Consider the following 142,338-nt stretch of genomic DNA (forward strand, 5'->3'; position numbering starts at 1 on the left):
ATTAGCCACAGTGTGTGTGTGTGTGTGTGTGTGTGTGTGTATCCAACATGGCTTCTCTAAAAATAACTCTCCGGTATCTCCCAGATCTGGAGACTTCTGGTTTTTAATTTCCTCAGTAGGTCTAGAGCTTCATCTCTGGTCACCTCAATTTGGCTCAGTTCTTCAAACTCCCTTCCTGAAAACAGGGGCTGTGGCATGGGGATCTGCCCCACTCTTTCCAAACAGCAGCAAAAAAGTCATTCAGTTTCTCTGCCATCTCCCCATCTTTCTTTAGCAATCCCTTGATTCCTTGGTCATCTAAAGGCTCATTTGCTTCTCTGGCTGGTTTCCTGCTCTGGATAGATTTTTAAAAATGTTTATTATTTGCTTTGATGCTTTTAGCAATCTGCTTCTCAAAATCTCTTTTTGCATGCCAGTTATTGACTTCGATTCCTTTTGCCAGAGCCTGTGGCCCTTCCTGCTCCATTCATTGGGGCAGAACTTCCACTTTTTAAAATAAGCCTCTTTTTATAGCTTCCTTGACCTGGGCTGTTAACTACACAGGCCTTCTTTTTAGAGAAGAGCCAGTTTGTTGTAGTGGTAAACTGTGCCGACTCTTACCTGGGAGAGCCAGGTTTGATTCTCTACTCTTCCACTTGCAGCTGCTGGAGTGGCCTTGGGTCAGCCATTGCTCTAGCAGAAGCTGTTCTGGACACAGCAGTTTCTGTCAGAGCTCTCTCAGCTCCATCTACCTCACAGGGTTTCTGTTATGGGGAGGGAAAGGAGATTGGAAGCCGCTCTGAGATTCCTTTGGGTAGTGAAGGGTGGGGTATAAATCCTCTTCTTCTTTTAGACTCGACAGTGCCTTTCATTGCCTGTGGGATGCATTCTGTTTGGGCTTCAATGAGTGCAGTTTCAAACAGTTTCCAAGCATCCTCTCGGGGTTTGACTCTCTTGTGCATCCCCTTCAGCTTCCTTTTTACTATTCCCCTCATTTTATATACCTCCCTGTCCCATGATGAGCTCAGAGTGGCTCACAAAATTTCTTATACCCCAAACTGACTGTATCCCATAGATACAGTCCCCCATTCCACTGTGTTTCTAAGACTGGTACCCTAATCTTTCCCTGCAGGACAGCAGGAATACATTTCCCAGTGTCACCATGACTGCTGACTCCTCCCCAAGACTGTCTATTGAAGTATCTACGCAACACGTGATGCCCACAACCTCCACACCAGGCAGGCCAGTCACCATGCGGTCAAAACGCCTGTCACAGGCACCACTCTCTATGCCAAGCGATCAAATCACCCCCTGCCAGAAGCCCAGCTGCCCCCAGGGGGTATCCTTGACCCGAGGGAATAGCCAAGGAAGGGTCTTCTAAGGGTCCCCTCCCCAAACCACCCCCCTCTCTCCGTCTCCGCTTCTGAGCCCCTAGATTGGGGTGGAGGGCAGGATAGAAGTCCAGTGTAGTAGCAGCAGCAGTAATCAGTTCTCCAGTTCAGCAGCCATGCCTCAAGGGAATGGAGTTTCAGAGTTCCTCGTTGACATCAGACTTAAGCCAGGTTCTATGAACCTGAATGGCCAGAGGGCTGTTTTGTGGATTTTAGTTGGTCACAAAGGCCTGACAATTTATCCTTGTTTTTGAATTTGTGCTGAATATTTTCATGGCATGGAGTTAGGGTTGCCAAGTCCAATTCAAGAAATACCTGGGGACTTCGGGGGCAGAGCTAGGAGACTTTGGGGGTGGGGCCAGGAGACATTGAGGGTGGAGTCATGAGCAAGGTTGGAACAAGTACAATTTAACTCCAAAGGGAGTTCTGGCCATCACTTTGAAAGGGACTGTACACCTTCTCAATGCCTTCCCTCCATTAGAAATAATGTTTTGAGGAAAGGCATCAGATGCTATGCTGCAAATTTAGTGCCTCCACCTCAAAGAACACCCCCCCCCCCCAAAAGCCTCAGATACCCACGGATCAATTCCCCATTATTCCCTGTGGGAATCGTTCTCCATAGAGAATAATAGAGTGCCCAGTAGAAATTTCCCTTCCCCCCTGCTTTCTAAAGTGGGGGGAGGGCCACCAAACCTGGAAATCCCCAGCCCCCCCCCTCTCTCTCCACACACACACTTACTGGGTCTGGTTCCTCCACAACTTTACTTGCTCTGAAAATGAAAGCAAGACAAACGGAGGGTCTGTGCTCTGACAAAACTGCTCATGACTCTTCCCCATGAAGCTCTTCCTGTTTCCTGCTTCCTGCTCAACTTTAAAGGTACCCATTTTCAAAATGGGCCTGTTTGCAGGTTTCTAAACCTGCCGGAGCTCTAGAGCTACATGGTGGCTGTGGGGGCAGCCTGTAAAACCGGGGGATCCCCCGCTGGGACCTGGGGATTGGGAAGCCTATGCGGAGTGGTCCTTTCCACTCAGCCAAAAGCAGGCTGGGGATTTTGGCCTTCAGAGTGTCCGTCTGTCCAAGTGGTGGTGGGGGGGAGCAGGAAGGCCCCCTCCTTACCTGTCGAGGGCTGCTGGCCAGCCAAGCTTGAGTGGCCTGCCCTAGAGGCCCACTTCTGTCTTTGCTTGCAGCACTCATGTGACCTGGCCAGTGAGATTTCTAAAAGGGCTTCCTGCCAGACAAGAAAAGGGCTTTGCTCATGCTCAGAAGCACTTAGCAGGGGTGCTCAGAATTCTCTTTTGTGAAGCAAGCCTGCCCCCTCTGGCCGTGTCAGCAGCAGACGAGGCCTCCACCTGCAGCCTTTGCCTTCAGGGCAATCTGCCAGGGCTGGCTCCCCTGTTCTGGGGTGACAGTGAGCTGTCTGTCTCACAAGACGGTTATGATCGATCCGTTCGCCTTCCGGGCAGACAGAGAGGACAGTGGCCCCCCTCCCCTTCGCCCTGCTTTGGAAAGGCAGGCGCTGTTGACCGAGACCAGGCCGTGAGCATTCGAAATAGAAGGAAGTTTAGTAAACAGAAAGAACACAATGGCCGGTTCAACCATCAAAGTGAGCAAGGATGGAAAGTAACAGTCCAAACACGGCGCGCTCCAACTGCTAAGCTCTCTGCTTCGCCTAAATGATGCTTACTTAGCGTAGGACAGGCAGCAGCCGGGGCCAGTCTGCTACAGCCTTAGGATTAAGGGGAACAGCCTTAGGGTGGCTACCTGGGGACTTTGGGGGCGGGGCCAGGAGCAAAGGGAGTTCTGGCCATCACTTTTAAAGGGACCACGCTCCTTTTAAATGTATTCCTTCCATTTGGAATAGTGATGGACAGGAGCGCCTTCTTGGGGGCTCATAGAATTGGACCCCCCTGTACAATCGTTCTGAAACTTGGGGGATTTTTTGAGAAGAGGTGCCAGATTCTATGCTGCAAATTTGGTACATCTACCTCAAAAAAAACAGCCCCCCAGAGACCCACTGATTAATCTTCCCTTATACCCTATGGCAGCGCCCACCAACCTTTTTGGCACCAGAGACTGGTGGGGGTGGGGGTTTTGCTGCCCCAGGCTACCCCCAAGCCCACACTCCAGCCTCTTTAAATGAGGAGTACGTGAAGATCTCTGCCTCACTCTGAGGCCCGGTTCTGGTCCACGGCCTGGGGGTGGGGACCTCTGCCTTATGGGACTCAGTCTCCATCGGGAATGGTGGACTGCCCAGCAGACATTCCCCTCAACCCCCCCCCCCCCACTGCTTTCTGATGACCCTGAAGTGGGGGGAGGGCCTCCAAACCAGGGGATGCCCTTCCCCCCGTTTCTCTTTCTTTGGGGACTTTCAGAATCCTAGAGTTGGAAGGGACCTCCAGGCTCATCTAATCCAGCCCCTGCACAATGCAAGAAATTCACAAGTACCTCCCCCACCCCCCACATTCATTTTATTTATTTATTTATTTAGAATTTATATCCCGCCCTTCCCACAAGTGGCTCAGTGGCCCCTGCTCCAAGCCCAGAAGACGGCAAAAACCTCCTGGATCTCTGGCCAAACTGGCCTGGAGAAAGATTGCTGTCTGCCCCCTAAGTGGTTATCAGCATTTCTCTGGGTGTCCAAGGAAGAGCCATGAGAACCAAGCACTGATGCAGCCCTTCCCACGACCTGCCTAAGTTCACAGCTTCAGCATTACTGCCAGGTGGCCGTCCAGCCTCTGTTTAAAAAGGAAAGAAGGAAGAAGAGCCCACCACCTCCCAAGGAGGAAGCCTGTCCCACTGAGGAACTGCTCTAACTCTTCTCCCTAATGGTTAATCAAAAACTCTTGATTTAATTTGGTTCTTGTCCTGTCTTGTCTTCTGGGGCCATAGGAAACAACTCTGCACCATCCTCTCTATGACAGCCCTTCAAGTACTTGAAGATGGTGATCCTATCACCTCTCCATGGTCTCCAGGCTAAACATACCCAGCTCCTTCAACCTTTCCTTGAAGGATGTTCCAGCTTGTCTATACCTTCTCACTTATCTAACTCACTGTGGTGCCCAAAACTGAACACAATACTCTAGGTGAGATCTAACCAGAGAAGAGGAAAGCAATTGAGTAAGCTGCTGAGGAGGACTCAGCATGGGTTCTGTAAGGGAAGATCTTATCTCACTAACCTGTTAGAGTTCTTTGAGGGATGAACAAACATGTGGATAAGGGGGACCCAACAGATATTCTTGACTTTCAGAAAGTTTTTGATAAAGTTCCTCATCAAAGGCTCCTAAGTAAGCTCAAGAGTCATGGGGTAAAAGAACAAGTCCTCTCATGGATCAAAAACTGCTAATTAATAGAAAACAGAGAGTGAGTATAAATGGGCAATTTTTGCAGTGGAGGATGGTGAGCAGTGGGGTGCCACAGGGCTCAGTGCTGGGTCCCATGCTCTTTAACTTGTTCGTTAATGATTTGGAGTTGGGAGTAAGCAGTGAAGCGGCCAAGTTTGCAGATGACACTAAATTGTTCAGGGTGGTGAGAACCAGAGAGGATTGTGGGGCACTCCGAAGGGATCTGTCGAGGCTGGGTGAATGGCAAATGAGGTTCAACGTGGCCAAGTGCAAGGTAATGCACATTCAGGCCAAAAATCCTAACTATAAATACACGTTGATGGGGTGTGAACTGGTGGAGACTGACCAAGAGAGTAGATAACTCACTGAAAATGTCGGGACAGTGGGCGACTGCAATAAAAAAGGCCAGTGCTGTACTGGGGATTATTAGGAAGGGAATGGAAAACAAATCAGCCAGTATCCTAATATCCCTGTATAAATTGATGGTGCAGCACTATATTTCTGTTGATACAGCCCAAAATGTCATTGGCCTTTTTAACTACGCCCACATCATCCATGTGGACTCATGCTCAGTGTATGACCCACTGAGACTGTCAAGGGGTCCGGAGCTGCTCCTCGTGGTGACTGTTCTCTCTTTCCGATGCCCTCTGCAGTCTGCGGGAGCATGGACATCCGCGTGGACATCTCTCAGCTGCAGAAGCTGGAGAACTGCACCGTCATCGAGGGCAACCTTCAGATCCTCCTGATGTTCACCACCAGCAGCGAGCACTTCCGGCGCCTGCGTTTCCCCCGCCTTGTCATGATCACGGAGTATCTGCTGCTCTTCCGGGTCTATGGGCTAGAGAGCTTGCGGGATCTCTTCCCCAACCTCGCTGTCATCCGCGGGACCAGCCTCTTCTTCAACTATGCCCTGGTGATCTTTGAAATGCCGCACCTGCGCGACATCGGCCTCCACAGCCTGACCAACATCCTGAATGGTTCCGTGCGCATCGAGCGCAACCAGGAGCTCTGCCACATCTCCACCATCGACTGGGGGCTGCTGCAGCCCCACTCCCTCGAGCAAAACATCATCCTGCACAACAAGCCAGCAGAGGAGTGTGCAGATGTGTGCCCGGGGATCCTGGATGTGGAGAAGCCCTGCGTCCAGACCCAGACGAGCAGCAATGGCCGGATGGAGTACCGCTGCTGGACCTCCAGCAACTGCCAGAAAGGTCAGTTCTTTTTTTTTTTTTTTTTTTTTTTTCAATTTTTCAGTTTATTTAACCCATCATTACATACAGTTCTATAAGAAAAAAAAAATGGTTGAGTACAGACAAATCATCTATAACATTTTTAAACTTAACAATCTAACATTTCTGACTTCTTGTCACTTCCTTTTGAATTCCGGATGAGGTAGAACTGTGGTAAATAAACTAGGATCGACTGTTATCCACCGTTACAGACAGTTAAGCATTTTGAGTACAATAACTTATGAATTACTAGAAATAATATTATCAACTTCTTATTTCTTTTTAATTATTTTCTAACCATAAATAAACCTTTTCCCATCTTCCCTTTGCTTTTTCCTTCGTGTTGCCTTTAATCATGTTGGCTAGTATGTCCATTTCCACCACATTTAAAATTTTTTGCAAAATTTCTTCTCTCTCTGGTATAAGTTTAGATTTCCAGTACTGGGCAAATAAAATTCTAGCCACCGTTACTATATATATAGTGATAAATTCATCCTCCCTTGGTATCAGATCTCTAACTAATGATAACAGCATGAACTCTGGCTTGAGAGGGAAGTTTACCTTGAGTATATCCACTAGAATTTTGTGAATTTCCTTCCAGTATTTTTTGGACACACTACAGGACCACCATAAATGAAAGTACGTTCCTACTGTTACTTCGCATTTCCAACAAATAGGTGAAATTGCTTTGTTGATTTTATTAAGTAAGGTCGGAGTGATGTGCCATCTATAGAAAAGCTTTATAAAATTTTCTCGCAAATTTGTTGGTTTTATTATCTTGAAATTGTTCTTCCATAAAATCTCCCATTGTTCTAACGTGATACTAAATTGTAAGTTCTCAGCCCATTTTATCATTACATGCTTAACAGTCTCCTCCTCCAATTTTATATGAAGGAGGTAATTATACATTTTCTTAATTAATCTTCCAGTTCTAGCTGTTATTATTGTATCAAAGTCAAAATTTGATTTTGTAAATCCCTTGATTTTATCCGTATTGAACTTGGCTAACACTTGGGTCATTGTCCACCAATCCAATAAAAACCCTCTAGCTTCTATATCCTCCTTCTTTCTGATTCTGTCACTTTCGTCTAAAATATCCGTATATCTTATTATTTTCTCTGGAGACCACAATTGTGGGCGCATTGTAGCCTCCACCGGAGATATCCACCGCGGTGTTTTATCATAGATTTTTCTTTTTATTTTCAGCCATATTTTCAGTAAGGTTTTACGAACTAGGTGTCTTTGAAAATAACTTTGGGGTTTTTGAGTATACCACATATTGGCGTGCCAACCCGCTTGTAGATCAACGCCTTCAATTGTTAACAGCCGAGTGTCTTCTAGCAAAACCCAGTCCTTCAACCATAATATTGCACAGGCCGTATGGTAAATTTCAAAGTCCGGAAGACCGAGGCCTCCATTTTCTTTCCTATCTATTAAGTTTTTCCAGCTAATTCTTGGTTTTTTCCCCTGCCATACAAAATTTTTGGATAAGTGATTTAGCCTTGCAAAGAAAACATCCTTTACGGCAAAATTTGCCGTTTGAAACAAAAATAAAACCTTGGGAAGGATTATCATTTTCATCAACGCCACACGTCCCATAAATGATATTTTCAGATTTTCCCATTTTTTAAACAAAGTAGCTATCTCTTTCAGAAGAGGTTCAAAATTATCTTCGTAAATTGTACTGCATTTTTCTGATATTATCAAACCCAAATATCTTATTTTTCTAACCCTTTGAAATCCTGATCTCCTTTCCAGCTCTAAAATTTCTTGATCCGACATATTTTTAGATACAAATTTTGACTTATTAATATTAATCTTTAAGCCGGCTACCCGACCATATTCTGCTAAATGATTTAAAACCTGCTCCATCGATTCCAAAGGATTTTGTAAAACAAAAACCATATCATCTGCATAACTTAACACTTTATAGTTTTCCTTTCTGATATTTATGCCTTCAACTCTCTTATCTTGCCTTATAGTTTGCAGTAGTATTTCCAACGTGAAAATAAATAATAATGGAGACAGAGGACATCCTTGTCTCGTTCCTTTTCTTAGACATATTTCCTCCGTTAAATCTCCGTTAATTATTATCCTTGCGTATTGTTTATCATATATCCTCCGAACATTATTTACAAATATATCTCCAAAATTGGATTTCTCTAATAATTCCAACATAAAACTCCAATCTGCATTATCAAATGCTTTCTCCGCATCGAGAAATAACAAAACCAATTGTTTATCATTTTTAAGCTCGGCATACTCCAAAAAGTTAAATAACATTCTCGTGTTTGTCCGGAGATATCTTCCGGGTAAGAACCCTGTTTGATCGGGATGTATAATCTCCCTCATAATCATTTTGAATCTATTTGAAAGAATTGTGGCAAATATTTTGTAGTCTATATTTAATAGTGATATAGGACGATAATTCACTATATCATCAGTTTCTCTGCCGGGTTTTGGGATAAGCACCACATTACTGTGCTGCCATGATTCTGGAATTATGGCCTTGTTCCACACCTCCTCTAGTAAACCTTTGAAGGGATCTATCAAAGTTTCCTTGAAAGTTATGTAATATTCCGGGGGTATGCCATCGGGTCCCGCTGCCTTATTACCTTTAATTTTATTCCAAGCCTCTACGATTTCGACCATTGCTATCGGGGCTGATAATAAATCTCTCTGTTCACCAGTTAGTTTTATCTTATTTTTATTCAAAATATACTCCCTTTGTTCTTCCTCATTTCTCTCCTCATTGCTATATAAATTTTTGTAAAACTCTTGCACTATATCTTTCATTTCCTGCAAATTCGAGGTATTCTGTCCATTCTTGTCCTTTAATGTTTTAATCAATTTCTTTTCTCTCTCCTTCCTAACCCTATAGGCTAACCACTTACCCGGTTTGTTTGCATTGTCAAAAAAGTATGCTTTAGAGTACGCTATCTTCGCCTCCATTTGTTCTAAGTAAAGTAGTTGTACCTTATGTTGTAAATTTCTGATCTCCGATCTAAGCTCCTTCAAAGAGGGGTTTACCTTTAACAGTGTTTCTTTACTTTTAATTAGATCTGTCCATTTTTGTACGCTATACTTCTCCTCACGCCGTTTTTTTGCATTATAGCTAATAACCAGCCCCCTAAAGTAGGCTTTGCTTGCTTCCCAAGTTGTTATCGGCGAAATGTCCTTCTGTGTGTTTATTTTAAAAAAAAACTTCATTTCCTCCCCTATATATCGAATAAAGTTCTTCTCCTTCAACAAATTTATACTCATTCTCCAACCTGTATTCCTTCTTCCTGAGTTTAGTACTAGCAAGACAGGGGAATGATCTGCTATTGTAGAGGGGAGGATATCCGTTTCTCGTACCAGTTTCATTAACCCTGTTGAGATCCAAATTGAGTCAATCCTTGACCAAGACGCATGTCTACTTGAGAAGAACGTATAATCTCTTTTCTTGGGATTAAGAGTGCGCCAAACATCTACTAACGCGAATTCATCCGCTAATCTTAGAAAGTATTCAGGTAAGATATTACTCCTGTTTTTCTTAGATTTCTTTCTATCACTTCCAAAACTTCGATCTAAATCAGGGTTTTCCACAGCGTTAAAGTCTCCTATAATGCAAACATTCTCGTACTGAGCATTACCTACTTTTAGATATAGTTCTTTAAAAAACGATCTTTGATTCTCATTTGGTGCGTACAGATTAACCAGAAGAAACTTTTTTGTGTCCTTTATTATTTCAATACCTTGTATTCTAGCCTCTTTGCCCTCAAAAATTAACTCCGCATGCACACCTTCTTTGACGTAAGTCACCAACCCTCTCTTTCTCTTAACCTCCTCCGAGGTAATTACAGCTTTACCAAGTTTTTTATTATGTAAAAGGAAGTCATCTTTTTTCCTCATGTGGGTCTCTTGAACACACACAATGTCTGCCTTAAGTTTAGTTAATTGCAAAAAAACTCTTCTCCTTTTTCTGGGCGAGTTTAGACCATTCACATTAACCGAGATAATCTTTAAACTGAGTGACATATTATTTTCTTACTTAGTCTCTTGGGTTCTTTTTCTTTTTCTGTAACCTTGTCTCCCTTTTTGAGTCTTCGGCTTGAGGGACCTCTCCCTCTTCCCTTTCTTCTAAATCCCGTAACTGATGTTCTTTAGATGGGTCTATTAGTACTAACTGCGTCTCAAACTGGTCCCCCCTTGATTTCCCTTTTTGCCAATTATTACTATGCGTTTTGAGAAACTCCTCCATTCTAGCAGATGAGTCTATCCTAAATCTGTTATTTAAATAGGTAAATATCATACCCTCAGGCACCAACCACCTATAAGAGATTCCTTTTCTCTGTAAAGCCAGAGCCAAATGCCTATAGCCTTTTCTCTTTGATCTAATCAGCCATGGAATATCTTTCATCACCTTTATCTTAATTCCTTTTATCGTTAACTGCTGATCTCTGGCTTCCCGCCAAACCCTTTCTTTTACCATCCTGCGAACAAATCTCACATGGACCTCTCTGTTAAGACCATTCCTTCTGGCGTGAGTGGTGCTGACTCTATAAACCCAATCTATTTCTTTTTCGATTTCAGTCTGTTCTATTGACAAAAGTTCTGCAAACGCCTCAGTCATTAAGAATACCAAATTTTCATTCTTTTCCTCTGGTATATTTAGGAACCTTAAAACATATTCAGCTTGCCCCATTTCCATTTGCATGTTCTTTGTCTCTAACTTATCCTGATTTCCTTCAAGTTCTTCTATTCTACCTTCCAATAGTTTAAGTTTACCATCAATAGATTTGGTTACTTTTACTACTTCAGTTATATCATTTCTTGTTTCTCCAAATTTCTCATCAAGACTGTCCATTTTAGCTACAACTCCCTCCATCTGTTTTGTTAAAGTTTCCTTCATTTGATTTAAGGCCTCTAAAAAATTAACTTGTATGTCTTTTAGTGCATCCTGTGATAGAGCTGCTCCAACCGCCTTGGGTTGACCTGGCGAAAATTTCACCTTCCCTGCCTGAGACATTATCTTTGTACTGTTCACTAAATAGCTTTCCTTATTTTCTTATATCTTATTTCTTATACCAGACCATATATTCAGAAGCTCTGCAAAAATTTACCACAGTAGTTAAGCTTTAGTTAATGTACCCCATTGTGGGATTTATCTCTTAGACTGTTAACTGCTCTAGATATACAATGGGCACTATCCCCCCCCCCCTCAGTAGAAAGCCTCAGACGCCAAGTTGATTCTCTAAACTTTCCTGCCCACCCCCTCTTTCCCTTTATCCGCTCTGCTCAAGCTCAGTGTGTCGGCTCTGAAGCAGTTAGCCAGGAGAGTCAAACCACACAAAAATAAACACCCAGCTCGAATGGGGCTTCAAGCCTCCAAGTCTTCAGCTCTTTCAAGACCCATCAATCAATAGCTGTCTTCCTTCAAACACCGTCGGGTTTGCCTAATGTCTCTTGCAAAGCTCTGTCTTTATGCAGTCAAATTCTACTCAGCAGCCTACAGTTTAACGCCGATTATAAGTCTGCTGTTTTCTCCCCCTGGCGTGAGATGCGACGGGCGTAGGAAATCGTCTCTCCAACCAGCTCTTTTAACTCTTTACACTCCGTGGTGTCGTCTCCTCGGGGGTTCCCACATTAGACAGTCATTAGACAGTCATTCTCCCAAACAATTCCCAGCACAAAACAAAAGTGCTATTGTCCGGTCCTAGGAACTCCTCGCAAGTTTCAGGGCTTTCAAGCTTCAGCCGCCCCTTCTCTCTGGCCCACACCGGTCAGCGTGGGCGCCTTCCCCTCCGCCCTCTTTCACCTGAGCTTCCAGGTCGCCTCGTCCGGGCTTATCTCGCCTCCCCGACTCTCCTCTTCTGGTCTTTGCGCCGACAGACACAGCCTCCCACAGGCCAGAACGAACAAAGTGCCGCAGAAAGACAAACAAGAAAATCCCCTCTGAGAAAATGTCCAACTGCGATACTCTACACCATCAAGCTCTCCTCCATCGCCGTCCACAGTTCACCTCCTTAATCCGGTGGGTGGGGCTAATTCGCTTCACGCGTTTCCAACCTCGGTGTTTTGAAGACAGGTAGAACACTTGGAGGCTCCCAATTCAGGCCCCCACTATTCACCGCACTCTTCTTACGCACTCCCTCCTCCGACTGGAAGTCGTGCAGACCCTAAGGCCCCCCTAAAGGTTGGAATTTCGGCTCGTCCTGAGGAGCTCTCTCAGAACGCTGCCGCACCGCCCCCCCAGAAAGGTCAGTTCTGACCCTCACAAACTGCAGAGGAAGGGAGGAGCTTCAAGTTGGGCTCAGAGGGCAGTGTGGTGCAGAGGGAATTCCTGGCTAATCCTCACACTCTCTCTCTCACACACATAGTGGCTCCAGCGACCTTTCTCATGGGGGCAGGTCCCACCCACTGGCTCAGGACAATCTCACCCCTCCCTCCCTGCCACCCCAGGGTCCTCTCTGTCTGCCACACTGAATTGCATGTCCAGCAGGTGGCCCAGCTGAGCTCAGGTTACCAACTTCCAGGTGGGGCCTGCAGATCTTCCTGAATTACAGCCGATCTCCCGATCAGTTCCCTAAGGAGAAAACAGCTGCTCAGGAGGTGGCTTCCACTTCCCCTCCCCGCCCCACGCTTCACCCCCCAAAATCTCCAGGAAGTTGCCAACCTGGAATTAGCAACCATATGCAAAGGGACACTCCCATTCTTTGCTCTCTTATTGACTGGCTCATCTAACAGTTGAAACAATCACAGTCCATCTGCATAATGTCCACTTATGGGGAAGGGGGATGGAAGAGAAACGGGGGACCTGGCAGCTTATGGAGGAAAATCCACTTCACCTCACTCTGTCTGGGTTTGATCAGATGATTTCAAAGGAAGGAGGATGCTCATTTTTCTGGTGAAGGATATACAGGGGGAAATAACAAAAACGAAAGACAAACAACATTTATTGCAGCATAAGCTAAGGCCCATCACACATGCACCTCTTCCTACAGATTATCAAAGCAGGAAGCCTTTAATCGTGTCTTTGGATTCTGTGCCCACCTTCATACTATTCTTTCCCCTCCAGTGTGTTAAAACACACACACACTTTTCTAAATCGAGGTGGAACATCACTTTTGACATGTGGGGGGTGGTATCCATTTTTTTTTAAAAAAAATATGCAATTGCCTTATTGCAGCTGTCCAATAGCATCCAGTAAGTGCCTTCCATTTAAATCCACAGGGTTCAGGTTTTGTGCATGCATTTTAGCATTAGTTCCTTGAATGAAAGGGAACAGAAAGGAAGAAAGACAAAGAGAGAAATGGTGTTGAAACTGACAAGACTTGTTTTTAAAAGTGACAAGCAGCTGTGATGCCCCCATTTTGCATATTGCTGAGCACAAGGGGATTCTCTGCTGTGTTATCTGCTGAGTTATCTGCTGAGCACAAAGGGATTCTCTGCTGTGTTATTTGCTGAGTTATCTGCTGAGCACAAAGGGATTCTCTGCTGTGTTATCTGATGAGGGGATTCTCTGTTGTGTTATCTGCTGAGCACGAAGGGATTCTCTGCTGTGTTATCTGCTGAGGGGATTCTCTGTTGTGTTATCTGCTGAGCACGAAGGGATTCTCTGCTGTGTTATCTGCTGAGTTATCTGCTGAGCACGAAGGGATTCTCTGCTGTGTTATCTGCTGAGTACAAAGGGATTCTCTGCTGTGTTATTTGCTGAGTTATCTGCTGAGCACAAAGGGATTCTCTGCTGTGTTATATGCTGAGGGGATTCTCTGTTGTGCTATCTGCTAAATTGTCTGCTGAGATGATGGGATTCTCTGTTGCGTTATCTGCTGAGTAATCTGCTGAGCACAAAGGGATTCTCTGCTGTGTTATCTGATGAGCATGAGGGAATTCTCTGCTGTGTTATCTGCTGAGTTATCTGCTGAGATGAAGGGATTCTCTGTTGTGTTATCTGCTGAGCACGAAGGGATTCTCTGCTGCGTTATTTGCTGAGTTATCGGCTGAGCACAAAGAGATTCTCTGCTGTGTTATCTGCTTAGTTATCAGCTGAGATGAAGGGATTCTCTATTGTGTTATCTGATGAGCATGAGGGAATTCTCTGATGTGTTATCTGCTGAGTTATCTGCTGAGATGAGGAGATTCTCTGATGTGTTATCTGTGTTATCTGCTGAGCACAAGGAGATTCTCTGCTGTGTTATCTGCTGAGATGAGGGGATTCTCTGCTGTGTTATCTGCTGTGTTATCTGCTGAGATGAGGGGATTCTCTGTTGTGTTATCTGTGTTATCTGCTGAGATGAGGGGATTCTTTGTTGTGTTATCTGTGTTATCTGCTGAGCATGAGGGGATTCTCTGATGTGTGAAAAATGGGAAAGAGTCACACAATCTCATCATATGGGGAACGATGTTGAGTGTACAGAATGCATGGTAGAACCTATTGACACTGGCATTGCAAGCTGTGATCCTTGGCAACATTTGTGTGTGTGTGTGCGTGTCCAAAGATGGCTGCAATTTCACCATGCTTTGCACAGAGCTACAAGTTGTATGGAGGAGAAGTCCTGTAGCAGAAGCTCTGGAAAGGTTTTTTTTTACTCTTGTGACATTAAATTTTCACTGATGACCCTAGCACAGTTGTATAGAAATGCTAATTTCCTGCCCTTCCTTGCAAATTTACACGGTTTTCTCTTTGTGTTTCTCTAATTTGATCCTGCACATGGGTAACAATCCTGGCAGATTTAAATGGCTGCCCTGTGCCAATTTGCACTCTGTCCTTCAAACGGATCAATTCCAAGCAATTGTTAAGTTTGGTGGTTTGCAGAAGGTCCATGTTGCCTACCCACCATTTTAATTGTTTCAAAGCAGCTTATTTATGTTGTAATCTGCACTGAGCCCCACAATTGTGGGGGAGAGAAGAATATAAATAAATAAATAAATAAATAAATAAATAAATAAATAAATAAATAAATATTGTTAGGCTCCTGGCAATTACCAAAATGCCCCCCCCCCAACTTTGTTCATTAAAACATGAAAGGGAAAAAATAGTTTAAAACCTTTAGGCTTCCAAACCCAGTCTCTCTCTCTCTCTCTTTCATTCATTCATTTCATTTTATTATATTTGTATCCCACACTCTCCTGACGGGCTCAGGGTGACTTTACATCTCATGTCATTTTCATTCTGTGCTGAGGATCCCCCCCCTTTTATCTTGTTTGCATGCAGCACTTAAATCTTTTTTTTTTTGTTCTTGGGATGCTGCTCTTTGCCTCCTCTCTGATCCCCCTTTCAAGTCAAGTCAATACTAGGAAGAGAACTAATCCTCATGCAGCTCCTTTTAAACTCCCCCCCCCAATCATTTTATTTTTTTTTATCCCGCAATCTGAGTCTAGTGATAATCTCATATCGCTAGACTCATGCTGCTTGTATTTTTTAAAAAAAATTATTTATTTATTTATTTATTTTGTGACTTCTATCCCGCCCTTCCCAACAAGTGGCTCAGGGCGGGTTACAACATAGGAATCTAACATAAATAGGAATTAAGTACAAAACATTTAAATTCAAACATTAAACCATTTAAAACATTTAAACATTTAAACATTTAAACATTTAAACATTTAAAACATTTAGAGGCAGCGAACATCCAATATAACTGCGCGCAGTTTCTTGTACCAGCTAGTCATAGGCCAGCCGGAAGAGGGTTGTTTTACAGGCCCTGCGGAACTGGGCAAGGTCCCGCAGGGCCCTCACCTCTTCCGGCAGCTGGTTCCACCAGGAGGGGGCCATAATAGAAAAGGCCCGGTCCCTTGTCGATTTTAAGCGGACTTCCTTTGGCCCGGGGATGACTAGGAGATTTTGTGTTCCCGATCTCAGTACTCTCTGGGGAACATGAGGGGAGAGACGGTCCTTCAGGTAGGCAGGTCCTAGACCATATAGGGCTTTAAAGGTAATAACCAGCACCTTGTACCAGACTCGGTAAACTATCGGCAGCCAGTGCAGGTCCCGGAGCCCTGGCCGGATGTGCTCCCTTCTTGGGAGCCCTAACAGCAGCCGGGCCGCGGCATTCTGCACTAGCTGCAGCTTTCGGGTTTGGCACAAGGGCAGTCCCATGTAGAGAGCATTACAGTAGTCCAACCTCGAGGTGACCGTGGCATGGATCACTGTTGCTAGATCGTCACGTTCCAGGAAGGGGGCCAGCTGCCTTGCCCACCTAAGGTGAAAAAATGCGGACTTGGCAGTGGCTGCTATCTGAGCCTCCATCGTTAAGGAGGGCTCCAATAGTACCCCCAGGCTTTTGACCTTGTCTGCCGCTATCAGCGGTGCACCCTCAAAGGCTGGTAGGGGGATTTCCCTCCCCGGGCCCCGACGACCCAAGCAAAGGACCTCTGTCTTCGCTGGATTTAGCCTCAGCCCGCTCAGTCTGAGCCACCTAGCCACTTCCTGTAATGCCCGGTCTAGGTTTTCTGGGGCGGAGACTGGTCGGCCGTCCATAAGTAGATAGAGCTGGGTGTCATCAGCATACTGGTGACAACCCAGCCCATACCTTCGAGCAATCTGGGCAAGGGGTCGCATATAGATGTTGAATAACATCGGGGAGAGAACCGCCCCCTGAGGCACTCCGCAGTCAAGCGTTCGCCTCTGGGATAGTTCGCCCCCAATCGCGACCCTTTGTCCCCAACCTTCGAGGAAAGAGGAAAGCCACTGTAAAGCCAGCCCCTGAATCCCCGCGACGGCGAGGCGGCAGGTCAGTAACCGATGGTCGACCGTGTCGAACGCAGCCGACAGGTCCAACAACATCAGCACCACTGAGCCGCCCCGATCCAATTGCCGTTGGAGGTCATCCACCAGGGCGACCAACACCGTCTCCGTCCCGTGACCCGGGCGGAAGCCGGACTGGAGTGGGTCAAATGAGGGAGAAATGGAGCTTGTGCACTGATGGAGGATGGTGGAAGGTGCGGAGTAGGCAGAAGTGGGTGGGGAAGTGGCTTTCAAGGGACAGCAAAAGGACCAGGGGGAAGCTGAAGGAATCTGAACACTTTGGAAGGGAAACAAGGGGGAAACTGGCACAGAAGCATTCTCAGGAAACCTGAGGAAACAGCGACCAGAAAGCAAACTGAACGCTGAAGGGAGGAAAATCAATGCAGAATGGCAAAGAAAACCTGAAGTGAGGGAAAACACCTGTATATAGTAGGCCTAAGTCAGAGCTCAGCTCAACTATGCACAGAGCAGATAACCAGAGTAGATGCCCATTTATATTCTAAGTTACAGGCAGGGCTACCAAGAGCCCCCGAGGGACCCTGGACAAGGGTTCCACACAGGCCTCCTCTGGGACACTGATCCAAACCATGGATTCAATGCTGGGATTGTTATTTGTACAGATATAGATCTATACATCTACCCACAAACGATACAACCAATGAAGTGGGCTGTAGTTCACAAAAACTAATAACCATCAGTGCTCTTAGCCACAGGGTATTGTTGGAACTCTCTGTCTGGGGCAGTGATGCTCTGTCTACTTGGTGCTTGGGGGGGGCAACAGTGAGAGGGCTTCTGGTGTCCTGGCCCCACTGGCCCCACTCTTATGTTCTTATGTGACACAGAGTGTTGGACTGGATGGGCCATTGGCCTGATCCAACATGGCTTCTCTTATGTTCTTATGTGACACAGAGTGTTGGACTGGATGGGCCATTGGCCTGATCCAACATGGCTTCTCTTATGTTCTTATGTGACACAGAGTGTTGGACTGGAGGGGCCACTGGCCTGATCCAACAGGGCTTCTCTTATGTTCTTATGTGACACAGAGTGTTGGACTGGATGGGCCACTGACCTGATCCAACAGGGCTTCTCTTATGTTCTTATGTGACACAGAGTGTTGGACTGGAGGGGCCAATGGCCTGATGCAACATGGCTTCTCTTTTGTTCTTATGTGACACAGAGTGTTGGACTGGAGGGGCCACTGGCCTGATCCAACAGGGCTTCTCTTCTGTTCTTATGTGACACAGAGTGTTGGACTGGATGGGCCATTGGCCTGATCCAACATGGCTTCTTTTATGTTCTTATGTGACACAGAGTGTTGGACTGGATGGGCCACTGACCTGATCCAACAGGGCTTCTCTTATGTTCTTATGTGACACAGAGTGTTGGACTGGATGGGTCAATGGCCAGATGCAACATGGCTTCTCTTTTGTTCTTATGTGACACAGAGTGTTGGACTGGAGGGGCCACTGGCCTGATCCAACATGGCTTCTCTTTTGTTCTTATGTGACACAGAGTGTTGGACTGGATGGGCCACTGGCCTGATCCAACAGGGCTTCTCTTCTGTTCTTATGTGACACAGAGTGTTGGACTGGATGGGCCACTGGCCTGATCCAACAGGGCTTCTCTTCTGTTCTTATGTGACACAGAGTGTTGGCCTGGAGGGGCCACTGGCCTGATCCAACAGGGCTTCTCTTATGTTCTTATGTGACACAGAGTGTTGGACTGGATGGGCCACTGACCTGATCCAACAAGGCTTCTCTTATGTTCTTATGTGACGCAGAGTGTTGGACTGGAGGGGCCACTGGCCTGATCCAACATGGCTTCTCTTCTGTTCTTATGTGACACAGAGTGTTGGACTGGAGGGGCCACTGGCCTGATCCAACAGGGATTCTCTTCTGTTCTTATGTGACACAGAGTGTTGGACTGGATGGGCCATTGGCCTGATCCAACAGGGCTTCTTTTATGTTCTTATGTGACACAGAGTGTTGGACTGGATGGGCCAATGACCTGATCCAAAATGGCTTCTCTTATGTTCTTATGTGACACAGAGTGTTGGACTGGATGGGCCATTGGCCTGATCCAACATGGCTTCTCTTATGTTCTTATGTGACACAGAGTGTTGGACTGGATGGGCCACTGGCCTGATCCAACAGGGCTTCTCTTCTGTTCTTATGTGACACAGAGTGTTGGACTGGCGGGGCCACTGGCCTGATCCAACAGGGCTTCTCTTCTGTTCTTATGTGACACAGAGTGTTGGACTGGAGGGGCCACTGGCCTGATCCAACAGGGCTTCTCTTCTGTTCTTATGTGACACAGAGTGTTGGACTGGATGGGCCATTGGACTGACCCAACATGGCTTCTCTTATGTTCTTATGTGACACAGAGTGTTGGACTGGATGGGCCACTGACCTGGTCCAACATGGCTTCTCTTATGTTCTTATGTGACACTGAGTGTTGGACTGGATGGGCCATTGGCCTGATCCAACATGGCTTCTCTTATGTTCTTATGTGACACAGAGTGTTGGACTGGATACAACATGGCTTCTCTTATGTTCTTATGTGACACTGAGTGTTGGACTGGAGAGACCATTGGCCTGATCCAACATGGCTTCTCTTATGTTCTTATGTGACACAGAGTGTTGGACTGGAGGGGCCACTGGCCTGATCCAACAGGGATTCTCTTCTGTTCTTATGTGACACAGAGTGTTGGACTGGATGGGCCATTGGCCTGATCCAACAGGCCTTCTTTTATGTTCTTATGTGACACAGAGTGTTGGACTGGATGGGCCAATGACCTGATCCAACATGGCTTCTCTTATGTTCTTATGTGACACAGAGTGTTGGACTGGATGGGCCATTGGCCTGATCCAACATGGTTTCTCTTATGTTCTTATGTGACACAGAGTGTTGGACTGGATGGGCCACTGGCCTGATCCAACAGGGCTTCTCTTCTGTTCTTATGTGACACAGAGTGTTGGACTGGCGGGGCCACTGGCCTGATCCAACAGGGCTTCTCTTCTGTTCTTATGTGACACAGAGTGTTGGACTGGAGGGGCCACTGGCCTGATCCAACAGGGCTTCTCTTATGTTCTTATGTGACACAGAGTGTTGGACTGGATGGGCCACTGACCTGGTCCAACATGGCTTCTCTTATGTTCTTATGTGACACTGAGTGTTGGACTGGATGGGCCATTGGCCTGATCCAACATGGCTTCTCTTATGTTCTTATGTGACACAGAGTGTTGGACTGGATACAACATGGCTTCTCTTATGTTCTTATGTGACACTGAGTGTTGGACTGGAGAGACCATTGGCCTGATCCAACATGGCTTCTCTTATGTTCTTATGTGACACAGAGTGCTGGACTGGAGGGGCCACTGGCCTGATCCAACAGGGCTTCTCTTATGTTCTTATGTGACACAGAGTGTTGGACTGGATGGGCCACTGGCCTGATCCAACATGGCTTCTCTTATGTTCTTATGTGACACAGAGTGTTGGACTGGAGGGGCCACTGGCCTGATCCAACAGGGCTTCTCTTATGTTCTTATGTGACACAGAGTGTTGGACTGGATGGGCCACTGACCTGATCCAACAGGGCTTCTCTTATGTTCTTATGTGACACAGAGTGTTGGACTGGAGAGGCCAATGGCCTGATGCAACATGGCTTCTCTTTTGTTCTTATGTGACACAGAGTGTTCGACTGGAGGGGCCACTGGCCTGATCCAACAGGGCTTCTCTTCTGTTCTTATGTGACACAGAGTGTTGGACTGGATGGGCCATTGGCCTGATCCAACATGGCTTCTTTTATGTTCTTATGTGACACAGAGTGTTGGACTGGATGGGCCACTGACCTGATCCAACAGGGCTTCTCTTATGTTCTTATGTGACACAGAGTGTTGGACTGGATGGGCCAATGGCCTGATGCAACATGGCTTCTCTTTTGTTCTTATGTGACACAGAGTGTTGGACTGGAGGGGCCACTGGCCTGATCCAACATGGCTTCTCTTTTGTTCTTATGTGACACAGAGTGTTGGACTGGATGGGCCACTGGCCTGATCCAACAGGGCTTCTCTTCTGTTCTTATGTGACACAGAGTGTTGGACTGGATGGGCCACTGGCCTGATCCAACAGGGCTTCTCTTATGTTCTTATGTGACACAGAGTGTTGGCCTGGAGGGGCCACTGGCCTGATCCAACAGGGCTTCTCTTATGTTCTTATGTGACACAGAGTGTTGGACTGGATGGGCCACTGACCTGATCCAACAGGGCTTCTCTTATGTTCTTATGTGACGCAGAGTGTTGGACTGGAGGGGCCACTGGCCTGATCCAACATGGCTTCTCTTCTGTTCTTATGTGACACAGAGTGTTGGACTGGAGGGGCCACTGGCCTGATCCAACAGGGATTCTCTTCTGTTCTTATGTGACACAGAGTGTTGGACTGGATGGGCCATTGGCCTGATCCAACAGGGCTTCTTTTATGTTCTTATGTGACACAGAGTGTTGGACTGGATGGGCCAATGACCTGATCCAACATGGCTTCTCTTATGTTCTTATGTGACACAGAGTGTTGGACTGGATGGGCCATTGGCCTGATCCAACATGGCTTCTCTTATGTTCTTATGTGACACAGAGTGCTGGACTGGAGGGGCCACTGGCCTGATCCAACAGGGCTTCTCTTATGTTCTTATGTGACACAGAGTGTTGGACTGGATGGGCCACTGGCCTGATCCAACATGGCTTCTCTTATGTTCTTATGTGACACAGAGTGTTGGACTGGAGGGGCCACTGGCCTGATCCAACAGGGCTTCTCTTATGTTCTTATGTGACACAGAGTGTTGGACTGGATGGGCCACTGACCTGATCCAACAGGGCTTCTCTTATGTTCTTATGTGACACAGAGTGTTGGACTGGAGAGGCCAATGGCCTGATGCAACATGGCTTCTCTTTTGTTCTTATGTGACACAGAGTGTTCGACTGGAGGGGCCACTGGCCTGATCCAACAGGGCTTCTCTTCTGTTCTTATGTGACACAGAGTGTTGGACTGGATGGGCCATTGGCCTGATCCAACATGGCTTCTTTTATGTTCTTATGTGACACAGAGTGTTGGACTGGATGGGCCACTGACCTGATCCAACAGGGCTTCTCTTATGTTCTTATGTGACACAGAGTGTTGGACTGGATGGGCCAATGGCCTGATGCAACATGGCTTCTCTTTTGTTCTTATGTGACACAGAGTGTTGGACTGGAGGGGCCACTGGCCTGATCCAACATGGCTTCTCTTTTGTTCTTATGTGACACAGAGTGTTGGACTGGATGGGCCACTGGCCTGATCCAACAGGGCTTCTCTTCTGTTCTTATGTGACACAGAGTGTTGGACTGGATGGGCCACTGGCCTGATCCAACAGGGCTTCTCTTATGTTCTTATGTGACACAGAGTGTTGGCCTGGAGGGGCCACTGGCCTGATCCAACAGGGCTTCTCTTATGTTCTTATGTGACACAGAGTGTTGGACTGGATGGGCCACTGACCTGATCCAACAGGGCTTCTCTTATGTTCTTATGTGACGCAGAGTGTTGGACTGGAGGGGCCACTGGCCTGATCCAACATGGCTTCTCTTCTGTTCTTATGTGACACAGAGTGTTGGACTGGAGGGGCCACTGGCCTGATCCAACAGGGATTCTCTTCTGTTCTTATGTGACACAGAGTGTTGGACTGGATGGGCCATTGGCCTGATCCAACAGGGCTTCTTTTATGTTCTTATGTGACACAGAGTGTTGGACTGGATGGGCCAATGACCTGATCCAACATGGCTTCTCTTATGTTCTTATGTGACACAGAGTGTTGGACTGGATGGGCCATTGGCCTGATCCAACATGGCTTCTCTTATGTTCTTATGTGACACAGAGTGTTGGACTGGATGGGCCACTGGCCTGATCCAACAGGGCTTCTCTTCTGTTCTTATGTGACACAGAGTGTTGGACTGGCGGGGCCACTGGCCTGATCCAACAGGGCTTCTCTTCTGTTCTTATGTGACACAGAGTGTTGGACTGGAGGGGCCACTGGCCTGATCCAACAGGGCTTCTCTTATGTTCTTATGTGACACAGAGTGTTGGACTGGAGAGACCATTGGCCTGATCCAACATGGCTTCTCTTATGTTCTTATGTGACACAGAGTGTTGGACTGGAGGGGCCACTGGCCTGATCCAACAGGGATTCTCTTCTGTTCTTATGTGACACAGAGTGTTGGACTGGATGGGCCATTGGCCTGATCCAACAGGCCTTCTTTTATGTTCTTATGTGACACAGAGTGTTGGACTGGATGGGCCAATGACCTGATCCAACATGGCTTTTCTTATGTTCTTATGTGACACAGAGTGTTGGACTGGATGGGCCACTGGCCTGATCCAACAGGGCTTCTCTTCTGTTCTTATGTGACACAGAGTGTTGGACTGGCGGGGCCACTGGCCTGATCCAACAGGGCTTCTCTTCTGTTCTTATGTGACACAGAGTGTTGGACTGGAGGGGCCACTGGCCTGATCCAACAGGGCTTCTCTTATGTTCTTATGTGACACTGAGTGTTGGACTGGAGAGACCATTGGCCTGATCCAACATGGCTTCTCTTATGTTCTTATGTGACACAGAGTGTTGGACTGGAGGGGCCACTGGCCTGATCCAACAGGGATTCTCTTCTGTTCTTATGTGACACAGAGTGTTGGACTGGATGGGCCATTGGCCTGATCCAACAGGCCTTCTTTTATGTTCTTATGTGACACAGAGTGTTGGACTGGATGGGCCAATGACCTGATCCAACATGGCTTCTCTTATGTTCTTATGTGACACAGAGTGTTGGACTGGATGGGCCATTGGCCTGATCCAACATGGTTTCTCTTATGTTCTTATGTGACACAGAGTGTTGGAATGGATGGGCCACTGGCCTGATCCAACAGGGCTTCTCTTCTGTTCTTATGTGACACAGAGTGTTGGACTGGCGGGGCCACTGGCCTGATCCAACAGGGCTTCTCTTCTGTTCTTATGTGACACAGAGTGTTGGACTGGAGGGGCCACTGGCCTGATCCAACAGGGCTTCTCTTATGTTCTTATGTGACACAGAGTGTTGGACTGGATGGGCCACTGACCTGGTCCAACATGGCTTCTCTTATGTTCTTATGTGACACTGAGTGTTGGACTGGATGGGCCATTGGCCTGATCCAACATGGCTTCTCTTATGTTCTTATGTGACACAGAGTGTTGGACTGGATACAACATGGCTTCTCTTATGTTCTTATGTGACACTGAGTGTTGGACTGGAGAGACCATTGGCCTGATCCAACATGGCTTCTCTTATGTTCTTATGTGACACAGAGTGCTGGACTGGAGGGGCCACTGGCCTGATCCAACAGGGCTTCTCTTCTGTTCTTATGTGACACAGAGTGTTGGACTGGCGGGGCCACTGGCCTGATCCAACAGGGCTTCTCTTCTGTTCTTATGTGACACAGAGTGTTGGACTGGAGGGGCCACTGGCCTGATCCAACAGGGCTTCTCTTCTGTTCTTATGTGACACAGAGTGTTGGACTGGATGGGCCATTGGCCTGACCCAACATGGCTTCTCTTATGTTCTTATGTGACACAGAGTGTTGGACTGGATGGGCCACTGACCTGGTCCAGCATGGCTTCTCTTATGTTCTTATGTGACACTGAGTGTTGGACTGGATGGGCCATTGGCCTGATCCAACATGGCTTCTCTTATGTTCTTATGTGACACAGAGTGTTGGACTGGATACAACATGGCTTCTCTTATGTTCTTATGTGACACTGAGTGTTGGACTGGAGAGACCATTGGCCTGATCCAACATGGCTTCTCTTATGTTCTTATGTGACACAGAGTGTTGGACTGGATGGGCCAATGACCTGATCCAACATGGCTTCTCTTTTGTTCTTATGTGACACAGAGTGTTGGACTGGATGGGCCACTGGCCTGATCCAACAGGGCTTCTCTTCTGTTCTTATGTGACACAGAGTGTTGGACTGGATGGGCCACTGGCCTGATCCAACAGGGCTTCTCTTATGTTCTTATGTGACACAGAGTGTTGGCCTGGAGGGGCCACTGGCCTGATCCAACAGGGCTTCTCTTATGTTCTTATGTGACACAGAGTGTTGGACTGGATGGGCCACTGACCTGATCCAACAGGGCTTCTCTTATGTTCTTATGTGACGCAGAGTGTTGGACTGGAGGGGCCACTGGCCTGATCCAACATGGCTTCTCTTCTGTTCTTATGTGACACAGAGTGTTGGACTGGAGGGGCCACTGGCCTGATCCAACAGGGATTCTCTTCTGTTCTTATGTGACACAGAGTGTTGGACTGGATGGGCCATTGGCCTGATCCAACAGGGCTTCTTTTATGTTCTTATGTGACACAGAGTGTTGGACTGGATGGGCCAATGACCTGATCCAACATGGCTTCTCTTATGTTCTTATGTGACACAGAGTGTTGGACTGGATGGGCCATTGGCCTGATCCAACATGGCTTCTCTTATGTTCTTATGTGACACAGAGTGTTGGACTGGATGGGCCACTGGCCTGATCCAACAGGGCTTCTCTTCTGTTCTTATGTGACACAGAGTGTTGGACTGGCGGGGCCACTGGCCTGATCCAACAGGGCTTCTCTTCTGTTCTTATGTGACACAGAGTGTTGGACTGGAGGGGCCACTGGCCTGATCCAACAGGGCTTCTCTTCTGTTCTTATGTGACACAGAGTGTTGGACTGGAGAGACCATTGGCCTGATCCAACATGGCTTCTCTTATGTTCTTATGTGACACAGAGTGTTTGACTGGAGGGGCCACTGGCCTGATCCAACAGGGATTCTCTTCTGTTCTTATGTGACACAGAGTGTTGGACTGGATGGGCCATTGGCCTGATCCAACAGGCCTTCTTTTATGTTCTTATGTGACACAGAGTGTTGGACTGGATGGGCCAATGACCTGATCCAACATGGCTTTTCTTATGTTCTTATGTGACACAGAGTGTTGGACTGGATGGGCCACTGGCCTGATCCAACAGGGCTTCTCTTCTGTTCTTATGTGACACAGAGTGTTGGACTGGCGGGGCCACTGGCCTGATCCAACAGGGCTTCTCTTCTGTTCTTATGTGACACAGAGTGTTGGACTGGAGGGGCCACTGGCCTGATCCAACAGGGCTTCTCTTATGTTCTTATGTGACACTGAGTGTTGGACTGGAGAGACCATTGGCCTGATCCAACATGGCTTCTCTTTTGTTCTTATGTGACACAGAGTGTTGGACTGGAGGGGCCACTGGCCTGATCCAACAGGGATTCTCTTCTGTTCTTATGTGACACAGAGTGTTGGACTGGATGGGCCATTGGCCTGATCCAACAGGCCTTCTTTTATGTTCTTATGTGACACAGAGTGTTGGACTGGATGGGCCAATGACCTGATCCAACATGGCTTCTCTTATGTTCTTATGTGACACAGAGTGTTGGACTGGATGGGCCATTGGCCTGATCCAACATGGTTTCTCTTATGTTCTTATGTGACACAGAGTGTTGGACTGGATGGGCCACTGGCCTGATCCAACAGGGCTTCTCTTCTGTTCTTATGTGACACAGAGTGTTGGACTGGCGGGGCCACTGGCCTGATCCAACAGGGCTTCTCTTCTGTTCTTATGTGACACAGAGTGTTGGACTGGAGGGGCCACTGGCCTGATCCAACAGGGCTTCTCTTATGTTCTTATGTGACACAGAGTGTTGGACTGGATGGGCCACTGACCTGGTCCAACATGGCTTCTCTTATGTTCTTATGTGACACTGAGTGTTGGACTGGATGGGCCATTGGCCTGATCCAACATGGCTTCTCTTATGTTCTTATGTGACACAGAGTGTTGGACTGGATACAACATGGCTTCTCTTATGTTCTTATGTGACACTGAGTGTTGGACTGGAGAGACCATTGGCCTGATCCAACATGGCTTCTCTTATGTTCTTATGTGACACAGAGTGCTGGACTGGAGGGGCCACTGGCCTGATCCAACAGGGCTTCTCTTATGTTCTTATGTGACACAGAGTGTTGGACTGGATGGGCCACTGGCCTGATCCAACATGGCTTCTCTTATGTTCTTATGTGACACAGAGTGTTGGACTGGAGGGGCCACTGGCCTGATCCAACAGGGCTTCTCTTATGTTCTTATGTGACACAGAGTGTTGGACTGGATGGGCCACTGACCTGATCCAACAGGGCTTCTCTTATGTTCTTATGTGACACAGAGTGTTGGACTGGAGAGGCCAATGGCCTGATGCAACATGGCTTCTCTTTTGTTCTTATGTGACACAGAGTGTTGGACTGGAGGGGCCACTGGCCTGATCCAACAGGGCTTCTCTTCTGTTCTTATGTGACACAGAGTGTTGGACTGGATGGGCCACTGGCCTGATCCAACAGGGCTTCTCTTATGTTCTTATGTGACACAGAGTGTTGGCCTGGAGGGGCCACTGGCCTGATCCAACAGGGCTTCTCTTATGTTCTTATGTGACACAGAGTGTTGGACTGGATGGGCCACTGACCTGATCCAACAGGGCTTCTCTTATGTTCTTATGTGACGCAGAGTGTTGGACTGGAGGGGCCACTGGCCTGATCCAACATGGCTTCTCTTCTGTTCTTATGTGACACAGAGTGTTGGACTGGAGGGGCCACTGGCCTGATCCAACAGGGATTCTCTTCTGTTCTTATGTGACACAGAGTGTTGGACTGGATGGGCCATTGGCCTGATCCAACAGGGCTTCTTTTATGTTCTTATGTGACACAGAGTGTTGGACTGGATGGGCCAATGACCTGATCCAACATGGCTTCTCTTATGTTCTTATGTGACACAGAGTGTTGGACTGGATGGGCCATTGGCCTGATCCAACATGGCTTCTCTTATGTTCTTATGTGACACAGAGTGTTGGACTGGATGGGCCACTGGCCTGATCCAACAGGGCTTCTCTTCTGTTCTTATGTGACACAGAGTGTTGGACTGGCGGGGCCACTGGCCTGATCCAACAGGGCTTCTCTTCTGTTCTTATGTGACACAGAGTGTTGGACTGGAGGGGCCACTGGCCTGATCCAACAGGGCTTCTCTTCTGTTCTTATGTGACACAGAGTGTTGGACTGGAGAGACCATTGGCCTGATCCAACATGGCTTCTCTTATGTTCTTATGTGACACAGAGTGTTTGACTGGAGGGGCCACTGGCCTGATCCAACAGGGATTCTCTTCTGTTCTTATGTGACACAGAGTGTTGGACTGGATGGGCCATTGGCCTGATCCAACAGGCCTTCTTTTATGTTCTTATGTGACACAGAGTGTTGGACTGGATGGGCCAATGACCTGATCCAACATGGCTTTTCTTATGTTCTTATGTGACACAGAGTGTTGGACTGGATGGGCCACTGGCCTGATCCAACAGGGCTTCTCTTCTGTTCTTATGTGACACAGAGTGTTGGACTGGCGGGGCCACTGGCCTGATCCAACAGGGCTTCTCTTCTGTTCTTATGTGACACAGAGTGTTGGACTGGAGGGGCCACTGGCCTGATCCAACAGGGCTTCTCTTATGTTCTTATGTGACACTGAGTGTTGGACTGGAGAGACCATTGGCCTGATCCAACATGGCTTCTCTTTTGTTCTTATGTGACACAGAGTGTTGGACTGGAGGGGCCACTGGCCTGATCCTACAGGGATTCTCTTCTGTTCTTATGTGACACAGAGTGTTGGACTGGATGGGCCATTGGCCTGATCCAACAGGCCTTCTTTTATGTTCTTATGTGACACAGAGTGTTGGACTGGATGGGCCAATGACCTGATCCAACATGGCTTCTCTTATGTTCTTATGTGACACAGAGTGTTGGACTGGATGGGCCATTGGCCTGATCCAACATGGTTTCTCTTATGTTCTTATGTGACACAGAGTGTTGGACTGGATGGGCCACTGGCCTGATCCAACAGGGCTTCTCTTCTGTTCTTATGTGACACAGAGTGTTGGACTGGCGGGGCCACTGGCCTGATCCAACAGGGCTTCTCTTCTGTTCTTATGTGACACAGAGTGTTGGACTGGAGGGGCCACTGGCCTGATCCAACAGGGCTTCTCTTATGTTCTTATGTGACACAGAGTGTTGGACTGGATGGGCCACTGACCTGGTCCAACATGGCTTCTCTTATGTTCTTATGTGACACTGAGTGTTGGACTGGATGGGCCATTGGCCTGATCCAACATGGCTTCTCTTATGTTCTTATGTGACACAGAGTGTTGGACTGGATACAACATGGCTTCTCTTATGTTCTTATGTGACACTGAGTGTTGGACTGGAGAGACCATTGGCCTGATCCAACATGGCTTCTCTTATGTTCTTATGTGACACAGAGTGCTGGACTGGAGGGGCCACTGGCCTGATCCAACAGGGCTTCTCTTATGTTCTTATGTGACACAGAGTGTTGGACTGGATGGGCCACTGGCCTGATCCAACATGGCTTCTCTTATGTTCTTATGTGACACAGAGTGTTGGACTGGAGGGGCCACTGGCCTGATCCAACAGGGCTTCTCTTATGTTCTTATGTGACACAGAGTGTTGGACTGGATGGGCCACTGACCTGATCCAACAGGGCTTCTCTTATGTTCTTATGTGACACAGAGTGTTGGACTGGAGAGGCCAATGGCCTGATGCAACATGGCTTCTCTTTTGTTCTTATGTGACACAGAGTGTTGGACTGGAGGGGCCACTGGCCTGATCCAACAGGGCTTCTCTTCTGTTCTTATGTGACACAGAGTGTTGGACTGGATGGGCCATTGGCCTGATCCAACATGGCTTCTTTTATGTTCTTATGTGACACAGAGTGTTGGACTGGATGGGCCACTGACCTGATCCAACAGGGCTTCTCTTATGTTCTTATGTGACACAGAGTGTTGGACTGGATGGGCCAATGGCCTGATGCAACATGGCTTCTCTTTTGTTCTTATGTGACACAGAGTGTTGGACTGGAGGGGCCACTGGCCTGATCCAACATGGCTTCTCTTTTGTTCTTATGTGACACAGAGTGTTGGACTGGATGGGCCACTGGCCTGATCCAACAGGGCTTCTCTTCTGTTCTTATGTGACACAGAATGTTGGACTGGATGGGCCACTGGCCTGATCCAACAGGGCTTCTCTTATGTTCTTATGTGACACAGAGTGTTGGCCTGGAGGGGCCACTGGCCTGATCCAACAGGGCTTCTCTTATGTTCTTATGTGACGCAGAGTGTTGGACTGGATGGGCCACTGGCCTGATCCAACAGGGCTTCTCTTATGTTCTTATGTGACGCAGATTGTTGGACTGGAGGGGCCACTGGCCTGATCCAACATGGCTTCTCTTCTGTTCTTATGTGACACAGAGTGTTGGACTGGAGGGGCCACTGGCCTGATCCAACAGGGATTCTCTTCTGTTCTTATGTGACACAGAGTGTTGGACTGGATGGGCCATTGGCCTGATCCAACAGGGCTTCTTTTATGTTCTTATGTGACACAGAGTGTTGGACTGGATGGGCCAATGACCTGATCCAACATGGCTTCTCTTATGTTCTTATGTGACACAGAGTGTTGGACTGGATGGGCCATTGGCCTGATCCAACATGGCTTCTCTTATGTTCTTATGTGACACAGAGTGTTGGACTGGATGGGCCACTGGCCTGATCCAACAGGGCTTCTCTTCTGTTCTTATGTGACACAGAGTGTTGGACTGGCGGGGCCACTGGCCTGATCCAGCAGGGCTTCTCTTCTGTTCTTATGTGACACAGAGTGTTGGACTGGAGGGGCCACTGGCCTGATCCAACAGGGCTTCTCTTCTGTTCTTATGTGACACAGAGTGTTGGACTGGATGGGCCATTGGCCTGACCCAACATGGCTTCTCTTATGTTCTTATGTGACACAGAGTGTTGGACTGGATGGGCCACTGACCTGGTCCAACATGGCTTCTCTTATGTTCTTATGTGACACTGAGTGTTGGACTGGATGGGCCATTGGCCTGATCCAACATGGCTTCTCTTATGTTCTTATGTGACACAGAGTGTTGGACTGGATACAACATGGCTTCTCTTATGTTCTTATGTGACACTGAGTGTTGGACTGGAGAGACCATTGGCCTGATCCAACATGGCTTCTCTTATGTTCTTATGTGACACAGAGTGTTGGACTGGAGGGGCCACTGGCCTGATCCAACAGGGATTCTCTTCTGTTCTTATGTGACACAGAGTGTTGGACTGGATGGGCCATTGGCCTGATCCAACAGGGCTTCTTTTATGTTCTTATGTGACACAGAGTGTTGGACTGGATGGGCCAATGACCTGATCCAACATGGCTTCTCTTATGTTCTTATGTGACACAGAGTGTTGGACTGGATGGGCCATTGGCCTGATCCAACACAGCTTCTCTTCGGTTCTTATGTGACACAGAGTGTTGGACTGGATGGGCCACTGGCCTGATCCAACAGGGCTTCTCTTCTGTTCTTATGTGACACAGAGTGTTGGACTGGCGGGGCCACTGGCCTGATCCAACAGGGCTTCTCTTCTGTTCTTATGTGACACAGAGTGTTGGACTGGAGGGGCCACTGGCCTGATCCAACAGGGCTTCTCTTCTGTTCTTATGTGACACAGAGTGTTGGACTGGATGGGCCACTGACCTGGTCCAACATGGCTTCTCTTATGTTCTTATGTGACACTGAGTGTTGGACTGGATGGGCCATTGGCCTGATCCAACATGGCTTCTCTTATGTTCTTATGTGACACAGAGTGTTGGACTGGATCCAACATGGCTTCTCTTATGTTCTTATGTGACACTGAGTGTTGGACTGGAGAGACCATTGGCCTGATCCAACATGGCTTCTCTTATGTTCTTATGTGACACAGAGTGCTGGACTGGAGGGGCCACTGGCCTGATCCAACAGGGCTTCTCTTATGTTCTTATGTGACACAGAGTGTTGGACTGGAGGGGCCACTGGCCTGATCCAACAGGGATTCTCTTTTGTTCTTATGTGACACAGAGTGTTGGACTGGAGGGGCCACTGGTCTGATCCAACATGGCTTCTCTTCTGTTCTTATGTGACACAGAGTGTTGGACTGGAGGGGCCACTGGCCTGATACAACAGGGATTCTCTTCTGTTCTTATGTGACACAGAGTGTTGGACTGGATGGGCCATTGGCCTGATCCAACAGGGCTTCTTTTATGTTCTTATGTGACACAGAGTGTTGGACTGGATGGGCCAATGACCTGATCCAACATGGCTTCTCTTACGTTGGATCAGGTCATTCTCTTCTCTTCTCTTATGAGCAGTGAAGTGGCCAAGTTTGCGGATGACACTAAATTGTTCAGGGTGGTGAGAACCAGAGAGGATTGTGAGGAACTCCAAAGGGATCTGTTGAGGCTGGGTGAGTGGGCGTCAACGTGGCAGATGCGGTTCAATGTGGCCAAGTGCAAAGTAATGCACATTGGGGCTAAGAATCCCAGCTACAAATACAAGTTGATGGGGTGTGAACTGGCAGAGACTGATCAAGAGAGAGATCTTGGGGTCATGATAGATAACTCACTGAAAGTGTCAAGACAGTGTGCGTTTGCAATAAAAAAGGCCAATGCCATGCTGGGAATTATTAGGAAGGGAATTGAAAACAAATCAGCCAGTATCATAATGCCCCTGTATAAATCGATGGTGCGGTCTCATTTGGAGTACTGTGTGCAGTTCTGGTCGCCGCACCTCAAAAAGGATATTATAGCTTTAGAGAAGGTGCAGAGAAGGGCAACTAGAATGATTAAAGGGCTGGAGCACTTTCCCTATGAAGAAAGGTTGAAACGCTTGGGACTCTTTAGCTTGGAGAAACGTCGACTGCGGGGTGACATGATAGAGGTTTACAAGATAATGCATGGAATGGAGAAAGTAGAGAAAGAAGTACTTTTCTCCCTTTCTCACAATACAAGAACTCGTGGGCATTCGATGAAATTGCTGAGCAGACAGGTTAAGACGGATAAAAGGAAGTACTTCTTCACCCAAAGGGTGATTAACATGTGGAATTCACTGCCACAGGAGGTGGTGGCGGCCACAAGTATAGCCACCTTCAAGAGGGGTTTAGATAAAAATATGGAGCACAGGTCCATCAGTGGCTATTAGCCACAGTGTATGGAGCACAGGTCCACCAGTGGCTATTAGCCACAGTGTATGTGTGTATATAACATTTTTTGCCACTGTGTGACACAGAGTGTTGGACTTGATGGGCCGTTGGCCTGATCCAACATGGCTTCTCTTATGTTCTTATGTTCTTATGTTCTTATGTGACACAGAGTGTTGGACTGGATGGGCCATTGGCCTGATCCAACATGGCTTCTCTTATGTTCTTATGTGACACAGAGTGTTGGACTGGATGGGCCACTGGCCTGATCCAACAGGGCTTCTCTTCTGTTCTTATGTGACACAGAGTGTTGGACTGGCGGGGCCACTGGCCTGATCCAACAGGGCTTCTCTTCTGTTCTTATGTGACACAGAGTGTTGGACTGGAGGGGCCACTGGCCTGATCCAACAGGGCTTCTCTTCTGTTCTTATGTGACACAGAGTGTTGGACTGGATGGGCCATTGGCCTGACCCAACATGGCTTCTCTTATGTTCTTATGTGACACAGAGTGTTGGACTGGATGGGCCACTGACCTGGTCCAACATGGCTTCTCTTATGTTCTTATGTGACACTGAGTGTTGGACTGGATGGGCCATTGGCCTGATCCAACATGGCTTCTCTTATGTTCTTATGTGACACAGAGTGTTGGACTGGATACAACATGGCTTCTCTTATGTTCTTATGTGACACTGAGTGTTGGACTGGAGAGACCATTGGCCTGATCCAACATGGCTTCTCTTATGTTCTTATGTGACACAGAGTGTTGGACTGGAGGGGCCACTGGCCTGACCCAACAGGGATTCTCTTCTGTTCTTATGTGACACAGAGTGTTGGACTGGATGGGCCATTGGCCTGATCCAACAGGGCTTCTTTTATGTTCTTATGTGACACAGAGTGTTGGACTGGATGGGCCAATGACCTGATCCAACATGGCTTCTCTTATGTTCTTATGTGACACAGAGTGTTGGACTGGATGGGCCATTGGCCTGATCCAACACAGCTTCTCTTCGGTTCTTATGTGACACAGAGTGTTGGACTGGATGGGCCACTGGCCTGATCCAACAGGGCTTCTCTTCTGTTCTTATGTGACACAGAGTGTTGGACTGGCGGGGCCACTGGCCTGATCCAACAGGGCTTCTCTTCTGTTCTTATGTGACACAGAGTGTTGGACTGGAGGGGCCACTGGCCTGATCCAACAGGGCTTCTCTTCTGTTCTTATGTGACACAGAGTGTTGGACTGGATGGGCCACTGACCTGGTCCAACATGGCTTCTCTTATGTTCTTATGTGACACTGAGTGTTGGACTGGATGGGCCATTGGCCTGATCCAACATGGCTTCTCTTATGTTCTTATGTGACACAGAGTGTTGGACTGGATACAACATGGCTTCTCTTATGTTCTTATGTGACACTGAGTGTTGGACTGGAGAGACCATTGGCCTGATCCAACATGGCTTCTCTTATGTTCTTATGTGACACAGAGTGCTGGACTGGAGGGGCCACTGGCCTGATCCAACAGGGCTTCTCTTATGTTCTTATGTGACACAGAGTGTTGGACTGGATGGGCCACTGGCCTGATCCAACATGGCTTCTCTTCTGTTCCTATGTGACACAGAGTGTTGGACTGGAGGGGCCACTGGCCTGATCCAACATGGCTTCTCTTTTGTTCTTATGTGACACAGAGTGTTGGACTGGAGGGGCCACTGGCCTGATCCAACATGGCTTCTCTTTTGTTCTTATGTGACACAGAGTGTTGGACTGGATGGGCCACTGGCCTGATCCAACAGGGCTTCTCTTCTGTTCTTATGTGACACAGAGTGTTGGACTGGATGGGCTACTGGCCTGATCCAACAGGGCTTCTCTTCTGTTCTTATGTGACACAGAGTGTTGGCCTGGAGGGGCCACTGGCCTGATCCAACAGGGCTTCTCTTATGTTCTTATGTGACACAGAGTGTTGGACTGGATGGGCCACTGACCTGATCCAACAGGGCTTCTCTTATGTTCTTATGTGACGCAGAGTGTTGGACTGGAGGGGCCACTGGCCTGATCCAACATGGCTTCTCTTCTGTTCTTATGTGACACAGAGTGTTGGACTGGAGGGGCCACTGGCCTGATCCAACAGGGATTCTCTTCTGTTCTTATGTGACACAGAGTGTTGGACTGGATGGGCCATTGGCCTGATCCAACAGGGCTTCTCTTCTGTTCTTATGTGACACAGAGTGTTGGACTGGCGGGGCCACTGGCCTGATCCAACATGGCTTCTCTTATGTTCTTATGTGACACAGAGTGTTGGACTGGATGGGCCATTGGCCTGATCCAACATGGCTTCTCTTATGTTCTTATGTGACACAGAGTGTTGGACTGGATGGGCCACTGGTCTGATCCAACAGGGCTTCTCTTCTGTTCTTATGTGACACAGAGTGTTGGACTGGCGGGGCCACTGGCCTGATCCAACAGGGCTTCTCTTCTGTTCTTATGTGACACAGAGTGTTGGACTGGAGGGGCCACTGGCCTGATCCAACAGGGCTTCTCTTCTGTTCTTATGTGACACAGAGTGTTGGACTGGATGGGCCATTGGCCTGACCCAACATGGCTTCTCTTATGTTCTTATGTGACACAGAGTGTTGGACTGGATGGGCCACTGACCTGGTCCAACATGGCTTCTCTTATGTTCTTATGTGACACTGAGTGTTGGACTGGATGGGCCATTGGCCTGATCCAACATGGCTTCTCTTATGTTCTTATGTGACACAGAGTGTTGGACTGGATACAACATGGCTTCTCTTATGTTCTTATGTGACACTGAGTGTTGGACTGGAGAGACCATTGGCCTGATCCAACATGGCTTCTCTTATGTTCTTATGTGACACAGAGTGTTGGACTGGAGGGGCCACTTGCCTGATCCAACAGGGATTCTCTTCTGTTCTTATGTGACACAGAGTGTTGGACTGGATGGGCCATTGGCCTGATCCAACAGGCCTTCTTTTATGTTCTTATGTGACACAGAGTGTTGGACTGGATGGGCCAATGACCTGATCCAACATGGCTTCTCTTATGTTCTTATGTGACACAGAGTGTTGGACTGGATGGGCCATTGGCCTGATCCAACATGGCTTCTCTTATGTTCTTATGTGACACAGAGTGTTGGACTGGATGGGCCACTGGCCTGATCCAACAGGGCTTCTCTTCTGTTCTTATGTGACACAGAGTGTTGGACTGGCGGGGCCACTGGCCTGATCCAACAGGGCTTCTCTTCTGTTCTTATGTGACACAGAGTGTTGGACTGGAGGGGCCACTGGCCTGATCCAACAGGGCTTCTCTTATGTTCTTATGTGACACAGAGTGTTGGACTGGATGGGCCACTGACCTGGTCCAACATGGCTTCTCTTATGTTCTTATGTGACACTGAGTGTTGGACTGGATGGGCCATTGGCCTGATCCAACATGGCTTCTCTTATGTTCTTATGTGACACAGAGTGTTGGACTGGATACAACATGGCTTCTCTTATGTTCTTATGTGACACTGAGTGTTGGACTGGAGAGACCATTGGCCTGATCCAACATGGCTTCTCTTATGTTCTTATGTGACACAGAGTGCTGGACTGGAGGGGCCACTGGCCTGATCCACCAGGGCTTCTCTTATGTTCTTATGTGACACAGAGTGTTGGACTGGATGGGCCACTGGCCTGATCCAACATGGCTTCTCTTATGTTCTTATGTGACACAGAGTGTTGGACTGGAGGGGCCACTGGCCTGATCCAACAGGGCTTCTCTTATGTTCTTATGTGACACAGAGTGTTGGACTGGAGAGGCCAATGGCCTGATGCAACATGGCTTCTCTTTTGTTCTTATGTGACACAGAGTGTTGGACTGGAGGGGCCACTGGCCTGATCCAACAGGGCTTCTCTTCTGTTCTTATGTGACACAGAGTGTTGGACTGGATGGGCCATTGGCCTGATCCAACATGGCTTCTTTTATGTTCTTATGTGACACAGAGTGTTGGACTGGATGGGCCACTGACCTGATCCAACAGGGCTTCTCTTATGTTCTTATGTGACACAGAGTGTTGGACTGGATGGGCCAATGGCCTGATGCAACATGGCTTCTCTTTTGTTCTTATGTGACACAGAGTGTTGGACTGGATGGGCCACTGGCCTGATCCAACAGGGCTTCTCTTCTGTTCTTATGTGACACAGAGTGTTGGACTGGATGGGCCACTGGCCTGATCCAACAGGGCTTCTCTTATGTTCTTATGTGACACAGAGTGTTGGCCTGGAGGGGCCACTGGCCTGATCCAACAGGGCTTCTCTTATGTTCTTATGTGACACAGAGTGTTGGACTGGATGGGCCACTGACCTGATCCAACAGGGCTTCTCTTATGTTCTTATGTGACGCAGAGTGTTGGACTGGAGGGGCCACTGGCCTGATCCAACATGGCTTCTCTTCTGTTCTTATGTGACACAGAGTGTTGGACTGGAGGGGCCACTGGCCTGATCCAACAGGGATTCTCTTCTGTTCTTATGTGACACAGAGTGTTGGACTGGATGGGCCATTGGCCTGATCCAACAGGGCTTCTTTTATGTTCTTATGTGACACAGAGTGTTGGACTGGATGGGCCAATGACCTGATCCAACATGGCTTCTCTTATGTTCTTATGTGACACAGAGTGTTGGACTGGATGGGCCATTGGCCTGATCCAACATGGCTTCTCTTATGTTCTTATGTGACACAGAGTGTTGGACTGGATGGGCCACTGGCCTGATCCAACAGGGCTTCTCTTCTGTTCTTATGTGACACAGAGTGTTGGACTGGCGGGGCCACTGGCCTGATCCAACAGGGCTTCTCTTCTGTTCTTATGTGACACAGAGTGTTGGACTGGAGGGGCCACTGGCCTGATCCAACAGGGCTTCTCTTCTGTTCTTATGTGACACAGAGTGTTGGACTGGATGGGCCATTGGCCTGACCCAACATGGCTTCTCTTATGTTCTTATGTGACACTGAGTGTTGGACTGGATGGGCCATTGGCCTGATCCAACATGGCTTCTCTTATGTTCTTATGTGACACAGAGTGTTGGACTGGATACAACATGGCTTCTCTTATGTTCTTATGTGACACTGAGTGTTGGACTGGAGAGACCATTGGCCTGATCCAACATGGCTTCTCTTATGTTCTTATGTGACACAGAGTGTTGGACTGGAGGGGCCACTGGCCTGATCCAACAGGGATTCTCTTCTGTTCTTATGTGACACAGAGTGTTGGACTGGATGGGCCATTGGCCTGATCCAACAGGGCTTCTTTTATGTTCTTATGTGACACAGAGTGTTGGACTGGATGGGCCAATGACCTGATCCAACATGGCTTCTCTTATGTTCTTATGTGACACAGAGTGTTGGACTGGATGGGCCATTGGCCTGATCCAACACAGCTTCTCTTCGGTTCTTATGTGACACAGAGTGTTGGACTGGATGGGCCACTGGCCTGATCCAACAGGGCTTCTCTTCTGTTCTTATGTGACACAGAGTGTTGGACTGGCGGGGCCACTGGCCTGATCCAACAGGGCTTCTCTTCTGTTCTTATGTGACACAGAGTGTTGGACTGGAGGGGCCACTGGCCTGATCCAACAGGGCTTCTCTTATGTTCTTATGTGACACAGAGTGTTGGACTGGATGGGCCACTGACCTGGTCCAACATGGCTTCTCTTATGTTCTTATGTGACACTGAGTGTTGGACTGGATGGGCCATTGGCCTGATCCAACATGGCTTCTCTTATGTTCTTATGTGACACAGAGTGTTGGACTGGATACAACATGGCTTCTCTTATGTTCTTATGTGACACTGAGTGTTGGACTGGAGAGACCATTGGCCTGATCCAACATGGCTTCTCTTATGTTCTTATGTGACACAGAGTGCTGGACTGGAGGGGCCACTGGCCTGATCCAACAGGGCTTCTCTTATGTTCTTATGTGACACAGAGTGTTGGACTGGATGGGCCACTGGCCTGATCCAACATGGCTTCTCTTATGTTCTTATGTGACACAGAGTGTTGGACTGGATGGGCCGTTGGTCTGATCCAACAGGGCCTCTCTTATGTTATTATATTCTTCATATTGCAACAAATCTTTAGTAAGTAAACCAGTAAAGAATGTATTTCATTCCCCCCCCCCCTTGTACTTTTACCCAGCACAGAAGCATTTCTCTCTCTGTTGGGTGGCCCATGGTTGGGGGAGAGAACGAGAACCTGTTTATTGTTGGGGGGGGGCTTCCTGTCAGTGAAGAAAGCCCTGTCTCCCCAAGACCCCCAGAAGAAAAACAGCCTGATCCCTGCAGGCTGAGAGAAGGTGTTGAAGGGGCTGAAGCCCTGCGTGGTATTTGACAACCAGTGGAGTTCTGTTATTAGTCGAGGGCGGGGGTCTGCTTCTTTGCTGGGTGGGTATCTTCAACCCCCCCCCCCCAAAAAAAATGCCTTCTGCAAATCCTGGGTGTGAGTCGCTGCCAGGCCGTGCTTGACTGTAGACTGGGGGTTGCTTTCTGCTCTCTGGCGGGCAGCTGGAAGTGTCTGGGCATCTTTGATGGCTGGTGGCTTTGTGACGGTGTGATGCTTGTGTGTCCATGGCAGAGCCAGTGTGGTGTAGCAGAGATACACTTCATGCATCTGATGGAATAAGCTGTGACTCATAACAGTAGGTTGGAATAAATTTTGTAAGATGTTCAGATGTTTTGGGTGGAGATATTGGGCCCTCTGGGCTACTTAAAAGTGTGTGTGTGTGTGGGGGGGGGGGGGGGGTTCTGTCAAACACACACCCCGCCCCCGGGGTCAAAACCATGATGTAGATTTCAAAGTGGAGTGAGAAATAAGGGAGGGAACCAGAGTGGGACATGTAATATCAGGAGGCTTGAACTACCCTCACAATGACTGGGTAAACATGTGCTCACATCTCAGTAGAAGTGAGGTTCCTGGACACCACACATTAGTTGCTTCCTTTATTTATAGCCAGTCTTTGTTGCTGCAACTTAGAACATAAGGAGAGCTCTGCTACATCAGACCAATAGTCCATCTAGTCCAGGATCCCCTCTCACATAACCAGTTCCTCTAACAACAGGGCAGAGAGGCTGGGGTTGTCCCCTGACGTTGCCTCCTGGCCATTCTGGGATTCAGAGGCTGCTGCCACCTCAGTCACTGTGGCTAGTAGCCATTGATAGACTTCACCTCCATTAATCTAATCCCATTTTATCCCCTCTTATCTGGGAGAGCCGGGTTTGATTCCCCACTTGCAGCTGCCGGAATGGCCTTGGGTCAGCCAGAGCTCTGGCAGAGGTTGTCCTTGAAAGGGCAGATGCTGTGAGAGCCCTCTCAGCCCCACCCACCTCACAGGGTGTCTGTTGTGGGGGAGGAAGGGAAAGGAGATTGTAGGCCGCTCTGAGACTCTGTCCTTGAAAGGGCAGCTGCTGGAAGAGCTCTCTCAGCCCCGCCTGCCTCACAGGATGTCTGTTGTGGGGGAGGAAGGGAAAGGAGACTGTAGGCCACTCTGAGACTCTGTCCTTGAAAGGGCAGCTTTTGTCAGAGCTCTCTCAGCCCCACCCACCTCACAGGGTGTCTGTTGCGGGGGAGGAAGGGGAGGGAGATTGTAGGCCGCTCTGAGACTCTGTCTTTGAAAGGGCAGCTTTTGTCAGAGCTCTCTCAGTCCCACCCACCTCACAGGGTGTCTGTTGTGGGGGAGGAGGGAAAGGAGATTGGAGGCCGCTCTGAGCCTCTGAGATTTAGAGTGGAGGGTGGGATATAAATCCAATATCATCATCATCATCATCTTCTCCTCCTCCTCCTTGCTGTTAATTCCTGTGGCCACCACTGCATCCTCTGGTAGCAACTTCCGCATTTTAATTGCTTCCTGAGTAAAGGAGGATTTCCTTTTGTCCCTCAGCTTCATGGGATGCCCTCCAGTTCTGGCATTAGGGGAGAGGGAGAAAAAGTTCTCTTGCTCAATTCTCTGCCTCATGCATAATGTTATAGGCCTCTCTCCTGCCCCGCCCCTTAGCCTCATGTCCCACCCACACCCCCATCACCCCCACCGTGGTCCTCCTCCTCCCCCTCCATATTTGACCGCCCTCCCCTGTAAAAGAGGCGCAGGGCAGTGTCCATCAGTGAAAACATTCAAATATTAAATTCCCAGTAGCAACAATAAAAGAGGAAGACGAGCAAGAAGCATTTGTCACCTCCGTAGGCAGCAGGAAGCCGGTGGCCAGGGAGGCAGCTGGGCCGCTGGATGACAAAGGAGGGAAGGCCCCAGCCTGCTTAGCAGGACTGCCCAGGTGACACACCTGTGATGGCTGGTGAGAGGCCTCCTTCCCAGGCCCGAACTGGGGGGGGGGGGGGTGGAATCCCTGGCAACCCTGGTGAGTGGAGTGGAAGAGAACTGGAAGGCTGAGAGGGCAGGAGAGGTGCTGGGACCCTCTAGAGGAGGGGCTGGCTTCCAAATCAGCCCGGGGGCTCCTAGTCAGAGGGAAGAACAGGATCCCGCCCCCCACCAGCTGTATCATTTGTGGCTGTCTTTCAGCCTTGGGAAAGGCTCATAAATGTCTGTGTCGCCCTCTTGGCCACGTTTGCTGTAAACAGGAGGAGGCTGCTAAAGAAATATGCACTGCAAACACGGAGATCCTTATCATCTCTGGGCCCCTCCCCCTCCGGCTTTGCCTTCTGGGCTGGTCCTCCATCCTCCCTCTCGGCCACATGGGCAGGGCGACCCCTTGTCTTTAATGAATGTGTGCATGTGTGTGTGTGTGTGGGGGGGCTTTTCTCACCCCTTCACAGCAACCTGCTAGGATGGCATCGTCTGTGCAACTCTGCAAAGAAGCCCCCAGTCTCTGTGACTTTCCCCACCATCCCTGGAGCAGTCCAGGTAGCCTGCGGAAGCCACAAGGACCACCTGTCTGGGCCAGAATGACAGAATTTATATGGGCTCACGGCCAGGACTTCTGAGTTGGCAAAGAAGGTATACAAACGATTGTAAAAAATGTAAGAGCATCTCCCCTGACCTGAATAGTGCAAGGCACTCTGCCCTGTTGTTGGCCCTCCAGAGGAACTGGTTGGCCCCTGTATGAGACAGGAGGCTGGACTAGATGGACCCTCTTTGGTCTGACCCAGCAGGGCTCTTCTGATGCTCTTCTCAGGGGAAGGCCTCAGCCTCTCTGCCCCATTGTTGGCCCTCCAGAGGAACTGGCTGGCCACTGTGTGAGACAGGAGGCTGGACTAGATGGACCCTCCCTGGTCTGACCCAGCAGGGCTCTTCTGATGCTCTTCTCAGGGGAAGGCCTCAGCCTCTCTGCCCCATTGTTGGCCCTCCAGAGGAACTGGTTGGCCACTGTGTGAGACAGGAGGCTGGACTAGATGGACCCTCCCTGGTCTGACCCAGCAGGGCTCTTCTGATGCTCTTCTCAGGGGAAGGCCTCAGCCTCTCTGCCCTGTTGTTGGCCCTCCAGAGGAACTGGTTGGCCACTGTGTGAGACAGGAGGCTGGACTAGATGGACCCTCCCTGGTCTGACCCAGCAGGGCTCTTCTGATGCTCTTCTCAGGGGAAGGCCTCGGCCGCTCTGCCCTGTTGTTGGCCCTCCAGAGGAACTGGCTGGCCACTGTGTGAGACAGGAGGCTGGACTAGATGGTCCCTCCATAGTCTGACCCAGCAGGGCTCTTCTGATGCTCTTCTCAGGGGAAGGCCTCAGCCTCTCTGACCCGTTGTTGGCCCTCCAGAGGAACTGGCTGGCCTCTGTGTGAGACAGGAGGCTGGACTAGATGGACTCTCCCTGGTCTGACCCAGCAGGGCTCTTCTGATGTTCTTCTCAGGGGAAGGCCTCAGCCTCTCTGCCCCGTTGCTGGCCCTCCAGAGGAACTGGTTGGCCACTGTGTGAGACAGGAGGCTGGACTAGATGGACCCTCCCTGGTCTGACCCAGCAGGGCTTTTCTGATGTTCTTCTCAGGGGAAGGCCTCAGCCTCTCTGCCCCATTGTTGGCCCTCCAGAGGAACTGGTTGGCCACTGTGTGAGACAGGAAGCTGGACTAGATGGACCCTCCCTGGTCTGACCCAACAGGGCTCTTCTGATGCTCTTCTCAGGGGAAGGCCTCAGCCTCTCTGCCCCGTTGTTGGCCCTCCAGAGGAACTGGTTGGCCACTGTGTGAGACAGGAGGCTGGACTAGATGGACCCTCCCTGGTCTGACCCAGCAGGGCTCTTCTGATGCTCTTCTCAGGGGAAGGCCTCGGCCTCTCTGCCCTGTTGTTGGCCCTCCAGAGGAACTGGCTGGCCACTGTGTGAGACAGGCGGCTGGAATAGATGGACCTTCCCTGGTCTGACCCAGCAGGGCTCTTCAGAGGTTCTTCTCAGGGGAAGGCCTCGGCCTCTCTGCCCTGTTGTTGGCCCTCCAGAAAAACTGGCTGGCCACTGTGTGAGACAGGAGGCTGGACTAGATGGTCCCTCCATAGTCTGACCCAGCAGGGCTCTTCTGATGCTCTTCTCAGGGGAAGGCCTCAGCCTCTCTGCCCCGTTGTTGGCCCTCCAGAGGAACTGGCTGGCCTCTGTGTGAGACAGGAGGCTGGACTAGATGGACCCTCCCTGGTCTGACCCAGCAGGGCTCTTCTGATGCTCTTCTCAGGGGAAGGCCTCAGCCTCTCTGCCCTGTTGTTGGCCCTCCAGAAAAACTGGCTGGCCACTGTGTGAGACAGGAGACTGGACAAATGGACCCTCCCTGGTCTGATCCAGCAGGGCTCTTCTGGTGTTCTTCTCAGGGGAAGGCCTTGGCCTCTCTGCCCTGTTGTTGGCCCTCCAGAGGAACTGGCTGGCCACTGTGTGAGACAGGAGGCTGGAATAGATGGACCTTCCCTGGTCTGACCCAGCAGGGCTCTTCAGAGGTTCTTCTCAGGGGAAGGCCTCGGCCTCTCTGCCCTGTTGTTGGCCCTCCAGAAAAACTGGCTGGCCACTGAGTGGGACAGGAGGCTGGTCTAGATGGAGAATCACTGGTCTTATCCAGCAGGGCTCTTCTGATGTTCTTCTCAGGGGAAGGCCTCAGCCTCTTTGCCCTGTTGTTGGCCCTCCAGAGGAACTAGCTGGTCTCTGTGTGAGACAGGAGGCTGCACTAGATGGACCCTCACTGGTCTGACCCAGCAGGGCTCTTCTGATGTTCTTCTCAGGGGAAGGCCTTGTCCTCTCTGCCCTGTTGTTGGCCCTCCAGAGGAACTGGCTGCCCACTATGTGAGACAGGAGGCTGGACTAGATGGTCTGACCCAGTAAGGCGCTCCTGATGTTCTTCTCAGGGAAAGGCCTCGTTCTCTCTGCCTTGTTGTTGGCCCTCCAGAGGAACTGGCTGCCCACTGTGTGAGACAGGAGGCTGGACAAGACGGACCCTCACTGGTCTGACCCAGCAGGGCTCTCCTGATGTTCTTCTCAGGGGAAGGCCTTGGCCTCCCTGCCCTGTTGTTGGCCCTCCAGAGGAACTGGCTGCCCACTATGTGAGACAGGAGGCTGGACTAGATGTACCCTCTCTGGTCTGACTCAGTAAGGCTCTCCTGATGTTCTTCTCAGGGGAAGGCCTCGGCCTCTCTGCCCTGTTGCTGGCCCTCCAGAGGAACTGGTTGGCCACTGTGTGAAACAGGGGGCTGGACTAGATGGCCCTCACTTGTCTGACCAGCAGGGCTCTTCTGAGTTTCTTTTGCTCTTAAATTCAACCTCCATCTACCCCTGCTCGCTTTCTAACACACTTGGTGGATGCAAGGGGAGGTGCCATGAGGGCTCTGGCTGCCATGTTGAATGCCTTAGATCCACTGAGTTTTTTTCCTGAGCAGAGATTGGCAGTTTTTGTATGGAAAGATCAAGTTAGCAACAGCTCTCCCTTGACCTTCCAGCCGAAAGCATGAAGCTGGAGGCCACGGTGCTTCAATGGGGTGGGTGGGTTGCTGGATTTCCCACAGAAAGCAAGCTGAGTGCGGGGGGTGGGTGAGCTGCCTTTCACTTATCCCTCCAAGTCCTATGAGGAAAGGTTGAAGGAGCTGGGGATGTTTAGCCTGGAGAGGAGGCGGCTGAGAGGTGATAGGATCACCATCTTCAAGTACTTGAAGGGCTGTCATCTAGAGGATGGTGTGGAATTGTTTTCTGTGGCCCCAGAAGGTAGGACCAGAACCAATGGGTTGAAATGAAGAAGAAGAAGAAGAAGAAGAAGAAGAAGAAGAAGAAGAAGAAGAAGAAGAAGAAGAAGAAGAAGAAGAAGAAGAAGAAGAAGAAGAAGAAGAAGAAGAAGAAGAAGAAGAAGATATTGGATTTATATCCCGCCCTCCACTCCAAAGAGTCTCAGAGCGGCTCACAATCTCCTTTACCTTCCTCCCCCACAACAGACACCCTGTGAGGTGGGTGGGGTTGGAGAGGGCTCTCACAGCAGCTGCCCTTTCAAGGACAACCTCTGCCAGAGCTATGGCTAACCCAAGGCTATTCCAGCAGTTGCAAGTGAAGGAGTGGGGAATCAAACCCGGTTCTCCCAGATAAGAGTCCGCACACTTAACCACTACACCAAACTGGCTCTCAAAAGAGTTTCCGGTTCAACGTTAGGAAGAACTTCCTGACCGTTAGAGCGGTTCCTCAGTGGAACAGACTTCCTCCGAGGGAGGTGGTGGGCTGTCCTTCCTTGGAGGTTTTTCAACAGAGGCTAAATGGCCATCTGACAGCAATGAGGTTCCTGTGAATTTAGGGGGAGGTCTTTGTGAGTTTCCTGCCTTGTTCAGGGGGTTGGACTAGATGACCCTGGAGGTCCCTTCCAACTCTATGATTCTATGACTGTTAAGAGTGGTTCCTCAGTGAAAAAGGGTTCCTCTTTGGGAGGTGGTGGGCTCTCCTTCCTTGGAGGTTTTTCAACAGAGACTAGATGGCCATCTGACAGCAATGAGGATCCTGTGAATTTAGGGGGAGGTGTCTGTGAGTTTCCTGCATTGTGTAGGGGGTTGGACTAGATGACTCTGGAGATCCCTTCCAACTCTGTGATTCTATGACTGTTAAGAGCGGTTCCTCAGTGGAACAGGCTTCCTCCTTGGGAGGTGGTGGGCTCTCCTTCCTTGGAGGTTTTTCAACAGAGGCTAGATGGTCATCTGACAGCAATGAGGATCCTGTGAATTTAGGGGGAGGGGTTTGTGAGTTTCCTGCATTGTGCAGAGGGTTGGACTAGATGACCGTGGAGATCCCTTCCAGCTCCATGGTTCTAAGTCAGTGCCTGCTCATCTGTGAATGTGTTTGTGCATCATCATGAGTGAAGCACACAGGGGCCAAAGGGCAGCGGGGGGAGGGGGTAGCTGTGGGGTGAAGGAATGAACCCGCTCTGTGTGTGTGCAGGGGGGGGGGTGAGGCCTCCTCCTCACTCTGCCCTCTTCCTCAGTGTGCCCCTGCCAAGAAGGAGTCGCCTGCACCAGCTCCGGCGAGTGCTGCCACCCGGAGTGCCTGGGAAGTTGCAGCCGGCCCTGGGACAACCAGGCCTGTGTCACCTGCCGCCACTTCTACTTCAATGGCCTCTGCCTGCGCACCTGCCCAGACCGCACCTTCCAGTATGAGAGGTGGCGCTGTGTGACGGCCGAGCACTGTGCCAGTCTGCGCAAGGTCTCCGAGAACCCCCGGGAATCCTCCCAGTTCGTCATCCACCAGAAGCAGTGCCTCTCAGAGTGCCCCTCTGGCTACCAGAGGAAGGAGAGCAGGTAAGTGACCTCCGGCCTCCTCCTCCCCCTCCTCCTTCACAACCTCCTTCTCCCCCTCCACCACCACCTCCCCCTCCTCCTTCACCACCTCCTCCTCCTCCCCCACCACTTCCTCTTCCTCCCCCTCCCCTTCTTCTCCTCCCCCTCCTCCTCCCCCTTCTCCTCCTCCTCCTCCTCCCCTTCTCCTCCTCCCCCTCCTCCGTCACCACCTCCTCCTCCTCCTCTTCATTCAATTTGTGGATTGCCGAGGAGTCCTTGCTACTGCAGGGGTCTGCGGGAGGTACAATGTCTTTAAAGCAGCTGCAATAAAAGCATAATTTAACTTTAATTTGCGATTTATACCCCACTCTATCCTGCAAGGCGGGCTCAGAGTGGCTTACATGTCAAACATTTTTAAAGAGATGGCTGCTCCTTTGCAGGTGTGGGGGGAGGGGGGGCAAGCATGAAGCGAAGTGACAGAAAAGCCAGGTGTTCAATCCTGGGTTGGATGCAGGGTCCAACCAGGAGCTTTGTTGCTGCTACATGCCCACAAGACAACAGGGTGGGCTGCGACCCCTCTGAGAGCCTTGCCAAGAAGGCAGCCGAGGGCTGGGAAAGACCTGGAGATCTTGGAGGCGGAGGCTCAGGGGGAAGGATTCAGGGGGCCAAACACCCCAATAGAGTCACCCCGACTTCCACAGTGGCCACTGCTGTCTCTTGCCTGGAGGTCAGTTGTGACAGTGGGGGATCTCAGCCTCCACCTGGAGGTGGACCCCAGGCTAAGGGCAGTGGGGCTTCCTCCCCCTCCCTGTTTGGCCTTGCAAACCCCACCTGGATGTGGGCTACTCCGAGGGGTGTGTGTGTGTGAGAGAGAGAGAGCTGGTCCCAGCACAGAGAGGCTGAGCATGAGTCTCCCAGGAGGGTTAATTCTCTCCTAGCTGATGGTGGAAACGGAGGCGGGCTCAGAGGCTGGGGGGCACTCCTCAACAGCTGCTGCAGTTCAAGGGGGTGGGGGCATAGAGAGGGGGCACACCTGATCCTTGAGAGCTGCAGACAAACCACCCCCCCTCCTTCCCCCTCAAGGACATTTGTGGCAGCCTGTTGCTGATGAGTCCTGAGGCCGCAAGGTGGCACTGTTTGCTCTCAAGGCTTTCCTCCATCCCCAGGTGAGCTGCAGAGACCTGACGGCAGTCTTGCTCGCCCAGGTGGTTCTGTTGAGCCTCAGAGCATGAATGCAGTTGTGACTGTCCTTCCACACACACTGAATATTCCACTTTCAATGCACTTTAGCGGTCCTTTGCAAGTGAACACAGGAACCTCCACCTGCAAAGAGCCTGCAGGGTGCATTAGGCAGTGTGTGTGTGTGTGTGTGAGGGAGTGTTCTTTTACACAAACTGTGGGCAAAGAGCCATTTCAGCCCCATCTAAGAGTTTATAGGTCAGAGACAACCTTTTGAATTGCGCCTGTCAGAAACAGGCCTCCCGAGCTGGAGATGCCATCTCTCCGGGGTGCCACCGAGCAGCCTCGCGTGGGATTTTGTGCAGAGCAAAGGTTCTCTACAGTCTTCCGCCTGCACCCACTCAATTCTGTTGAGAAGCGGAAGTCCAGCTGCTAAGCGCCACCAGTGGAGGGATAATGACAAAATGGACGGGGAGAAAGACCAAACAACCAGAAAACACCAAATATCTCCCTTGTATAATGAAAGGAAAGGTCCCCTGTGCAAGCACCAGTCGTTTCCGACTCTGGGGTGACGCTGCTTTCACAACGTTTTCACAGCAGACTTTTTACAGAGTGGTTTGCAATTGCCTTCCCCACAGTCATCTACCCTTTCACCCCAGCAAGCTGGGTACTCATTTTAGCGACCTTGGAAGGATGGAAGGCTGAGTCAACCTGGAGCCAGCTACCTGAACCAGCTTCTGCTGGAATCGAACTCAGGTTGTGACTGTGAGCAGAGGGCTCCGACTGCAGTACTGTAGCTTTACCACTCTGCGCCACGGGGCTCTTATTGTATAATGAAAACAATGTACTAAATATCTCCAATGCATAAATAATACACAAAACACTAGTATTACTTATGAGAAAAATTCAAAATACACACACTGTTGCCAATAAATACAGTTCAGAATAACATAAACCAAACCACCAAGTTCCATTACAGTCCCAGGCTTCCAAGGAATAGGTAAAGACTTATACAACACTCAAAGGTGATAAAAATATATTCTCCAACTGTGCATAAAGTATGTTCTCGACGGAATTTTGATCGTTATGTTTCCCCTTTCGATTAATATCTCTGTCAAGAGATGCACATAGGCATAACTAAAAGCCTTTCCTCTGAGGCTCTCTAAACCATGTCAGCTTCCGAAATATTTATTTTAATACTGCTTATCTCTGGAGCCTTGCAGCCTCTGCAGTATTCAGGACTCAGCGGCACGTACTTCCTGCTGGGCCAGTGTGGGGATGATATCTGACCCTGGCCTCCTCCCGAGAGCCACTCCCAGCATCTGGCGACTCCCCCCCCCCCCCCATGGGATCTCACAACAGCCCCAGTGTAAAGCAGCCCTCGCTGCAGCTCAGGAAGAAGAGGGAGACCTGCTGTTGTGGGTGCAAATCCTGGCATTCCTGACTGCCGTCTTGGAAGGGCTGCTGTGGGCAGGGAGGTTGTAGGAGCCACACGCCTGAGCCTCTTTCCAGAGCCAAGTCTGCCCCCCCCCCCCCGCAGAGAGTCAGGAAGAAGGGAACGAAGGAGGAGGACTCCCAGCAGATACCAGCACAGGCAGCCATCCAGGGTTGCCAATGTCCAGGTGGGGCCTGGAGCTCTTCCAAAATGTAGCTGTCCTAAGAGCAGTGCCCACAAGGAGTTCTTGTACTGTGAGAAAGAGAAGCCCTGCTCCCTCTGCCTTCTCCATCTCCTGCAGAGCTTTGTAATCCTCTCTGATGTCACCCCTCAGTCGTCATTTCCCCAGACTAAAGAGCCCCAACTTCTGCAACCTTTCTTCATAGGGAAAGTGTTCCAACCCTTGCATCATTCTAGTTGCCCTTTTCTGCATCTTTTCCAATGTGGTAATATCCCTTTTGAGAGGGGCGACCAGAATTGTACTCAGTATTCCAAATGAGGCCGCACCATCGATTTATGACAGGGGTGTTATGATACAGGCTCTTCTGTTTTCAAGCGTCGTCTCCTTCTACTGTCTGCACCATCTATTGCCCTCCCTCACAATGGGCTAAAACCTACAATGAGCTGGAAAACTGAAAGATGTGCCTGCCCACCTGTGTATATTTTTTCAGTTATGTTTTATTCGTATATTATTAAGTTATTGTTGTATTTAACTATTTTACCGTGACTGTGATCCTCCCTGAACCCGCATGGGAAAGGGCAGAATATAAATTGACCAAATAAATAAAATAAATGAAAGCCCCTTCAGAAAAAGAAGAAGAAGAAGAGCAGCTAATATTCTGCTAGGCTGATGCTGAAGGCATGTCCTGGGACAGCTCGCATTCTGATCGGAAAACACCACAAACCAGAGTCCTGGCGGGTTGCCCCCACCCCCAATTTCCCAGGGTCCATGCTGCCCACGCCTGCCCAGAATCCTGCCAGGGCTTGCTCTGGGTTGGGTTGTCTGTCTTGGAGGGTGGGGAGAGGCACAAGCTGGAACTCTGTGTGGCTCTGGGCTCAACCTCACGGGGATCTCCAGGCAAAAAACAGGGTTGGAGTCAAAGCAAAAATTTCTTCATGAGGGATGGCCACCCAAAGACAAGGTGAGAGAAAAGTTTGTGCAGTTGAGCCCAGAGAGTCCCCCCCCACACACACACACACAGCTAGCCAGCTTCCTTCTGCCTCTCCCAGGCAGGTCCCTGCCTCATAATTCTCCCCCCTCCCTCGCCTTCAGCATCGTCTGCCACAGGTGTGAGGGGCTGTGCCCAAAGGAGTGCAAAGTGGGCACCAAGACTGTGGACTCCACGAGGGCAGCGAAGGACCTCTCCGGCTGCACCCTGATTGAGGGCAACCTGATCATCAACATCCGCCGGGGAGGTGAGTCTCTCTGGACTGCAGGTGGGTGCCTGCCTGGCCCTCCTCCCCAAAGGACCAGGGCTCTGTGCAGCCCAATCCTCCCTCCCTCCCTCCTCCCTCCCTTTCCCCCTCCCTCCCTCCCTCCCTTCCTTCCCCCCTCCTTTCTCCCTCCCTTGCTTTCCTCCCTCCTTCCTTCCCTTCCTTGCTTCTTTCCTTCCCCCCTCCCTCCTTCCTTGCTCCCTCCCTTCTTTCCTTCCCCCCTCATTCCCCCTTCTTCCTCCCTCCCTTTCTTCCCTTCCTCCCTCCCTCGCTTTCCTCCCTCCTTCCTTCCTTCCCTTCCTTGCTTCTTTCCTTTCCCCCTCCCTCCTTCCTTCCCCCCTCATTCCCCCCTTCTTCCTCCCTCCCTTCTTCTTCCCTCCTTCCTTGCTCCCTCCCTCCACCAAAACAAGCCCCAGCCTGCCAAGAATTCAAGGCTGTGGCGAAATGACCCCTCCGGCTCTTTGTCTGGGCCAGACAGATTGGGGGATGGACTCAGGCGGCCTCAGTCCTCTGCAGCTGGATGGCCACAATTAGGGCCCGTTGACGGCCTCTTCTGGCCTCTTCTCGTTTCTCCACCGGACCCTTCAAAACATAGGTTCTGTAGAACTCTCTGCTGCCACCAGCAGGCTATGGCTAGAATTGCAGCCTGATGGCTTGCTATAAGAACATAAGAACATAAGAGAAGCCATGTTGGATCAGGCCAACGGCCCATCAAGTCCAACACTCTGTGTCACACAGTGGCAAAAAATTTTATATACACACATACACTGTGGCTAATAGCCACTGATGGACCTGTGCTCCATATATTTATCTAAACCCTTCTTGAAGGTGGCTATACTTGTGGCCGCCACCACCTCCTGTGGCAGTGAATTCCACATGTTAATCACCCTTTGGGTGAAGAAGTACTTCCTTTTATCCGTTTTAACCTTTCTGCTCAGCAATTTCATCGAATGCCCACGAGTTCTTGTATTGTGAGAAAGGGAGAAAAGTACTTCTTTCTCTACTTTCTCCATCCCATGCATTATCTTGTAAACCTCTATCATGTCACCCCGCAGTCGACGTTTCTCCAAGCTAAAGAGTCCCAAGCGTTTCAACCTTTCTTCATAGGGAAAGTGCTCCAGCCCTTTAATCATTCTAGTTGCCCTTCTCTGGACTTTCTCCAATGCTATAATAACCTTTTTGAGGTGTGGCGACCAGAACTGCACACAGTACTCCAAATGAGACCGCACCATCGATTTATACAGGGGCATTATGATACTGGCTGATTTGTTTTCAATTCCCTTCCTAATAATTCCCAGCATGGCGTTGGCCTTTTTTATTGCAGACGCACACTGTCTTGACATTTTCAGTGAGTTATCTACCACGACCCCAAGATCTCTCTCTTGGTCAGTCTCTGCCACTTCACACCCCATCAACTTGTATTTGTAGCTGGGATTCTTGGCCCCAATGTGCATTACTTTGCACTTGGCCACATTGAACTGCATCTGCCACGTTGACGCCCACTCACCCAGCCTCAACAGATCTCTTTGGAGTTCCACACAATCCTCTCTGGTTCTCACCACCCTGAACAATTTAGTGTCATCCGCAAACTTGGCCACTTCACTGCTCACTCCCAACTCTAAATCATTTATGAACAAGTTAAAGAGCATGGGACCCAGTACCAAGCCCTGCGGCACCCCACTGCTTACCGTCCTCCACTGCGAAGACTGCCCATTTATACTGACTCTCTGCTTCCTATCAGAGTGCCCAAACTCTCTGAGCGTGCAGCCATCTTTGGGCAACACCCAAAGGGGTGGAGCCAGTCACAAGATGTCTGGGAGGGAGGTCAGGCATAACTCTAATGGAATCTCTTCAGCATTTTAGGCAGAATCCCTGTTTAACAGGTTGCCTTTTAAAACGAACATTTTGTTTAAAAGCAGTTTCGTACCTCCAGTCCTGCAGTGCTATGGGCAACTTTTAAAACTCTCCAGCAGCCAATCAGGAGCCCTGCTGGCAAAAGCCCCCTCCCCGCAGCATCACCCACTTTTGAAAAACATTGGGCAGGTGCCAAGACCAAGGAGGCCCTGCTGGAGGGACCCCCGTGCTACTCAAGTTCCAGACCCTCCTTGATGGAGTCTGGGAGGCACGGGGGGGGGGGGGGGGAGTCTTGCAGCCTCACTTGTCAGAGGCATTCTTCATCCAGCTGGGGCTCCTGGCTTCTCTTGTGTTCTTTGGTCCACATGAGCCAAGTGATGGGTGTGGAGACCCAATGGCTGCCATTTCAGAAAAAAAGAAGCATTTATCAATAAGCATACGAGCAAGGCAGAGATGCCACAGTGAAAGCGTAGAGCTGAAAAGCTGGTGCTGCTCTCCTAAGGGGCACCCATCCTCTACACGCCCCCCCTCGTGAACCCTGCCAAGGGTGAAGAGAGGGTTATGCACAGGGCAACCTTCTTAGCACACCCTCCGTCTTCTCAGGTTGCCTTTTCAGTTGCCCTACGGGATGTTTTATGGCCTCTCCCTCCAGCTTAGAGCCTTTTTTAGCCAGGCTGTTTGCAATGGCCTCTTGGGCTTAACCCCGGAGAACTCTGGGCCAACCATCGCAAAGAGAAGCTAAGTGGAAAACTGGTCTTCCCGCCTCAAGCCATGGGGGTGGGTGGGGAGAGAAGCTCCCTGCTCCGTCAGGCTCACGGACGGTCCCTCGTCCCTTGCAGAGAACCTGGCCTCAGAACTGCAGGGCAGCCTGGGCCTGATTGAGACCATCACAGGCTTCCTGAAGATCAAGCACTCCTTCGCCCTCATCTCCTTGGCCTTCTTCAAGAACCTCCGGCTCATCCGGGGAGACTCCATGGTGGACGGGTGAGCCTGGCCGGGGGTGGGGTGGGGTGGAGGGGAGCGGGTGTTTGGGCAGGCTCCTTGGCCACACCTGACCCTGATGCAGATCCCCAAACGGGCCCCTCCAGATGCAGCACGGAGCTCTTGGGGGGGAGGGCTCTCTCTCTCTCTCTGTCTGCAGTGTGCCCTGGGCTGGCCTCCTGCCCCCTCCGCAGAGCCGGGGGTCACCTTTGCCCTTGGCTTTGTCCTCAGCAATTACACCCTCTACGTTTTGGACAACCCCAACCTGCAGCAGCTGTGGGACTGGAGCCACCACAGCCTCGCCATCCCCGTGGGCAAGATGTACTTTGCGTTCAACCCCAAGCTGTGCCTACCCGAGATCTACCGCATGGAGGAGATCAGCGGCACGAAGGGCAGGCAGAACAAGGCCGAGATCAACCCCCGCACCAATGGCGACAGAGCATCCTGTGAGAGCCTCCCCCCCCTCCCCTCTCCCAGCACAGCTCCGGGCTGGGGCAGCCTTGCGGGGTGGGGAGGGGGAAAGGCCGGAGCAGGAGACTTCCTACTGGCGGGGCCCCTCTGCGGGCAGCCAGAGGGGAACACGGCAGGCCTTTCCCAAGGCGCCTGTCAGGAAAGAGGGCTCTATTTGGAGCTCTCTCAGCAGCTGCTGCACCCCCTCCCCCTCCTCCAGGTAAGACCCAGACCCTGCGCTTCGTGTCCAACCTCACCGAGTCTGACCGCATCAGCCTCAAATGGGAGCGCTACCAGCCGCCCGAGTACCGAGACCTCCTGAGCTTCATCGTCTACTACAAGGAGTCGTAAGTCCTGCACAGAGTGGGGCAATCTCGCAGCCCCTCCGCACACCTCTGGAGATTTGGGGTTTGGGGAGGGGAGGGGCTTCAGGGGACAGCTCCAAGTAGGCAGCAGCCGTGTTGGGCTGAAGTAGGAGAACAAAATAGGGTCAGAAGGGAAGCTTCCGTGTGCTCTCGAAGCCCGCTTCATCAGACGAGGAGTCGGGTCCAGTGAGCAAAGCCACACAGAGCTGGTAGGCAGTGGCTCAGAATGCAAACTGGTACAAATTTAAGATCCAAGGACAGAATAGTGAAATTATCTGGTAGGGCGTGGTTTGCAATGCAAGTTTAAGATTCAATGACAGAATAGTCAAATTAACAAATGGAGCCAACCTTTCATCTGAGCAGTCTGAGCATGCAAAAGCAATAAAACAGTAATCATCCGAAGAGGCCGTTCCTCCAGGGGGCCTGAGCTCTGTCACCTCACCTGGACATCAGCTGTAATCCCGGGAGATCTCCAGCCACCCCCTGGAGGTTGGCAGCCCTCGTGAGCAAGGGGTTGCACCCCCCCCCCCCCGCTGCAGCTGCCTGGCCCTGCGTTGGGCCACCTGGGCAGGGCTTTCATTTTGAGGGAAGGTATTTGGATAGTGCTCAAAGGGGCAGCAGCTGCCAAGCTCTGGCTTTCGGGGTTGGGGGTGGGGCTTGGCCGGTGTGCTCCTCCAGGGGACCTGGGTGGCCCCGGGGCAGAGATGCCAGCTGTCGCTGACCGCCCGGCTGCTCAGAGCTGGACGTTTCTGGTGTCTGCACTGCCCAGCCTGGCCCTGAAGCGCTGACTGCCCGGCTGGGTCCCTCCTTCCCTCCCTCCCCGCAGACCTTTCCAGAACGTGACGGAATACGTGGGCCAGGAGGCCTGTGAGGCCAACAGCTGGAACGTGGTGGACGTGGACCTGCCGCTCAGCAGCGACCAGGAGCCGGGGGTGGTGCTGCAGGCCCTCAAGCCCTGGACCCAGTACGCCCTCTTTGTGCGCGCCATCACCCTCACCACTGCCGAAGAAGGGCGCAACTATGGGGCCCAGAGCGAGGTGGCATACATACGCACTCTACCTGCAGGTACGGGGGGGGCAGCCCCTGCAGAGGAGGTGAACGGAAGAGCCGCAGGGCCTGGGGCTTCTGCCCCCCACCCCACCCCGCCTGCAGCGAACAGAGATCAGCTACCTCTGAATCCCCCCCCCCCAAAAAAGAATGACCTTTTCTGCCCCTGGCAGTCCTCCCGCAGAGCAGAGCGAGGCCTGGGCTCTCCTGAGGCAACCCTGGAGGCGGGGGCAGCAGAGCAGCGGGGCAGGGAGGGCTGGAGGGGGGGCTGCCAGGGCCGCATTAACAATTAGGCCAAGTAGGCACTGGCCTATGGGCCCCCAGGCCATCTTCTCTCCCCAGTCCCCCCCCCCTGCTTGCAGCCCTCCCAGCAACTGAGCTGCCGGGTGCAGTCGATGCGTGCGTCATGGCCAAGCTTGCCTCTCCACCTCTCCCCCACAGCTCTGGCAAAGGGGCTTTTGAGAAGGGGCCTGCAGGCTGCAGTGGGGGCCGCAGGCAGCAGCTCCAACTCGGAGATAATTTGCAAGGGGGCCCCCAAGGTTTTTGACTGCCCAGGGTCCTCCACGGGGTTTTAGCTGGCCCTGGTGGCTGCATCTCTGCCCAGGGTGGGAGATCCCAGCCCTCCACCCTCTCCAGAAGCCCTGCCGCCCTCTCGGAGAGCCAGGCTGGTGTAGCGGTGACGTGCGCGGACTCCGATCTGGGAGAAGCGGTTTGGATTCCCCACTCCTCCACTTGCAGCTGCTGGAATGGCCTTGGATCAGCCAGAGCTCTCTTGTCTGGGAGAACCGGGTTTGATCCCCCACTCCTCCACTTGCAGCTGCTGGAATGGCCTTGGATCAGCCAGAGCTCTCTTATCTGGGAGAACCGGGTTTGATCCCCCACTCCTCCACTTGCAGCTGCTGGAATGGCCTTGGATCAGCCAGAGCTCTCTTATCTGGGAGAACCGGGTTTGATTCCCCACTCCTCCACTTGCAGCTGCTGCAATGGCCTTGGATCAGCCAGAGCTCTCTTATCTGGGAGAACCGGGTTTGATCCCCCACTCCTCCACTTGCAGCTGCTGGAATGGCCTTGGATCAGCCAGAGCTCTCTTATCTGGGTGAACCGGGTTTGATTCCCCACTCCTCCACTTGCAGCTGCTGCAATGGCCTTGGATCAGCCAGAGCTCTCTTATCTGGGAGAACTGGGTTTGATTCCCCACTCCTCCACTTGCAGCTGCTGGGATGGCCTTGGGTCAGCCAAAGCTCTCTTATCTGGGAGAACCGGGTTTGATTCCCCACTCCTCCACTTGCAGCTGCTGGGATGGCCTTAGGTCAGCCAGAGCTCTCTTATCTGGGAGAACCAGGTTTGATTCCCCCCTCCTCCACTTGCACCTGCTGGAATGGCCTTGGGTCAGCCAGAGCTCTCTTATCTGAGAGAACCGGGTTTGATTCCCCACTCCTCCACTTGCACCTGCTGGAATGGCCTTGGGTCAGCCAGAGCTCTTATCTGGGAGAACCGGGTTTGATTCTCCACTCCTCCACTTGCACCTGCTGGAATGGCGTTGGGTCAGCCAGAGCTCTCTTATCTGAGAGAACCGGGTTTGATTCCCCCCTCCTCCCCTTGCAGCTGCTGGAATGGCCTTGGGTTAGCTGTAGCTCTCGCGGAGTTGTCCTTGAAAGGGAAGCTGCTGTGGGAGCCCTCTCAGACCCACCCACCTCACAGGGTGTCTGTTGTGGGGGAGGAAGGGAAAGGAGATTGTGAGCCGCTCTGAGACTCTTCGGAGTGGAGGGCGGGATATAAATCCAATATCTTCATCTACCTCACAGAGTGTCTGTTGTGGGGGAGGAAGGTAAAGGAGATTGTGAGCCGCTCTGAGACTCTTCGGAGTGGAGGGCGGGATATAAATCCAATATCTTCATCTACCTCACAGGGTGTCTGTTGTGGGGGAGGAAGGGAAAGGAGATTGTGAGCTGCTCTGAGACTCTTCGGAGTGGAGGGTGGGATATAAATCCAATATCTTCATCTGCCTCACAGGGTGTCTGTTGTGGGGGAGGAAGGGGATGGAGATTGTGAGCCACTCTGAGATTTGGAGTGGAGGGCGGGACATAAATCCAATATCTTCATCTTCCCCTGGGCATGGGCGCCCTCCTCCTCTCCCTTTCTGCCCTCTGGGTCTTCATCTGAGGAGAGGGAGGAGGCTGGCCCCACCTGCCGGCTCATGCTGGCCATCTTGTAACCCCCCCTCCCTCCCCTGCTTTGCAGCACCCACCGTGCCCCGGGATGTCATCTCCATGTCCAACTCCTCTTCTCACCTCATTGTGCGATGGAAGCCCCCCACCCACCCCAATGGCAACCTGACCTACTACTTGGTTTTGTGGCAGCAGCTGGTGGAAGATGCTGAGCTGTACATCAACGACTATTGCCACAAGGGTGAGTAAGCGGGGTGGGGGGGGGAAGGAGGCACCTCTGGAGGCTTTGGGGGCCCCACCCCGATTCCAGGCAGGAGCTGCCTCAGCCTCCTTCTCTCTCTTTCTGGGGCACAGGCCTCCGGTTGCCGACCAGCAGCGCAGACACCCGCTTTGACACAGATGACAGCGAGGGCCTGAAGGGGTCTGAGGAGGAGCACTGCTGTCCCTGCCACAGCCCTGTGGGGCAGCCCCCCTTGATGCCAGAATCTTTCCAGAAGAGGTTTGAGAACTTCCTGCACAACTCCATCATCATGCCCAGGTGAGGGGATTCGGGGCCTTGGGCCACACCTGGGCTCCCCTCTGGGGAGGATCTCTTGAGCAGAGCCCCTCCACCTGACAGCCAACAAAACTCAAATCCCAGCAGAAACAGCCCCGCCCCCCGGCTGCCATTTTCTTATGTTCAGAGGAAGAAAAAGAGCAAGGACATGGTAGGCCTCTCGCGAGGACAGGAAGTGAAGTTGTAACAGGTGATGAAGAGAGGGCGGAACTGCTCAATTCCTGCTTTTCCTCAGTCTTCTCTTCGAGGGAAACGGTGCTCAACATGGCAAAAACAGCACATGTGATGAGGGAAGGGGGTTGCAGCCTCGGATCAGCACAGGGGTAGGACATAAACACCGAGGCTGATTCCGCACTCACCTTGGTCCAGGGCAGGCTTCCGTGTCCACGTGCAGCAAGCTGGCGATTTCGCATCAGTTGCTCCGTGCCGCCATTTTGTGCGGTTGCAAACCCACAATTTGCTCCGCCACAGTGTAAACCTGAACTAACAGGTTTACACTGTGGCGGGCCAAATCATGGGTTTGCCCCATGCAAAATGGTGGCATGGAGCAACTCGTGTGAAATCGCCAGCTTGCTCCACGCGGAAATGGAAGCCTGCCCTGGACCAAGGTGAGCGCGGAATCAGCCTAAGTTTCTTTAAATGAAACAAAGTCCACAGATGAACGGCACCCAAGGGTAATAAAAGAACTCATGGACATAATTTCTGAGCCTCTGGCCATCATTTTTGAGTTCTTGCTGCTTTGCTGGATCAGGGGAATGCTGTAGACGTCGTTTATCTTGATTTCAGGAAGGTTTTTGAGAAGGTTCCACATACTGTCCTTGTTGACAAGTTGGTAAAATGTGGTTTAGATCCTGTTACCGTTAGGAAGAACTTCCTGACCATTAGAGCAGTTCCTCAGTGGAACAGGCTTCCTCCTTGGGAGGTGGTGGGCTCTCCTTCCTTGGAGGTTTTAAAGCAGAGGCTAGATGGCCATCTGACAGCAATCTGGATCCTGTGAATTTGGGCAGAACTTGGGAGGGGGAGGTATGAACTTAGTGGGGACTGGGGGGATATTGGTGAGTTTCCTGCATTGTGCAGGGGGTTAGACTAGATATCCCTGGAAGTCCCTTCCAACTCTCCTATGATTCTATGAGACAGTCCAGCAGGGCTCTTCTTACGGTCTTATGTCCTGTTCCCTCTTTCCCCAGGCCTCCCTGGAAAGTAACCTCTGTGAATAAGACCTATTACAGGTAAGTGGCTTTTGTGTTCTGCTGCTGCAGAGGAGAGGAAGGGTAGAGTTTGCTTTCTGCAGTGTCCCTCAGCCCCCCCCCCGCCCCCCAGGCACCTGAGCTCTGTTCCCTCCTCCACTTGGCAGTCTCTCCAGGGACAGGGGCACCAAGGGGCTCTTCAGGCAGCAGAAGGGGCTGAGAGCAGGTGAGAGGGGGAGACTTAGCCCTTGCCTCCTCTCCTCCCCCCCCCCCAGTTAAATCATCCCTGCCTGTAACTGGTGCCAGTTACAGGGCTTGTCCTCTCTTGTGCTGATAGCCAGGAGCCGGGGCTGTTCAGAGACCAATCTGTTTGTGTTTTGGGGCCCAGCTCCTGCTTCCTTGGATGCACAAAGTGTGTCTTCAGTTGGCAGGCTCCTTTCTGCTTCCTCTGCTGGCTTGAGGGTCGGCCCTGCTTTCTGCTTCCTCTGTCGGCAGAGGCCGAGTGCTGGCCTTGTGTCATTCTGTTGGCGAGGAGGGTTTCCTTGGCACAGCGCCACCGACCGGCACGCCCGAGCTTTGTGCCCGGCCTTCTCACATGTATGGCAGGTCGTGCTCCTGAACTTGCTTGTGCGTCGCTCGTGTGGCTCCCCACAGCTGGCGCAGGTCTTGGGGGTGGTCGATTCTGTTGCTCACGGCCTAGGCTTTTGATGCAGCTTGAGGGTGTCGTCCCCATCTGAATCGTCTGATTCTGCGGCCGGTCGCAGCTGGTGGGTGCTGGTCCCTGGCAGGCGGGCTTTCTCTTTGTGCACATCCTCGGCAGCGGTGGCTATTTGTAGCGCCTTCTCCAAGGTCAGCTTTGATTCTGTTGCAGTTTCCCGATGTGCCTTCCCATCCCTGAGTGAACTTCACGAGCAGGTTCTCCCTTAGCTTCCGGGAAAGGAGAGTAGGCTTCGGGACGAAATGGCCGGTCAGAGCCTTGATGATCTTGTCAAAGGAAGACGCCTCGAGCGTCTCTGGCGTGACCAGACCCTCCGCTAGCTGCAGTGTGGCGATGCCACAGTTGCTCAGCAGGATGGCCTTCTTGATTTCGTGTTCATCATCCTTGATTCGCTGTGCCACGAGGTGGTACATGAGTCTTTTGACCCAGGCCTCAGGCTGTGCCATGTCGAACTCCGGAATGGAGTTTTGTGATCCGGACGCGGCGGGCATGATCGGGCTATGCGGCAGTGCCAGTCGCAAGGTGGCGCTGGAGCTCGTGCACTTGGCGGTGCCAGGGTGCCCTGGACCTCGCTCATCTGGATCCCACCTTCATCGGCACTATAATATAGTGGGTTCTCTGCATGGCGGAGTCTCGGAGTGAGGGATAACAAGCTCTTGAATAGGAATCACATAGTGAAAGGTCACATTACAAGACTGGCGTTGGGGCCCATGGGCCGAACTTATATACATCTCTGGGTTCCTGCGCAAGCACGTTATTGGGTCATTCAAACTGGCGGGGCTTGTGATTGGTCCTGGCCTGTGGGGGTTTGAATCCTACAGCCCTTTGTTCCCAAGTCCCCAAGCTCAGTCCATATGGCTCCAGTGAGCCAGGCGGAAACCCCAAAGTCTTCCCTTGAGTCCACATACATCACAGTGTGGGGGCACCCGCCACCCCCTGGGGCAAGGGGCTGAGTCCTCCCACCAGTGCCCGTGCCATGCGCGTGTTGTCTTTCTGGTGGGTGGGTGGGTGGCCCTCAAGGGGTCATTTTGGAAGGCAAGAGGTCAGGCTTGGCCCGTCTTCGGCTTCCTGGACCTCCTTGCCTTTTTCCTTGCAGGATCCCCAAGAGGCGCCGGGACACCTCGGCCCTGATGACCACCCTTGGCCAGGTCTTCCCCAACACGTCCTCTCCAGAGACCCTCGGGAACGCGGCCAGCCTGAACCGCACGGGGGCTGACTCAAAAGCCGAGACAGAGTTCCGCATCTTTGAAGACAAAGTGGTTCGAGATCGGACCGTCATTTCTCACCTGCGCCACTTCACAGAGTACCGCATCGACATCCACGCCTGCAACCATGCCGCGCAGACCGTGGGCTGCAGCGCAGCCACCTTTGTCTTCGCCAGGACCATGCCGGAACGTAAGCACCACAGGAGCCCCCAGGCTGGGCCAGCTGGCCGCTTCACCCAAAGCCATGGAGATGTCGCCCCCCCCCCTCCCCCCGACAACCGGGGGCAGATTACTTATTTGCATTACTTTGCTTGCATGCATCTGACATACAGAGCCATTGTTTTGCTCAAAAGCTTAAGCTACAATAAAATGTGTTAGTCTCCAAGGTGCCAAAGTTACACGAGAGGCTAAGTCTTTGAATGTGAAGTATTTGGGCAGCAGTTCATATTCCATAATGTGTTCTGTGATGGAACCAGCCCGATTCTGCCTTCAGACCCGGTCCCGTCAGCTCCCTTTTGAGTTGCCAACTCCTGGAGGGGGCTTATCTTCCCACCACTAGGGCACGCTGCCACCACCTGCTCAATTTAGGGGTTCCTGACCGAGAAGAACAGGAACCCAATCCCCCTTCCTGCCAGTTCTGAGGCCTGGCCTCAAGGTCTCTGCCCACCCAGCACCTGGTTATGGCAGAGACCCAAGTCCTTCTTTGGGAGACCCCTGGAGGATTGGCACCCTTGCCAACTGTGTGCCTTCCCTTTCCCTGGACTCCCCTCTTGCAGTAGCGTGCTCTAAGGTATCATAATGAATCATAATACCCCTGTATAAATCGATGGTGCGGTCTCATTTGGAGTACTGTGTGCAGTTCTGGTCGCCGCACCTCAAAAAGGATATTATAGCATTGGAGAAAGTTCAGAAAAGGGCAACTAAAATGATTAAAGGGCTGGAACACCTTCCCTATGAAGAAAGGTTGAAACGCTTGGGACTCTTTAGCTTGGAGAAACGTCGACTGCGGGGTGATATGATAGAGGTTTACAAGATAATGCATGGGATGGAGAAAGTAGAGAAAGAAGTCCTTTTCTCCCTTTCTCACAATACAAGAACTCGTGGGCATTCGATGAAATTGCTGAGCAGACAGGTTAAAACGGATAGAAGGAAGTACTTCTTCACCCAAAGGGTGATTAACATGTGGAATTCACTGCCACAGGAGGTGGTGGCGGCCACAAGTATAGTCACCTTCAAGAGGGGTTTAGATAAAAATATGGAGCACAGGTCCATCAGTGGCTATTAGCCACAGTGTATGTGTGTATATAAAATTTTTTGCCACTGTGTGACACAGAGTGTTGGACTTGATGGGCCGTTGGCCTGATCCAACATGGCTTCTCTTATGTTCTTATGTTCTTAAGGTGGCTGGGGAACCTAGGTGGTGCAGGGGGGCTACCTTTTTAAACAGACAAATATATTTATTTAAAATTTATAACTACATACAGGCATTATAAAATAGTGAACAGAGAACTAAATGAAAGTAGGGGGAAACGCTCCTTCTCTCCTTGACCAGACCATCCAGAACCGACTCACCAGCCTCCAAGACTCAGATCAGACCCTCGACTGTCAGCTTCCCCTGACAACTTTTAACTGCCTGTTTCCCTCCAAAAACCTCTAATAGAAAGCTCCGTTCCCGCCCAGGAACTGGCTTTCCCTCCTGCAGCCTTCTGGGAGACCAGCCTGGAAGACTTCCTGCCTGCAGAAGTGCTGCTTCCATAGGGTTGCCAATCCCCAGGTGGGGGCAGGGGATCCCCTGGTTTGGATACCCTCCCCCCGCTTCAGGGTCATCAGAAAGCACGAGGGGGAGGGAAATGTCTGCTGGGAACTCTATTATTCCCAATGGAGATCTATTCCCATAGAAAATCATGGAGAATTGATCCACAGGTATCTGGGGCTCTGGGGGAGCTGTTTTTTGGGGTAGAGGCACCAGATTTTCAGTATAGCATCTAGTGCCTCTCCCCAAAATACCTCCCAAGTTTCAAAAAGATTGGACCAGGGGGTCCAATTCTATGAGCCCCAAAAGAAGGTGCCCCTATCTTTCATTATTTCCTATGGAAGGAAGGAATTGAAAAGGTGCACCGTCCCTTTAAATGTGATGGCCAGAACTCCCTTGGAGTTCATTTATGCTTGTCACACCCTTGCTCATGGCTCCACCCCTATGTCTCCTGGCTCCACCCCCCAAAGTCCCCAGATATTTCTTGAATTGGACTTGGCAACCCTATGCTTTCAGACATAAGAACATAAGAGAAGCCATGTTGAATCAGGCCAATGGCCCATCCAGTCCAACACTCTGTATCACACAGTGGCCAAAAATTTATATATATATATATATATATATATATATATATATATAACGTGTGTATATTATATATACACATATATATACACACTGTGGCTAATAGCCACTGATGGACCTCTGCTCCATATTTTTATCTAACAGCCTCTTGAAGCTGGTTATGCTTGTAGCCGCCACCACCTCCTGTGGCAGTGAATTCCACATGTTAATCACCCTTTGGGTGAAGAAGTAACTCCTTTTATCCGTTCTAACTCGACTGCTCAGCAATTTCATTGAATGCCCACAAGTTCTTCTATTGTGAGAAATGGAGAAAAGTACTTCTTTCTCTACCTTCTCCATCCCATGCATAATCTTGTAAACCTCTATCATGTCACCCCGCAGTTGACATTTCTCCAAGCTAAAGAGCCCCAAGCGTTTTAACCTTTCTTCATAAGAAAAGTGTTCCAAACCTGTAATCATTCTAGTTGCCCTTTTCTGCACTTTTTCCAATGCTATAATATCCTTTTTGAGTAGGGTTGCCAAGTCCAATTCAAGAAATCTCTGGGGACTTTGGGGGTGGAGCCAGGAGACTTTGGGGGTGGAGCCAGGAGACACTGGGGTGGAGCTAGGAGCAAGGGTGTGACAAGCATCACTGAACCCCAACGGGAGTTTTGGCCATCGCATTTCAAGGGACGGCACACCTTTTTAAATGTCTTCCTTCCCTCCACCCTCCCCTTCTCTGATTTCACCTCAGAGGCGCAGCAGAGTGGGCGATGCTGCTGCGCTGCCACCGCCTCTTCTCCAGTTCACTTTAGCTGCTCCTCCGAGATGGGGCGGCTCGCCACGCTCCTTGGCGCCGTTTCCCCCCCTCCCCCCGCTTCCGTTTTTTTTGGAGGGCGGGAGAAGAGGCTGTAAATCCTGGGGTCCCCCGCCAGGGCGGGAGGGTTGGGAAGCCTATTTTTGAGGTGCGGTGACCAGAATTGCAGAGACCGCGCCATCGATTTATACAGGGGCATTATGATACTGGCTGATTTGTTTTCAATTCCCTTCCTAATATTTCCCAGCATGGCGTTGGCCTTTTTTATTGCAATCGCACACTGTCTTGACATTTTCAGTGAGTTATCTACCACGACCCCAAGATCTCTCTCTTGGTCAGTCTCTGCCAGTTCACACCCCATCAACTTGTATTTGTAGCTGGGATTCTTGGCCCCAATGTGCATTACTTTGCACTTGGCCACATTGAACCTCATCTGCCACGTTGATGCCCACTCACCCAGCCTCAACAGATCCCTTTGGAGTTTCTCACAATCCTCTCTGGTTCTCATCACCCTGAACAATTTAGTGTCATCTGCAAACTTGGCCACTTCACTGCCACAGGGGTGGGTGGTGGGGAAGGAGGAAGAGACTAGGCCGAAGCCTTGCTTAGAGTTTTATAGACTCCTCTAGCCAACTCCCAGACAAGCACAGGCCTAAAATGGTGTTTCTCCACATGTTCTATTATGAGTCTTTTCTGTTCAAATAATGCATTTGCTTTTCTTTACCGCAAAAAGCATTTGATATTTTTTCCTGTCCTTAAGCTAGAGAAGGGATGTGGAATGGTCGAGTATAGCCTGGACTCATCAGATTTCGGAAGCTCAGCAGGGTCAGTTTCTGGATGGGAGACCAGACCAGCCGGGAAGGCTTCCCTGGGGAGGGACAGGCACCCCCCCTTGGCTTCATCGCTTGCCTGCAAAGCACCTGCCTGGCGTGCCCATCGGCCAGCTGCAGCTGGAGGGCCCTTTCCACGCACAAGATGGAAAAATTCAGATGCAGCCAGCAGCTGGGGGGGCGGGATGACCGGGACCGGCTGCTGCTCTCTCTCAACTATTGTGCACCTGCCATTTTGCTTTCAGAAAACTAAGACACTGGTACTTTTCCCAAGTACTGTCCTCAGTGATTTCAAAGTTTCTGGAGAATTTGCATTTCTCATTCATTTTATTATTTATTAATTAAAACAGTTATACCCCACTTTACTTCTTGGTTTGAGTTCAGGCTTGTAGGGGATTGGGGCCCTCCTGGAGGGGCCCAACTGAATCCTATGCATGAACCCTCCTTAACCTTCCCCCCTTCCCCCCCCCAGCTCATGCAGACGACATTCCAGGGAACCTGACCTGGGAGCTGGCGGGCAAGAGCAGTGTCCACCTGAGATGGGAGGAGCCCAAGAACCCCAACGGCCTCATCCTCAAGTACGAGATCAAGTACAGCTGGGAGAATGAGGTGAGGAGGACGCGGGGGGGAGCAGGCAGGTGCACACAAAAGGACAATCCTGGTTTTGCCTAAAAAGTCCTTAGCTGCTCAGCCACCATGATGAGCCCTCACCCATGCTTCGTTCCCAAACCATTGGGGAGGGGGGCTGTGAGGTCTTGCTCAGGTTCTCTTCTTCCCCCACCCCTTTCATTTCATGCAGAAAGTCCCTACCGTGGTTTGTGTTTCCCGCCACCGCTATTCACAAAATGGCGGCTTCCACCTTGCCCTGCTCCTGCCAGGGAACTATTCTGCTAAGGTTCGAGCCACTTCCTTGGCGGGGAACGGTTCATGGACCGGACTCATCAAGTTTTACATTCCTGGGCCAGGTAAGTCCTTGACAGGAGGCCTCATGGCCACCTGAGAGCTGCCTGGCAGAAGGACAAAGTTATTTGTGTCAGGATTAATTTATCCTGTTGAATATTATAAATGTTTTAAAACAGAGTTAGTAGAACCTTTAACTTTGTGTGATGAGATACTTAAAACAGGTATTATGCCAGACTCTTGGTCGGAAGCAACTATAATTACAATTCTGAAACCACAAAATCCTGCCTCTTATAAGCCAATCTCTCTCCTCAGTGCTGATGACAATATCTTTACTAAAGTGCTAGCTAATAGATTACAACTTATTATCCCTATTATGTGGGCAGCCCAATCCATAAGTGGCGGCTGGCTGTGGCGTAGCTGCTGCACCGCTAGTACACTTCCTGAGGACTTCGGCGCGCTGGAGAGGGGAGAGGTGTAGCTTGCCATGAAGATGGTCGCCATGCAATGCCACTGGTGGAGGCACGCAAGGGAGGCGGAGGCAGCCGGAGGGGAGGGCCAGCCCACCCCCCGCCCCATTGGCCAGGCCTGGCGCATGACAGTCAGGAATGGGGAGAGGCGGCCCCAGAGAGGCTGATAGCTACCCCCAACCCGCCCCCAACAGAGAACGGAGCCAATGATGGGCAGACCATCACAGGCAAAGGAGAGACGGCCCACCAACACGGGGAGAGAACAGGAGTGAGGCTGGGCATGCGTGCCCGAGAAGCCTGGCTTGGTGGCAAGGTGGGGGTGAGACAGGCCCTCACGGGACCACGGAGAAGCCGTCAATCCCCTCACACCCTCCCGCTGTCAGAGACTCTGCCAATGGCAGGCAGACAAGCAGGAAGTGCCAAGTGCAGGAGTTCGCTGTCATAGACAGTGGCTGGAATGTGTGTCTGAGAGTGAGCAGCCCAGCAGCAGACACTCCCCCACCGAGAGACCCCCTGTGCTGCCCTGACGCCCCCTGCCGTGTGCACAGAACACCTCCCTCGGGGACCGCGGAACTCAGAGTGCGAGTGCATCAGCCACAGAATTCTGAGTCCACTTCATCAGCCTCCCCTTAGTGCCCTGCGCACAACAGCCCTGTGGGGTCGGGTAGGCTGTCAGCCTGGGCAGGCTGAGGGGCGGCACTCCCCTCCCCTATCCAGCCATGCGGGGGACAGCGTGGCAGCTCATAGACCGTTCCCCCCCAACCAAGCCTGGCCACCCTCCCAGGCATTCCCTCGGAGAGGCCACTGACGGGGGTGGGTTATCCAGGGAACGTGCAGCAGATGCCAAGCGGGAGAGACAACAGAGGGCACAGCTCAGACTTTATTTTTCCAGAACAGAGTGCAACAGTCTCCCTGGCACATGCTGGGCAGTCTCGCCGTGGGCAGGGCTCCTTTCCAAGCGGCGAGCAGAAACAGCTGAGGGAGTGGGGGGGGGGGGGTGAAGTGACACACGCAGAAGCCTCTCTGTTGGAGTCCCACCTGCAAAACGGAGATAGAGATCAAGAGCACCTGTAGGGGCGGCAGCTGGAAGAGCAGGCTGCGTTTCAGCCGGGCACTCTCTTAAACGGACAGTCTCTGACCCACCTCCCCGCAACGGGGCAGCCGCCACACACACACACCCCGTGCCCTGCCAGGGGTTGGGAACGTGGCAGAGGGCAGATCAAGGGAAGGGAGCAGGCGGCAGCACAGGGGGAGCGGGGTCAGCAGATGCCCCCTGCTGGAGCACACTGCCTGGTTCACGTGCCAGAGAAGCTGAGCGATCGAGAGCGAGGGGAGGGGGAGGCTGGGGGGGGGGGGACAACAGTGGAACTTACCCAGCCATGGGCGACAGTCCTCGCATGCAGAGCCTCCGGGAGCCTGGAACCTGTGGAGACCTGGAAACAAGCAGTTAGCCCCAGGGGAGAGACCTCTCTCTCCCCCGCGCAAGTCAAAGATATTGTCAAAGGAACCACGCAGTGCAAAAGCCGTCACCAGCGTGCCCGCCTGTCCCTCACTCTAAGACTGTATGGCCAGGAACTGGCAGACCCTTGTTTTTTGGTTTCAACGAGTATCTATGGGACATGCCGCTATAATGTTGCACCTCTCGGGGGGGGGGTGTCGTGGGCCAAACTGCTCAGGAAGCCGCCTAAGCCTGGCCACACCCCCAACTCCACCCCCTCCTCCGCCTGAACGCCACGCTCCGCCTCATTTCCGCCCACACTTGGGCGCAGCCCTCAGGCGCTGCTGCCCTTGGGCTGAACGGCACTCAGGCGGCCCCCTGCCCACATAACTCCCTTCCGCTGTGGTGGCGCCAGTCGTACGTCGGTGTAAACCCTTCCTGCACCCACGTAGCGGCTCGTCTGCTCCCAAAAGACTCCCCCCACTCTGGATTGTGCTGTAAATCTGATCAAACAGGTTTTATTTGTCAAAGAAATATTACAGACAATACCGAAAGAATTGTCTATATAATTAATCACTGTCATATACATCATAAAGAGGCATTATTGCTCTCATTGGATGCGGAAAAAGCATTCAGTAGTCTAGAAATACCTTATCTGAAAGAAGTAGTGTCTAGAATTTATTTTATTTATTTTATTTATTCTATGACTTATATCCCGCCCTTCCCATAAAATGGCTCAGGGCGGCTCACAACAAACGATAAAACAATAAACAGAGTGCAAGGTTATTACATTTAAAAAAGTCGAAGCATTTAAAACCTAAAAACCTTAAAATCTTAACGTTAAAACTATACAGTATATTTCACTGAAGTCTGATAAGCTACATTTATCTAGTCAGGCGTAGGCTAACCGGAAGAGGCTTGTCTTACAGGCCCTGCGGAACTGAGTAAGATCCCGCAGGGCCCTCACCTCTTCCGGCAGCTGGTTCCACCATGTGGGGGCCATTGTAGAAAAGGCCCTGTCTCTGGTTGTCTTGAGACGGACTTCTTTGGGCCCGGGGATGGTGAGAAGGTTTTGCATCCCAGACCTCAGTACTCTCTGGGGAACGTGTGGGGAGAGACGGTCCTTCAGGTCTTCAGAATGGGATTTGGACCAAGTTTTCATAATGCTATTCAAGGTATTTATCATAATCCTACCACTAAAATTTATGTTAATAGACTTTTATCTGAAAAAAATTCATTGCAACTTGGAACTAGATTGGGAAGTCACTGCTTCTGTTTGCCTTGGCAATAGAGCCACTGGCAGAATCTATCAGGCCAAATTCAAAAATTAAAGGAGTAACAATTGGGGATAAAATGCACAAAATATGTTTATATGCAGATGATGTGGTATTTTGTTTAATAGCTCCAAGTGCATCATTACATGAAGCCCAAATGGTCTTGGACCAATATAATCAGATTTCAGGTCTCCATTCTAACAAGACCAAATCTGAAATATATCTAATAAAGCTTTGTTTAGGGGACGTAAACTATATCAAACAATTTTTTTCTTATAATTGGACTAAGAACTGGTGATATTTGGGCATCAGCATACCAGCTGATTTTAGTAAATTATATACAATTAACTTTTATACTTTATTTATGGAAGTTAAAAAAACTAATTAAAAATGGAATACTATAACATTTACCTATCAGATAGATTGGGGCTCTTTAGCTTGGAGATATGTCGACTGCGGGGTGACATGATAGAGGTTTACAAGATTATGCATGGGATGGAGAAAGTAGAGAAAGAAGTCCTTTTCTCCCTTTCTCACAATACAAGAACTTGTGGGCATTCAATGAAATTGCTGAGCAGTTGGGTTAGAACGGATAAAAGGAAGTCCTTCTTCACTCAAAGAGTGATTAACATGTGGAATTCACTGCCACAGGAGGTGGTGGTGGCTACAAGCATAGCCAGCTTCAAGAGGGGATTGGATAAAAATATGGAGCAGAGGTCCATCAGTGGCTATTAGCCACAGTGTGTATATATTGGCCACTGTGTGACACAGAGTGTTGGACTGGATGGGCCATTGGCCTGATCCAACAGGGCTTCTCTTATGTTCTTATTGGACTTAATTCATAGTTTTTTATTACCAAAATTAGCATATCTTTTTCGGATAATTCCTATCGCTATTCCCCAATGAGAACTAAATCTCTTGCAAAAAGAATTATTAAACTTATTATGGGCTAATAAAAAAATCCAGAATTAATTAAAAAATCTATAAACATCATGAAAAAGGAGGGTTTGATTTACCAGACTTTAAACATTATTATGATGCGTCTGCCTTAGCTGCCCGTCGTAGAGCTATTATATCCTCTCACTTGGAATGAGTCCAAATTGAACAACACTATTTTGATCCATATCTCTTTTTTGATTTTTTTTAATCCCTCTTTGATTTTTTTTTAATCCTTTGATATTGGAGAAATAAACTTTTTCTTAAAACACTCCGTTTTAACTTGGAAAAGATATAGAAAACATCTAGCTCCTGACATTTCACTATAGTCCTCATTTACAAATCAAGAATGGTTTTTACCTGGAAAACATGATAGGACATATTCACTTTGGAATAAAAATGGAATTAAAGGACTCGCTGACTTAATGGATAAAGCAGCATTACTAAGTAAACAAAAGATGAGAAAATTGGCTAAAAAATTATGTGGTTTTATTATTTCCAAATTTAACATTTAATAAGTGTTCTGTCAATTAGAAAGTCAATAGAACGACTGCAAACTGAATTTGAAAAGCTACTAATTAACTTTGGTTCTACTAGTAAGGGACTACTTTCCAAAATGTGAGCGATAATAATGAATCTAAAAAACTTATCCTTTTTAAAATACAAAAAAAATGGCACATAGATATAAATTGTGTATTAACTGAACGATAATGGATCTCTGTTTGGACATCTCCTTGCTGCACTTCAAAGGTATATAGTATTAAATTACAAACTCTTAAAATTATCATGAGATCATGAGATGGTTCTTACTGCCAACTGTTATGAATCATGTAGACAAGAACATAGACTACACTTGTAAAAAAAGATTGTAGTCAGAGAAGGGACTACTTCCATTGTTGGTGGTCCTATAAATATATATAAAAAATTTCTGGAATAAAACAGCTAACCAAATTAAACAAATTACCAATATAAGCTTAGCTCTAGACCCAGATATCTTATTATTAAGCAACTGGTCAGACCCAAACAAGAACTTTCAGTGGAATGAAACTGTACATATTTTATTATCGGTGGTGGCTCGTACTACATTGGCAACTAAGTGGAGAGTAAAGTCTTTACCTACAATAATTGAACGGCAACATTGTCTTTGGGAATACTTTATACTGAGTAAAATTTCTAATAATATGATGACAACGTATTCAGGTGACTATGAAAGTAAATCTGTGGCAGTCTGGTTTCCTATAGTAGAATACACGCTGTATGCACAAATGTTATATGTTTGTCTTCATAGGAATAGATTTCAAATTTATTTTGTAAAGATGATTAATGTAGCTATACTGCACACTATGTCTTATTGCAAAACTGTTTAAAAGTTAATAGAAGTTTAAAGAGTAAAAAAAAAAGAATGACATGAAATTGAGGCCTGTTAATTTGTCTGCCTGGTGACCTCGTTCTGGGAAATGAGGAAATGGGGAATTCTGAAAGCACATCCTGCATGTACTAAAATGGGCTCAGAAGGACACAGAGGGCTCTGCCTTGTTGGAGAGCTCGCTGTGGGAGGCGGAGAGCAGCCATGGGGCGGGGGGGGGGGGCTTGGTCACCTTCATCGGGTCACTGTGTGATCTTGACGCCTTCCTTTCTCTCCCAAGTAGAGGAAGAGGAGCCCGGCAATTTCTTCGTGCTGCTGGCCCTGATGCCTGTCGTGCTGATGGTGGCCCTCGCCTCCCTGGCCGCCTTTGTCTTCTTGTACAACAAGAAAAGGTCAGAGAGCCCTGCTAAGGCCATGCCTGCCTGTTGCTAAAAGGCGGGGGGGGGGCGTTCCACACTTCCTTTGAAAAGGGGTTGTGAAGCTGTGTCATCACGTACTTTGTCAACTGCCTTTTCCGGTGCATGCGCAGTGATGTTATAACATCATAACAGTTGGGGTGGTTGCCGGCTTTTCAAAGGTCTTTCACTCTTCCTTAGTCGCCTGCTAAGAAAATATCTGATGATCGTCACACTGGATGCATCAATTCATAATTCAGTAGTTATGGAGCATCCTAAATGTGCCATTAAGTACTCTGCCAGCGAAGGAACTTCCATGGGTTTTTTGCACAAGTGCTGTAACATCACAACATTGTGAAACAGCCAATGGGAAGGTCTTGGTTGCCGCTGATTCTAAGGCCCCCCACTCCTTTTTAGTCAACAACTAAGAGAACGGCTGGCGAAGATTCACATAAAGTCCTGATGAAAATAGTATTCTGTTTGCAATTGCTGAACTGGATTCATAACAATTCATAACAGTGTCATTCAATGTTTATGAAGCACACTAAATAGAAACGCCACACCTGTTGAGCAATGCTTCCTCTAAGCTTGTGGGCAAAAATTCTACGTCATGAGCTCCTGGCGTTAAAGTGGTGAGTGAGCAATTGGGCTCCTACATGTTAGTTTGCTCTGAGCGAAGACAGAGGCGTCACTAGGGTGGGTTGCACCCTGGGGCCAAGTGTGCCCTGCTGGCTGCGCAAAAAGCGTGGGAAGGCAGGAAGCCCCTCTCCTTCCCCGCCCGTGTTTTGGAGGGAGCTGCGCCCTCTCCGCCTTGCGCAAGCGTCGACGGCCGCCTCTAGTTGCTGCCCGCCCAGAGCCCGCACCTGGGGCAGAGCAGGCGGATGTGCCCCGGTCGGTAGACGCCGCGAAGCCCCCTTCCCTTCACAGGCCCGCCAGCACCCGGGAGGAGCCGCCCGCCAGCCAACCAACCACCATGCGTCAGGCCTTGACTCAGCCGCGTCCCAGCGCCATCCCCTCTCCTCCGACTCCATGGGTGACTCACTGCTCCAGGCGCGGGCTCCGGGCAGGCAGCAACTAGAGGCGGCTGTCGACGCTTGCGCAAGGCGGAGAGGGGGGCCAATGAGAATGCTCTGGGGGAGGGGCGATGGCCCCCCTTGGCCCCGCCCCAGTGACGCCGCTGGCGAAGACAAAAATGTGTGAGACGTGGAGGCTTAGAAACTGTGAGCTAGCTCACCCCACCTCAGCTTAGAGGGAACACTGATGTTGAGTTTCCATGGTTACTATTAGTTTACTTACATTCCGTCCATCTCCCCATGGGGGCTCAGGGCGGAGTACATCAATATAGGTAATAATAAAATCACAATAAAATCAATTACAATAACTAGTTAGTAGTACAGGATGGTACCGCAGTGTGGTTCCACAGGGTGGTACCGCAGGGGAGGCCAACCGATCTAACGGGTAGCTGCCCGCCGCCTCCCCAAAAGCCTGGTGGAACAGCTTCGTTTTACAGGCCCTACAAAAGGCTAGCAAGCCAGGTAGGGCCCAGATCTCCATAGGGAGCTGATTGTTGTGAGCTTCCCTGAGCCTGCTTTGGCGGGGAGGGCGGGATATAAATCAAATAAAATAAATTCCACCAGGTTGGGGCCAGGACCAAGAAAGTCCTGGCCCTGGTGGAGGCAAGCTGGGCATCTCTTGGGCTCATCTGGGCCCAGGGATGGTCAGAAGATCTTGGGAGGCCGAACGGAGCGACCTCCAGGGCACATACGGGGGGAGACAGTCCCGCAGGTATGTTGTTCCCAGGCCACGCAAGGCTTTAAAAGTCAAGACTAACACCTTGAAACGGACCTGGTATTCTATGGGCAGTCAGTGCAGGCCGCAGAGCACCGGCCGAATGCTCACCCGTACAGGTGGTGCAGTCAGCAGGAGAGCTGCCACATTCTGTACCTGCTGCAGTTTCCGGATCAGCTTCAAGGGCAAGCCAGCGTAGAGCGAGTTACAGTAGTCCAACCTGGAAGTGACCATTGCATGGGTCACTGTGGCCAGGTCTTGGGGGGATAGATATGGTGCTAGCTGCCGGATCTGCCGTAGACGGTAGAAGGCAGACCCGGCAGCCGCCGTGACCTTGGCCTGCATGGAAAGATGGAGGCCCAGATGGCTGGAGGCAGGCAGGCCCAACTCTCCACCTGTTGGGTCGGCACTAAAACAGCACCGTCCAAGGCTGGGAGTTGGTGCACGAACCCCCCCCCCCCTCTCGACTCAGGCACAGGACTTCCATCTGGGTTGGATTTAACTTCAGTCGGCTCTGCTGCAGCCATCCCGCCATGGCTCCTAACGCCTCAGACAGATGGTCAGGAGCGGAGGACGGTCTGCCATCCATCAACAGATAGATCTGGGTGTCTCTTCCCCCCCTCGCCCCCCAAAATAACTCCTGGTGTGTTTTCTCTGACAATTCATGACTTTTAAATATCTGCTGCAATGAGTCTTCCAGAGGGTTGGCCTGGATAATTTTACAGAATTTGTATTCTGCCTTTCTGTTCTCACACAGGCTACCAAAGTGGCTAACAAATTAAAACATGTATGATAAAAATCACATTTCAAAACCATTAAAATCACTCCACCCACCAAAACAGATATAGCTAAAACTCTTGAAAACTGAGCTAAGAAACAGGCAAAGACATCAGAAGAGGCACCTAGACATGGGTCATGAGGGAGGGGTCACAGAGGGAAGGCCCCATGGAAGAGAAAAGCCTTCCGGTCTTGTCGTCCATTCCAGGAACAATGACAGATACCCCAGCGGTGCGCTTTATGCTTCCGTCAATCCAGAGTACTTCAGCACCTCCAACAGTGAGTACTTGGCCTGCTTCAGATGCCTTCAAGACCTAAGAAGGGGCCTGGAGATGCAGAAGGACCTAAGGAGAGCTCTGCTGGATCTGGCCATCCAGCCCAGCAGGTGTACCAGGGCCAGACCGGCTGGCTGGGTCTTGCAGGGCTCCCCTTGGTGTGGGTGGGATTGGCCCCAAAGAACTCGAGTTGAGGGGGCCTGGAGGCTGCTCTCTGCAGCCAGGCCGGCCCCCTCCCAAGCCCCTCCCTCTGCCTCCCCCCCAGTGTACATCCCGGATGAGTGGGAGGTGCCGCGGGAGAAAGTGACGGTGCTTCGGGAGCTGGGCCAAGGCTCCTTTGGGATGGTGTATGAGGGGGTGGCCAGGGACCTGGAGCAGGAGGGCCAGGAGACCCGAGTTGCCCTGAAGACGGTCAACGAGATGGCCACCCGCCGGGAGAGCATCGAGTTCCTCAACGAGGCCTCCGTGATGAAGGCCTTCCGCTGCCACCACGTGGTAGGTGCCTGCGATGGGGAGGGAGGGGCTGGGAGCACACAGGGAAGCAGGCGGGGCCAGGGACAGGTGGGTGGGAAAGAAGTCCCTGTCAGTCATTTGTCAGGGAGCCCTGGCCCCGCCCCCCGCAGTCCCAGATGGCTGGAGGCAGGCAGGCCCCTCTCAGCTGCAGACTCGTGAGCAAAAACTCTGCTTTGTGAGCTACTGGTGCTCTGGGGCCATTTTTCCTGAGCTAAGAGAAGAAGGTGTGAGCTGGAGGCTAAAAATCTGTGAACTAGCTCACGCTAACTCAGCTTAGAGGGAACATGAGCTGTGCGGGCCTTTCCTGGCAGAGGGGATGGTGTGGGTGGTGGTGAGGGGGCGGGACTATATGGGCCAGCCCCTGGGTGTGGGGGATGTGGGCCTCTTGCCCTTGGCAGTGATGCTGGCTTGGCAATGCCCGCTCCTCAGGTCCGCCTCCTGGGCGTGGTCTCCCAAGGGCAGCCGGCTCTGGTCATTATGGAGCTGATGACGCGAGGAGACCTGAAGAGCTTCCTTCGTTCTCTCCGGCCGGAAGCAGAGGTGGGTTTAAACCCTGAGGCCTCAAGGGAAGGAAGGGCTGGCTGCCAAACCCAGAATTTTAGGGAGCCTGAAAACTGCCGATTGGTTGCGTCCCTTCTTCTTCAGTCGTCCCTGCTACTCCCCAGAACAGGCAGGCTTCACGGCCTCTGCCCTCTCCCAACCTGTGTCCACTCTGAGACTTTCTCCTGGCCTGGCTGAGGCCCTCTTTCCAGAAGGTGGGCAGAGAGCAGGCTCTTCCCAGGGAAGGTGGAGAACGTGACGGGGTGGGAGGCCCGTTGGGGGTCTTGGCTGTCTGGTGCTGGCGAGGGGCTCCCTGTGCCCCAATCCATCGGCCTCTTCCCCCCGTGTTCTGCCAGAACAACCCTGGCCTGCCTCCCCCTTCGCTGAAGGACATGATCCAGATGGCTGGGAAATCGCTGACGGCATGGCTTACCTGAACGCCAAGAAATTTGTTCACCGGGACCTCGCTGCCCGCAACTGCATGGTGTCCGAGGACTTCACCGTGAAGATTGGAGGTAGGAGAAGGACAGAAGCGGGCTGAGTGGGGCGTTAGATGGTGCAGAAGGGACTTCAGGATATCAGCCATAAGGCACCATGGTCACATCCGATCTTTGGAGGAAACTACCCCTCCCCCGGGGTTTTTAGGCAAGAGATGTGTGGGGTGGCTTCAGTGGCCATTGCCTGCACTCCCACCCAGGTTTTACCCAGAGCTGGCCCTGCTGAGCCTCTGAGGTCCCATGAGATCGGGCTCACCTGGGCCAACCAGCTCGGACCAAGGCAGCTCTTATGGGGGTGCAGATTTACCCCCCGTTTGGGCCACTGTACGTGGACCATCCTCCTGCCATGTGATGCTTTGCTGCTGGCTCGGCTCGGGAACTGGAGGAAGGGGAGAAGGTCTCCCTCTTCAACACCTGGAATGACCCTCATGAGGCTTTTGAAAACTAAAACAAAAAAGCACAAAATATTTTATTCACCATAGAGGGGAAAGGTCAGGTGCAATCAGGGTAAAAAGTCGGAGCTAAACCACCAAAGAACGCTGAGGTCAATCAGTACTGGCACAAGATGCAGTTCATATGTTTTAAGTGCTTCTTATGCTTTGTGCAGTGGCTTAAGCCTATTATGCACTGGGTGCTTCCCTTCTTTTCACCGTGCATGTCTGCTGGGCTTTCTTTTTTGTTCTGCATTGATTTTCCTCCCTTCAAAGCTCAGATCACTTTCTAATTGCTGTTTTCCTGAGTTTTCTGAAAGTACTTTTGTGCCAAAATTTTCCTTGTTTCACTTCGAAGCTGAAGGTGATTCAAAAGCGTACAGATTCCTCGGATCCCCCCACACCATTTTGTGCCCCTCAAAGTCTACTCCCCCTTCACTGGCGTACAAGCTCCACTTGGGAATTTCCCCTCATTGTACTGACGAGTCTGAGTCTAGCCCTGACTGAGAAGGGTTTAGTGCTGACAGGGTTTGTGCTTAGCCCTGACTGAGAGCAGTTTAACATGGACGGAGTACTGGAGAGGTTGGCAGGAGGAGTGGGTTGATTGTGAAGACTCCCATTCAGACCAGAAAAAGGGATAGATCTTCTAGTGCCCAGCTGAAAAGGGAGATGGCTCTGAAGACTGGAGTGATCCTCGATCTGGTGTGTTTAGAAATTGCTTTTTAAATCCTGGTCAGGAAAAAAACCCTCAAGAAGTGTACTGGTATGTTAGCAAAGGAGTCTGGGTACTGGACAGAGTATCCCTGCCTTCTAGAAACCAAAAGAGCCAAATATGCTCAAGAAAGTATACTGGAGTGTTTTGGAAATCCTGGCCGTCCTGAGTCCGCCTTTGCGGGGAAGGCGGGGTATAAATTGAATTAAACTTTAAAACTTAAACTTAGGAAACACGGAAACACTTAGATTAAAGATGGCTTCTAAGGCCTGTTATGCTCCGACTTCACATTCTGTGCCTGCCTTATGCTGGACAGCCACGGTTTTCTGATTTTTTTAAAAAGAAAAGATGATGTGTTAACTCTATGCAGCGTCGCCCGTTCCAAAAAGAAAATGCATATCCTGAAAAGGGGTGGTGGTGGAGAGAATCCTGAGGGCCCCGTGAGAACACAGTGGGAAGGGAAGTGAGTGCACATCAGATATGGAAGGGGAACAGTGGCTGGAACTGCAGAGCAGGCAGAAACTTCATTCTGGGTGTGTGAAATCTCCATTGCAAGTCTGATTTTGCGCAGAATTAAATTAACAACCAGGCAGCCACAACAAATTACCTTGTCTGGTGAGAAGTTAGAGAATCAGATCTCTCCCAGACGTCTGGAAACTGCCTAACACTAGACCAACTGAGGCCCACAGAGTGTGACCCCTCCAAGCCAGAAAGGGGGACTCTCAAGGACAACCGTCTGTTAACAGCCCACGTCAAAAAAGCCCCCAAAAGGCCAAAAAGCAAAAAAAGAGAGGCTTCTTTTAAAAAGTGGAAGGTCTGCCCCAGGAGAGTGGCGTTAAAGCCTCCAGGCGCAGAAGATGCATTTCCTCACCCACAGAAGATTGGCCTTCGGGCAGCAAAAGAACCAAAGGGCTGCTTAACGAAGACGGCATTAGATGGTCCCTGGGGAGTTAAGGGATGGGCGCTCCCTGCCCGGGTTGGTTGCCCGCTGTGTGAAACAGGATGCTGGCCAGTGGCCAAGACGCATCGCAGGTCTGAACCTAGCTGGAGCTGCTCTTGGGCCCGCAGCCGCCTGGCCTGTGCTTGAAGCCCTGAGCAGAGGGCGTCCTGCCTGCCTGCCGCCAGCCCCATCCACCATCCCCCGCGGACCCCAGAAGAGCGGCTGCTTGTTCCATGGCGGCCCTGCAGAGCGCAAAGCCTGTGAGGCTGGGGCAGGACCGAGGGAGCTCAGTGCTCCAAAGCCAGCTCTGCCAGTCCCAGGGCCTGCCTGGGGCGAGCTGGTAGGAGCCGTGGGCCAGGAGGAAGACCCCCAGGCTGGAGCCCCCCCACCGCCCCAGGGACCCTCTCCCAGCAGGTTCTGGCAGGAGGCCTCTGCCAGAGGACACCCTGGCCGGCTGCAGCCAATGGAGACCCCAGGAGGGGCTGGGGGGAGTCGGGTTTGATCCTGAGGGCAGAGTTCAGGGGTTGTGTCTGTGGGCCTGCCTTTGCCTCCCCCCTCCCCCAGTCTGTGCCTGCTCAGTGCCGAGGGGGCCCAGAATGGCCAGCCTGCCTTCTCGCATTTATGCTGCCCCCCCTCTCGGCCCCCCCCCTCTCGAAAGACTTCGGCATGACCAGAGACATCTACGAGACGGACTACTACCGCAAAGGGGGGAAAGGCCTGCTGCCCGTCCGCTGGATGTCCCCCGAGGCCCTCAAGGACGGAATCTTCAACACCCAGTCCGACATCTGGTAGGTCTTCTCTGGGGAATGCCTGGGGGGCAGTTCCAAGGCTCTTCTGCTCCAGGCGAAACAGGCAAGCTGGGGGAGATGTTTGCATGACTGACCCGGGTTGAGATTCTCCGTAGCTGGTGTTTCTCAGCTTCTGAAAGGCCTGCGGGCCGTAATTAGACCGGCTGGCTGGCGCGTAGCCATCGGCACATGTCCGTTCCCCCAACATGGCAATTAAGAGCCTCCTGCCCCCCCCCCCTTCCGGGGCCACTGCAGGCTAGGAGAAAGGGGAGCCCACACTCCCTCTCCCTGGGCAGCGGGGTCTTGCCCCAGACTGGATCGCTGGGTGTCAGGAACTGATCCCAGGTCCTTGCGGTGGCCTGTGGGCTGTGAACACAGGAATCTGCTCTCCCAGCTCAGCCGCAGGAGGAAACGGCAACGGCAGGGAGACAAGGCAGGCCCAGAAGCCCGCGGTCAAGGGGGCTGGCTCAGCACTCTACCCGGGCAGCTTCTGGGCACCACCTGCCCGTCTTCGCCCTCCCCTGTGGACCAGAGGCGAGACGATCAGGCTGTGCAGGGGCTCCTTCTCCCTCCCTGCTGCAGGTCCTTCGGGGTGGTGCTGTGGGAGATCACGACCCTCGCAGAGCAGCCCTACCAGGGCATGTCCAACGAGCAGGTGCTGCACTTTGTCATGGACAACGGAGTGCTGGAGAAGCCAGAGACTTGTCCCGAGAAGCTGTGAGTGGCCCCCCCCCCTAGCAGCAGCATCTGGGGGAACCTGCCCCAGAGGAGGGAGCCCACCAGCAGAGGGCAGTGGCGGGGCAGGGGTAGGCGGGGCCTCTGCAAGGGGCTAGAGGCCCAGCTCTCCCCTGCTGCTGCTGCCCCCTTCTCCTTCCTTCTCCTTCCCTTCCAGGCATGGACTGATGACGTGGTGCTGGCAGCAGAACCCCCGCCTCCGCCCCACCTTCGTCCAGATCCTGGAGAGCATCCAGGAAGACATGAGCCCCAGTTTCCACAAGCATGCCTTCTTCTGCAGCACAGAGAACAAGCCCCACAGCTCCTGCGAGGAGGAGACGGAGGGGACATTGGAGACCGAGACGGAGCAGCTGCTGGAGGGGTGGGAGGAGCTGCTGCCTTTGCCCCCACCCCCAGGCTCCCCCCCCAAGGGCAGCCCCCTCCTGGCCCTGGACCAGCCCACAAACTGCTGCCACAGCAACGGGAAGCCCCGCCTCTGAAGCTGGCCCGGCCCCCTCTCCTCCTCCTGGCACACTTCCCATGGAGCATCCCGACGGGAACAGAACTTGCTCTGCTGGACTGGATCGGCTGGGGGTGGGGTGGGGTGGGGTGTCAGGAGTCGTGAGTGACTCAGCCCAGCTCAAGTTGACTTTGGGAACTTTGTGCCAAGATGGCTCTGGAAAGAGGCCGCTCTCGGAATGCAGCCACATTTGGACTTTGTGCCCCTGAGACTTCTGGACTGGGGACATGGAGCCCCCCCCCCCCTTGCAACAAAAGTACTGTCCCCTAGAAACATCACCAAGACTTCCTTCCCATTGCTGGCAGCAGCTCCCTCCTCCCAGTTAATCCAGAAAATGGCAAAAAGTGTGTGTGTGTGGAGTGTGCGGGGTGCTAAGCCCACCCTCTTTGTCTTGTGGAGCAAGAAGAGATGAAGGTCTTTCGTTGGGGGGCTTGTCATAGGCTGAAAGCAGACTGTAGAGCCCACATGGTCAGCAGGAAGGGTCTGGGACCCCCCCCCTCATCTTTGACCACAAGGACGGAGTGTCACGGCCCTCTCCTCTCTTTGTTTCTGGGGACAGCCTGCTGGGACCCAACGTAAGTTCTAACAAAGACAGAGAGGAAGTGCCCATCCTGTGTGCAAATAAGACGTTTTAAAAGCAACTGTTCAATGTTTCAGTCCACAACGCAACCCGTGTGCTTCTCATATTTCCCCCCTCCTCCCCAAACAGTGCCAGTGATTTCTCTTGAGAAGATTCACAGCCTTAGGATGCCCACTGGCCGTCCTGGCTTCAGACAAGGAAGCTCTGAGTCCAGGAAGGAAGGAAGCCGGGTAGAGGCTGGTAGATCTGCCCATCACACCGCAAAATGTTCTCTCTTGATCTCGAGGCAGGGAGATGCCAGCAGGGCGGGGGGGACATGGCTCAGGTGTAGAACACAGCAGCACCTGCTCAAGAAGCAGGCATGTCTCATTCAAAGAGGTGCTCTAAGAAGAGGTCTCATTCAAAGAGGTGCTTCTCTGCCCGAGTCCCAGACCAGAGGAGGCCTGGCCCTGCGTGCAGACCACTTCCTTCCTTCCTTCTTCCACCTTGCTTGTGCAGTGGGCCCAGCTGCCCCCAAAGGAGACCTCAGAAAGAAAGTCGCGGAAGGGAACACGTCCCCCTTGTTGGCGTGCTGACTCCCTTGGAAGCACGGGGACAGGTTCTGACCATGGGGCACACCTGCCAGACACCTGTGCTCCTCTGTCCGGAAGCTGGATGCCAGCTTTGGCCCTCCCCAACCTGGGCAGGGACGTGGCCTCAGCAATCCTGTGCCAGAAGAGCCCCCACCTGTGAAGCCCCCCACCCGCCCCGTGTGCCCTGCAGGCTGTCGTCTCCCTCTCTAGCCGAAAGGGGCAGGGAGGTCCTTGTGGAAGGAAAGAGGCAGCCAGAGCCGGAGGAAGGCTGGGTCCAGGGAGAGGCTGCGGCCGGACGGACAGGCCCTCTGGACAAGTGCTGGCTCCCACCGGGGTGGGTGCGTGGGGGGCTAGACAGTGGCAGTGAGGGGCTGTGCCGCGCCGGCCTGGCCTCATCTGTCTTGTCTCCTGGGTGGTGGGGAAGGCGAGTAGTGGCGAACGGGCGGCATGTCATAGTGGCTGGGGATGTGGCTGTTCTTCGGGGAGTCGTAGTGATTGGGGGGCACGCCAGGAGCTGCCTGTGAGATGCTGCCTCCTGCCCCAAGTGAGCCGTTTTCTGCAAAGAAGAGAAGGAAAGGGAGAGGCAGGTGAACGCAGGCCCCAGAGCTTGGCCAGGGGGCCGAGCCACTGGGAACTGGCTTCTGGGGGCCCCCTGGGGAAGCCGCTGCTTTTCACAGGATTGTGTAGAGCTGCCCTGCAGATAGGCTGGCTGGCTGGCTGCAAGCCGCTCTTTGGCTCCTGGGCACAACGGGGAGGGGGGGAGTTATTTGCAGAAGGAAGGGGGTGGGTGGGTTCTCTCCTGCCAGCGACTGGCACTCAGAGGTCTCCAGGGCGGCTAATCCAAGCCATGTGGGGCCTGCTGGGGCTGGGGGTGTCCAAAACAGCATGAAGGCCCCACGTGCTTGACTGCTGAGGAGGCTGGACCTGGGTTTGAACCTCTACTCTGCTGTGAAGCTTCCTGAATGCCGTGGGGGCCAGTGGCTGGCTCTCTCACTCGCTCTCAAGCTGGCCTACCTCACAGGGGGGTCATGAGGGTGCAGAGGAGGGAGGGATGGAGAGGCCGTCTGCAGCAGCACCCGCAGCTCCCCCCCCCCAGAAGGGAGGCAGACAAAGATCCCCCAAATGAAAAAAGCAAGCCCCCCCCCCATCTTGGAAGCTGCCTGCAGCTCTGTGGGGTGGGGGGAGTGTGGCTAAGGAGGCAATGCCTTTTGCAGGACTGTGGGCCGTCTAGTCCAAGGGAGACCTGTTCCGTACAGTCAGGTGGTCTTAGCCAACCAACCAGCAGCCACTTGAACGTCTCTTATGGCTGTCAAAACTCTGCAGAGGATCCCCTAGAGCTCAAAGGAGCTGGGCACCGTCTCTAATTGGTCCTTCTGGGAACAGGACAGGCAAAAGGAAAGACCCAGAGAGAGATTTAAATGTGGAATTTGCCACCAGAGGATGCAGTGATGGTCACAAGAATAAACAGCTCAAAAAGGGGGATGAGATACATTCATGGGGGATTAGTCTCTCAGCCATAGCAGCTGAGGGGAGCCTCCATATTCAAAGGCACTAAACCTCTGAATCCCAGAGCTAGGAGTCAAGATCAGAAGGCGGCTTCGGCGTCTCTGCCCTGTTGTTGTCCCTCCAGAGGAACTGGTTGGCCACTGTGTGAGACAGGAGGCTGGACTAGATGGACCCTCCCTGGCCTGACCCAGCAGGGCTCTTCTGATGCTCTTCTCAGGGGAAGGCCTTGGCCTCTCTGCCCTGTTGTTGGCCCTCCAGAGGAACTGGTTGGCCCCTGTGTGAGACAGGAGGCTGGACTGGATGAACCCTCATTGGTCTGACCCAGCAGGGCTCTTCTGATGCTCTTCTCAGGAGAAGGCCTCGGCCTCTCTGCCCTGTTGTTGGCCCTCGAGAGGAACTGGTTGGCCACTGTGTGAGACAGGAGGCTGGACTAGATGGACCCTCCCTGGTCTGACCCAGCAGGGCTCTTCTGATGTTCTTCTCAGGGGAAGGCCTCAGCCTCTCTGCCCTGTTGTTGGCCCTCCGGAGGAACAGGCTGGCCACTGTGTGAGACAGGAGGCTGGACTAGATGGACCCTCCCTGGTCTGATCCATCAGGGCTCTTCTCAGGGGAAGGCCTCAGCCTCTGTGCCCTGTTGTTGGCCCTCCAGAGAAATTGGCTGGCCACTGTGTGAGACAGGAGGCTGGACTAGATGGACCCTCCCTGGTCTGACCCAGCAGGGCTCTTCTGATGCTCTTCTCAGGGGAAGGCCTGGGCCTCTTTGCCCTGTTGCTGGCCCTCCAGAGGAACAGGCTGGCCACTGTGTGAGACAGGAGGCTGGACTAGATGGACCCTCCCTGGTCTGATCCATCAGGGCTCTTCTGAGGTTCTTCTCAGGGGAAGGCCTCAGCCTCTGTGCCCTGTTGTTGGCCCTCCAGAGAAATTGGCTGGCCACTGTGTGAGACAGGAGGCTGGACTAGATGGACCCTCCCTGGTCTGACCCAGCAGGGCTCTTCTGATGTTCTTCTCAGGGGAAGGCCTCGGCCTCTCTGCCCTGTTGTTGGCCCTCCAGAGGAACAGGTTGGCCACTGCGTGAGACAGGGGGCTGGACTAGAAGTTCTTTAGTATATGCAAGATCCAATAAAGAAAAATGACCAGCAGTATGGTATATTGGTTAGTGTTGACCAGGATCTGGGAGATCCAGGTTCAGATCTTTCTGCTGCCCTTGACAGTGTTGTGAGGATCAAAGAGGGAAGGGAAACCCACACCTCCGCTCTGAGCTGCTCAGAGAATAACGATGTACCAGACAGACAGAGAGAAGAGAGGAAACTTCTGTGCTCCTTCTCCAGGCCTCTCCGCAACAGTGTGGTGCAGGACTTGGGAGGGTCTGAAATGAGGCTCCCCAGAAGTACCTCCTGCCCCCTCCACGCTCTGGGCTGATTCTTCGAAGAGCCCGATCTCTGCGTAGGACATCTCTCGCTTGGCTGGAGTCCTCATCTCCATGTAGCTGCCCTCGGAGGGCTTGCCTGCCAGGACGGGCAAGTCCTTGATGGTGGCGTAGGGGTTCTCGCTGCTCAGGGAGCTGTTGCTGCGGCACAAGGGCACTTCCTGGCCACGCTCTGCGGGAAAGCAAGGGAAGTCGGGGGGGGGGGCAGGCAATCCCAAGCCCGGCAGCTGCCACTGGGGCCGAGCTGTGTGGAACGGCAGCGGCCCTGGGGCCTGGACCCCTTTGCACCTACCTGCCTGTGGCTTGCAGGGCAAGGGCCAAAGCTCCCCGCCTGGCGCCTCCTCTTAAACACAAGAGCACTTGCACCCCGGAGCACAGCAGTTCTTCTTTCTTTGGACGGGCTGCACGACTCCAAGCCCCCTCCCCCTCAGTGAGACAACGGTGCTGCTGGCCTGGGCAGATGTGGGGTGGTGGAGCCACACCTCTGAGCACGGGGTGTGTGCGTGTGCATGTGTCCTGCCTGCACAGCTCTTCACCACAGCACAAAACATGAGCCAAGTCCGGCTTTTTTAAGACCAACCAAGTTCAGTTCTGGGTAGAAGCTTCCATGGGCGTGCACGCTTTGTCAGATCTGATGAAGTGCAAATGCACACGAAGGCTTGGTTGGTCTCAGAAGTGCCTGACTGGACTCACGCTTGATCCTGTTGCCTGAGGGCCACACGGCTGCCCACCCGGATCAGTTCTTCCCTTCAGCTGGGGTCCAACTTCCCCTCAGGCAAGGGCTCCTGGGCAGGACTAAGCGGGAGGGGGGCAGTTCCCTCCTTTAAGTGGCCAACAAACCCCCCCCCCCCGCATTACCTCTGTGCTGGTATTTCCCTAGTCCGTTGGTGTAGCTGTAGCTGCGGTCAATCTGGCTTCCTCCTATGGGAAAGGAAGTAGGCTGTTGGGTTAGGTGAAGATCCCTTTAAGAGCACCCCACACCTGTCACGTGGGAGCAGCAGGCCCTCAGCGGCTCTCCTGGCCTCCGCAGGTCAAGAGTAGTCCTGGCGAGGGCTGGAAGCAGAATCTCTGCCTCCCCCACCCACCCCGCAAGGCTGTCGTTCAGAAGAGAAAGTGGGCCCTGGTCCCAACACCCCCCCCCCAGTCAGTCGTTCTGCATTGGGCAGCCCACGAGGGACTCCTCCTTACCGGGCCCTGGCGGGGGACGGCTCAGTGCCGGAGCGCTGCCCTGAAGGAGCTTCCATTCCGCAGGGAGGGTGGCGTTGCAGTCTCCCCCTCCGTAGAGCCCTGCCCAGTCCCGCTCCAGGCTTTTGGCGCTGCTGGAGAAAAGCTGGCTGCCGCTCAGCTGGCGAGAAACAGGGGCGGGGTGGGGGAGACACTGTCAGCCCAGGAGAGCCCCTTGACTTCCCCAAGAGCTTGAGGCCCTGCTGTGCCGGTCCTCCACCCGGGAGAGGAAGGAGGCAAAAGCACAAAGGGATTTGGATGCAGCTCTCGTGGGTCTCACTGCTTAATCACAATCCGCTGTGGAATAAGGGTCTGCTCTCTCTGGGTTAAAATGACAGGGGACCTTTATGAAGCTCATAGAGTCTGAGGAACTGCTGGGCAGCTGTCTGGTCAAACTCTGGCCTCGGTGGGGGCAGCTGGGGGGAGTGTGGGAGGAGGCAGTGCTTATTTTATTTGTTTTATTCATTTCATTTCTTGTTCTGGCAGAGACCCACAGTGGACCACAGAGCTCTAAAAGACAAAGGGAAAAATACAGGCCCTGCCCAAGGCAATAAGACAGGATTTCACTAGAAGAGAATGATACAGTGCAGATGGAATAACACACCCGACAGACAGTGTAGTATAGAGGGAGGAGAAAAGGGGCACCTAAAAGTTCCACAAGCGATGAAGTCAAACACTTGCTGTTGGAACAGAAAATGTGCTCCCTGCAGAGTTCCACTTTCGTGCATTGCAATTCCCTTTTGGAAATTTCCTCTTGGAGCAGCTGTTCGACACGTTTGGGACATTTAGAGAAAGGCATCGGATCTCCAGGCCGGTGGGTCTCAGGCCTTGAAGGGCTTTGTAGGGACCAACCAACACTGATGACCAGCAGAGCAGCTGCCCAATGGGTGTGATGCTCAGAGCCCCCCAGTCCTGCAGTGGTGTTCCTCCTGGGCCAGCTGAGCAGGGCAGGCAAGGGGGGGTGAGCAAAGAGGCCTGCGATCCCACCTGGCAGCTGCAGGGCTGTTGCCCCATTGTGGATGTGAAAGTTTGGGGAGGTTCGCTGAGGTGACGGTGGGGCAGGTGGGGAAGAAGGACCCCCGAAGGGGGCTGTGGAGGGGCAGGGGGCATGACTCCCACTCCTCCCCCAGCCTGCTCGTCCACCCTCTCGAAGGTGGGGGCAGCCGTCTCTGGGTTCCCTCTTCTGCCTCCACTGTGACCTGGCTGGCGAAGGTGGGGACAAGGGAAGCCATGCTGGGCCTGGCAGGGCGGGTGAGGGGGGCAGCTGTTGTGCCAGAGGTAGCCGTGCCAGAGAGGAGGACATCGGGGGATGGGGGTGGGGGGCCGGGTACCAGAGGTGTGCAAACAGCAGTCTCCTCTGCTTTGCGTGTTTTTAACCTCCTCCCCATTTTCTGTAAGGCTTCCCTTTTTTCTTCAAACCTGCAGGGTCCCCCAAGTTTGGAGAAAAATCTCCCCCCTCTCCACTTGGTCCCAGAATATCAGAGGCCCTGCCTGTCTCCCCAGTGAGGAACATGGCCTGCCCCTTTCCCACTTCAGCCACACCAGTTAGAGAACCAAGCCTGCGTCCAACCAGGAACCTTGAAGACCAGCCAAGTTTTATTCTGAGCCTGAGTTTTGGTGGGCGGGCACACTGCTTCCAACCAAGTTGTCTACCCAGAATGAAGCTTTGATGGTCTTAGAGGTGCTCCTGACCTTGTTCTGCTGCTTCCAAGCAAGACGGCAGGGCCCACCTGGATCTACCCGCAACACAGGCCAGACAGAGAGAGAAGCGCTCTTCTGTTCTTATTATGGAGCAGAGGTACATTCGTGGCTCTTAGCCACGGGGTATAGATGGAACTCTCTGTCTGGGCCAGGGATGCTCTGTCTTCTGGGTGCTGGGGGGGCACAGTGGGAGGGCTTCTGGTGTCCTGGCCCCACTGCTGGACCTCCTGATGACACTTGGGGTTTTTTTGCCACTGTGACACAGAGTGTTGGACTGGATGGGCCATTGGCCTGATCCAACATGGCTTCTCTTATGTTCTTATGTCTTAGGCAAAGTGATGCTCTGTCTTCTTGGTGATGGGGGGGCACAGTAGGAGGGCTTCTGGTGTCCTGGCCCCACTGGTGGACTTCCTGATGACACTTGGTTTTTTTGGACACTGTGTGACACAGAGTGTTGGACTGGATGGGCCACTGGCCTGATCCAACAGGGCTTCTCTTATGTTCTTATGTAACACAAAGTGTTGGACTGGATGGGCCACTGGCCTGATCCAACATGGCTTCTCTTATGTTCTTATGTTACACAGAGTGTTGGACTGGATGGGCCATTGGCCTGACTCAACAGGGCTTCTCTTATGTTCTTATGTGACACAGAGTGTTGGACTGGATGGGCCACTGGCCTGATCCAACATGGCTTCTCTTATGTTCTTATGTGACCCAGAGTGTTGGACTGGATGGGCCATTGGCCTGACTCAACAGGGCTTCTCTTATGTTCTTATGTGACACAGAGTGCTGGACTGGATGGGCCATTGGCCTGATCCAACATGGCTTCTCTTATGTTCTTATGTGACACAGAGTGTTGGACTGGATGGGCCATTGGCCTGACCCATGGCTTCTCTTATGTTCTTATGTGACACAGAGTGTTGGACTGGATGGGCCACTGGCCTGATCCAACATGGCTTCTCTTATGTTCTTATGTTACACAGAGTGTTGGACTGGATGGGCCACTGGCCTGATCCAACATGGCTTCTCTTATGTTCTTATGTGACACAGAGTGTTGGACTGGATGGGCCACTGGCCTGATCCAACAAGGCTTCTCTTATGTTCTTATGTGACACAGAGTGTTGGACTGGATGGGCCATTGGCCTGACCCATGGCTTCTCTTATGTTCTTATGTGACACAGAGTGTTGGACTGGAGGGGCCACTGGCCTGACCCATGGCTTCTCTTATGTTCTTATGTGACACAGAGTGTTGGACTGGAGGGGCCATTGGCCTGACCCAACAGGGTTTCTCTTATGTTCTTATGACTCCCTCAAAGTCACAGAGCAGAGATTGGAACCAGTTAGCGCAACTAGCTCACAGGTTTTTAGCCTCCAGCTCACACATTTTTGTCTTAGCTCAGGGGCTTCTGTGTTCTCCCTCCATTCCCTCTCTCCCCAAATGAGGAGTCCTCGATTCCACACCTCCCCCCGCAGTTCAGCCCCAGCTTATCTCCAAGACCTCAAAGTTCCAATAAAGATTTAGGGGGTTGTCTTGCATTAGTCGCCTTAGCTCCCTGCGGAGGTGGAATTGAAATTGATCGGCTCATCCAATTTCTCAAGCTTCTTACAGGAATCGATTCCCCTCCCTGTGACCATTTGTCACCATTAGGCTCCAGCTGGCCCCAAACTGATGATGGTGATGATGATGAAGAAGAGAGAGCTGCCCCTGCTGCTGCGGCCAAGTGAGGCTGGCAAGAGAGGTCCAGTCACAGGCGCTGCTGGCGCTTTGAAAGCCTCGTTTCCCACCCCCTCCGCTGGGGGAGGCTTTCTCAGCCATGGCACCAAAGCTGCGGAAGTACCCCCCCCCATCGGAACTCTAATATGCACGTGTGTGTGTGTTTAATTCCGCCCCCCCAGTAACAGTGTGTTCCTTGGGCAAGCGGCTGTTGGAGGAGCCTGGGGGCCATGCTGGGTCCAGGGAAACCCCCTCCCAACTCTCACGTGTCCCCCCCCCCCCGCCCACTTGGTCTCTAATTTCGTCATCCAGGGGTGTTGTGAGTATCAGACTGCCCCATGATGTTCTTTTTGCCCATGCAATCCACAGAGCTTCAGTGAGAAAGGCCACAGCGAACAATGAAGAATGGGCCCGTGGTCAGGCGGGCCCGTCCAGCCCCTTTCTGTTGGGGGGGGGTTTGCCTGCCCCCCCCCCCCGGGAGACTCAGTGGCGGCCCTTACCTTGCCAGGGGCAGGCTGCTCTGGAAGGCTGGGCAGGCAAGGCGACAGGGTGTTGTAGCTGGGGTTGGAGTAATAGTGGGCATAGCTGGGCGGGATGTCTGGGCAGAGAGAGAGAGAGAGAGAGAGCATCATGGCACATCCCATCCACCGCTTGGAAGGAGCTGACTCAGCCATTCTGACCGACAGCCTTGTTTTAGAGAAATGCACACATTTTAAATGCAACAATCAGTATCATTTTCTAAAAAGACAACAGATCACTCAGAGGGGTCACCGGGTGAGTCTGCCCGTAACAGCCAGAAAAAGCAAGAGCATCAATAAATACTCTTTATAATTTCTTTTTAAATTAAAAAAGAGAAAAGAGCCAGCATCCAGTGGAACGTTTGTGGCAGACGAGAAGTTTTCCTGACTCCCTGCACACTCCGTCAGGCTCACAGAAGCGCCTCTCCTGCAGCCACAACACAACTTTTGTGAGTTCTGAAGGTGGCGCTGGCCTCTGCCTCTTTTCTACTGCAGCAATTCAATTTCAAAAAGCAGCCATGAGATCCCACAACCAGTGCAGGGAAGGAAGAAGCAGGGAAACCAGAAAGCGACTGGGAGGGCAGGGGGGCCGAGGAGGGCCAGCCCCCCCCCCCCCCGGAACCCCACCTCCTCCTGCCTGCTCCTCTTGCCCACCCCCTCCTCACACTGCAGACCCTCCCCCTGCCTCCCCTCCCCCGCTTCTGAGTTCGGCCGACAAGAGGCAGACCCCCGTGCCATGCCCCCCCAGTGCGCACCATGATGATGTCACTAAAAGTGACGTCATCATAAGGGACTAGAGAGTGGCAGGTGGTGCACCGCTGCTTTCCCCCTTTCCTTGGATCCCCCAAAGAGTGTAGTTTTTAAAAGGCGACCGGCAGCTTCATGGAAAGGTGCTTCTCAGTCGGTTTCAACCCGGAAGTGGCCGGGCGCCGCTGAGAAGCCCCCAGAGTGTAGGGGAGTAAGGGGGCACCTCGTAGCGCCCAAGGCCACCACCCGCCCCGCCTACTGCCCCGCGCCGGCCCTGGTCCCAGCCTGCTGAGGGAGCTCAAGCCACTGCCACCTTTTAAGAGCAGGAAGACGTGTCAGGCAAGTCTCCATGGGGAGTAGTGTTGCCACGGCATGTGACTCTGCCCCTGTGGGCAGCCCACACACCTCTTCTCCGTTTCCTTTGAGGGACAGCAGGAGGAAATCTGGGTGGAGGGTGAATTTGGAGGTGGGAGGCCCCGAGGCAGGAGGCCACGCCCTCTCATGGTATGTTGGGTCTTTTTTTTGCCCCCCAATGGCTGCCCTGTGCTTACTGGAGCCCGGGACTGCCAATGGCACAAAGCCCCTCATCTCACCTGGCACAGCATACTCGGAAGTGTCTGCCCGCCCTGCGGTGTAGGCCACAGACAGGTGCTGGTTCTCCTTGCCCTTCTGCCAGTGCCGGTAATAGAGGAAGAGTGCCAGAACTGCCACCAGCAGGGCAGCCATCACCACGATGCCAACCACTGCCCCTAGGCTGCCGCTGGAGCCAGTGGGGGGCGCAGGAACCATATCGAACGGATGGTCGGGGTTTCCTGTTCCTCAGGGAAGAAAAAGGCCATTACCTCGTCCAGCCAGGAACATGGCCGCCCATCAGGAAAGGACAAGGGTGGGAGCAGCTGGTGCCGCTTCTGTGACCAGTTTTGCCAAAGGGTGTGCCCTCTCCAGCCCCCCACTGCCCCAGGCCTTGAGGAGCCTGGCGGCTGCCTGGCACATCCCGCACAGTGCCCGTGCCCAGAGAAGGGGTGTGTGCCCGCAGAGAGGGGTGGGGAGAGGGAGAGACACACACACACACAGAGCATCCAAGTGACCACCAGCAGTCATTCTGCTCTGCATGAACGTGAGGACGCCTGAGGGCTCTTCTCTGCTGCCCTGGTTTGTGCCCAGGTGGGAGACAGCTGCCCCCAGCTCTTGGGCCACAGGTGGGGAACTGAGCTGGAAGTCGGTCTCCTCTGGGGGAGGTAATTTGGGGGCCCAAGCCCAGGGACCACATCAAGGGAGGGAGAGGAAGTGGGGCAGAGTGGCATACTTACTGGTTTCACAGTGGGCACCAGTGAAGCCAGAGAGACACAAGCACTGCCCTGTTTCCGGATGGCACCCGGCCTCATTCCAGCAGCGGCACTGGTGGGTGCAGTTCTCCCCAAAGGAACCCGGCGGGCAGCCTGCACAGAGACCGGGAGGGTCAATGCTGCGTGAGAAAGCCCACCCCCAAACATGGGCAGGCCTCGAAGGGGCAGCTCATGGCACAACCTCCCCGCTAGAGGGTAATGGAGACCTTCCCTGCCAGGGAGACCTTAAGAGACTGGGACTTCTCCAGTGATTGTTTCTGAAGGGACAGCTGAGGGGAACCCAACAGAGGTTTATAACACTGCGTGGAAACAGCAGAGAAAGAGAAGACTTTTCTCCTTGCCCCATAACGGTGGGACTCCAGGGCAGCTCATGACGTTGGGGGGCAATGGGGTCAGGAGAGGCAGAAGGAGAAACTTCTTTACTCAGCAATTCAGCTGTGGAACTCGCTTCTGGTGGGTGTCGTGAAGAAGGATTTCAAAGGGGGATTCATGAGAGAGAAGAAACTCTCTGTCCCTCCTCCCTGTCTCTCTCTCTCCACCCCCCCCTCGGGCTACTAGCCATGGTAAGAAAAGGACCGCCCCCCGCCCCCAGTGCCAGGAGGAGACAATGTCAGGAGAAGGCCTGGGCTTTTAGGCCCAGTTTGCTCCCCCCCTGCACAGGCTAGATGGAACCCTGGCCAGGTCCGGGGGGGGGGGGCAGGGGCTCATCTGCCATTCTCAGCTTCTGCATCTTCTCCACCTCCAGTGGGCCAAGGGACTCTATCCCGCCACAGAGACTCCAGACAGCCACGTTGTGGAGCCCCACCTGATGCTCCCTCTAAGCTGTGGAGTCCTGTGAGCAAAAGCTCTGCCTCAGGAGCACCAGGCATGACAGTGGGGAGCTGCTGGAGACACCGGGTTGCTCTGGGGCCATTTCTCCTGAGCGAAGAAGGCAAAAAGGTGGGAGCTGGAGGCTCAGAGCCTAACTCAGCCGAGGGGATGCTGCCACGTCATGCGTGGCCCCAGAGGAGCCCGTGGCTGAGGAAGGGGCAGTTCTGGGGGCCCTGAGTGGCCTTGGAGCTCCCCGTCCTTGAAGCGGCCCCTTCTGCAGAGGAGCTGCCCACCCTCCCCCCCCACCCCACCCTGTGCAGAGCAGAGGAGGCAGGGGACTGGCCAGCAGCTCCACACTGACTCAGCAGCACCACAGCCGTTTCTTCGGGTCTGCCCTCCTGGACCTGCTGCAGCCGTGCCCGCTGTAGAGCCTGGTGTGCCACACAAGTGTCCGGCCTCCCGCCTCCCCTCCGCCAGTCGCCTCCAGAGCCGTCACTCACGCGTGGAGCAGTCGCTGCCCGTCCATCCAGGGGAGCAGTCGCAGGAGCCGTCCACGGGGTGGCAGAGGGAGTGGTTGGCGCACTTGCAGGGCACAGCGCACTTCTTGCCGTAGCGCCCCGGTGGGCAGGCTGTGGAGGGAAGAGGGCAGAGGTGAGGGTGGGGGGGAGGGGTTGCTGCTCTCTTTTCAGTTGTGCTCCCTTGCCCACAGGAGGCCCTGGAAGGCTCAGGCGCTCCCTTGAAGGTGGAAATGCAAACGGGGGCCGAGCAGCGCACATCTCTCCTTGAAAGAAGGAATGAAACAATGGATGGCGCTTTTAGACACACCGATTTTAGCATGGCCTCTGTAGTTATTTTGCTTTTTATGCGTCCGCTGAAGGGCCTTGCGTGAAGCCAGCCTCTATCCAGGGCCCGTGGTCTGAAATGTGACTATTCACCAGCCTCACTGCATCTGGACATACGGAAGGGGGGCCGTCTGACTGGTGCTCTTTTTGACCCCTCTCCGCTGCCCCCTTGTTTCTCTGCCTGGCCTGTGGGTGACTCCTGTGGGGGAACAGGGCTAGCCCTCTTCCATCTCCCCTCCAGGGCCTGCAAGCAACCTGTCTGGCCTGATGCCCAACAGGCCCAAAAGGAGATGGAGAGGGACCAGAGACTGGCCGTACTTGCAGAGAAGTAGATCAGGCCCCAGCCAGTGACTGAGAGCAAAAGCCGGTATGGCCAAAGGATGCCTGCCCCTAGGGCCAGCTGTTCTTCATCCCCAACACACCCCACACAGGACTGGGCAGGTACTCACGGCGCTGGCACTGGGGCCCCCGGAAGCCTGGGGGGCAATCGCAGCTCCCGTCCTGGGGCGAGCAGGTGGCCCCGTTCTTGCAAGCACAGGTCTGGCGGCACTGCACCCCCCACCGGCCCCCGGCACACCTCTGGCTGCAGGAGGGGCCTGTGGGAAGAGGGAAGCAGGGATGGGAGGGGTCATTCCGTAGAAAAAGAGGCGCCGGAGCTCATCAGCACAGAATCCTAGAAGTGGAAGGGACCTCCAGGGTCTTCTAGTCCAACCCCCTGTGCAATGCAGGAAACTCACAAACCCCTCCCCCTAAACGCACAACTCATTTGCATATGCCACACCCCTCCCCCCCCCCCCGACATCACCAGAAGGTGGGCTAAATCAGCTCAGCAGCTCCCTTCAAATGCTTCTTGAATGATAATTGCCATCATAAACCCTGATTCCCATCATACTTTTTAAAAATTACTTTCTCCTATGTGGCCACAGTGGCAGGATGAAGATTTCCGTCTCCCTGCTTTATATGTTTTGGTTCTTCTCCTATCTTTTTTGGTGGGGAAAAATACTAGAAAGTTTCTCAAACCTTAGAATTCAGCAGATTTCTCACAGGGGGGGTTGAAGAATGGAGCCCAGGAGCAAGTATTTTTGGGGGGGGGCCAAGAAAGAGCACAATAAAATCCAGGGTTCTGGAACTCCGCTCCTGTGAGCTCCTGCCCAAATGAGGCCTAGCTGCAAGCCCGCCAGGCACACTCTCTGCAAGAGACACCACCATTGGGGGGGCGGACGGGGGGGGGGGCTCCGAGCAGGGCTCCTCTGCCTGGAAGGCGGGGATTCGAAGTGACTTCAAGGAGGCCGAAACAAATAGATCCTCTCCTGTAAATCAGGGCTAGTTCTTTCTTTCTTTTTAAACCAACAACTGAGAAAGAGAAGGGAGATAATTTAATCAACGCAAAGTCCTGCCTGTTGTTCTGAGCAAATGCCATTGCCCGCCCCCCATCTGCTTCTTAAGGAAACCAGCCGCAGTCCTTCCTTTGCCTGCTCCCCGGCTGCTTTCGCTGGGTGGCCGTTTCGGATCTAGTCCAGAAGTCCAGCAAGGTACTTCTTCCCGGATCTCACAGATGTAAAAGCTTCAGAAATTTTGAAGCCGTGGGGAAAACCCAGACATCGGGGAGATGAAATCTATAAAATACTTCCCCTATCAAACCTAAGCATCTTTTACCGATTGTGGGGAAATGAATAATTTATAATTTAGTTAGTATATAAAATTGTGCTGTTGGGAATTTTCATGGTATTCCTGAGTACAAATATCTTCATTTCCTACAAGATCCCTGGGGAGAAATTGCACATTGCTGCCCCCCCCTACCTGGTGCCCCCCCCTCACCTGCCCATCCAGCTTGACAGCGGCATCCCCCAGCCTCTGGGTCGCAGCCCTCAGCGTTCTGGCAGGCACATTTCCTGCTGCAGCCCAAGCCGTAGAGCCCGTCCTGAGGGGAGGGAGAAAGCGGGGAAATTTGGTGGGTCCCCCTCCCCACCAGCCCTGTCAGGGGGAGGGCCGGTGGCTCAGTGGTAGAGCATCTGCTTGGTAAGCAGGAGGTCACAGGTTCAATCCCCACTGGCATCTCCAACTCAAAAGGGTCCAGGCAAGTAGGCGTGAAAAATCTCAGCTGGAGACCCTGGAGAGTGGCTGCCAGTCTGAGGAGACAAGACTGACTTTGATGGACCCAGGAAGGTCTGATTCAGTAGAAGGCAGCTTCATATGTTCATATGTCTAAGGGGAGGGATGGTGGCTCAGTGGTAGAGCATCTGCTTGGTAAAAAGGAGGTCCCAGGTTCAATCCCCGGCTTCTCCAAATAAAAAGGATCCAGACAAGGAGGCATGAAAAACCTCAGCCGGAGACCCTGGAGAGCAGCTGCCAGTCTGAGTAGACAAGACTGACTTTGATGGACCCAGGAGGGTCTGATTCAGTAGAAGGCAGCTTCATAGGTTCACATATATGTTCATATGTCAGTGGCCCAGGCCAGAGATCTCTCAGCAGAAGGGTTCTGCAGGGAGGGGCTGAGCCTTTGGACCAGGCCACCTGAGCAGGTGGGGGGGTGACTTCACTGCTCTTGACCCTTAAGAAGCACCACTGAAAGGTGACTCAGGGGGTCTGGCTGAGCTGGGGAAGCTCACGCAGGATGCTCAAAGCCAGGCTACCAGGCATTACTGCCTGTATGACCCAAGGACTGTATGTGACATTTTTTTTTTGGGGGGGGGGGCGGGGAAGCCCCAAAGAAGCATGTCAGGAGTTCTTAAAGAGACACAGACATGGTGAGGCATCTAGCAGCCTGGGAGCGGACGGAGGAGTTCGGTATACAGAACTGTGCTGCAGACCAATCAAATCTTACCGGGCAGGGCTCCTCACACCGGCTGCCCTGCCAGCCTGGGGCACAAGAACACACCCCACTGACAGGGCTGCAGGCCGCACCGTTGGCACACTGGCAGGTCCTGTTGCAGCCGGCACCCCAGGTGCCCCCCGGGCAGGGGAGGGAGCAGTCCAGTCCATGCCAGCCTGGAGAAGGGGGAGGGGCAGAGGTGAGCAGGGGAGGTGCTCCTGAGCCCCCTGCCCTGCCCTGCCCCTCCGTGCCCCCGTTGCAGACCTTCTTTGCAGACGCAGGCCCCATCCTGGGGGGAACAGGCCAAGGCGTTCTGGCAGGAACAGTGCAGGGAACAGTTCACCCCATAGGTGTCCGTGGGACAGGGGCGGGAGCAGTGCTCGTCCTGTGGGCACAGGAAGGTGTGAGGGAGGAGCTGCAGCCCAGTCACAGCAGTGGGGTGGGGTGGGAGGGGGGGGTGGCAGCCCCCCGAAGGCAAGCAGGACATGCCCATGGAGGGGGCTGCTGAGCAGAGGGGGGCTCTCTGGAAGATGCCCCTCAGGCCTCACAGGGAACAGCAGAAGCGGGGGGGGGGGGGGCAGATCCTCTGGCCGCAGGGCTTGCCTCCCTCCCGCCCTGGCCCCGCCTCACCATGTAGCCCGCGGCACAGAGGCAGCGGCCCGTCTCACTGTCGCACGTCCCTCCGTTCAGACACAAGCAGGGCTCCCGGCAGCTGGCTCCATGGTAGCCGTGGGGGCAGGTCTCGTTGCAGGAAAGCCCCGCCCAGCCTGGCTTGCAGGTGCATTCGCCCGTGAGGGGGTGGCAGCTGGGGGGGAAGGAGCACAAGTCAGCCCTCTCTGTGGCACTGCTCTTTTGGACGGGCCAGCTCTCCTCGCGAGACACAGAGGCCAGGCCTCAGGCCTTGGCAGGGAAGCTGGGGGGGGGGGTGGAGGAACACCCAGGAGGGCAGGCCAGCGAAAGCACGTTCTTCTGCCACAGGCACCACCCCCATTCTGCAGTCACTCCATTGGGTACTGAGGAGTTGCCAGGTTTGATCCAAAGTTCCCTCAGACCCACATGCCTCTTGCCCACCTCTGTGTGTGCTGGGGGTCGCAGGGGCACGACCCCTCGCAGGTGAGGCCATAGAAGGCTGGCGGGCACTTGCGCTCCTCACAGCGGCTGCCGTAGTAGCCCGCCTCGCAGAGGCAGCCCCCGTGGATGTGGAAGCAGTGGCCCCCGTTGGCGCAGTCGCAGGTCTGGCTACAGTCGTGCCCGTACTTGCCCATGGGGCATTCCTCACGGCACCTTTGCGGGCAGAGAGAGAAGAGCAACGACATAAAAGCAAAAGCCAGACTTGAGCTTTTAGCATTTCAGTTCTAGCAACTGCCTTCAGTTAAAAAAGAACAACTGGTATAAAAGGACATGTGAATTTAATGTTGTGGATAAATCCCCCCCCACCCCAGAGGTCATGTCCAAGATTTCAAATATGGTGACTGCTCTTTTCCTTTGCTCACAAGCTCAACTGTATGGCTGGGAAATATTATTCTCTTTATTCATTTATTAAACTTTCTTATCTGGAGCACTGTGACTTAGCAATGGTGATCCATGCTACAGTCACCTTGAGAATAGACTACTGTAAAGCCCTCTACATGGGGCTGCCCTTGACTCTGACTCAGAGACTGCAGCTAGTGCAGAATGCTGCAGCACGGCTGTTAACGGGGCTCCCGAGAGGGGAGCACATTCGGCCAGTGCTGAAAGAGCTGCACTGGCTGCCTACTGTGTTCTGAGTCTGTTTCAAAGTGCTGATGTTGACCTTATCTGTTGTTGTTATTTGCCCTGAGCCCACTCCTGGGAAAGGGCAGAAGATATATAAAGAAATAAACAAACAAACAAGTGAATGAATGAATAAATGGTCAAGGCGAGGACCTGTCTATCTACGGGACCACCTTTCCCCATATGTGCCCCAGAGAGCACTGCGTTCGGGAGTTCAAAATCCGCTGTCCATCCCTGGACCAAGGGAGGCCAGAAGAAGCTCTACACGGGCCAGGGTCTTCTCAGTGGCAGCCCCAATGCTCTCCCAGAGGCCACAAGAGCCCTGCGGGACCTCTCCCAATTCCACAGGACCTGTAAAACTGAACTTTTCTGACAGGCCTATAACAACGAAGTGGGAGAAGGCTGCCACTCTATGCTGCTGAGCAATACCATCAGACGGACCACAAACAGATAATCAGAAGAACTATGTCACCATCGTAATCTGACTTGCCTATATCAAAATTCTTGAATAGCACCAAATATGTAGTTTTAAATTATTTAATTGTTAAGTTTTATTGTTTTTAAGATTGTTACTGAAAACTGTGGTTTTTAACATGCCTGTTAGCCGCCCTGAGTCTGCTTGTGGAGAGGGTGGGAGAGAAATCTAAGGGATATAAATAAAATAAGTGAATAGGTGCAAAAGAAAAGTCCAAACCATACGAGGCGTATAAGAGCAACGTGGAGTATAAGAAGGCTGACTCCAGATGCTCTTGGGATCCTAAAACAAGAAGTGGAACATTTGGACGTGGCAATCCTGGGACAGAGTGAGCGGAAGCGGGCGGCTGTCTCAGGATACGGCCAGTCAGGAAATGGCAAACCCAGAAGGGACAGAGTGGCTCTAATAACGGGGCGAGATGTAGCTCAGGCACTCCGGGGTAACCGAGTAATATCAGTCATACTTCATGGAAAGCCAACCCACACGGCCATCCTTCGAGTTTACAGGTGCCCAAAAGAAACGGAAAGCTGCTCTGCAAGTGTCCACAAAGACATTCATCACACATCTGACCAAGACATGCTGATAATCGTATGTGACTGGACCACGGAAGTGGGGAACCAAGCAGAACCAAACATGGCCAGAAACTTTGGACTAGGGCAATGGAATCTGCCTGGGGGCCTTCCATTCCCTTTGCAGAGCGACACAGCAAGCAAGATCTGTTCACCCATATTTCTTTCAAACGACCACCAAATCCAATAGAAGGGCCAACCACCTAGTGAGGGAAGCTCTGGTAGCGCCCGAGGGGAAAGACTGTGGAGCCACCTCCTAGGGGGTTGCCTACCTAGAGGGATGAGCAGGGTGGGATATGACGTGGGTGTGGAAGTGCTCCGTTCCACCGGCAGCCATCCATCCCTCCCACTTCCCTTTGAGGAGTTTCCTTGGGATGGAGGGACAGCTCCAGACGCTGTTCTGTGGAGCAGGCGGAAGCTCCCCTCTGGGAACTCTGGAAGCCGGCCCAACCACTGCATGCCCACCCTTCCCCATGGCTCCTACTCACCGCTCTCCAATGTAACCCGCTGCGCACTGGCACTGCCCGCTGACAGGGTCACACTGGCCTCCGTTGTGGCAGCGGCATTCCCCTTGGCAGCTGGAGCCAAAGTGCCTGGCAGGGCAGGGGATGGAGCAGATGGTGCCCTGGGGGGGGGAGGAGAAAGAAACCCAGCCACATTCCAGTCTCCAGAACCTGTGAGCATCTTTCCCACCCCCTTCGTCCCTCTCCCATTCAGCAGCTCCCTCTCCACAGTGGAACACATGGGCTGAGGGTAAGAGGGGCCGCTGTCCAGGCGATGCCAACACAGCCCTGCCTTGGCCCAAAAGCTCAAGGGCTGCCAGCCTCCCCTCATGCCGTGTGCCACAGAGTGCCCCGGCCCTGCTGACCTGGAGGAGACACAGCGGGAGGGTGAGGCAGGGTCTGGTGGGGGAACAGATGAAGCTGCCTTATAGTGAATCAGACCCTCAGTCCATCCAAGTCAGTACTGTCTACTCAGACTGGCAGCGGCTCTCCAGGGTCTCAAGCTGAGGTTTATCACGCCTATTTGCCTGGACCCTTTTTTAGTGGAGATGCCAGGGATTGAACCTGGGACCTTCTGCTTCCCAAGCAGATGCTCTGCCACTGAGCCACCGTCCCTCCCCGAATGCAAGTGGGCCTAAACACTACAGCAGAGGGGGGAAGTCCCAGCATTCCCTGCCCCAGTCTTACCATCCACCCAGGAGGGCAGGCACAGTTGCTGGTGTTGGGGGGATGGCAGATGCCCCCGTTCTGGCAAACGCAGTCAGCCTGGCACCAAACTCCACTGCTGCTGTTGAGGCAAGGGACCTCGCAACTGGGAGAGATGAACACCAGTGGATGAGCACTGGGAGGAGGGTCAGGCTCATGCCCCACTGCCCCATCCCACCACCCAGAGGTTGGCCCCTCCCCTGAAGCATCACCCCCCCCCCCCCGCACCAATCCAAACCGCAGCGCAGGCTGCATCCAGGGGCCTCCGAAACCCCAACAGCTCCCCAGCCCAGGCTAGCAAGCCCAAAGCCCCCCCCCCCCCGCTGCTATTCTCCCAGCCCCCCCCCCCCCCCTCGACAGAATCCAGATCAGAGCGTTCCTGATTAACTTGGCCTGTACTTGCCAGGCGCAGGTAGAAAATGCAGAGATGCCTGCCTGGACCCAAAGTCCTCAAGTCAAGGCCTGGACATGTTTCTTTGCTCTAGGAGCCATCCCAATAATTGAGGAGGCAGACTCGTTTCTTGGCCCTCAGGGTATTAGCTTCAATTGTCATCCTTCCTTATTATTCCACAAAAACTAATCTTTTAAAACTCTTTACTATTTCTGGTCATAGAATCCTAGAGTTGGAAGGACCTCCAGGGTCATCTAGCCCAACCCCCTGCACAATGCAGGAAACTCACAAACACCTCCCCCTAGATCCACAGGATCTTCATCGCTGTCAGATGGCCATCTAGCCTCTGTTGAAAAACCTAGAATCATAGAGTTGGAAGCGACCTCTAGGGTCATCTAGTCCAACCCCCTGCCCAGTGCAGGACACTCACAAACCCCTCCCCCGCTCAATTCACAGGTCATTTCTTTTCAAGCTGTAACAAAAGTATTGTGTGTATCAATAAATATGGGATAAATCTGGATCTCCTTGCAGACCTGGATCTTCTGCCCCTCCTCTAAATGGGCTCCACACTCCTACTGAGAAATACCAAGAGGCCCTGGCGGAAAATCCTCAGCACCACTCTGACATTTCTAGGTGCCCTGGAGGGCTGGATTGGTCAAGCTCTGCTCTAACAAGTGACCCTAACAAGAGTTCAGCTTTTCCAGGCAGTCTGAGACTTTGTGAAAATACTATAAAAATGGTTGAGTCAGTAGAATTCCCGCCCCCCCCCCACTTGAATTTATAAACATTCTACAGGAAATGGCTGGTTCTGAGGCTTCCCATCTAGAATGGCCATGCTCCTGTCCCCCCGGGTTTTGGGAAACAAGGGCTAGCCAGAAGTATTTCTTCTTCCCCACACACTGCAGCTCCAAATGGCTTCTGGGTTCCGGCTTGGTGTTGTGGTTAAGCATGTGGAGTCTTACCTGGGAGAACCAGGTTTAATCCCCCACTCCTCCTCCACATGCACCTGCTGATGTATCTTGAGCCATCCACAAGTTCTCTCAAGGTTGTTCTGCTCAAGAGCAGTTTCTGTCAGAGCTCTCTCAGCCCCAACTGCCCCACAGCGTGTCTGCTGTGGGGAGGGGAAGGGAAAGGAGATTGTTAGCTGCTCTGAGACTCCTTTGGCTAGTAAAGGGCAGGGAATAAATCCAATCTCTTCTTCTTCTCTTCTTGTATTGATCTTTGCCCAACCCTGCAGCTTGTTTGATCTTTGCCCAAAGAGGCAATAGATTGATTAAGCAACTGAATTTCACAAATTAACCAGACTCACAGTTTTACAGAAATTCAAGGGTACACATCATATCCCTGCATCTTGCAAATCTATGGTTTAGCGAATGGAAAGCGGTATGAAAATCTGTTCAGGTGTTGTGTTGGTCTGAAGCAACAAAACAACGTCTGAGTCCAGAGGCACTCACAGTTTTATTCTATGTGCGCACAAAAACTTATACCCAGAATAAAACCTCATTGTTTTTCAAGATGCCACTAGACTCAAACGTGGTCTGCCTCCCCTTCCACAGTGCCCCCTTCCCAGCAGCTTTGCTCGCCCTTCCCCCACTCACTGAGGGCCTGTGAATCCATGGGGGCACAGGCAGGCCCCGGTCACCCCGTCGCAGGGAGCCCCGTTTTCGCACTGGCAGTCCAGCAGGCATCCTTGGCCATACGTTCCCGGGGCACACGGCTCCTGGCACAGAGGGCCCCTATAGCCTGGGGGGCAAGTGCAGGCCCCACTCCCAGGGTCACAAGTGCCTCCGTTCACACACGTGCAAGAGTTCCTGCAGCCCGGCCCCCAGAGCAGCTGGCTGCAGCCTGGATGAGAGAGAGAAAGACAGAGAGAAGATGACGGCAGGGAGACCAGAGATGCAGCAGGGCCCCTGGACTTGTCCTGTCTGCTGGCACCTCCCTTCTGAGCCAGGCCAGGCCATGGGTTGCAATGTGGGGCAAGTCAAGGACAAGAGAAGCTGCAGCTGCCCTGCTCAAATGATCCCTCTGTCCTCAGAGAGGTTGTGGCTTCAGCTCTTGCGACGCACGACACGGAAGACTCAGCTCTGGACGCAGCTGCTGCCCCATTGGAGGTTGCTGGCCAGAGCCCCCAACTGCACCCTAACCCCCACCCCCCCAGGCACGCAGCATTCATGGGATGCGGGGGGGGGGGCAGGAAGGACCTTTTCAAAGGGGCCACCCACATCTGCTGGGATGATGCGACTCTTCGCCCAAGTACTGATGTAAGACTTTGCCATTTTGTAATGCTGGGTTTTTACACTTTGTACTTGCTCAGAGGTTAAACTCAAACTGGCACTATGGGCAGCCAGCCTGGAAGAGAGGTAATTCCTCCCACCATTTCTGTATTCCCAGAGGCAGGGAGGGAGCAAGGGCGGCCCTCGGAAGTTCTCGGCTAGTGAGACCTCTCCCCTCTGACGGGGCGGGGGGGGGCGGCGGGGAGCGGTGCATCAGGTCCTCTGAGAACTGGCCTGTGCAGAAAGGCTCTGCACACAGCTCAGGAGGCCACTGAGGCATTATTATTATTGTTGTTGTTATTAGTAGAAGTAGTAGTAAAGTTAATCACCCAATCCCGGTTTGCACTGGCCCCTGGGTGATGTACGAGACAACAATGAAGATTTATAGTTCTCCTTCCTTCCTTCCTTCCTTCCTTCCTTCCTTCCTTCCTTCCTTCCTTCCTTCCTTCCTTCCTTCCTTCCTTCCTTCCTTCCTTCCTTCCTTCCTTCCTTCCTTCCGTGTGCTTTTGTGCTGCTTTTGTGTGTATGTCCCACAGCCCACCCCCCACAATGAAGCAGAGTCGGACTTCTTCCCTCTGCCTAGCAACAGTCGGGTGGGGGGGGGGGGCGGGAGCTGGCAGCTTCTAGGCACTGCAGGATTGCTGGTGGTGGTGAGCAGAGAGGCCTCCCTTCTGCCAGGGCAGCCATCTTCCCTGCCAGCGAGTTCCCCTGGCCCTGTTCCTGTTGGGCCCAAACCCCTTCAGCGCGTGTCTGCAAGAGAGCGCCTCCCCTCCCCTCCCCTCCCCTCCCCTCCCCTCCCCTGGGTACTTGCACTCCTGTGCTTATCTTGGAGAGAGAGGTTGGGTGCAGGTATGTTTCAGGCAGACATCAGTGTCCTTTTCATTGAAAAAGCAACTGAAAACACGTCTTTTCACAGGAAGCCTAATGCACACAAGTCTGCTTGGAGGGGTAAAATGCCCCTCCTGACCCCCCGCCCCCACCCCCTTTGCCCTTTTCCAGCAGCAGCAGCCACAGGGATGGTTTCCCAGGCTCCACCCCCGCGCGCGTGTGTGGGAAACAGAGAGGTCTTTAAAGGGACATCTTCTCGGCCACCGGCTTGCTGTCCCCTCTCTCCTGAGCTTTGGTTTCCACTCCGGGGGGCTTAGCTGCCCTCCTCTCCCTTTCCCACCAGCTCCCCCCACCTCCTTCCGCTCTCTCTGTCACTGCGTCAGGAGGAGGGAAGGCAGAGCACGAGGGCCTCATCCCACCCCCCACTGGCAAGGAGGGCTGACGCTTGTCTCTTCTCTCCCAGCCCCACGGGGAGCACTCTCCTCCATGGGGACAGCACTTAGCAGCAGCCGCCGGCCTCCTCGTGGGCTCCGGAAAGCAAGTGAGCCTGGAAGGTGTGCCCTCTTCCGTGCCTCTCCTGTTCTGGCAGACTTCTTTGGAGTCTCACTCCGCCCCCCCCCCCCCGTGGATGACTGAGGAAGGAGGATGGGTGTGGCCTCAGCCCACCAGCCCTGCAGAGAGAGGAGGCAGCTCTCCCGGCAGCCCCAGGGAAAGCCAAAGGAACGTCTCCCTTGCTCCAAGCAAGCCACCCGGACTGTCTCCGGAGAGGCTGGGGCGGAGCGTTTGTGGAAGCAGACCGGTGCCACCAAGCTGAGAGAGCGGAGACCCGAGTTCACATCCCTCCGCAGCCACCGGGAGATCGACCAGGACTGTCCCTCTTCCTCAGCCTCGATCTGTTGGGTCTGGCAGCGCTGCTGGCCTCAGCTCCTGGGACTGAGAAAACTGGGATGCCCAGCAAATAGGAAAGACTTTGGAAATGTAAAGTGTGCTTTGGATCCTGTTACTGTTAGATGGATCTGTCACTGGTTAACGGATCGCACCCAAAGTGTGCTTGTGAATGGTTCCTCATCCTCTTGGAGAGAAGGGACAAGTGGAGTGCCTCAAGGATCTCTCCTGGGACCTGTTTTGTTCAACATCTTTATCAATGATTTGGATGAAGGAATAGAGGGATTAGGGTTTGTAGAATCTTTCGGGATCAAGTGCCGTGTTCTACTGGAGAAAGTGTTCCTTCCAGACGTTTCGTTCTCAGCTGCGGAGAACATCCTCAGTGGCGCTGCAGCCGGAGCAGGCGCTCAGACCTTCTTGGCTGCTGTGCATTGAGTGGGGCCAGGGCTGCTGGAGGGCTGCTTTCATCACACCGTCTCCAACCTAGAAATAGCAGCTCTCCAGCAGCCCTGGCCCCACTCAATGCACAGCAGCCAAGAAGGTCTGAGCGCCTGCTCCGGCTGCAACGCCACTGAGGATGTTCTCCGCAGCTGAGAACGAAACATCTGGAAGGAAAACTTTCTCCAGTAGAACACGGCACTTGATCCCGAAAGATTCTACAAACCCTAATGATGTTACCAGCCGTGAAAACCTGAAATCTTTGAATAGAGGGATGCTTATTAAATTTGCAGATGATACTAAATGGGAGGGGTTGCAAACACAGAAGAAGACAGATACAGGATGACCTTGACAGGCTGGAAAACTGGGCTAAAATCAATGAAATGAATATTAACAGGGATAAATGTAAACTTCTGCATTTAGGTAGGAAAAATCCAATGCATGGTTATAGGATGGGGGAGACTTGTCTTAGCAGTAGTATGTGCGAAAAGGATCTAGGGGTCTTAGTGGATCATACGCTGAACATGAGTCAACAGCGTGATGCAGTGGCTAAAAAGGCCAATGCAATTTTGGGCTGTATCAACAGAAGTCTAGTGTCCAGATCACGTGATGTGATGGTATCGCTTTACTCTGCTCTGGTAAGACCTCACCTGGAGTATTGTGTTCAGTTTTGGGCACCACAATTTAAGAAGGATATAGACAAGCTGGAACGGGTCCAGAGGAGGGCGATGAAGATGGTGAGGGGTCTGGAGACCAAGTCCTATGAGGAAAGGCTGAAGGAGCTGGGGATGTTTAGCCTGGAGAGGAGGCAGCTGAGAGGTGATCTGATCACCATCTTCAAGTACTTGAAGCGCTGTCATATAGAGGATGGTGTGGAATTGTTTTCTGTGGCCCCAGAAGGTAGGACCAGAACCAGTGGGTTGCAATTAAATCAAAAGAGTTTCCGGCTCAACATTAGGAAAAACTTCCTGACCTTTAGAGCAATTCCTCAGTGGAACAGGCTTCCTTGTGAGGTGGTGAACGCTCCTTCCTTGGAGGTTTTTAAACAGAGGCTAGATGGCCATTTGACAGCAATGAAGATCCTGTGGATTTAGGGGGAAGTGTTTGTGGTTTTCCTGCATTGTGCAGGCATTGGACTAGATGACCCTGGAGGTCCCTTCCAACTCTAGGATTCTATGACTGTTAAGAGCGGTTCCTCAGTGGAACAGGCTTCCTCCTTGGGAGGTGGTGGGGTCTCCTTCCTTGGAGGCTTTTCAACAGAGGCTGGATGCCATCTGACAGCGATGAGGATCCTGTGCATTTAGGGGAAGGTGTTTGTGAGTTTCCTGCATTGTGCAGGGGGTTGGACTAGACCCTGGAGGTTCCTTCCATATGATTCTATGACAGGTTCCCCAGTGGAATAGGCTTCCTCCTTGGGAGGTGGTGGGGTCTCCTTCCTTGGAGGCTTTTCAACAGAGGCTGGATGCCATCTGACAGCGATGAGGATCCTGTGCATTTAGGGGAAGGTGTTTGTGAGTTTCCTGCATTGTGCAGGGGGTTGGACTAGACCCTGGAGGTTCCTTCCATATGATTCTATGACAGGTTCCCCAGTGGAACAGGCTTCCTCCTTGGGAGGTGGTGGGGTCTCCTTCCTTGGAGGCTTTTCAACAGAGGCTAGATGGCCATCTGACAGCAATGAGGATCCTGTGAATTTAGGGGGAGGTGTTTGTGAGCTTCCTGCATTGGGGAAGGGGTTGGACTAGATGACCCTGGAAGTCCCTTCCAACTCTAGGATTCTATGACTGTTAAGAGCAATTCCAAAGTGGAACAGGCTTCCTCCTTGGGAGGTGGTGGGGTCTCCTTCCTTGGAGGCTTTTCAACAGAGGCTGGATGGCCATCTGACAGCAATGAAGATCCTGTGAATTTAGGGGGAGGGGTTTGTGAGCTTCCTGCATTGGGGAAGGGGTTGGACTAGATGACCCTGGAAGTCCCTTCCAACTCTAGAAGTCTATGATTCTAGGTTTTGAAATAGAGGCTCGATGGCCATCTGACAGCAATGAGGATCCTGTAAATTTAGGGGGAAGGATTTGTGAGTTTCCTGCATTGTGCAGGGGGGTGGACTAGATGACCCTGGAGGTCCCTTCCAACTCTAGGATTCTATGACTATTAAGAGTGGTTCCTCAGTGGAACAGGCTTCCTCCTCGGGAGGTGGTGGGCTCTCCTTCCTTGGAGGTTTTTCAACAGAGGCTAGATGGCATCTGACAGCAATGAGGATCCTGTGAATTTAGGGGGAGGGGTTTGTGAGTTTCCTGCATTGTGCAGGGGGTGGACTAGATGGCCCTGGAGGTCCCTTCCCACTCTAGGATTCTCGCCTCCCCTTGAGGCCCCTGCTCAGTCCTCAGACAGGAGGTGTTTTGCAGAGACATGATGTTGCCCATCCCCACGAGTCCAGGGCAGCCAGGGATACAAACTGCAGCATCCAAGCCCTTGCAGTTGGGCTTCTTTCATAGCCCCCGTTGAGGTCAGCTGAGGGGAGGAGGAGGAAAGGCCTGGTTCCCCCCGCCCCCCCGCAACTGAGTGGCCCTTGGGGGTGCTGAGCTGGGGTAGAGGCAGCTGTGGTTTGCTGGCAATGTTTCTGCTGAGGTCTGGCACTTCTCTCCATGCCTACAAGCCAGCTTCCTTGTTTTCTAAGCAAGGTCCGGATTCCCACCACGTTCTAGAAGAAGAGCAGGTGCAGATGTGGCCACCCACCCACCCACACCCACTGTTGCTTAATCCACATCTGGCGGGCTCTCTCGAACTCACCACTGGAGCAGTCAGCCCCTCTCCACCCTTGCTCGCACTGGCACTGCTCTGGGGCCACACACCGGCCGTGGACGCAGTCGTGAGTGCAGCGAGCTGGAGGAGAGAGAGAGAGAGAGAAGCGGAGAAGGGGTCACCGGGCAGGCAGCCGGGGCCTCCACAAGCCTTCTGCAGAGCCCTCAGGGCAAGGAGGGGAAGAAGGCCCGGCAGAAATTGGCCCAGGTGGGGGCCTTCCAAAGAGGGAGTGGAGGTCTGGGCCCTGGTGAGGGCTCCAAAGGGGATTCAGCTATTTACCAAAAGAGGGGTGGGGAAGGCTGGCAGAGCCTGGAACCGTCCAGAGCGGAGAGGTGGCCCTGCTGTTAGCGCCAGCAGTCTTCCTGGCCAGCCTCTTCTCCACACCCCCCCCAGCCTGGGCCAAGGGCATGCGGGGTGCGTGTGTGTGTGTGTGTGGGGGGGGTGCTAGATGTCCTCTAAGCTGCCTTCCCCCCCCGCCAGCTTCTTCTTCTGGGGTCTCCTGGCTCAGCCCCTTCTCAGAGGGCTCCTCCGCAATCTCCCCACCTTCTCGTGGTTTTCTTGAGGAGCCGGCAGAGGAGGTGGCCCCACAAGCCCCTTCAGACAAAGGCTGGGGCCCCTCACTTACGGACGCAGAGGCCGGCGCTCTCGTAATAGCCCTGGCAGCAGCGGTGCCTCCTCCGGGAGTCGACTTTCACGCCTTGGCGGTAGGCTGTCTTGTAGAGGACTCTGCGGAGCCAAGGGAGAGAGAGTGGAGGCAGGCAGGGCAGTGGCAGCACTGAAGCCAGGTCTGGCCAGCTGCCCAGGAGCGGGAAGTCCCGGAGGCCTTCCACTCACACCTCTTGTCTCTAGTGGTGGCCATGAGCCGTGGAAAGGCAGCAACAACCCAGCTGGGCACTAATGTGGGCTCTGTCCCCCTGCACACACCCCCAGCCTGGCACAGCAGACGTGGCTGCAGGGAGGGGCTGGGGTGCGTGCAAAGTCTTTGGGGGGCTAGTGAAGAACCAGGAACCCCCCCCCCCCCAAGGTTGCCTGTGGCCTGAAAGAGGGGGAGGAGAGCAGCACCAGCCTGGACTGACAGGGCACAACCCTGGGCAAGGAGGGATTGCAGGGCTCAGAAGATCGATATTGCTCAGGAAATGAAATCAGAAGAAGAAGAGGAGGAGACTAGATTTATACCTGCCCTTCACTACTTGAAGGAGTCTCAGAGGGGCTCACAATCTCCTTTCCCTTCCTCCCTCACAACAGACACCCTGTGAGGTGGGTGGGGCTGAGAGAGCTCTCCCTGAAGCTGCCCTTTCAAGGACAGAGTCTCAGAGCGGCCTACAATCTCCTTTCTCTTCCTCCCACAACAGACACCCTGTGAGGTGGGTGGGTCTGAGAGGGCTCTCCCAGAAGCTGCCCTTTCAAGGACAGAGTCTCAGAGCAGCTCACAATCTCCTTTCCCTTCCTCCCTCACAACAGACACCCTGTGAGGCGGGTGGGGCTGAGAGAGCTCTCCCAGAAACTGCTCTGGAGAGAACAGCTCTGACAGAACTTGAGACTGACTCAAGGTCACATCAGCAGCGGCTGCAAGTGGAGGAGTGGGGAATCCAACCTGGTTCTCCCAGATAAAGAATCCACACACTTAACCACTACACCAGACTGGCCACATTAGACCTGCCCAACCCCCATGCCTGGGATGAAGGACAAACAAGTCATATGGCCTGGAAGGAGAGGAGAGCAGGCCCAAAGGGTGGGCGCATGTGGCACTGCCAGATCTCAGCCACAAGAGGCCCTCTGAATGGCAGCTGCACATGGAGAGCAACGACAGACACGGCCGCCTGTACAGCCTCTGTGATAGGGCAGCCATCATCCCTGTTTCCCTTCAGAACTGGCTGCTGCAGGAAACGTCAGAAAAGTCAGGCCGCCATGGGAAGGTGTTTTCCCCTCTGCCCTCACCACAGGAAACAGGCTGGACATGGGTGGACTTCATTGCTAGCCTGCCTTTTTCACCAAAATGCAAGGTAGAGGACAAAATACGTTTAACTTGAAATGCATTCTCAAGTCACCAGTGAATTTAAGCCTTCTCTCTTAAAATCACTTGGAGAATTGATTTAAAGAGCCAAACGCCCTCTCCAAGCCACCAGACTGGACGGTGGGAGCTTTGAGAGCCACACCAGGGGTGAGAACAGGCGGGCAGTTTGGGGGGGTCATAGGGCTGTCAAGTTCCCCGGCCGGGTGGGGTCTTCCCCGCCCTGGAGGTTCCCACCCCGCTGACCTGCATTGGGCTGGTGGGGGGGATCCTCCCTCGATGTTGTCAGTGCGATGACATCACTCATAGTGACGTCATCACGCCGGCTGCTCTAGGAGCTTCTGGGAAAACTCTATGGTTTTCCTGGACGATCTAGCAATTTGGGAGGGGAAACTCTATGGTGCTAGAAGTTAGCTTCAGATGGGCAGCCATGTTGGTCTGAAGCAAGAGAACAAAGTTTGAGCCCATTGTGCACAGAGGGAAGCTTGCGCCGAGAATAAAGATCGTTGTTGGTCTTAAGGGTGCCTGACTGGACTCGGACTTTGCTCCGGTGCTCAAAGTGCTGCTTCTGCCACAGCCAAGGGCCCCGTTTGCCTCTTCTCAGGGTTCTTACCTGTGCCGAGTGCAGGTCTTGGCAAAGGGCCACATCCCGTTGCAGGGCTCCTCAAAGACCTGGGCCATGGGCTGCACGTACGACTCCTTGGAGGGGGTGGTGAAACTGGCGGAGATCAAACACTTTTGCATCAACCTGATTTGCAATCAGCACAACTCATTTGCATATGGCACACACACCCCCCCTGACATCACCCGAAGAATTAGAACAGCTCAGCTTCTTGAATTATAAGTCACCATAAAACCTTACTCCCATAAAAATTACGTTCACCTACGTGGCCACAGTAGCAGGATGAAGATTTCCACCTGTCTGCTTGATAGGTTTTGGTTATTTTCCCATTTTTTGTGGGGAAAAACACTAGAAAGTTTGTCAAATCTTAGAGTTCAGCAAAATCGTCACCGGGGGGGGAGGGGGGGTTGAACAATGGAGGCCAGAAGCAAGCTTGTTTTTTGGGGGAGGGGGGTTAAGTAAGGAAGAGCCCAATCAAGCTCAGAGGCTCTGCAGCTCCGCTCCTGTGAGCTCCTGCCCAAAATGAGGCAACAATGGTTGTATCTAATTCTTGACAGGGCCAAAGCTGTGGGTGCTTGCTTGGCTCAGGCTCACATAGTGAGCAAGGAGATCTTAAGAAATTAAGGGGACCCCTCCTGTCTGCAGAAACATTCAAAACCTTTAAAAATCAGGGGTGGTAAAAGCTGCCAAGTGAGAAAAGTGCCGTCTGCCCCTGTGCAGAGTTCGCAGTGCAAGGAGGAGTCCCGTGGGGGCAGCCAGCAGGCCTCTTGAGCTCCCAGCCGGAGCAGCAGGGAGCAGGGCGGAGGGGAGAGGGCACCCAGGGTGGGGCTGCCGAAGCTGATGCAGTCCTACGAATGGCCACACTCGGCCCCAGCCTGGCAGCAACTGGAGGTGGGCCTAGAAGAGGGGCCACGAGGAACAGAAATGGCTCAAAGTCTCAGCCCAGGAGGGCCTCTCCTCCACTTGCCCTCTGCTTTGGCAAAACTGACGGCTGCCCTTCAGACCAGCAATGTACAAGCTCACAAGAAAACTTACTGTAATAGTGCCCAATAATTCAACCCATATATTTAAAAAATTACAAAAAATTAAGAGTAATATGTGCAAAAGACATAGCTACTCAAAATCCAACTCTATGCCATGTGCACAGTTATAAATCCTGTGCTACACGCTGCCTGAATCCACAAGTCAAAGTGCAGACATTGGAAATTCGCAATGAAGTGTGGCCTTCATCATTTGCATAGGCCAGAGGAACCAAGGCAAGGATTGTGGCGGGTCAGTTCTCCTCAAAGGTACAGTTCACATTCCTGGGGACAGAGGAGCCTTGTTCCAATAGCCTGCATCAGTAAACCCCCTGGATGCACAAGGCAGCCGATGTCCACCAAAACGATGCAGAGCTTGACAAAAGCACTATTTCCAGCAAGGTAGCAAATGACCGACATGCCATGAAGTTGTGATGGTGCCCGAGAAAACATAAATGGCTTTTTCCTGAGGACTGACACAGAACTCTGTTTCAGAGATCTCGACATCCCTTCTGGCATCAACCTACCATCAATCCACAACCTACTGTGGAATTCACTGCCACAGGAGGTGGTGGCGTCCACAAGCATAGCCACCTTCAAGAAGGGGTTAGATAAAAATATGGAGCAGAGGTCCATCAGTGGCTATTAGCCACAGTGTGTGTGTGTGTGTGTGTATATATATATATATATATATATATTTGGCCGCTGTGTGACACAGAATGTTGGACTGGATGGGCCATTGGCCTGATCTAACATGGCTTCTCTTATGTTCTTATGTTATGTTCATTTTCCCCACCAGCACCTTACCTTTCCCAGTAGCTGCAGACGTTGGGGTCGTTGGGACTGAGCAATGTGCCCCAGTCCAGCTGCAGCCACAGCAAGAGAAGGGCCCACCTCTTCATCCTGAGGAGGCGAGAAAGGACAAGCTGAGCATGAGAAGATGCAAGGGGGGGGGGGGGGCGGGCTCTGAGCTTCTCCCAGTCACCTGATGGAACCCTGATGTGGCTGAATGGGGTGTGAGGAAAAGCCCCCTTTCTGAACATTGTAGTCACCAGTATGGTTGCCAGGGTGCCTGGAGAAGTGAGCTTGCACACGTCTGGCCAGAGAGTGTGGGCAAAACTATCCAGGAACCTAAAGGGACTTATGTGTACAAGCAGCCACAAGTTATGCAGGCATTCTAACCCGGTACAGAGTGCTTGCTAACACAAATGGACGTTTCCCCGTCACTGCATGGGCCAGCCATGGAACGGAAGAAGCTGTGCCGCCACGGAGCTATCCAGGCGACCGGTTATGCAGCGCTGAACATGGAATCCACCATGTAACGCTAACACCACTCGTAGCCATCTTCCCGCCAGGCTGGACTTCATTCCCTCATAGTGGAAGGCTCACGTACACACCCTATGTCACCTTTAGCCCGCAAGCAACCCGTCTGTCTCATGAATGGATTAACAGCTCAACTGTTGGCGGGGCTGGTCTTGAAGGTGCCACTGGGTGGGAGGGGGTGGGGAAGGAGGCTTGTTTTGGAGAGACCAACCAGCATCCACTGAAGGTCTGTGTCCCCATTGGGTGGGCAGGCAAGAGGGAGGCCATGATCCTGTTGCATGCTGCACTTTGGGTGGGATCCAGATGATGCCAGAAAGCAAAGCAAAGTCTTCAGCCAATGGCCAGTCGCTGAGCTTGGATCACAGTTGCTAGGTCGCTGCGTTCCAAGAAGGGAGCCAACTGCCTCGCCCTCCTGAGATGGAAGAAGGCGGATCTAGCAGTGGCAGCTATCTGGGCCTCCATTGATAGAGAGGATTCTAGTAGCACTCCCAGGCTCTTGACCCTGCGCACTGGTATCAGTGGCGCACCGTCAAATGTCGGTAGGGTGATCTCCCCTCCTGGTCCACCGCGGCTCCCCTCCTGGTCCGCCGCGGAATCTCTTGAGCCCTCAGGGGATGGGAGGTACGAGGGAGGAGAAAGGGGAGGCTCTGCAATGACCATGAAGGCTGGACATTTGCAGGGCCAATGGCGAGTTCCTTGGTGGCACCTAATTGGGCAGGCAGGCAGTTCTTTATGGCAGTATACTCAATTTCTTACATAATAATAATAATAATAATAATAATAATAATAATAATAATAATAATAATAATAATAATAATAATAATAATAATAATAATAATAATAATAGATTTTATTTGTATCCCGCCCTCCCCACCTAGGCGGCTCAGGGCGGCTAACAGCATTTTATACATTTACATTAATAGATAAAAACTTTAAATTTAACAATTAAAAATTAAACATATAAAAACCAGTTAGTATATTTAAAATACATAATTTAAGTTAATTTAAATTTTTAAATTTATCTGGCAGTAGTAGTAGTTGGTTCTATGACGCTGATTCTGCCAGTTTAAATAGTTCGATAGTAATGTAGATGGCGGATCCTTTATTCACAGCAATTCAGCAGTCGATATCAGTATGGGCTTGTTTGAAAAGGACGGTCTTGCAGGCCCTGCGGAACTGGTCAAGGTTCCGCAGGGCCCGCACTTCCTCCGGAAGCTGGTTCCACAGTGCAGGGGCCGCAGCTGAAAAGGCCCGAGCTCTAGTGTTTTGGAGCTTGACCTCTCTCGGCCCAGGGATCGCCATTTTATTTTTTCCCACTGACCTCAGTGCCCTCTGGGGTTCATATGGGGAGAGACGGTCCCTTAGGTAGGCTGGTCCTTGGCCATATAAGGCTTTACAGGTAATGACCAACACTTTGTACTGGACTCGGTATGTAATTGGCAGCCAGTGCAGTCCGCGCAGCCCCGGCCGTATGTGCTCCCATTTCGGGAGCCCCAACAATAGCCTGGCCAACGTGTTCTGCACCAGCTGCAACTACCGAGTCCGGCACAAAGGTAGCCCCAGGTAGAGGGCATTACAGTAGTCCATTAATAACTACTTTTCCCCTCTATCCCGTATATTACTTTCTACCCACCCCTCCCCCCGTTACTTGACCCCCGCCGGTGTACTATACTTAAAATATTAGTATTAAAGGTATCCTTAATTAATAAGAACCAAAATTCATATCCTCCTCTTTCTTATACTTAGTCATTATCAAAAATTGTCCAATTTCCTTTTATTTTCCATGTATCTTCTGAACTTTTTCCGTTCCATCTTAAATACTTCTAAATCATAGTCTCTTAAGGTTCTTGTTAACTTGTCAATTTCTCTCCATGTCATAACTTTTACAATCCAATCCCGTTTCTCTGGTATTTTTTCTTGCTTCCACAACTGCGCATACAATGTCCTAGCAGCTGAGAGCAAGTACCAGATTAAAGTCCTATCTTCTTTTGGAAATTTTTCCATTTGTAATCTCAACAGAAAAGTCTCTGCCACTTTGTTGAATTGGTATCCCAAGATTTTAGAAATCTCTTGTTGAATCATCTGCCAAAAAATTTTCACTTTTTCACAAGTCCACCACATATGGTAGAAAGAACCTTCATGTTTTTTACATTTCCAACATCTGTCTGGCATTTTATTGTTCATCTTTGCCAATTTTTTAGGAGTCATATACCATCTGTACATCATCTTAAAACAATTTTCTTTAATACTCTGACATGTTGAGAGTTTCATAGAGTTCTTCCACAAATATTCCCATGTGTCCATCTGAATTTCTTTATTTACATTAATTGCCCATTTAATCATTTGAGATTTCACTACTTCAACTTCTGTAGACCATTTTAAAAGTAACTTATAAATTTTCAAAATTAGTTTTTCATTATCTCCAAACAGAACTTTTTCCATTTCCGTTTGTTCTCACCTTATTCCTTCATTTTTAAGATCACTTTCCACCAAACTCTTTATTTGCCAGATTGGTGTAGTGGTTAAGTGTGTGGACTCTTATCTGGGAGAACCGGGTGTGATTCCCCAGTCCTCCACTTGCACCTGCTAGAATGACCTAGGGTCAGCCATAGCTCTCGCAGAGGTTGTCCTTGAAAGGGCAGCTGCTGTGAGAGCCCTCTCCAGCCCCACCCACCTCACAGGGTGTCTGTTGTGGGGGAGGAAGGTAAAGGAGATTGTGAGCCGCTCTGAGACTCTTTGGGGTGGAGGGCGGGATATAAATCCAATATCATCATCTTCTTCTTCTTTGTTGCATTTGAAACCAGTCATACTTATAATTTAGCTCCTCAGCAGTTTTCAACTCTACTTTCCCGCTTTGTATTTTTAATAATTGATTGTATAACATCCATTTACCCTCTCCTAACTCAGCCATTATTTTTATTACTTCTGCAGGCACTATCCATAGTGGTTTTCTCTCATTGCCATATTTCTTATACTTCATCCAAATATTTAGCAAGTTGTTTCTTATATAATGGTGAGAGAAAAAACCATCCATCTTTTTCTTCCCATAGTACATATAAGTGTGCCAATTGAATTTATTTCCATGACCTTCCAACGTTAAAAGTTTTTTATTCAATAACATCACCCAATCCACACCAAACAAACTGCTTCATGATATAGTCTTAAATCTGGTAGTTGAAAACCTCTTTCTTTAGTGTCTGGTTTCTTCCCAGCCCATATAAATTCTGAGATCTTTCTTTGCCATTTATTAAATTGTTTGCTGTCTTTCACAATCAGGATTGTTTGGAATAAATACATTATTCTCGGCAAAATGTTCATCTTAATTGCAGCTATTCTCCCAAGCAATGACAAATTAAGCTTGTTCCACTTTATCATAACTTCATCCATTTTACGCCATAACTTTTCATAATTATTTTTGAATAAATCAATATTCTTCATTGTTATTTCCACACCCAAATATTTTACTTTAGAAGTAACCTCACATCCCATTAGGTTCTGCAGTTCCTTTTGTTTATTTACTTGCATATTTTTACATAAAAGTTTTGATTTTTCTTTATTAACATAAAGTCCCACCAATTCTCCAAAATTTTGTATTAACAAAAGCGTTACTTGTATAGGATTTTCATTTATAAACATTATATCATCTGCAAATGCTCTATATTTATAGGTAAAACCTTTAACTCTCATTCCTTCTATTTCTTCATCATCTTGTATTTGCATCAGTAAGATTTCAAGAGTCATTATAAATAACAATGGTGAAAGCGGACAACCTTGTCTTGTACCTTTGCTGATTTTCATTTCATCTGTGAGATCTGCATTTATACATAACCTTGCACATTGTTCAGTATATATTGCCTTTATCATTCTTATAAAGTTCTCCTCCAACTTTATTTTTTCCATTACTGCAAACATAAAGTCCCAGTTCAGATTATCAAAGCTTTCTCTGCATCCACAAAAAATAATGCAACTTCCTTCCATGGATGTCTCTCATAATATTCTACAATATTTACAACAGTTCTAATATTGTCTCTTATTTGTCTTTGGGAAGAAAACCTGCTTGATCTTCCTTTACAAAATTTATTAAATATTGTTTAAGCCGTTCTGCCAGGATTCTTGAATATATATTATAATCATTATTTAATAATGAAATTGGTCTATAATTCTTTACATTCGTGACATCTCTATCTTCCTTTGGAATCAGTGAAATTACAGCTTCTTTCCATGTATTGGGTATTTTCCCATCTGATCTTATCGCATTCATCAATTTTTGAAGTTTCAGTACTAATTCTTCTTTAAGCATTTTAAAAAATTTTGCTGCATATCCATCTGGTCCAGGTGCCTTTCCAACTTTCATTACATTAATCGCTGCTTCAGTTTCTATTTTTTCAATTGGATCGTTCAAAATTTTTTCCATATATTCAGTTAAGGGTGCTATTTTGATTTTTTGCAAATGCGTTTCAATCCTTTCTTGCTTTACTTTAACACTCTTAAATAAATTAGCATAATACTTAAAAAATTCTTGCTTTATTCCTTCTTGATCCACCTTCTCTTTTCCATCAACAACAATTTTGTTAATAATTTTACTTTCTCTTTTTTTCTTCAGTTGCCAAGCCAAGTACTTTCCAGGTTTATTAACTCCCTCAAAAGATTTCTGTTGTAATTTTTTCAAATTACACGCCATTTCCTTACTTAACAAATGTCTCATTTGTGTTTACAATATTGTAATCTCCCTTATAATTTTCTTTTTCCCTGGCCTTTTTAAAAATCCACCTTCTTTTTTCTTAATTTCATTTTGAATGTCCAAGATCTGTTTATCTTTTGCTCTCTTATCTTTATTATTCAGTGTTATTAATATTCCTCTCATTACTGCTTTATAAGCGTCCCACACCATTTGAAATTCTATATCTTCTTTATCGTTTATTTGGAAGAAAGCTTTAGTTTCATTTTCTAGAGGTGTCACTATTTCTTTATTCTGTAGTAAATCTTCATTTATTCTCCATCTTGACTTTTTAGACAATTTTGTAATCCACATTATTGGGTTATGGTCAGCTCCTATTTTGGGTAAAATCTCTATCTTTGGTACCCCACAACATGTTGATTCTAGAAAAAGAATTATGTCTGGCTGAAAAAAGGTATAGTCCCGTACTTCAGGATTGAACTTCCTCCATATATCCTCCAAATTCTCTTGTTTAACCAGCTCAAAAAATGATTTTGGCAATTTCCCTTCTTTATCCATTTTTTTCTTCCCAGATCTATCTAATGTATTCTGAATTGTTCCATTAAAGTCCCCCATCAAGAAAATTTACTCATAAGACACTTCATCAAGATGTTGTGTAATATTTTTAAAGAAAGTGTCCTTTGCACCATTTGGAGCATAAAGTCCCACCAACAAAGTTTTTTTAGCATTCAATAAAATTTCCACTGCAATGTACCTTCCATCTTTATCTTTAAAAACCAATTTTGGATCGAATTCTTTTTTAATATAAAAAATTACTGCTCTCTTCTTCGGTTCAGCCAATGTACAAAATTCTAGTCCCAATTGCTTATTCCATAAAAAATTATAATCCTTTCGTCTAATATGCACTTCTTGTAAAGGAACTATATTACAATTTTGTTTTTTAACCCAATGAAATGTTGCCCTTCTTTTTTGTGGTGAATTTAGTCCATTTACATTCCAAGATATTAATTTGTAATCCATCATGGTGCAAATTCTTTATTTTCTCCATAAAATCTACGCAGTTCCTGTGTGTTTGTAATTGTAATCCTTTTCCCTTGAAGTTCAAAGCTCAAACCTTCAGGTATTATCCATCTGTATCTCATTCCGTTGTCACGTAATTTTTCTGTCAGTTTTTAATTTGCATTCCTGTCATTTAACACTTGTCTTGGCAACTCTTTCATAATTCTTATCCTACTACCTCCCACTATCAATGTTTTTTCAAAATTTTCATGATTTTTCCCACCATTTCTTTTGTCATAAATCTTATGACCACGTCTCTTGGCAGATTGTTCTTTTTTGCATAGAATGCATTCACTCTATACATATAATCATACATATTTCTATTCCCTTCAGGATCTTCCTCCAAAAATTCTGCAATTATTTTTATTATGTATTCTTTCAAATCAGATTCTACATCTTCTGGTACACCTCTCAGATGAATCTGTGTCTCCATCAACTTGCAGTCATGTATTATCACCTTTTCTTGTAATTTTAATAAGGTGGAATCACGTGTTTTCACTCTCTCTTCCACCTCCTGTACTTTTTTTGTTATTACTACAGACTCATTTCTGAGATTTTCTATCTCTCTTTTTAATTCTTTTTTTGAGTCTTCAATATCTTTTATTTCTTTTTTAGAGGCAGTTATCATTTCTTTCACCCCCTTCATTATCCTGGCTTCCATTGCATCTAATTGGGGTTGCATTTTCTCCATCGAACCAGACCTAGTATGAATTTGCTTCGGCTCTGACATGTAAAAAAGATCGAGAATTTTTATCTCACCAAATTAAATTTGGACCATCAGGTTTAATAGAATGAAGCTTGCCCTTTCCAATGAACCCAATTTCGCCGTCTTCTGAGCCTCCCAGGCTCAACGCCATGCTGGGAATTGAAAACAAATCAGCCAGTATCATAATGCCCCTGTATAAATCGATGGTGCGGTCTCATTTGGAGTACTGTGTGCAGTTCTGGTCGCCGCACCTCAAAAAGGATATTATAGCATTGGAGAAAGTCCAGAAAAGGGCAACTAGAATGATTAAAGGGCTGGAACACTTTCCATATGAAGAAAGGTTGAAACGCTTGGGACTCTTTAGCTTGGAGAAACGTCGACTGCGGGGTGACATGATAGAGGTTTACAAGATAATGCATGGGATGGAGAAAGTAGAGAAAGAAGTACTTTTTTCCCTTTCTCACAATACAAGAACTCGTGGGCATTCGATGAAATTGCTGAGCAGACAGGTTAAAACGGATAAAAGGAAGTACTTCTTCACCCAAACATGTGGAATTCACTGCCACAGGAGGTGGTGGCGGCCATAAGCATAGCCACCTTCAAGAGGGGTTTAGATAAAAATATGGAGCAGAGGTCCATCAGTGGCTATTAGCCACAATGTGTGTATGTGTGTGTGTGTGTGTGTGTGTGTGTGTGTGTATATATATATATATATGTATATATAAATTTGCCACTGTGTGACACAGAGTGTTGGACTGGATGGGCCATTGGCCTGATCTAACATGGCTTCTCTTATGTTCTTAATGTTTAAAGTTTTTATTTTCCCCAAAATGGACGCAACTTTTGCTTCACTTTAAAAATTTTCCTTCTTTTCCCTTAATCCAATTCAAATTTTCTTCACACTGTCCAATAGTCCTTATTTTAAAATTACCAACTCAATTAACTCCACCAATTTTTAATGTCCCAATCACTTTAAAAACGTCGTTAAACTTTGTCCTCCCAACAATGGCCGCCGATGTTTCTCTCTGATATTATAATCCTAGAGTAGGCTGTTTGCTTCTCTTGCTTCCTTCTTCTTCCTCTGGTACTTCCTGCTTTTCTTGCCACCAAGTCTCGTTTCGCTGGTAGAGAAATCTCGCGATGTCTGACGTACTTCCTGTGTTGACTGTGAGTGCTGCAGATCTATGACGATGGGGCTACTTCCTCAACTGCAGATAGACAAAACAAATTCCTTTCTCCTTTTATTACTGTCTTTTAAATTTTCAAAGTTCAAATTTAGCCCCTTTTCTTCTCCTCCTTTCAGGCTTCCATTATATCCAACTCCCACCTTTTAATTTTGTTTTGTTTAGCTTTAATTAGTCCCGGAGTGAAAAGATAGTGATCAACACTTTTTTTTGTAGTTTATCCAAATCGACACCAGTCTTTTGTAGATTAGATGTTTAAAGTTGTAAAAGAATACTCGGATCCTGTCAAGCTTAAGTCAAATAAATGACTCTGGAAACTTCTGTAGATGATGAATATGCAACTTCTCTCCGAAGATCCCTCAAAGCCTCAAAGAGCTCCCTCTGGAACTCCCTTTCAGCCAAGGTAAGTCTCCTCAAAGTATCTGTGCATATCTTGGACAATTCTCTAGCTGAGAAAAGTAGGCAGAAGGCATTAGTTTGCCTTTTACTTCCCCAAACAGAAGTGCCAGCCTGCCCCTGTTAAGGAAAGCAGCTCAGCTCGCCATTCTCCGATCCCAGAAGTTGGCAGGCAGGAGTTCTTGAGTCCTAGAAGAGCCCCCTTGAACCCAGAGCAGATCCTGCCTGCACAAGCCAAGACCCTGGTCAGCTGAGGCGGCCTGTCTGAAAGAAGGGGGGCCACAATCCCTTCCCCTCGGGGCTGGTGCTTCATAGAACTGGAGGCTCAGCTTGGGGCAGGGGGGCAGCTGGCAGCCTGTGGGGTGAAGTCGAGGAGAGCCAGTTTCACTGAATATACTGAAGCCCTCCACACAAGTCATGAATCCTCTTCAGTGCCTTATTTCCTGCTAGATAACCTCTTGGCTGCTCATCTGCGTCTTTTCTGTCCAGCCAGAAAAGGGGATTTCTCTTCACTCTACAGATGGTTCCACCCTTATCTGAGCAGGGCCCCAAGGAAGAGACCTTCCCGGATCGCCCAGCTTACCTGCTTCCAGCCCTTGGGCCTCTCGCTGATTGAGAGCAGTTGGGGTCTTACACGAGAGGAAAAAGGGGAGGTCGGAGTGGGGCTGGAGGTCCTTTGACTCAGAGGGAAGTGGCCTCAGAGTCTTGCCTATCCCTCCCCTCTCCCCCGCCCAGTTGCAGCCACAATAAAAGTGCGGCCAGGCTCACTGTAGCGGCTGACATCCCAGCATCTCTGCTCCTTGGGCAACAACCTGTCCGAAAAGGCACCAAGAGAACGGAAGAGGGACTGTGAGTGAGTCAGCAGCACCTTCTCGCCTCCTGGTCAGTGTCTGCCTCCAGGTTGCTACTTGAAGAAGAAGAAGATGGCAGATTTATATACCCCACCCTTCTCTCTGAACCAGAGACTCAGAGCGGCTTACAATCTCCTTTATCTTCTCCCCCCACAACAGACACCCTGTGAGGTGGGTGGGGCTGAGAGAGCTCTGACAGAAGCTGCCCTTTCAAGGACAACTCCTGCAATAGCAATGGCTGACCCAAGGCCATTCCAGCAGCTGCAAGTGGAGGAGTGGGGAATCAAACCCGGTTCTCACAGATAAAAGTCCGCACACTTAACCGCTATACCAAACTGGCTCTCCAGAGTCTCTGGGCAGTATCCTGCTTCTTCTTGGAAGGACCACCGCCACTCACTCCCCCCCCCCCCGCGCGCTAGAGCGGTGGCAGAGAGCCATTCACCCAGCAGAAGAGCACAGACTGGTGGCCGTGTGACGTCCTTTAAGACCAACAGAATTTGATCCAAGGTATGAGCTTTCAAGGGCACGCTTGCTTCCTCAGATAAAATGAGAGGGGGGGACTTGGGTGGTCTTCAAGGGGCCGCTGGACTTTCTCCTATTGCTTTGGACCAACACGGCTGCCCAGCTGGATCCATGTTGATGGCAGTGGAGAGGAAGCTTGATTCAGGAATTAACAGACCAGATAGCAAAGAGGAGGAGAGATGGAATCTGTTATTCCTGAATCAAGCTTTATCCGCACTGCCCTCAGTTTGTGCCCCTCTGCTGTGGGAATGGGTCTCTGCCCACCCGAGGAAGCTGCCTGTCAGTCAGAGACCAGTCACCATCGTCTGGAGCTGAAAAGGGATAGGTGGCCTTACAGTCGCAGAAGCATTCAGAATTCAGAGTCTAGGCTGGAAGAGACCGAACAGCTGCAAATTACTGACCCAGAGTTCTGATGATTCTCTGAAACTTTTCATTGAAGTAGCCCACAAAGAAAGCAACCTTTAAAGTCAGAGCACTCAGAGAACACACTTCTCTTTTGGGTGGAAAACCCAACAGCTCTGGGCCTTGGTGTCCCTATGCGTCCCAGCTTCCACAACAGCCCCTCTTGCGGAGGAGATCTGGTGGTTCGAGAAGGAACCAGACAGAGTTGAGCCTTCAGGCTCTCCTGGCCTGGGTTTGGCAGAACAGCCAAAAGGATTTTTCCTGACCTGACCCAGAAGGTCAGCAGGTCAAGCAAAATGCAACTTTGACCTATTCAGATGGTGTTCTTCTAACTGGCAACAACAGGCAGAGTGGCTTCAGTGGGCTCTCTGCCCAGACTTGGCTGAACCTCCTCCTGGAAGCGCAAGGGGGGAGGGGGAGAAAGAGCTGCTGATCCTGCCCCCTTGTTGCTGCTGTTGTCAAGCAAATTGCCCCAAGCTCCCCTTCAGGCCCCCTCCTGCCCTGTGGCTGGCAGCCCCTCCACCGCCCCCCCTGCAGACTTGATGGCTGCAAAGGTCATTGAGGGTGGGGCAGGGGGGTCATCGCAGTGCTCAGCACTGAGCTCCAATAAGACGGGCAAATTCTTATTTTGAAATGTCTGCCTCAACCCCTCTGCATTCCAAGGCAGCCCACCGTGAAATAAAATAGTGCTATCTTAAAAACCCAAAAGATGACCAACAGCTAAAGCCAGCCATGCTCCACTGACAACACTCAGCCTCCCCAAAAGGAAGTGCAGAATGGCGACAACTTACCCCAAAGTCCTTGGTGGTGGTGGGGAGAGGTCTTACAATGCCTGCTTTGCTGCAGCAGAGCAGCCGACTTCCACTGCCCCACAGAACGGGGGCCAGCAAAGTGAAGGCCTCCTGGGCCTTATCAGAACGTGCCAGTGCCAGTGCCAGTGGGCACACAGGGCAGGGGCCCGGCCAGAGCTGTGTGTCATCGTCGGGACACAGCAACAGGCTGGGTGATCTCATTTCAGCAGCCTCAGACAGGCCATAAATGGGACTGGCAAGGCTCTGCTGAGTCATGCATGACGCCTCCTTCTCCTGAGTCAGACCCCCTCAGACCATCCAGCTCAGTCTTGCCTACTCAGGCTGGCAGCCGCTCTCTCTCTCTCTCCAGGGCCTCCTCCTGCCTGGTCCTTTCGACTGGAGACGCTTCCTGGGGATTGGACCCACTGGGACCTTCTGCCTGCCAAGCAGGTGTTCTCCCCTGGCCACACTCCCCTCTCTCATCCTGGCTCCCACCCAGCAGGGCTCAAACAGAGAGAGCAGAAACCTCTCAAGCCCTGCTGGACGAAGAGACCACAGAGAAGCACAGAGACACAGAGCTGGAAGGGCCTCGAGGGTGGCCTCTGGCACAAGGTGGGAAGTTCACGACTACCTCCTCCCCTGCTCTACGCCCAGAGGAAGGCAAGAGCCTCCAGGGCCCTGGAGGAAAATCCCTTCCTGAGGACCAGCATCACGTGGGGCATGGGAGAAAGGGCCATGAAAGCCTTTCCAACCCTTCCTCTCACGATCACCTCAATTCACAGGACCTACACTGCTGCCAGGTGGCCATCTCGCCTCTGCTTACAACTCCCCAAAGAAGGAGAGCCCACCGCTTCCCGAGGAAGCCGACTTCACTCTGTCAGGAATTTCTTCCTAATGTTTAGCCTAAAACTCTTTTGATGTAATTTCAACCCATTGGTTCTGGTCCTGCCTTCTGTGGCCACAGAAAACAATTCCACACCATCCTCTATAGGACAGCCCTTCAAGTCCTTGCAGATGGTGATCTTATCACCCCTCAGCTGCCTCCTCTCCAGGCTAAAAAGCTAAACAGCCCCTCCTTCAGCCTTTCCTCCTCCTGGGGCTGCATCTCCAGACTCCTGGCTGTCTTTGTTGCCCTCCTAGAGACAGGTCCCATGGTGCCCCAAACTGAACACAAGATTCCAGGTAAGGTCTGAACAGAAGAGAGCAAAGCGATACCATCACTCCCTATGATCTGGATATTATACTTTTGCAGATGGAGCCCAAAAGTGAATTTGCCTTTTTAACGACAGCATCTTACTGCTGACTCATATACAGGGCATGGTCTACTAAGACCCCTAGATCCTTTTTGAAAGTACTACGACCAAGAAGTCTTATCCACCCTATTATTTCCAAACACAGATATCAGAATGATGGGCTGGAAGTTGCCTGGATCCTCCTTTTCCTCCCCCCGCCCCAGGACTGGATCTCATTTCCTTCCCAAAATGGGCAACAGCCAAGCCTGAGTCCTCTGTATCTCTACGCGGCAGGAGAGGGCTGAGAGAGCCAGTTTGGTGGAGTGGTTAAGTGTGCGGACTCTTTTATCTGGGAGAACCGGGTTCGATTCCCCACTCCTCCACTTGCAACTGCTGGAATGGCTTTGGGTCAACCATAGCGCTTGCAAGAGTTGTCCTTGAAAGGGCAGCTTCTGTCAGAGCTCTCTCAGCCACACCCACCTCACAGGGTGTCTGTTGTGTGGGGAGAATCATAGAATCATAGAGTTGGAAGGAGACTCCAGGGTCATCTAGTCCAACCCCCTGCACAATGCAGGAAACCCACAAATCCCTCCCCCTAAATTCACAGGGTCTTCATCACTGTCAGATGGCCATCTAGCCTCTGTTTAAAAACCTCCAAGGAGAGCCCACCACCTCCCAAGGAGGAAGCCTGTTCTACTGAGGAACCACTCTAACGGTCAGGAAGTTTGTCCTAATGTTTAACCTAAAACTCTTTTGATGCAATTTTAACCCATTGGTTCTGGTCCTGCCTTCTGGGGCCACAGAAAACAATTCCACACCATCCTCTAGATGACAGCCCTTCAAGTACTTGCAGATGGTGATCCTATCACCTCTCAGACGCCTCCTCTCCAGGTTAAACATCCCTAGCTCCTTCAGCCTTTCCTCATAGGACTTGGGTTCCAGACCCCTCCAACATCTCCGTTGCCCTCCTTTGGACCCCTTCCAGCTTGTCTATATCCTTCAAAACTGAACACAATACTCCAGGTGAGGTCTTACCAGAGCAGAGTAAAGTGATACCATCACATCACGTGATCTGGACACTAGACTTCTGTTGATACAGCCCAAAATTGCATTTGCCTTTTTAGCCACCACATCACACTGTTGACTCATGTTCAGCGTATGGTCCACTAAGACCTCTAGATCCTTTTCACACATACTACTGCTAAGACAAGTCTCCCTCATCCTATAACCATGCATTGGATTTTTCCTACCCTGTTAAAATTCATTTTATTGGTTTTAGCCCAGTTTTCCAGCCTGTCAAGGGGGAAGATACAGGAGACAGTAAGCCACTCTGAGTCTCTGATTCAGAGAGAAGGGCAGGGTATAAATCTGCAGTCATCTTCTTCTTCTTCCCCTCCACAGGCAGAAATCCTTGCTAAGGCACATGCACAAAGCCAATCTGAAGGGCCACTGGAGCAGGAAACCTAACAAAATGGCGGGCTGGAACGAATCTGCGGCTTCCCGCCCCACAGTTTATTGCCCCACTGAGCTGCTCCTCCTGAGAGAACCCCCGCAATTGTCAGAGGGCTGAGTAAAATGCACAGAGTGGCTGAACCAGAAGCCAATGAAAGATTCAATAGAACTGCCCACATCTGTGGCCTCTGGACACTCCTCCGTGGGATGAAAGCAGACTCCCTCCTAGAACTAGGTCTGGAGTGAGAATGAAGCCAGCAGATGTGTTGGTCAGGAATAGCTCGGACCTTTTGTATCCCCACATGCCTGGCCGTCTTTCCATGCAAATAGGGAGGGGCATTTGAGGGGTGGAGAGAGAGAGAAAGAGAGGTACTGGATACAGTCAGCTCTCTGCCAAAGGTGCCTGTGAGACTCTGAGTCAGTCTAGCAACACAGCTTTGGGAATACGTCGCCTCCCCAAGCATGGAACTGGGACTATTTGTTAGAGTTTAGACTCTAAACTGATGGTGGAAAGCTCCCCCTCACCCCACCGGGACATCTTTCTAGCTAGGACACAAACACAGGAAACTCTGCGTGAAAACAGGAAGTGAGCTGAGCACAGAAGGCTTTCCTGCTTCACCCTGGAATGATCATGGCATCACAAAGCAGCCCAATGGCAAAAGGAGCTTTGGGCAAAAAGCAACGGAAGGGTCCCGCTCTGCCTGTGGCCTGTCTGAGCTATCCCCCATCCTCCAGCCATCCCCACCGACAGACAGTCCTCCAAGGCACAAAACAGGGTGAGGAGACCAAGACACAGAACATCCATCATTCCAAAAGGGACTCTCAGAATGACCTGCATTTCTTCAGCAAAGGCTCAGGGGCTTTGGCACTCCCTCTCTTGCTTCAAATACTTCAAGTACTTGAAGATGGTGATCACATCACCTCTCAGCTGCCTCCTATCCAGGCTAAACATGCCCAACTCCTTCAACCTTTCCTCATAGGACTTGGTCTCCAGACCCCTCACCGTCTTTGTTACCCTCCTCTGGACCCGTTTCAGCTTGTCTATATCCTTCTTAAAATGTGGTGCCCAAAACTGAACACAAGACTCCAGGTGAGGTCTTACCAGAGCAGAGTAAAGCGATACTATCACATCACGTGATCTGGACAATATACGTCTGTTGACACAGCCCAGAATTGCATTTGCCTTTTTAGCCACCGCATCACACGGTTGACTCATGTTCAGCGTCTGGTCCACTGAGTTTGAATCTCTGCTCTGCTCTCCCTGGGTGGCCACAGTCCCGTCTCTTTCAGCCTGACCTGCCTTCGAGGTCTGTTGTGAGAATAATGTCCATAGACGTGATACAGACGTGCTCCATGTTGTTCTGAGCTCCTCAAAAGGAAGCAGGATAAAGATCAAATTAAAGGATCATCGCAGGCCTCGTCTACTCTCCCTCCCCTAGGCTTGCCAACTGCAGGTTGGGAAATACCTGGAGATTTAGGGGCAAAGCCTGGAGATTGTGAGATTTCAGAAAAGCAGGGAGCTCAGCAGGGTATAACTTCATGGGGTTCATCCCCCAAAGCAGTCCTTTTCTCCAGGGGAACGGATTTCTCCAATATGAAGATGAGCTGTAACTCTGGGCGTGGAGGCTACCCTTGCAGCTTGGCAGCGTTACAGAAATCAGTCTTCCTCCAGTTCACTTACTGAAGAAAATATGCAGCCTTATTAATGCGAAAAGTGGGACACAGGAATCGGATAAATGCTTTCGTTTATTAAATGACCAGGGATTCCTTTATTTGATTAAAGCTCTAGGGCAGGGGTGTCGGATCATTTGTTAAGAGAGCCGGATCTGACATAAACGAGACCTTGTTGGGCTGGGCCGTGTCGGGCAGGGCGATGTGTGGACCTATTGAGGATTAGGTAGCAGAGATACAAATTTTATAAAGAATACAAATATATATTTTTCAAAAAACATGCTTAAAATATTAGTACTCGTTGGTCTTAAAGATGCTTTCTTTGTATCTCTCCCATGGGATCCAGGAAACTGGGCAAAGGCAGCTCTGGCTCTTTCCTTCCTTCTCCAGAGGACGGGGGGGGGAGCCTCAGCCAATAGAAGGAAGAGAAGCTTAGCTCAGTAGCTCTGCTGTGCAATTGAGCAAACCTGGCAAAGCAAGTTTTCCCTCCCCGCCTTCCTCCCCAAGGAGGAGCCTCAGCCATTGGAGAAAATAGAAGTTTTGCTCTGTAGCTCCTTTGCAATTGAGCAAGCCTCACAAAGCAAGCTGTGATACAGAAGGAAGCAAGAGAGAAGGAGGCAGATGACAGCCAGTTGCTCGGGGACCTGATAGGAGCTCTCCGGGGGCCTGATTCAGCCCCCAGGCCACATGTTTGACACCCCTCAGTCACCATGGCTAGTAGCCATTGACAAACTTCTCCTCCATATTCCTGAGGCTATCACTGCACCCCCTGGCAGAGAATTCCACATTTTAATAACTCTCTATGTAAAACAGTATTTCCTTTTGTCTGTCCTGAACTTCCTGCCCATCAGTTTTATTGGATGTCCTCTTCAAGTTCTAGTATTTTGGCAGGAAAATTTGCCAGTTTTAGAGCCAGGCAAGTTGCTGTAAAGAAGGAATTTCAGAGTTGAGGCCCAAGAGAGAAATCCATAAGAACATAAGAGAAGCCATGATGGATCAGGCCAATGGCCCATCCAGTCCAACACTCTGTGCCTCATAAGAACATCAGAGAAGCCATGTTGGATCAGGCCAGTGGCCCATCCAGTCCAACACTCTGTGTCTCATAAGAACATAAGAGAAGCCATGTTGGATCAAGCCAGTGGCCCATCCAGTCCAACACTCTGTGTCACATAAGAACATAAGAGAAACCCTGTTGGATCAGGCCAGTGGCCCATCCAGTCCAACACTCTGTGTCTCATAAGAACATCAGAGAAGCCATGTTGGATCAGGCCAGTGGCCCATCCAGTCCAACACTCTGTGTCACATAAGAACTTAAGAGAAGCCATGTTGGATCAGGCCAGTGGCACCTCCAGTCCAACACTTTGTGTCTCATAAGAACATAAGAGAAGCCATGTTGGATCAGGCCAATGGCCCATCTAGTCCAACATTCTGTGTCACACAGGGGCCAAAAAAAAACCCTAACCCAAGGGCCATCAGGAGTTTTACAAGTGGGGCTGAAAGCCCTTCCACTTTGCTCCCCCCCCCTCAAGCACCAAGGATACAGAGCATCACTGCCCCAGACAATATGCTGTGGCTAATAGTCACTGATGGACCTCTGTTCCATATTGTTATCCAATCCCCTCTTGAAGCTGGCTATGCTTGTAGCCGCCACCATGTCCTGTGGCAGTGAATTCCACATGTTAAATCACCCTTTGGGTGAAGAAGTACTCCCTTTTATCCATTCTAGCCGGACTGCTCAGCAATTTCATTGAATGCCCATGAGTTCTAGTATTGTGAGAAAGGGAGAAAAGTACTTCTTTCTCTACTTTCTCCATCCCATGCATAATCTTTTAAACCTCTATCATGTCACCCCACAGTCGACATTTCTCCAAGCTAAAGAGCCCCAAGCGTTTTAACATTTCTTCATAGGGTAAGTGTTCCAAACCTTTAATCATTCTAGTTGCCCTTTTCTGGACTTTTTCCAATGCTATAATATCCTTTTTGAGGTGTGGTGACCAGAATTGTACACAGTATTCCAAATGAGACCGTACCATCTATTTATACAGGGGCATTATGATACTAGCTGATTTGTTTTCAATTCCTTTCCTAATAATTCCCAGCATGGCGTTGGCCTTTTTTTTACATTTTCAGTGAGTTAAGCACCACGACCCCAAGATCTCTCTCTTGATCAATCTCTGCCAGTTCACACCCCATCAACTTGTATTTGTAGCTGGGATTTTTGGCATTACTTTGCACTTGGCCACATTATAGAATCATAGAGTTGGAATGGACCTTTAGGGTCCTCACCTACCACGTTGACGCCCACTCACCCAGCCTCAACAGTTCCCTTTGGAGTGCCTCACAATCCTCTCTGGTTCTCACCACCCTGAACAATTTGGTGTCATCTGCAAACTTAGCCACTTCACTGCTTACTCCCAACTCCAAATCATTAATGAACAAGTTTAAAAGCATGGGACCCAGTACTGAGCCCTGTGGCACATAAGAGAAGCCATGTTGGATCAGGCCAATGGCCCATCCAGTTCAACACTCTGTGTCACACAGTGGCAAAAATTTTTATATATACACACACACTGTGGCTAATAGCCACTGATGGACCTGTGCTCCATATTTTTATCTAAACCCCTCTTGAAGGTGGCTATACTTGTGGCTGCCACCACCCCACTGCTTACCATCTTCCACTGCAAAGATTGCCCATTTATACTCACTCTCTGTTTCTTATTAATCAGCCAGTTTTTGATCCACAAGAGGACCTGTCCTTTTACTCCATGACTCTCGAGTTTACTAATGAGCCTTTGATGAGGAACTTTATCAAAAGCTTTCTGTCATGGAGTGAAATGGACAAATTAACAAGAAAACTAAGAGACTATGATTTGGAACTTTTCAAGTTGGACTGGAAAAAATTCAGAAGATACGTAGAGAAAGAGTGGAAAATAAAAGGACATTGGGCAATCTTTGATGAGGATTAAGACGTTTAAAATAAGAATAAGAATATAACCATTTGGGGGGGGTCTTTTTGTCTTTTCTTAATAGCTAAGGGTACCTTTAATACCTGTTTATTTTTAAAAAAAAATAACACTGGCGGGGGTCAAGTAACGGAGGGAGGGGAGGGGAAAGTAAAATATGGGGTAGAAAAAATTTTCTTTTATCTTAAGTTCTTTACAAGTTGTAGATATAGTTCTGCTACCATATGTTACTAATAAAATTGTTTACCACAAAAGCTTTCTGGACGTCAAGGTAAACAACATCTATCGGGTCTCCTTTGTCCACATGTTTGTTCACCCACTCAAAGAAATGTAACAGGTTAGTGAGGCAAGATCTTCCCCTACAGAACCCATGCTGAGTCTTCCTCAATAACCCGTGTTCATCAATGTGCCTACTCATTCTGTCCTTGATAATGGTTTCTAACAACTTTCCCGGTATTGAAGTCAGACTGACTGGCCTGTAATTTCCCGGAAATCCTCTGGAACCCTTTTTAAAGATGGGGGTGACATTTGCTACCTTCCAGTCCTCAGGAACGGAGGCAGATTTCAATGAAAGATTACAGATTTTTGTCAGAAGATCCACAAGTTCACCTTTGAGTTTTTTCAGAACTCTTGGATGTATGCCACCCGGACTTGGTGATCCACATGTCAATAAAACTTCTAGAGTATATTTTAATATGAAAATGCTTGGAAAGACTGAGAGGTCCTACAGCAGCATTCATCCCGTTCTTGGCTACCCAATTTCACATTACATTATATTTCTCTTTGATATCAAGCAAGAGCTTGTGGAACTGGTTGGAAGTACTGAACTATTTAACCAAGTCAACATGAAATAAGCAATGTGCACAAATGTTTGATAACTGAAGTGAACTAATGATATAATTTATTTTAAATTCACATAGAAAAATGCAATTACTCATATAGCACTCAAACACAAATGTGATAAAAATGGGACAATTATTCCTGCAGTGCTGTGGGATAGAATGGCCCTGATCCAGCTGAAGTTAATCACTTAGAAGCTCCTTTGATTTCAACTGGAGGAGGGTGCTTAAAAGACCTGTTCAAAAGCTGGTGTGCGTTCTGTATAGGACAGGCAGATGGAATCCATTAGACTGGAAAGCCCGAGGGCTCTTCTTGTTCTGCCTGCTCCCTCCCTGAGAGCCACACCTTCCTCTTCCCACCCACCCTCCCCCAGCGCTACGTGGACCACCCATGTGCCTGGAACAGGAGTAGGAAGAGGAATCTTGCACCAGGAATGCACCCCCCACACACACACACACAAGGCTTTGTGAGGTTAGAAGCAGGGAGGGGAGAGGGTGAGTCCTCCCCCAAGATAGGCAGAAGGGCCATGCACCAGCTGCAGCAGCTCTGGCCTTTCTGCTTGGCTAAGACCCCCAAGAGCGGCCCCGTGGCACAGAGTGGTGAAGCAGCAGGACTGCAGGACTGTGATCTGAACTCTCTGCTCACGACCTGAGTTCGATTTCGGCGGAAGCTGGGTTTTCAGGTAGCCAGCCCAAGGTTGACTCAGCCTTCCATCCTTCCAAGGTCAGTAAAATGAGTCCCCAGCTTGCTGGGGGAAAGCGTAGAGGACTGGGGAAGGCAATGGCAAACCACCCTGTAAAAAGTCTGCCGTGAAAACGTTGTGAAAGCAACGTCATCCCAGAGTCGGAAATGACTGGTGTTTGCACAGGGGACCTTTCCTTTCCAAGACCCCAACACACAGACACACACCGCGCCCACACCCCACCCAGTGCATATTCAGACTCTGGGGGGACATCAAAGCAGACTGTGTGTGGCCTTGGGGCCTTTCTTGTCCCCCTCTATCCTGTCTTTGACTCTAGGAAGCTCATGCAGCTGGAAAACACCTTGCTGGTCTTGAAGGTGTCCCTGAACTTCTGCTTTAGACTCTTCCTGGCCTTCTGGACAGCCATTCCATTGGGCTCAAAACATTCCCAGAGGGGAATCCTAGAGCTGGAAGGGACCTCCAGGATCATCTAGTCTAACCCCCTGCACAATGCAGGGAATTCACACACACCCAATGACCCCTGCTCCGTGGCCAATCTGACCTGGAGACACTCGCTGCCTGGCCCCAAAGTGCTGAGCAACATTTCCCAGAAAGGACCAGAAGAATGAAGCCCTGGTGTAGCCCTTCCTGCCCTCCCTCTCATCACCTGCCTCATTCACAGGATCTCCATTGCTGTCAGGTGGCCATCCAGCCTCTGCTGAAAAACCTCCAAGGAAGGACCCACCCCCCACCTCCCGAGGAGGAAGCCAACGCCATGCTGGGAATTATTAGGAAGGGAATTGAAAACAAATCAGCCAGTATCATAATGCCCCTGTATAAATCGATGGCGCGGTCTCATTTGGAGTACTGTGTGCAGTTCTGGTCGCTGCACCTCAAAAAGGATATTCTCGGCTTGGCTTCGCAAACGAAGATTTAAGAAGGGTGCAATAGTCCACGTCTGCTGCAGGCTCGCTGGTGGCTGACAAGTCCAATGCGGGACAGGCAGGTCCGGCCACAGTGGCTGCAGGGAAAAGTCTGATTTAGGGTTGGTGCTGTAGCAGTGCGATTCTTCCTCAATCTCCTTTTGTCCTCAAGACCAGCTATGCGTGCGTTCTCAAAAGAAGAGACAGCCTGGTGGATGGTGTGCCTCCATGCTTTGCGATCTGAGGCTAGGTCAGACCACTGGTGATGGTTGATGCGACAGGTGCCAAGGGATTTCTTCAAGGAGTCCTTGTACCTCTTCTTTGGTGCCCCTCTATTTCGATGGCCGGTGGAGAGATCGCCATACAGGGCAATCTTGGGAAGGCAGTGGTTTTCCATCCTAGAAATATGCCCTGCCCAGCGCAGCTGCGTCTTCAACAGCAGTGCCTCGATGCTGGTAACCTCCGCCCGCTTGAGGACTTCAGTGTTGGTCACAAAGTCACTCCAGTGGATGTTGAGGATGGTGCGAAGGCAGCGCTGATGAAAGCGCTCAAGGAGTCGCAGGTGATGACGGTATAAAACCCACGATTCGGAGCCGTAGATGAGGGTTGTCATCACAACCGCTTTGTAAACATTGATCTTTGTGCCTTTTTTCAGCTGCTTGTTGCTCCACACTCTTTTGTGCAGTCGGCCAAAGGCACGGTTTGCCTTTGCCAGCCTGTTGTCGATCTCCTTGTTGATCTTAGCATCTGAGGAGATGATGCACCCCAGGTAGCTGAACTGCTGGACTGTCTTCAGAACTGATTCACCCACAGTGATGCAGGGAGGGTGATAATCTTCCTGGGGTGCAGGCTGGTGGAGAACTTCTGTCTTCTTCAGACTAACTTCTAGGCCAAATAGCTTGGCAGCCTCTGCAAAGCAGGACGTCATATGCTGCAGAGCTGATACCGAGTGGGAGACGAGTGCAGCATCATCAGCAAACAGTAGCTCTCGGGTGAGTTTTTCCATTGTCTTGGAGTGAGCCTTTAGTCGCCTCAGGTTGAACAGGCTGCCATCGGTGCGATAGCGGATGTAGACACCATCGTCATCATCTAGATCTACTGCGGCTCTTTGAAGCATCATGCTAAAGAAGATCGTAAAGAGAGTTGGCGCGAGAACGCAGCCTTGCTTTACACCTGTGCCTATTGGGAAGGTCTCCGAGAGGTCGTTGCAGTGTCTGACTTGCCCTCGTTGGTCTTCGTGTAGCTGGATGATCATGCTGAGGAACCTTGGGGGACATCCTAAACGTTCCAAGATTTGCCACAGGCCTTTCCTGCTAACGGTATCGAAAGCTTTGGTAACGTCAACAAAAGTCACATACAGAGCCTTGTTTTGTTCCCTGCATTTCTCTTGGAGCTGCCTGAGAACAAATACCATGTCGGTGGTGCTCCTGTTAGCTCTGAAGCCGCACTGGCTCTCTGGGAGGAGTTCTTCTGCAATGGCGGGCACCAGTCTGTTCAGGAGTATTCTGGCAAGGATTTTGCCTGCGATGGAGAGCAGGGTTATCCCCCGGTAGTTGGAGCAGTCTGATTTTTCCCCTTTGTTCTTGTATAGGGTGATGATGATTGCATCGCGAAAGTCCTGTGGTAGTTTGCCTTGTTCCCAGCAGGTGACAAGTACTTTGTGAAGTGTGCTATGTAGTACTGTGCCCCCATGCTTCAAGATCTCTGGTGGGATTCCATCAACTCCCGCTGCCTTGCCACTTTTCAGTTGCTTGATGGCTTTAACAATCTCTTCTAGAGTGGGGATCTCATCCAACTCTGTTTTCACTGGTTGAAGTGGGGTGAGGTGGATTGCTGAATCTTGAACTACGCGGTTGGCACTGAAGAGAACCTGAAAATACTCTGACCACTGGTTCAGTATGGATGCCTTGTCTGTGAGGAGCACTTGGCCCTCTGCACTACGCAAGGGACTCTGAGCCTGATATGATGGGCCATATACTGCCTTCAGGGCTTCGTAGAACCCTCTTAAATCACCAGTGTCTGCACAAAACTGGGTTCTCTCAGCAAGCTTGGTCCACCACTCGTTCTGAATGTCTCGAAGCTTGCACTGGAGGTTGCTACACGCAGTGCGAAAGATTGCTTTTTTCCCAGGACAGGAGGGCTGAGCAAGATGTGCTTGGTAGGCAGATCTCTTTTTCGCTAGTAATTCTTGGATCTCTTGATTGTTCTCGTCAAACCAGTCCTTGTTCTTCCTTGTGGAGAACCCGAGGACTTCTTCAGAGATCGACAGGATGGTAGTTTTTAGGTGTTCCCAGAGTGCTTCTGGAGAAGGGTCTGTGGGGCAACTGGGGTCCTCAATTCTTGACTGGAGTTTTGCCTGGAAGGCAACTTTAACTTCGGCTGACTGAAGGCTGCCAACCTGAAGCTTCCTCCGAGGGATACCTCCTCTCCTGGGTGTGGGTTTAAAGTGAAGACGGAGATTGCAGCATACAAAACGATGATCCGTATGACATTCCGCACTGGGCATTACTCGGGTGTGTGAGACATCTCGAAGGTCTCTCTGGTGCACCAGAATGTAGTCGATAAGGTGCCAGTGCTTGGACTGTGGGTGCATCCAGGTTGTCTTCAGGCTGTTCTTCTGCTGGAAGATAGTGTTGGTGATGGTGAGCTGGTGCTCCATGCAGAATTCTAGCAGGAGGCGCCCATTATCATTGCAGTTGCCAATGCCGTGTTTGCCAAGTACTCCTTTCCAGGCTTCCGAATCTTTACCTACTCTGGCATTGAAGTCGCCAAGGATGATCACCTTGTCCTCTGTAGGGGTCTTCCGTACGAGGTTGCGTAGATCAGCATAGAACTTGTTCTTTTCTGCAGGATCTGCTTGAAGGGTTGGGGCATACACACTGAAGAGTGTTGCATGCTGCTTGTTTTGAAGTGGGAGGCGCATGGACATGATGCGATCTGAGTGACCTGTTGGCAGGTTTTCGAGTTTGGAGGCAATGGAGTTCCTGACCATGAAGCCAACGCCAGAAAGGCGGCTCTCAGCCTTTGACTTACCCGACCGGTAGAGGGTATAGCTGGGGGTGGGGTGGGCTCCCTCTTGGGTATCCTGCCCCCCCAGTGAAAGTGTATGTGCAATACATAGCCTCTCCTTTCCCGGTGTAGTGAACGCCGCGTGGTCACTGTCCGGCTATGCCTGGCAGATGGTCACTGCAATGGCCTCTCCTGCATTACTGCATCCGTGGCAACACCTTCCCGCTGGTCCCCCCCGTTTCTCACAGAGTTTGCCATGTCATGGTGCGACCGAATGTCCGGCGGTATAACCGGATGGGCAGGCTGGGCTCACCAACCTCGCCAGCCAAGAGAAGGAAAACTCTAACATCAAACCCGCGCAGATAGAGCTCTTTAATGTAACACCTACCACCTGGAGGACTCGCTGCCGGCGTCCTGGCTTACTGGGCCATGGCAGATGACCCCAAGGTGAAAGGGTGGAGCCAGTACCGCGCACACTGTGCTTCACCTAAAAATTCCTCTGCTCAGGCCTGAAGGGCATATCCACATCCACAGCCCACAACACACCAAGTCCTGCAGCGATGGGCAAGGGGCGAAACGGCAGGTGGAAGATGCCACTGGAAGCCGCAGTCCCGATCCTGCATGTAGGCGGTTCAGGGTATTGGTCGCCTGATGCTGACCCGGAGACGAAAGCATTTTTCAGCAGCACCCTGAATGACCAAGCAGCCTTATCTAGGGACAGCACTGCTTGCTCCACACGGAGAGGGGCCTAGAAAAGGTGGCCTAAACAAAGCTCGTCTCCCCCACCCCAGTTGGCTAGCCGCGGTCAACGGGCATCCTTACTTGCGGTCAAAAAATAACAACAAAGAAAAGGCATGCACCTGCCTCACAAAGTGTGCAAAGACTAAAGCTTGCGTGTTGCAACATCAGAACCATGCTTGACACAGTAGACACTGGTCGCCCTGAACGACGCTCTGCTCTAGTTGCCCACGAACTTCTCAGGTTGAATATTGACATAGCAGCTCTCAGTGAGGTCCGTTTCCCTGAGGAACGTAATCTTCAAGAACACGGTTGTAGTGATAACGAGCTCTTTATTGCGTACAGCATGGTGAGTGGCTGCACTAACAAGGCAGAAGAACACGGCCCACTGGGCCAACTATATACAACACTGGGTTCCCGTGCTTGCACCTGATTGGGCCATTCAAACCATCAGGGGGCCTGTGATTGGAGCAGGGCAGTTTTTATTTATTTATTTAGTAGGCTTATATTCCGCTTTTTCCCGTAAACGGGCTCAAGGTGGATCACAACATATAATAATAACAATATAAAACGTACGTATCAGAGTTAAAACATATTAAAATTAACAGTAAAAACAATAAATAAAACACACCAAAATGGATTTGGATCCTGCTGCCCGTTGTTCCTAAGTCCCCAAGCTCAGCTCTTCAGGATCCAATGAGCCTGACAGGAACACCATTTGGCAACAACATGGATTCTCATACATAACACAAAGTACACTCAAGGCAGAATGGAATGGATCATTATTTTACAGAGTTTGTTATAACCAAGAGGAAGAACTGTAGCAGACAGAGAGAGAGAGAGAGAGAGAGAGAGGCTGGCTGCAAATCATTCAAGGAGTGGAGAAGATGTGGTTGCTACACTTCATATATGATGAGGTGGGGGGGGGCGGTATCCCAGCCTCCCATGGGGTGTACTTACAGAGAGAGCAACGAAGTCTATTCCAGAAGGGATCAATGTGCTACTTGGGTAGGGTGAGAGAGGAAGAGGAAGATATTGGATTTGTTTCCCACCCTCCACTCTGAATCTCAGAGCAGTCACAATCTCCTTTACCTTCTCCCCCACAACAGACACCCTGTGAGGTAGGTGGGGTTGAGAGAGCTCTGAGAGAAACTGCTCTGGAGAGAACAGCTCTGTGAGAGTTATGGCTAGGGTTGCCAAGTCCAACTTAGGAAATATCTGGGGGCTTTGGGGGTGGAGCCAGGAGACTTTTGTGATGTCATGTTCTGTAATGTCACTTCCTGATCAAAGGTCAGTAATGTGACTGCCCCAGCTCCACCCCTCCAGATGATGCCACTTCCACCCCCCCCCCCCCGTGAGACCACTTGCAGGGCACTCCCTCAAACCCGCCTCTTTTTCTGAAGTACAAAGTAAAAAAGGCCAAGGTAGTCCCCTGTGCAAGCACCAGTCGTTTCCGACTCTGGGGTGACGTTACTTTCTCCATGTTTTCACGGCAGACTTTTTACGGAGTGGTTTGCCATTGCCTTCCCCAGTCATCTACTCTTTCCCCCCAGCAAGCTGGGGACTCATTTTACCGACATCAGAAGGATGGAAGGCTGAGTCAACCTGGAGCCAGCTACCTGAACCAGCTTCCGCTGGGATCGAACTCAGGTCGTGAGCAGAGCCTTTCGACTGCAGTACTGCAGCTTTACCACTCTGTGCCACACCAACCTATATTATGTTTCTACCTTAGAAACCCATGGTTTCTTCCCTGGCCCTTTCTATGTGGTCACTTCCTCATTCCAAATTTAAATTTCTCATTTTACATTCCTTTCTGCCCCTCAACTCTTCAGCATCTTTCTCTCCTCCATTTTATCCTCAAAAACTTCCTGCGAGGTTGACTGCCCCCCCCAGCACCAAGAATACAGAGCATCACTGCCCCAGACAGATTGTTCCATCTGCACTTTGTGACTAAGAGCCTCTGATGGACCTTCATGTGTTTCTCCAACCCCCTTTTGAAGCTGGCATATATAATGTTGAAGATGAGCGGGTGTAGTTAATGCTGTTCGGCCCAGTGACTGTGTTGTCTGGGTGTCTGTGGCAGCAACAGTGCCCCTCACTTCTCTACACAGGCCAAACAGGACAAACCCTCCGCCAAAGGATAAATGGACACAAATCTGACATTAGGAATTACAAAGCTAAGAAACCTACAGGAGAACACTTTAACCTTCCAGAACATTCAATGGATGACCTCAAAGTAGCTGTTTTCCTGCAAAGGAGCTTGAAGAACAGAATAGACAGTGAAATTGCTGAAGTACAAATTCTTATGAAACTTGGGACAAACACCTCCCCAGGTGGTGATCTGGCAGCTGGACAAAAACTCTATGGTAGGAGCTGGTTTTATATAGAGTTTTTGCCCAAATGCCAGAGCATTGCCTGGAAGCCACTGGCACGATGATGTCACTCCCTGTGTGACGCTGGTGGCGATGTGGCCAAGGTGCCTTCTGATGGCCGTCAGGATGGCTCTGGCTACCCCTGTGTTGCGGGTTCGAGGCACCGCCTAGCTGCCATGATGCCTGCCTGCTTCTCTCCCCCAAGTAGGGTGAGGAGCATCTGTGGCTTGGAGCTGTTGTGCTCCGGGGATGGCGGAGTGACCCATCCACTGCCCACCCATCACCACGCTTCAGACAGCCAGGCCAAGAGGCCAGGTAGGTTTCCAGAATTAGAGCATTCAAAAAATACAAAAGATGAATAAATGAATAAAACGAATGCCCATGCTCAGGCATTTGGGCACGCTAAGGTTACATGTCCCTCACTGCCTTAGTTCTCATGGTTGGGCCTTCCCTCTCTTGGCTCTGATCATGAGAACAAGATGGAGTCCCTGCCTAAACATTCATCCTTCATGACCAGAGCAAGAGGCAAGTCTTGAGTGGAATGTCCTCTGTCCTTCTCCCCTCCCCCCACACCCATGAGGATGACCGTCCCGTCCTGTCCCACATTGGAGCAATTGGGCTGTTTCCCTCTTTGCCGCTCTTCAGTGTGACACACCAGCAACCCACCACCTGGAGTGGTCTCCCCTTCCCCATACCATCTCCTTTCTGCCAGCCATGAGTTTTCAGCTGGGTTCCTGCTCATGGACAGAGTGCAGATCCAGCCACTGAAATATTATGATGAATTCCTCCACAGCTTTAACTATTTAACTGTTTTGTAAGCCTCCTTAGAAGCCATGTATTGAGCGTTTACACAGGATACAATTTCTGGAAATCAATTTCTCCACTGACGGTGAGTCTGCAGCCATTGGCTGATCGGAGCCCTGCCCCTCTGTGGCCAAGCAGGAGCTGTGAGCGGGGACGGGGGAGGGGGCTCCCTGGTGTTAAGTCACAATCCAGACACAGTCCCAGCCCCAGTAGGGGCCAACTGGATGGGGCAGGCTCTGAGAAGGACCATCATGCCCTTTCCAACTGGAGGAGACTCGCACCAGGAGCCATGCAGCGGAATCATTAAGACACTTCTGTCCACACATCTGGACTGCATCAACATAAAATATGTATGCTTCCGAGTTATTAAATAAACCACCCCATTAAAACTGTGATTTGTGTTGCTGTGAGCTTTCGCTGAAAACAGGAAATAACCCCTGGAGTTTCCCCATCACCAGCAGCTGGGAGCTCTGTGGGAAAGCAGCATACCCCTCCCCCCCAACACTCAGATGTCCATCCAGCCTTGGATAGGATTCCCAAATTTGTTCTCGTGGAGAATGTGGGTGAAGGTGAGCAGAAGAGCAGCCAATCTCCATGCAAAGGCATGCAAGCAGACACACCCTCCTTCCCAGGAGAGCAGGAAAAAGCACACTGCAAAGATTTTTCTTTCAGCTCCTCTGATTCTGCTCCAAGAGGGGGATATAAGGATGGTTTTAGTCACGTGATCTTGGTATGCTAGTCCCAAATGCTTACCGTCTAACCTGTGGATTTTAGGGACTAGGACAGCAGCTAAAATAAAGACTGCCACATTGGGTGGAGAGCTCCAGCCAGAATGGGGACTGTGGGACCAGCGTCAGTGGCCCACCAGAGAGCCATCTGGCTAGTTGCTGACAAGGGTGGCCCTGCTGTAGGCTCCCAAGTTCCTGAGCTAACCAGCGCAGGGGGATTGCTGTAACTGCCCCCGGCCCCCTCCTCCTCTTGAGCCCGCACAGCAGGCCCTTGTCCGCTACAGAGGCTGGGGAGGGTCAAGCCTGGCTCAGGAATGTCAGAGCAGCCCTGCTTGAGCTGGCCAAGGGCCCATCAAGCCCCACCTCCTCTGGAGACCTCTCCCGGCCCCTCCTGGCACTGGGATGCAGAGGCTCCCATCTTGCCTCTGGCAGTGGAGGCCCCGTTTAGTCACAAACAGCCTTAATAGACCTCTGAAAACCTGTACAAATGGATATTTGTGAATTTCCTGCATTGTGCAAGATGATCCTGGAGGGTCCCTTCCAACTCTTCTATGATTCTAAGTGAAGGATGTAATTTTATCATGGTCCCCCCCTCCCAATCCTCTTTTGTTCACAAGACACCAAATGAGGCCACACCTAAGATCTTTACACATCAGAACATTGGTTGGCTTATGGTCAGCCCCTTTGCCCTATCGACCTGCCTACCAAGGAAGATCATCTCAAGCCCAGCTCAGCAGACCCCGCCCCTTAACTCAGAGAGGATGGAGTGCCCTGCTTCATTTTCCCTTCAGTGGGTAAAGGGCAGTCTGTTGTGGTTGGAGACATTTTAATTGCTGTTGTTTTCTGTTGTAATTTTAATTGCTGTTGTTTTCAGGGGAGGAACGGTGGCTCAGTGCATCTGCTTGGTAAGCAGAAGGTCCCAGGTTCAGTCCCCGGCATCTTCAACTAAAAAGGCTCCAGGCAAGTAGGCATGAAAAACCTCTGCTTGAGACCCTGGAGAGCCACTGCCAGTTAGGGGAGGGAGGGTGGCTCAGTGGTAGAGCATCTGCTTGGTAAGCAGGAGGGCCCAGATTCAATCCCCGGCATCTCCAACTAAAAAGGGTCCAGGCCTGGAGGCGTGAAAAACCTCCACTTGAGACCCTGGAGAGCCGCTGCCAGTCTGAGACAAGACTGACTTTAGGGAGGGCCGGTGACTCAGTGGTAGAGCATCTGCTTGGTGAGCAGAAGGTCCCAGGTTCAATCCCCACTGGCATCTCCAACAAAAGGGTCTAGGCAAAGAGGCGTGAAAAACCTCAGCTGGAGACCCTGGAGAGGTTTGGCTAATTTCAAACCTCCCAGGAAAAAATGCATTTCTTCACACCCAGTGGTGGGGTGTGTGTGGGGGGGTTAGGTGGGTGGGTTGCAAGCAATGTTCCCTCTAAGCTGAGTTAGTGTGAGCTACCTCACAATTTTCTAACCTCCGGCTCACACATTTTTGTCTTAACTCAGGAAAAAGGCCCCAGAGCAAAGTGGTTGATGCAGCAGCCAAATTGTTTGTTCCCAATTTGGAAGTCAGGAGCTCACAAAGTAGAATTTTTGCTCACAAGACCCCACAACGCAG

General features: G+C 51.2%; 2 protein-coding genes across 2 annotated transcripts; one reads left to right on the plus strand and one right to left on the minus strand.

The window, feature by feature from the left end:
* The first annotated feature begins 5,375 nt into the window (after nucleotides 1-5,375).
* Nucleotides 5,376-80,327, plus strand: INSRR (insulin receptor related receptor). The gene is given in 22 exon segments (XM_060261303.1): nucleotides 5,376-5,923; nucleotides 46,242-46,554; nucleotides 50,421-50,563; nucleotides 53,275-53,419; nucleotides 53,648-53,862; nucleotides 54,087-54,213; nucleotides 55,058-55,296; nucleotides 57,520-57,687; nucleotides 57,801-57,984; nucleotides 59,190-59,231; nucleotides 61,004-61,302; nucleotides 65,546-65,682; nucleotides 65,873-66,038; nucleotides 71,738-71,849; nucleotides 74,626-74,696; nucleotides 74,958-75,187; nucleotides 75,635-75,745; nucleotides 76,102-76,153; nucleotides 76,156-76,260; nucleotides 78,984-79,113; nucleotides 79,696-79,830; nucleotides 80,006-80,327. Coding segments are annotated over 22 exon segments (3,993 nt in total). The 5' UTR covers nucleotide 5,376.
* Nucleotides 80,328-81,870: 1,543 nt separating this feature from the next.
* Nucleotides 81,871-112,322, minus strand: PEAR1 (platelet endothelial aggregation receptor 1). Its single transcript, XM_060256743.1, has 21 exons — nucleotides 112,220-112,322; nucleotides 110,385-110,489; nucleotides 108,386-108,486; nucleotides 107,749-107,841; nucleotides 102,139-102,385; nucleotides 100,132-100,255; nucleotides 99,430-99,566; nucleotides 97,217-97,429; nucleotides 96,776-96,950; nucleotides 96,410-96,530; nucleotides 96,158-96,321; nucleotides 95,152-95,254; nucleotides 93,783-93,929; nucleotides 92,992-93,120; nucleotides 91,646-91,774; nucleotides 90,929-91,153; nucleotides 89,571-89,668; nucleotides 85,620-85,776; nucleotides 85,290-85,349; nucleotides 84,397-84,603; nucleotides 81,871-82,055 (listed from the first exon to the last, which is right to left on the minus strand). Exons 1-21 carry the CDS (start codon nucleotides 112,312-112,314, stop codon nucleotides 81,892-81,894), a joined length of 2,994 nt encoding a protein of 997 aa, XP_060112726.1. The 5' UTR covers nucleotides 112,315-112,322; the 3' UTR covers nucleotides 81,871-81,891.
* Between the last annotated feature and the right edge of the window lie 30,016 nt (nucleotides 112,323-142,338).

The sequence above is a fragment of the Heteronotia binoei genome, chromosome 1 (genome assembly GCF_032191835.1).
Source record: "Heteronotia binoei isolate CCM8104 ecotype False Entrance Well chromosome 1, APGP_CSIRO_Hbin_v1, whole genome shotgun sequence".
NCBI lineage: Eukaryota > Metazoa > Chordata > Lepidosauria > Squamata > Gekkonidae > Heteronotia > Heteronotia binoei.

What these genes read in the sequence shown, in the direction of transcription:
- PEAR1 (XM_060256743.1), bottom strand. Translation starts at nt 112,314, where the DNA reads ATGAAGAGGTGGGCCCTTCTCTTGCTGTGGCTGCAGCTGGACTGGGGC. An exon ending in GTCTGCAGCTACTGGGAAAG is followed by an intron (nt 110,490 to 112,219) that starts GTAAGGTGCTGG and finishes GATCTCCGCCAG; the next exon opens with TTTCACCACCCCCTCCAAGG. An exon ending in AGGGGCTGACTGCTCCAGTG is followed by an intron (nt 102,386 to 107,748) that starts GTGAGTTCGAGA and finishes TCTCTCATCCAG; the next exon opens with GCTGCAGCCAGCTGCTCTGG.